Source organism: Mytilus galloprovincialis, chromosome 10 (assembly GCF_965363235.1).
Source record: "Mytilus galloprovincialis chromosome 10, xbMytGall1.hap1.1, whole genome shotgun sequence".
Classification (NCBI taxonomy): Eukaryota; Metazoa; Mollusca; class Bivalvia; order Mytilida; family Mytilidae; genus Mytilus; species Mytilus galloprovincialis.
The window spans coordinates 74,558,597-74,673,431 of NC_134847.1; the positions used below are offsets into that span (position 1 = coordinate 74,558,597).

Genomic DNA, 114,835 nt, shown 5'->3' on the forward strand with positions numbered 1-114,835 from the left:
TTAAGATCTTGAGTAAGAAACTGAACTTTTAAGCGAAACATCAGATAACAGAACAATACAAAATCAGATTGTTTTGAAAAATTTCCCTCTGACTGAATTCAGTGAAGTTAATTTCTACACTTGCATCAAATCCTGCTTTTTTTTTGTTTCATCGGATTTTAGGACAATTAGGTATACGAAGACGGGTATGAAATTTGCCTGTTTGCGCCAATTAAAAAAAATCGTTCTTTCGTGTGCGCCGATTTGATTCTTCCATTTGCACCGATTGTTTACAGATAATTACAGGCGAATTAGTTAGAGTTTACGTTCTGAAATAGACTGAACAGATTCAAAAAGAAAAACAATTGAAGTGTTTGAATAGTATTGTTAGAACGAACATCAGTCAATATAATCTGAAATTAGATAACTGATAAACCTGCAAAAAAATCAGTCAATAAACAAAATTTGTAATGCAGATTAAATTACTTGATTTGATGTAAAAGTACAAGTAAAATAGTGTTGCAATAAAATATGCATTGTTAAGTTCAACTTGTCGTCAACATTTTAAAGCTAGATTAAAGTTAGAGAATTTTTTTTAACTCACAGGTCAGACAAAGATCCGAATCCCAGAGCTCCTGTCAAAACGCCACCAAAAAATATCATGGCCGCATGCGATGTTTTCAGCTCGTCATCACAAACGAAATTTTGCTAAGTAAACGAATTAGAAAGATACAGTGGTGACAAACAGAAATGAAAACAGTTTAAATCGTCGGTCCTATCGAAACAATGTTTATTTTGTTAAACTGAACTGGTTGATTTCCATGGATACGATTTATCGCTGAACAGGAATCATTACCGTTTCGGCAGGAAATTCAATGTTTCTTCAATAAAACCAAGACCCCATAGATTTTCAGCATTAATACTATAAAGTTGTATTAATGCTTACATTTTTCAAAAGACTCACAGAGGTTTCTTAATTTGTTTTGTGTCCTTGTTAATTTATTTTTCGGTAAATAGCTCTCTTAATTATTGTACTTTATTTCCTGGTTTCTTGTATTAAATTTTGAACTTGCTTATAGTGCATCAGATTATTTTAAAGGTTTTTTTGTTTTTGTATTTTTTAAAGATTTTACTTTCAATGATAGAATGAACACTATGCATTTGATTACAATTTTAGATACTATAAATCATTTTGTTAGAAGTTTGCATAAATAAGAATTGTTGCTAAATACCTCACTTGTAAAGGTTGATTCAAAAACAGTCTTGGCATAGACCCATTTCTCACAATTTACGAGTTTGCTGGTGTTACTATATATTTTACATCCATCGTAAAGGTATCCATCTTCAGACGACAGCGGAATCGACCGGTTGACGTCTTCTCTGTGAGCCTCGCTTTGTATTTTATATGTATCATTCGGCCAATTAGGTAATGCGCATCTAAAACACGTAATTCGTAACATTGACTTATGTCATATTCAAACAAACAAATATAAGCTCCTTCGCTGCAAAAAGGTTCATATTGGGACGCAAAGCCGATCTTGTACAGTATTACAAATGGTGTCGCATTCTACTATTTCATTGGATATTACCGTTTGAATGGTTTTACACCAGTAATTCTTGGGGTCCTTTATAGCTTACTGTTCGATGTGAGTCAAGGCTCTGTGTTGAAGCCCGTAACCTATAATGGTTTACATTTATAAATTGTGACTTGGATGATGAGTTGTCTCATTGGCACTCATACCACATCTTCTTATATCTATATATGCTCGTTTCAGTTTCCAGTTTTGTTTAAGAAATTTTCCAATAATTTTTTGCCTGATGGAGTCCCATAATAGTTTGAATCTGGGGCCATAGACCCTACCGAATTGTAATAAATTAACATACAAAAATATACCAATGTTTGAAAAGTTTGCATGTTTAATTTGAAAACAGATTATAAAAAGATACTTTGGTTTGTTCTTTCTTTAATTTAGAAATCAATTTTGTATTGGTGAAAGTAACAAAATATACTAGTATATAAATATAACTTTTTCACTTATTGTAGCATTTGTTTTTTTTTTAACCAATACGATTTTATCAAAAATTTCTAGAAACCGTGGTTTTATAATGCATGAAATACCTGTATAATGCAGAAATTAGGCTATTGGTTTACTGGTTTGAATTGTTTAACATTTTTTCATGACAGAATATTTCTTATCTTACTATAGGGGTTTGCTTTGTACATTATATAATGTCGATACATGACCTACCGTTTCTTACATTTACTGTTATTTTTGGTGTTTTGATACTTGAGTTCTATACAAGAGCTTCTCTGTTCGTTTGGGTTTTTATTACTTTTATCATCAAAATTATATTATTTTATTAACATTTGCTGTTATAAAGCTAAGGTAATAAATTGAAAATTAGGAATAAAGCTCCATCATATAGATGATTCCTAGTCCAGATTGGCCTGTTCTTTGTTTTCTTTTTGATTGTTTCTGGTTTTCAATATTTGTACTAGGTTTCGGACATTTTTGTTCCAGCATCTCGAAATGCACACGTGGTACAGTAAAATTTGCAGTGTTTAATGTTATCAATATCCTAATGCTAAAATCTACAATTCAAACTTTCCCTTTAAGAATACAACTCAGATACGGTTCCAGGATTTTGAAAAAGGGTGGGGTCATTGGGATGGCGTCTGCCAAGCAAACACTTCGAGTGATCCTTGTAAAAACCTATGCATTTATCAATTATGAAGCTTCATTAGGAGGTCGGGGGTCCTACACCCTTATTCCGACTGCAATTCGTTTTTAGTCGATACGGTTGTTATTATGAACAATCCATCCTAAATTGAGAAATACGTCTTACTAAATATATAATCATATTGCATACAAATCTTTGCAAAGTATGTTATATAATAGTCTAAATATAAATGACTTTACCATGTTTACTTTCGTTCAAGTCTTTTTAAAAACATTAAAAACAACTGACCTATGATCAGGCGTTGCTAGAATAAATGACGATAAAAGTGTATGAAATGACGTCATAAACGGCATCAAACATAATAGAAAATAAATCCTCTTTTGGTATGGTCCAAATTCACCAACTATTTCAAACGTCGAATCCACATCCATATTAGAAATTTATTAGACAAGAATTGCACGTTCGTCAAGTAAGATATACATATATTTGTTTATGATACGCTATGAATATAAACACAAGAGATAGATAACAGATGACCTTTTATGATAGTTACCTACATTTTACAGTGACAATTCAAATACCATGAAGTGATTCGGTGAAATACAATATAAGAAATAAACATATATATGGTTAAATATAGGTGTCTGTGCATATAAATTCTTACATTGGTACCTGTGGATTATCGGATTTATCAAATCTAGAAAGTAAAATCATTTTCCCCATAGAACTATGATTTTATGGAGATATAAACGTCCACTGTTGGTACTATAAGAACATACCCTGTGTACGCTGGTAACTTTTAGGTAAAGATTACTAAATTAAAGAAAATTAATGAGTCTTTTGTAGACGAAACGCGTGTCTGGCGTAATTACTAAATTTAAACCTTCGTCAAGTCAGATATACATATATTTGTTTATGATACGCTATAAATATAAACACAAGAGATAGATAACAGATGACCTTTTATGATAGTTACCTACATTTTTCAGTGACAGTTCAAATACCATGAAATGATTCGGTGAAATACAATATAAGAAATTAACATATATATGGTTAAATATAGGTGTCTGTGCATATAAATTCTTACATTGGTACCTGTGGATTATCGGATTTATCAAATTTAGATAGTAAAATCATTTTCCCCATAGAACTATGATTTTATGAAGATATAAACGTCCACTGTTGGTACTACGGAACATACCCTGTGTACGCTGGTAACTTTTGGGTAAAGATTACTAAATTAAAGAAAATTAATGAGTCTTTTGTAGACGAAACGCGTGTCTGGCGTAATTACTAAATTTAAACCTGGTATCTATGATGAGTTTATTTACAACCACTGATGCCACTGCTGGTGGGGTTTTAATACACCGAGGGTATCACAATCCCAGTAGTCAGCACTTGCGCTGACATGAATTATCATTGATATATAAACTTTTTTGGATTTGAGCGTCACTGATGAGCCTTTTGTAGACGAAACGCGCGTCTGACGTAAATAGAAAATTTAAACCTGGTATCTATGATGAGTTTATTTGCTTATGATGAAATTAAAGCTGCTTTAAAAGGTACCCAGGTTGAATTTACCCCCATCCTAAAGCATACGCAAGTTGTAGTTTTTGCAATCTTATGTACTAATAAAAGTTAATACAGCTAATTAAACCTACTCAAGAATGCATCGTGATCATGTCAGCATGCAGTCTTCACAAAAGTAAACAATAATGATTTCAACTCAATCTCAGCATTACTTGGAATCAAAATAAAGACAAGATTGAGTACTTTTCTTCATTCCAAAGTAACCCGGTTACTGTTTACTTTCTACAGCTCTTTATAACTTTCTGTTTAGTGTGAGCCAAGGCTCTGTGTTGAAGGCAGTAATAATAATGTAATCTATAACTGCTTACTTTTACTATATTGTATCTTGAATGGAAAGTTGTGTCATTGGCATTATTACATGAATTTGTAATGTACCTTTTTAATCTGTGCAATGATTACTTTCTCCAGACCATATTGGAAAAATGTACGAGCATTCCAGTTACACCCTCGCTCTGCAATTGTGTTTCGAGGAAATGATTATCTAGACTGTTACTGGTAAAAAAACCACCAAAAATTATGAAAGTTTTAATCATAAAAATTATAATAAAAAAAAATTAACAGTGCATCAGTGCTCTACAATCTAGAAGATTCAGTTTTTGTAGTAGAAATATTGTCGTCGGTAGCAAAGGCTTGGTTGGAATAGGATTTACTTGGGAAATATTTGTTTTCCTTCCTGAAAAAAAAAAAAACATTTCCTGTGAGAACACATAACCTAAAATCATACATAAGTTTCAAAGATAAAAATTGTCTTGATGCTCGTTATTTTTGTTAATAATCAAAATTTACTAAAAGATTGATAATTTGTTCTTGTACAAATACTAGTGCAAAGATTACAGATAAATTTACAACTAAATACGCCACAATGAAATATCAAGCTTTTGAAGTATCATTAGATTAGTGGTAGTCAAATATGAATTTAATTGATTTGCTCACAAATGTTTGTTTTAGTATTTTATAAAAGCATTTTTATAACAAAATGTATGTGAGGTAATAAACATGAAGCATTGAACACACTTTGGATCGGCCTTCAATGTAGAAGTTTCTTCGTCTTTTTCTGTATGCTAGCTTATTGTTTATATGGGTCTTGTTATTTCTTAAAAAAATATGGCTTTTAACGTGTTGTTTATTAATTGAGGCACATGTTGGTATGAATGCTAATACCATTGTTACATTTAGAAACACATAGCTCGATGCAGAATTAAAATTTTCATATTCATTGTAAAATACCTGCATAAAAACTAAAGCTAGTCAAGACTTACTTTCCAAATTCTTTTCCATCTTGTATTGTTTCTGGAAGCTTGTGATTGAGTGTTTCTGGCAGTAGTAATGATAAAAGACCTGCGAGGACTGAGAACCCACCGAATATAACCAATGGTAAGGCTCTACCTAGATGACCATCCACAACTTTGCTCTTTAATTAAATAAAATATGATTGTTATAAATTTATTTGAAAAAGATATTGGCGTGAGCCAAGGCTCTGTGTTGAAGACCGTTCTTTGACCTATAATTGTTTACTTTTTATACATTGTTGCTTGGGTCGAGAGTTGCCTCATTGGCACTTATACCAGGCCCGTAGCCAGGAATTTCCAATGGGGGTCGATACAATCACACTCAACTTTTTTAGTTACGATTCAAACAGAACGTCGACTTTAACAGTGCTTATTTGTTTTCAAAGGGGTTTGGTACGAACCCCACGAACCCCCTGTCTTTGGGTGTGCAACCACATCTTCTTATTTCTAAAAAGTAGAAATTTGTTGCTGTTCCAGATCTAAATTCACAGACACAAATGCCTCTAGAGTTACAATTCATGTTAATCTATTTGGAGACTGTCCTATTTGTCTTTTTCTTTTAAGCATTATTTGTCCGACATTCAAGCTGCTAACATACTAGTACTGTACTAGGATCCTTTTGACTATAAAGTACTATTTGTATAACATAAGCTGTACCAATTTTACTAAACTGTGTGTGAAATTCGACAATACATGTCTCTTCATTTATGCTCGAGGCCAAAATGATTGAAATTGCAAGAGCTGATGAAATCGTAAAATACTTTTCTGTTTAAAAACCTAAATAATGAAACTGAGTAAATATGCAACAGACCTTGTGAGAAATAAATAAACTGAATTAAAATGAGCTATTCAATGGAGTTTTATGGCTTACAACGTCAGCAATATATGGTGATACCATGCCTCCAATACGAGCACATGCTGAACTGGCACCCATACCAGCATTCCGGACAACTGTCGGGTAAATTTCTGCTGACCATACATAAATTACCGCAAACGCCGCAGCAATGCCAATTTTACCAATCATAGCTAACGTAACTGTTATTGGTTGTAAGCCTGCAGATGAAATTTATGTAGAGAAATATATTATTTGTTAGATTGAATTTAATCTGTACTAAGGTTTTAACGCAAGTTGATTAAATTTGTAACATGTTGACAATTTGTGAAGACAGTATAACTGTATCTATTGGATCCGATTGGTTGACGCAAAATTCTCTCTTCCCAGTATATTATTGAGAGTGAGATGTTATACAAAGATTCCGATTTTCTACATAAATGCATTCAATTTTCAAATTTCTAAAAGGAATTTAATTTGCATCATATAAATCGTATTTTTAATATACACAGTATACAGAGTGTAACAGTGTTTCAATTTTCTTGTCAAAAAAGATGATTTAATTATATCTTTAAAAATGCAATATCAGTAATATAAATAAGTCTTTATTAGCGTTTTTACTGTTGTTCATAACCACTATTTGTGAATCTGAATAAAAGGAGATATACACTATGCGTAAATTACAGCATTCTTCTTAATAGAAGGGCAAAAGATACCAGAGGAACAGCCAAACTCGTAAATAATCCAGAGCTCAAAGACAAGTATCACTCAAACGAAAAATGAAAAATAAAAGATGATCAAAACAATTCAAAGATTGTTTTTTATTATACGATATGTTCCCTAGATAATACGTACTTTCGTCAGCATACAGCATGGTAAAAATAGTACATATACATGCTAAACCACCTCCAACAAAACAACTGACATGTAATTTCTTTCTTCCAACTCTGTCAAGAAACACCAGGCATAACGTATAAGCTGGAAATTCTACCAGTCCCGAGAGAAAGAAGTTTAGATAAAAATCTCCACTCAGGTTTCCAGTATTCAAGGAGAGACCATAGTACCCCATACTGACTACCAACCTGAAAACGATGACAATAACATTTGAGATTGTTTTTTTTTAATAATACATTTAAATTGATCAACCAAAGCCAAATATACAATCTCATTATTTAGTACAGAAATAATAATATATAAAATAACGTCATGGGTTTTATGAATAATTTTATTGTAGATCCTGTTATCTGTTTCACTGCAATAGTATTCTTATTTGATTAATATCGATAGCTTTACCATAGAAATTGCTTATTGAACATCATTTACCCGAACTTTTATTATTTGCCTGTAGTATCACAATACCAAACAATTTATTCATAGATATAAATATAGCGGATTGTAAACGATTTTAAAAACAATTTATACAAATAAAATTTATTAATTAGTAGTTTAGCTGAGAAACTTCTTTTCTGAAACATTCATCATATTAGTAATAGAAAAAGGAAAGTCTCTACTATTTCAAACAAACACGGCATATTTTGTAGTCTCATAATGTACTGAAATTACAAAAAATCACAATCGGTATGAAACCCTGAAATCATTTAAACATTAGAGTTACCAATTAAAGAAAATGATTAATGTTCTGATTAGAAGAACCCGATCAGTAAACAGATGCCAAACCCGTCCTGTTGTTGACTTGTCTGCTTCAAGATTCACCAATGCCTTTTCTGGTAAAGTAACGTTATTTCCTTTAGCAATTTGTCTGATAATCTTCTCAGCCTCCTCATGTCTTCCCTGTGATAACAGCCATCTCGGTGATTCAGGAACTAACCTATTGGGCAACAAGATATAACGGAACGGAAGTTATAAAAAATGAAGTACTTTTGTTTATCAAACTTTTGAGCAATTTAAAATTTAGTATTAGGAGCAGATTTTTTGTTGACATAACGAAACAGTAAGCAAAACCAAGGGACGCTCATTACACATAATCATACAACGGAAAAGCATATGGCAAAATAATATTGCAAGATACAAATGGTGATTCTCTGTTTTTTTTAGTAGATCTTTTATATTTGTAACTTTGGATTTGTTTGAAGCACACTGATCTCATTTAAATCGCCTAGATGTAGGTAGTTTGACACTTACTCTGAGTTCTTAGTTATAAAACTTTACTCAGTACTTATGGTACTTTGAGCTCGAAACACTTGTTTGTTTTGTTGGTTTTTAGTCTGAGAACAAAACGTGCTCGAAAGTTTTATGACCGCAAGGCCGGATGTGCGTAGCTAATTTGTGAAAGAAATAGAAATTTGGAAAAACTTTTCAAGGAGCTTTTGGAAGACCCAGTAAATAAATAAACTTATTTTATTTGGATATCCAGCACAATGAGGAAAATCCAGCTTTTCACGTCGATTAAAAGGAAGGTTGAAAGAATATCACAAGACATAAAAATTATCATTCTTTTGAATTATGCTTTTTAAAAGGTGACGTGGAAGTATATATTGGGTTTCTGAGTGAATTGTCAATAACAAGTCTACTATCAAAACATTTAAGGTCTAATATTTACACAAAACAAAAAACAAAAGCGTATTGTTCAGGGACAACAACATTTTTGTTGTTGATGTAGCAGGCCTAGGGCAGGTGTTTAGCAAATGAACTGAATATTGTGATGCTAATTGTATATGCAATTAATGCCTATTGGAACCCATTGAATTCAATTTCATACAGTTAACTTGTATATTATATATTCATGTTCATTTGAGTTCATAAACACATGAAATCGCGTATCAATGTAAATCTTCAGAAAACACAAACATGAACGAAAACAATTAACATTGTATTAGCTAAGGATATGATTAAGTTTTTAAAAACGATAAGTATTTTTGGCTTTAGTTCCATTTGCTTTTATATTTACAAAGCATATGTAGGATAACGTATAATTTACTGCAGATTAACCGACGAAATGAATTGTCCTGTCAATTCGAGTTTTGAAACAATATGCCTCAGAATAACATCATTTATAACTCACCACCAATATAACAGAAAGAATACTGACGGTACTGACACAGCTATTTCTATATACTTCCATTCTCTAATGGCGTAGGCAATCCCAGCTAGAACAACAAGACCAATAGCAAAGAAATATTCTATTACAACACCAGCCCAAACACGTTTTGAAGGCCCAACTATCTCCATGCCTAAAAGGATATATTGTTATTGATAAAAGACTGATTTATCATTTCATCATGTATAAAACATTAACTCAAAAAGAGGTTTTATGTTGCCGCTGGGCATAAAACAGTCATCCATTAGCCCTTTTAACTTATAAACATTGTCAAATTAGGAATTATTAAATTATTAGGTTAGAAAAAACACGTTTTTAAGTTCGTTTACGCCTTATCACTCTGTATTTGAAGTATCACGACAAGTATCACTAGTGAAGCAGGAATTGCTGACCTTTCCGAAGACGTCGACTGTTGATTGCACTTGAAATTTAGATATTCGTCTCAAAGCCACAATGACGCCTTCAACACAGAGCACACACAACTCAAAATTAAAGAATGGAATGTTTCAATATGTCGATAGCAATTAAAATGCTATTAAAATAAGCAATGAAGGTTGACATAGACCCAGAATGATATTACACAAAATATTTTAGACCATTAAGGGCAAGGACATAGACAAATCGTGATCCTTATACAGTAATAACAAAGCTTATGTACATACATATCTTAGGTTTCAAGTTATGCTTAAACAAATTAATAAAAAACGCACAGATGTTTCATTCTCCGCAACAAAGACTAGCGATATATCATCAGACTTCATCAACGTCTGTCTAAAATTTACTCTTTAGAAATTGAATTAGTAATAGCCGTTATCAGTATTTTAAGTTTTTCATTTGATATATTATTCTTTACACTTGCCTAGAACAAAGGCAGTCATAAATAATCCGGCACAGGAAAAACCAACAATGAATCTCAATACACAAAACACCCAGAACGAGGGTGCCCAGGCTACAGCCATTGTAGATATTAAAAGTAGCCAACTCGACAGGTATAACGTCTTTTTTCTTCCTATCCTTAAAAGAAGAAGAAATAGTTTTAGAAATAGAGATACACTGTCAAAAGTTTTTATAATGATGTATTGGTTCTGTTACCATTTCTTCCTGCAAAGAGTATCTTTGTAAAAAGTTATTCTTAAAACTGCAGTTATATGAACTAATAAACCACTCTCGATTTAGTCCATAACCGGAAAAAATCGTCAATTTTGTGCGCCTTTGTAACGTCATTTACCAGATAAAGGGGGTCGCCTGTTTCCCTGCTCTATGTACTAGTAAACTTGGCATGTATAATAAGTTTGTTCCTGTAACTTTGTCAAACTTTCCGGACGAACACATCAACTGTAATTTATTGTCGAATGTACCAGGAACATATCAATTGACATCTAGATATACTGTTCCCATATTGTACAAAAAAAAAAAAAAAAACTACAGGAAAAAAATACAAACAGTATTTTTATGATGCAGATGATTTTAGAATGATTGGTTTCTGACCATATTTACGTAGTCATTCGATTCTTCTCTTCAATCGGAAAATTTATTTCATTTCCTAGAAGCAAAGTAGTAAGTCCTCATTGAAATCTACACATTCAAAAGGCACTGGAATTCTTTTGTCGCACATTTGAGCAAAATACAATGTAGTTCAAATGTTCTTGTCTTCAGTATAGCTGCCTGTTGTGTTTCTTATAATTGATCTTTGTTCCGAAATCTTTTGTTTTTTGGCAACTTTCAGATTGGTTTTGTAAATGTAAACAGCTTTTGAACATGCAAGCTAATTTTTGCAATACTTATTTGATATTGTTGTAATTCCTAACATCATGAGTACATTTCTAAGAAACTTGATGGAAAAAGTAGTATATAATACTTACATATCTGACAGTGTACCAAGACCAAATGCCCCTGCTAGTACACCACCAAAAAATATCATTGACGCATGCGATGTTCTTAACTCGTCCGTACATACCAAATTTTGCTGAAAGGTATAATGATCTATAATGGCATGTCACAGAAGTTAGATGTTCAAATCAAACATCTTCGGAACTGTATGTAAAATATTGATGACTATTATAATTATCTGTAAATTTATTATTTAAAATTCAGTGTTAGGAACATATTTTTTGTTGACAAAACAAAACAGTAACCAAACAAGGAAAATTCATAACACACAAACATACGACGAAAAAGCCGAGGGCAAAACAATATAGCAAGCTCATTTTTGGGGCCGCCTAAGCTTCCTGTGTGGTGTAAGCCAAGGCTCCGTGTTGATGGCAGTCGATGATTTACTTTTACAAATTGTTACTTGGATGGCACTCAAACCACACCTTCTTATCTCTATCCAAACATCCTTAGCTTTAATTGTTTTGAGTGGTGAGCGTTGCTGTTGTTACTGTACATGAATCCGTTTAAGCATTTCGGACGCTCTTTTGTCATGTGTTTTTATTTATTTCAATGTCTGTGACAAGTTGACGTTATTTTTTTAGAAATGTAAAAATCATGGATTCAACAATTAGTATGAGTGAAACTGTTCAGGAATAAGTCTATACAGGATCTTAGTGATAAACAATTTGAAAATTTAAAATCGAAATTTTAAGGATCGCAAACACATTATTTGGCCAAAACAGGGCAACACTAATGATTAAAATGGAAACTTTTTTAACCAATAAAGTTCATGTACATGTAACCTTAGGTTTCTTACCTCACTTGTGAATGTTGATTTGAATATAGATTTGTCGTAAACCCATTGGTTACAAGCTACAGAAATATTGTTCTTGATTAACTTGCACTGTGAATATTTCAACGTTTCATCCGTGGAATCAGGAATCATCAAGTTGATCATCTGACGATGAGCCTCGTTTTGGATTTCAAATGTATCATTTGACCATCCAGGCAATGCGCACCTAAAATAAGATTTTTAATGAATGTCTGGAAGTGTGTTATAACTGTTCATGTAGGCTGGGAGTTATTAAACCAATGCATGCAAATATACTATATACTTTGTTTGCGCTTTTTTATATTGATTAAGAATCAATATTTGATTTATTTATTGTTGATAGAAAACTTTGCCTGCTGACTAACTTTCGCGGTTTTTATTTTTTGCAGAAGCTTAGTGATTTTGAATATGACTAGCAATCAACACAGAATCATGGAGCACGTAAACAATAAGTGAGATGGTTCAGCGATGTTTATTTTGTGCTTTGGGTATATTGTCAAGGATTCTAACTATAGGCATCCGTACGGCCTTCAACAATGAGAAAAAACAATACTGTATAGTCTACTATAAAATAACCCCACAAGAAATATGAAATAATTCAATTAAGAAAAACTACAATGACATAATTTATGACAAAACAATTTACAACGAACAAATATAGCTGACATGAACAAACGACAACCACCACTGGACTACATGCTTGCATGGAACAGGCACATGAAATGTGTCGGGGTTAAACATTAAAACATCTGTGTGAACGCTCTCACTTCTTTCCCCCTTACATGGAACAGAGGTGTAACAGCACAACGGAAGTACAGCACATTATATTAAGAACAAACTATAAAAACCAGTTGAAAAAGACATTACTCATCAGATGTATAAACAGAAATGGACTGCTACTCAAGAAGAGTTTAAATGACATAGAGTAAAACAACAGTATTATTGCATTACTGAGGTGACAAATCTCTGAACAGTCATAATTTTATATATCAACCCAGCCATTATATCGCTGTACTTACCTATGTTCTGGTGCAGCAAGAATAAATACAGATAAAAGCATGTGAAAACAACTTATCAGTGGAATCATACATAATGCCAAGTATACTTTCTTTTGGTATGGTCCAAATTCTCCAATTATTGTAAATAATGAATCAAAATCCTTGATGTTTGACATATCAATTTGACTTGGAAAAAGACAAATATAACACTGATGACCTCTACTTATAGCATTACAATGTTACTGTGTATATGTATTCTGAATAGGTATGTTAAGATATCAATCACATTGTTGTCTTTGTACAAGTACATAGTTTAATATACGGAAAAACTGAATATAGTATCAAAAGTAATTACAAAAATACCTTAAGGGAAAGTTCATAATGCTAACAAAATCAGACGAAAATATCTATCAACCATTAAACATCTGCAATATTCTGGACAAAGATGCTTCAAAACTATGCCAACTGCATTTTTTAAGTGATAACAATAAACGGTCAAAAAGTGCATTTATATTGAAACATCACTGACTTGGCTGGTCTCATATCTTAAGATAGAGGCTTTTTATATTTCAAAACTGATAAAGATAAAAAAAAACGAGGATTTGTCGAATTTCTATAATACAGCTTGAAATCACGAAATACGATAGACATACAGAGAAGCGACAAACAAACAATGCAAGTTGTTTACGTTAAGTTACTCACGACATGTTGGGATAAGGTAATACATATAATGATATAATAGCAAGAGTCAGAGGAATTGCTTTCTATTTTATTCTAGTTTGCTTATTATTCAAGAAATTAGTTTTTAAACACCACCTAGGTCCTACTGAGAGAAAAAAAAAAATCCATTTACATTGTCCGGTTGCGTTTGCATTATTTCGGAGATATTACATAAATATTATATTTTATCTTACCTCCTATAGATTTATAGAGATATGATTGGTTAAAGGACTACACGTGGTGACTTTGTATATTTGATATAGGGTGTCCTAAAAAATATAGGGTTAGTTACCATATAGGGTTAGTTACCATATGGGATTAGTAAAGAGTTACTTCCCTTTCAAAACAAAATCGATGCCACAACCTTTATAAAAACAACACGGTGTTGAGGAAAAATCTGAAAGGATGCAACAGACGAAGAAATTGATGAAAAAAAAGTTTGGAATAAGTTCATAAAACATAAAGCTAACAAGTTTTTATTGTTGGCATATCGAAGTTACTTTCCTTTCAAAACAAAAAAAAAAGAAATCTGAAAGGATTCAACAGACGGAGAAATTAATACATGTAATGAACGATTGAAATAAATTCATAAAATAAATTTAAAGCTAAAGAGGTGCTATTGTTGGCATTTGTTTTCTTTATAGACAAATGCAAGTAGGATCTTGATACAAAGTATTGAAGACTTGATCACTCTGATAGGCCGCTAGTCCAAATATCCGTCAGTAAGTTAAATTCGTTACACGGTGTGCTAGTGACATAATACAATATATATGGGGTCAGTAAATTCCATATATTTCGTATTAGGTCACTAACACACACTATAACTTATAATATCTACTGATAGTGAGCAACATATATATATAAGCTGAAAACATCAAATATACTCTATACATGGACACATAGAGTCTTCAATCTCATATTCAAAAAATGTTGAGAAAACTTTTTTATGACATTTATTCTAGGAAAATATACGGAGCCCCGCTAGGGACATGCAAAGAAAAAAAATATATTGTGCGCACAAAATAATATATTGTGCGCACAACTCGATTATATTGTGTGCACAAAATAATATATTGTGCGCACAACTTAAATATATTGTGCGCACAAAATAATATACTGTGCGCACGAAATAATATATTGTGCGCACAATTTAAATATATATTGTCCGCACAATTTAAATATATTGTGCACACAACTTAAACATATTGTGCGCCAAAAATTAGGAAAACAGTTTTCACTTGACCATGAACTCATTTTATTGATCATTCAACAAGGTTAAATGTTCGTGGTTTAGCCGAAATATCAGATACCAAATGCAATAGTTCTTCTATATTTGGTTGTATGAAACGATTTTAATGTCTAAATGTCAACTTGACAGGTGTCATCGGACCTTGACCTCATTTTTAGGGTTAAGTGGTCCGGTAAAGTATTTTTTTGTGTTTTAGTGTATTTCTCGGATACTATAAGCATTTAGCTAGATATATTTGATGTACAGAATGTTTTTATGGTGTAATTGTCTATCTTGCAGTAATATTAATAGAATTTATGTAATATACATAAATTCGGTTATTCTAGTGGAAAGTTTTAATCTCGGCCGTTGCAGTGCTTTCCTTTATAAATTCATATGTAGTCGATAAGATGTATAGTGGTGACGTCAATTTGACGTTAGCGTTCTTTTTAACTTTGAGCTGCAAGTGAACAGACGTGTAATAGACCACTTTCGAGTTCATCCGTCACCGGAAAAAACTCGTCAATTATACGCGCCTTTATCACCGTCATTTGTGCGTTTAGGGGCGTCGTCACTTCCTTCCAATGTTGAGCGAGTGGTTGGAAAACTATAATTCTATATTGTACGAATTATTCGGCAAATTGAATTCTCAAAATTGACAATCAACACTGCTGTCATTAGGGAATTGTCAGTAAGTACCTACATAGCAACCATTATTTCTAGTTTATCCTGCACACAGACGATCACTAAGACGCTTGATGAACGTAAATAGTGCAGGGATACAGGCGAGCCCCTCTATCTGGTAAATGACGTCATAAAGGCGTGCATAATTGACGAGTTTTTGCCGGTGACGGATGAACTCGAAAGTGGTCTATTACAGAGAGAAGTATTTTGAAAATATCAAGTTGAATTGCTATAGTGGATATTAAAGTTGGTATTTTATATATGTATAATAGGCAAAGAGATATATGGATAATACAAAAAAAAATTGTTTTAATAAAAAAGAATTGTAAAATAGTTAGAAATTGTTGAATTTCGAAACGGCGTGGCCGCCACGTGATGCCGAATATGAAATAAAAGAAAAATTATTTAATCACAATACTACTTAAGTTAAAGAAATGATATTTTTGTTGTGACTTTATATTTGGTGAACAATTCACCCAGTGATTCTGCTGCGGAAGTAATTACTTCGTAGAACACGACATACTATCAATTGAACAAAAACGATACATACATCGTTTGAACGGCTACAGCTTTAAGATATATTGTCATTGATTAAAGACTTTTGGTTACACACACAAACAAAACGAATAAATTTAAATAAGTAAATAAATAAATTTAATAAAAATAAATGAATAAATAAATCTATTTGTGAGTTTCAGTATGTTGAGAAGAGGTACCAGGAAGCGTACAGCATCAGCGAGAGCTGGAGTAAGAAGGGAGTTTCGTCACGGGCGTCAGTACAATCATCTATGACGGTTACAAGGCCTGAGGCTATCTATACAAATTCTGGACATGACGGCGCTGCCATACCAACAACTTCAACAGTATCAACGACAAGAATGTTGATGTCAACATTTTCTAGCAATCAGGACAACTCCGTCCACATTCCGGACATGTTACCATGGCAACCGAGACGAGCAATAGACCTCCAGCCAACTGTTGATAACACACAGTTTGTGTCACAAACAGGTAATGTGACCAATAATGATTATGTACAAATTCCCAATAGAATTGAAAGTGTTCATGAGAATCTAGGCATAAATGTAACACAGTCAATTAAAGAAAAAATATTGAAAGGGGAATTCATAGATTTAGCTTGTCTATTAAATAAATCAGTCAACACGGGTTCTGACAAACAAAAGTTGACATGGGCTCAAGGGGAATTCATTTTACAACCCATTTCTCAACAATCAAAAATTACAAATATTGAAAAGTGGACAGATGCTTTCATCATTTTTATTTATATTTATTGTGCTGTGCACGTAAACCGAATTAAGGAATTGTTAAAATACATGCACACAATACGCCTTGGGGCTCAAAGAAACCAAGGTATGGGTTGGAAAAATTATGATGAGCAATATAGACTAAGAAAAGCTCATGAACCATCCAGTTTATGGAGTAATATAGACAATGAGCTTTGGTTGTTATATATGCAACCAGTGAATACTATCTCAAATGTGTCCTTAAATGTATCTAATAGTAATATTCAAGACAGTAGTGGTCAAGGTTTTATGATGTCATAGGGTCTATAAAAAATAAAAAGCCTTTTTATTCAATTAGAATAAATAATGATCTCAGAGAAGATGCAAAAATTTGGCTGATTTTTATGGAACATTTTAACGGAGATTGTTATCTATCAGAAAACACGTGGATAAAAAATGAAACGTTGCATTTGTACACTGACAGCTGTGGTAACTCTGATTTAGGTTGTGGTGCATATTTTGATGGTAAATGGGCACAATATAAATGGCCGGAAGCATGGTCAAATATGCCAATCATGAGGGACATTACTTTTTTAGAGTTAGTTCCAATTGTTTTAGCTATGTTTATATGGGCATCAAATTTCCAAAATCGAAAGATTTTATTTCGAATTGACAATATGGAATTAGTTAGCATTATCAATAAAAGAACTGCCAAATCGAAGCGTGTGATGGCATTTATTCGCCCCCTTGTTCTTTTTACAATGCAGCACAATATTCAGTTTAAAGCACAACATATTGATGGTTGTAAAAAGGAAATTGCAGACTCGATTTCTCGTTTTCAGTTGAAGAGATTCCGGGAACTAGCACCCGGGGCCGAGTCGGTTCCAGAAAACAACCCAGAAGAGTGCAGAGATTTGATATTGAGTCTGAAACAAACAGATTAATTAATTGTTCGCTTGCTCCTTAATACAATTCAAGCTTATCAACGAGCTTTAAATGCTTTGGCTAAATTTAGGGATAGTTTTGATTTAGATCATAGTTTTCCAATACCATTGAACCACATTACTCAGTTCATTGCATACATGTCTTGCTTGGACATGGCTCCATCTACGGTGAAATGTTATATCTCAGCTATCAGTTTTTAATAAGATTAATAATTACGAAGATATGTCTCCATTAATTGTTGTAAGGAAAATGATTGATGGAATGGCAAGGTCAAAGTTGAAAAGACCTGACAGTAGATTACCTATTACTTTAGATCTGTTAAAAAATATTATAAAGATTTTGCCCGCATTTTGTAGCTCCAGATATGAAGCTGTCTTATTTTCTAGTGCTTTTTCAATGGGATTTTTTGCATTTCTGCGAGTTGGTGAAATGAAAACTGCATGTGGCAGGGAAGGGTCTAATCATGCCATAAAAATTGAAAATGTGGAGGTTACTAATCATAATATAAAAATATACTTGGCGTCTTCAAAAACAGACCAGCTAAGTCGAGGGACTTCAATTTTTGTGGCCCGACAATCAGATGTTGGAATTTGTCCGGTAAAATTACTGCAAGAATATTTAAAGATTCGACCTCGAATTAGTGGTCAATTATATTGCCACTTTGATGGCTCTCCGATGACTCGATATCAGTTTTCAGGAATTCTAAAACAAGCCCTGGGGTATATTGGTTTTGATCAATCAAAGTATGGGACGCACTCATTTAGAATCGGTAGTGCTACTTCAGCAACTATGCTTGTTTTTTCTGATGAGCAAATTAAAGTAATGGGTCGTTGGAATTCTGATACTTTCAAAAGTTATATACGAATACCACAATTTTGAATAAATTTCGTTGAATTTGATGGTCAATTTAGAATATTTCATGTCAATACATACATGTATTAAATTGTAGGCCAAGAAGTGTCAGTATGGATAGTAGGCTCATCTTTGATAAGAAATGCATTTGTACACGCAAGAAGTAGAACAGGTGGTGTAAATTTAGGTCTCCATAGAATAGGAGTTAAAATTTGGTGGCAAGGGTATGGTGGCATGGGTTTAAAAGATTTGAATCAACAATAAAAAGACTGATGAAATATGAAAAGCGCCGAAATATCTTGTCCTTCATATTGCTGGAAATGATTTGGGGAAGACAAAACTAGGGTTTTTAAGGAATGAAATCAAGGCCACCTTGGAGAAGGTACAAAGTTATCTACCCAATAGTTCGATTGTCTGGTCTCAAATTTTACCGAGAACAAATTGGCGTCATTCAATAAGTCAGGATAGCATGATGGCATGCAGAATTAGGATAAATAGTGCCATTGCATCATTCGTGTTAAAGAATGGGGGGCATTATATAAAGTATCCAGATATTTTTCCTAATAGTACTTTTTTAAAGGAAGATGGTGTTCATTTGACTGATCTAGGAAATGACATATTTCTGAATAATTTGCAAGGTGCGCTTGAAATGTTTATTTGTTCTGGTTCTTATACATATCCAGATACATTTGGTACTATATAGTATGTGTACATCTTAAGAAATTTTAAAACAGTATTGGCCACAGTCCTATCGCAGCTTCATCCCCACTTTAGTGGCGGTTGATCAGGTACGGTTGAGTTTGACATATACCGTACCTAATCAATTTGGCAACTTCGCTGCGTGTGATAAACTACAGTTACAGTTGTCTATATTTTAGTGATATTAAAAGTACATTTTGTGGATCGCTGTATCCCAGGATCCAACAGCTAAGTTAGTTGATCGCTGTATCCCAGGATCATACATCTATCTATCTATATATATCTATCTAGTTATCTGTAGGTTGCCAGAGGTAACCAAAAAATGATCTATACATCTATGAATCTAGTTATCTATGAATCTATCTAGTTGAACAATATATATCGTTGAATCTATATGTGTACATATTTAAATTTGTGTTTAATAATAAAAAGCTGTGGTCAATACTGCCAATAAATCTTAGTTTTACAAGCCATCTCGAATAATCTGATCTTGATTTTATATTCATGGTTCGTGTTATTTGATTCTTGTTTCGGTCTGTTTTTCAGATACTATAAGGAATAAGTGAACTTTATTTGTTTTATGGAATGATTGTAATGTATATATATTTGTCTGACCTTGACTTTATTTTCAGGGTTTATTGGTCAATCTTAAATATCTCCGAATTGGTCTATTTTTTAGATACGATAATAAAGGTATAGTTTAACTGTATTTAATGTACAAAATAATTATAAGGCGCGCATGTTTTATAAGGTTTGTTTCTCAGATACATTTAGTTCTTCAATACAGCAAGAAAATATCGCATCCAAAGGCGCGCTTCAGCTGGCCCATAAACAAAAATACTAGTTCTGCGATAATGGACGACTAGTGTGGATCTAGCCGGCGTTAATATTCATGAGGCTAGCCGTCAATAATATTCATGAGATCAAAACCGCGTTCGATGAAATGTTTTGGGTAGTTATTAGATTGTGACAATAAAATAACTTTTGCTGTTAATATCCATTATGGTTATGCTATTTAAAGCAATATAAAGTAATTAGGAAATAGTAAGCCAATAGGTGTCTTCTGCAAGGTCCGCGTCATTTAAAATGAAAGTAAATGAAAAGTTTAATTGCATTGCCTCACACAACACAAAACAATTATGAACATTAAAATGTTGTTATTATTGAATCAATGTAAACTATAGTAATTAAAACAAGATGATTAAATATAGGGTAATTAAATGGAATTAATTGTCATATGGGCATTCCATAATCTGTTCGTTGTCTACAAATATAGTCCAATTCTAAAACTAAAATATACAATACTACGATAGTATCACACAATTAAAAAGATCAGAAAAACAAGAAACATAGTTTATTGAAGGAATATAATAAACAGAAAAATAGAAACTGTCAATTACTATTTCAATGACATAATTCTTCAAAATTACGGAGATCAATAAGAGCCTTCAAACTCAACATTACCAGTCCATTTAATTGCCTCTAAAATGGCCCATAGCACTTATGCCCTAGACCCGTACGAGTTAGTCAGAAAAGGATAAGGGGTTACCATGGTATATCACAAATTCGAAAATGAACTATTGCTGGCTGGCCAAACGAAGAGATTCTCCACGTGGGCAATGATACAAGGGGAAGAGGTATTTATTGCCTTTAAAATGGCCCATAGCACTTATACCCTAGACCCGTACGAGTTTGTCAGTAGAGGGTTCAAATGGGGGATATGGTATCCCGGATACAACGAATTCGAACTGAACTATTGCCGGCTGGCCAAACTAAGAGATTCTCCACATCGACCATTATACCAGAGGTAGAGGTTGGTATTGCCTCTAAAATGGCACATAGCACTTATGCCCTAGACCCGTACGAGTTAGTCAGAAAAGGATAAGGGGGGGGGGGTACCCTGGTATATCACAAATTCGAAAATGAACTATTGCCGGCTGGCCAAACGAAGAAATTCTCCACGTGGAAAATGATACCAGAGGAAGAGGTACTTATTGCCTTTAAAATGGCCCATAGCACTTATACCCTAGACCCGTACGAGTTTGTCAGAAGAGGGTTCATAGGGAGGATATGGTATCCCGAATACAACGAATTCGAACTGAACTATTGCCGGCTGGCCAAACTGAGAGATTCTCCACATCGACCATTATACAAGAGGTAGAGGTTGGTATTGCCTCTAAAATGGCACATAGCACTTATGCCCTAGACCCGTACGAGTTAGTCAGAAAAGGATAAGGGGGTACCCTGGTATATCACAAATTCGAAAATGAACTATTGCCGGCTGGCCAAACGAAGAGATTCTCCACGTGGGCAATGATACCAGAGGAAGAGGTACTTATTGCCTTTAAAATGGCCCATAGCACTTATACCCTAGACCCGTACGAGTTTGTCAGTAGAGGGTTCAAATGGGGGATATGGTATCCCGGATACAACGAATTCGAACTGAACTATTGCCGGCTGGCCAAACTAAGAGATTCTCCACATCGACCATTATACCAGAGGTAGAGGTTGGTATTGCCTCTAAAATGGCACATAGCACTTATGCCCTAGACCCGTACGAGTTAGTCAGAAAAGGATAAGGGGAGAGGGGGTACCCTGGTATATCACAAATTCGACAGTGAACTATTGCCGGATGGCCAAACGAAGAAATTCTCCACGTGGAAAATGATACCAGAGGAAGAGGTACTTATTGCCTTTAAAATGGCCCATAGCACTTATACCCTAGACCCGTACGAGTTTGTCAGAAGAGGGTTCATAGGGAGGATATGGTATCCCGATTACAACGAATTCGAACTGAACTATTGCCGGCTGGCCAAACTAAGAGATTCTCCACATCGACCATTATACAAGAGGTAGAGGTTGGTATTGCCTCTAAAATGGCCCATAGCACTTATGCCCTAGACCCGTACGAGTTAGTCAGAAAAGGATAAGGGGGTTCCCTGGTATATCACAAATTCGAAAATGAACTATTGCCGGCTGGCCAAACAAAGAGATTCTCCACGTGGGCAATGATACCAGAGGAAGAAGTACTTATTGCCTTTAAAATGGCCCATAGCACTTATACCCTAGACCCGTACGAGTTTGTCAGTAGAGGGTTCAAATGGGGGATATGGTATCCCGGATACAACGAATTCGAACTGAACTATTGCCGGCTGGCCAAACTAAGAGATTCTCCACATCGACCATTATACCAGAGGTAGAGGTTGGTATTGCCTCTAAAATGGCACATAGCACTTATGCCCTAGACCCGTACGAGTTAGTCAGAAAAGGATAAGGGGAGGGGGGTACCCTGGTATATCACAAATTCGAAAATGAACTATTGCCGGCTGGCCAAACGAAGAAATTCTCCACAAGGAAAATGATACCAGAGGAAGAGGTACTTATTGCCTTTAAAATGGGCCATAGCACTTATACCCTAGACCCGTACGAGTTTGTCAGAAGAGGGTTCATAGGGAGGATATGGTATCCCGAATACAACGAATTCGAACTGAACTATTGCCGGCTGGCCAAACTAAGAGATTCTCCACATCGACCATTATACAAGAGGTAGAGGTTGGTATTGCCTCTAAAATGGCACATAGCACTTATGCCCTAGACCCGTACGAGTTAGTCAGAAAAGGATAAGGGGGTACCCTGGTATATCACAAATTCGAAAATGAACTATTGCCGGCTGGCCAAACGAAGAGATTCTCCACGTGGGCAATGATACCAGAGGAAGAGGTACTTATTGCCTTTAAAATGGCCCATAGCACTTATACCCTAGACCCGTACGAGTTTGTCAGTAGAGGGTTCAAATGGGGGATATGGTATCCCGGATACAACGAATTCGAACTGAACTATTGCCGGCTGGCCAAACTAAGAGATTCTCCACATCGACCATTATACCAGAGGTAGAGGTTGGTATTGCCTCTAAAATGGCACATAGCACTTATGCCCTAGACCCGTACGAGTTAGTCAGAAAAGGATAAGGGGTACCCTGGTATATCACAAATTCGAAAATGAACTATTGCCGGCTGGCCAAACGAAGAAATTCTCCACAAGGAAAATGATACCAGAGGAAGAGGTACTTATTGCCTTTAAAATGGCCCATAGCACTTATACCCTAGACCCGTACGAGTTTGTCAGAAGAGGGTTCATAGGGAGGATATGGTATCCCCAATACAACGAATTCGAACTGAACTATTGCCGGCTGGCCAAACTAAGAGATTCTCCACATCGACCATTATACAAGAGGTAGAGGTAGGTATTGCCTCTAAAATGGCACATAGCACTTATGCCCTAGACCCGTACGAGTTAGTCAGAAAAGGATAAGGGGGTACCCTGGTATATCACAAATTCGAAAATGAACTATTGCCGGCTGGCCAAACGAAGATATTCTCCACGTGGGCAATGATACCAGAGGAAGAGGTACTTATTGCCTTTAAAATGGGCCATAGCACTTATACCCTAGACCCGTACGAGTTTGTCAGAAGAGGGTTCATAGGGAGGATATGGTATCCCGAATACAACGAATTCGAACTGAACTATTGCCGGCTGGCCAAACTAAGAGATTCTCCACATCGACCATTATACAAGAGGTAGAGGTTGGTATTGCCTCTAAAATGGCCCATAGCACTTATGCCCTAGACCCGTACGAGTTAGTCAGAAAAGGATAAGGGGGTACCCTGGTATATCACAAATTCGAAAATGAACTATTGCCGGCTGGCCAAACGAAGAGATTCTCCACGTGGGCAATGATACCAGAGGAAGAGGTACTTATTGCCTTTAAAATGGCCCATAGCACTTATACCCTAGACCCGTACGAGTTTGTCAGTAGAGGGTTCAAATGGGGGATATGGTATCCCGGATACAACGAATTCGAACTGAACTATTGCCGGCTGGCCAAACTAAGAGATTCTCCACATCGACCATTATACCAGAGGTAGAGGTTGGTATTGCCTCTAAAATGGCACATAGCACTTATGCCCTAGACCCGTACGAGTTAGTCAGAAAAGGATAAGGGGTACCCTGGTATATCACAAATTCGAAAATGAACTATTGCCGGCTGGCCAAACAAAGAAATTCTCCACAAGGAAAATGATACCAGAGGAAGAGGTACTTATTGCCTTTAAAATGGCCCATAGCACTTATACCCTAGACCCGTACGAGTTTGTCAGAAGAGGGTTCATAGGGAGGATATGGTATCCCCAATACAACGAATTCGAACTGAACTATTGCCGGCTGGCCAAACTAAGAGATTCTCCACATCGACCATTATACAAGAGGTAGAGGTTGGTATTGCCTCTAAAATGGCACATAGCACTTATGCCCTAGACCCGTACGAGTTAGTCAGAAAAGGATAAGGGGGTACCCTGGTATATCACAAATTCGAAAATGAACTATTGCCGGCTGGCCAAACGAAGATATTCTCCACGTGGGCAATGATACCAGAGGAAGAGGTACTTATTGCCTTTAAAATGGCTCATAGCACTTATACCTTAGATCCGTACAAGTTTGTCAGAAGAGGGTTCAAAGGGAGGATATGGTATCCCGAATACAACGAATTTGAACTGAACTATTGCCGGCTGGCCAAACTAAGAGATTCTCCACATCGACCATTATACCAGAGGTAGAGGTTGGTATTGCCTCTAAAATGGCCCATAGCACTTATGCCCTAGACCCGTACGAGTTAGTCAGAAAAGGATAAGGGGGTACCCTGGTATATCACAAATTCGAAAATGAACTATTGCCGGCTGGCCAAACGAAGAGATTCTCCACGTGGGCAATGATACCAGAGGAAGAGGTACTTATTGCCTTTAAAATGGCCCATAGCACTTATACCCTAGACCCGTACGAGTTTGTCAGTAGAGGGTTCAAAGGGGGGATATGGTATCCCGGATACAACGAATTCGAAATGAACTATTGCCGGCTGGCCAAACTAAGAGATTCTCCACATCGACCATTATACCAGAGGTAGAGGTTGGTATTGCCTCTAAAATGGCACATAGCACTTATGCCCTAGACCCGTATGAGTTAGTCAGAAAAGGATAAGGGGGGGGGGGTACCCTGGTATATCACAAATTCGAAAATGAACTATTGCCGGCTGGCCAAACTAAGAGATTCTCCACATCGACCATTATACAAGAGGTAGAGGTTGGTATTGCCTCTAAAATGGCCCATAGCACTTATGCCCTAGACCCGTACGAGTTAGTCAGAAAAGGATAAGGGGGTACCCTGGTATATCACAAATTCGAAAATGAACTATTGCCGGCTGGCCAAACGAAGAGATTCTCCACGTGGGCAATGATACCAGAGGAAGAGGTACTTATTGCCTTTAAAATGGCCCATAGCACTTATACCCTAGACCCGTACGAGTTTGTCAGTAGAGGGTTCAAATGGGGGATATGGTATCCCGGATACAACGAATTCGAACTGAACTATTGCCGGCTGGCCAAACTAAGAGATTCTCCACATCGACCATTATACCAGAGGTAGAGGTTGGTATTGCCTCTAAAATGGCACATAGCACTTATGCCCTAGACCCGTACGAGTTAGTCAGAAAAGGATAAGGGGTACCCTGGTATATCACAAATTCGAAAATGAACTATTGCCGGCTGGCCAAACGAAGAAATTCTCCACAAGGAAAATGATACCAGAGGAAGAGGTACTTATTGCCTTTAAAATGGCCCATAGCACTTATACCCTAGACCCGTACGAGTTTGTCAGAAGAGGGTTCATAGGGAGGATATGGTATCCCCAATACAACGAATTCGAACTGAACTATTGCCGGCTGGCCAAACTAAGAGATTCTCCACATCGACCATTATACAAGAGGTAGAGGTTGGTATTGCCTCTAAAATGGCACATAGCACTTATGCCCTAGACCCGTACGAGTTAGTCAGAAAAGGATAAGGGGGTACCCTGGTATATCACAAATTCGAAAATGAACTATTGCCGGCTGGCCAAACGAAGATATTCTCCACGTGGGCAATGATACCAGAGGAAGAGGTACTTATTGCCTTTAAAATGGCTCATAGCACTTATACCTTAGATCCGTACAAGTTTGTCAGAAGAGGGTTCAAAGGGAGGATATGGTATCCCGAATACAACGAATTCGAACTGAACTATTGCCGGCTGGCCAAAATAAGAGATTCTCTACATCGACCCTTATACCAGAGGTAGAGGTTGGTATTGCCTCTAAAATGGCCCAGAGCACTTATGCCCTAGACCCGTACGAGTTAGTCAGAAAAGGATAAGGGGGTACCCTGGTATATCACAAATTCGAAAATGAACTATTGCCGGCTGGCCAAACGAAGAGATTCTCCACGTGGGCAATGATACCAGAGGAAGAGGTACTTATTGCCTTTAAAATGGCCCATAGCACTTATACCCTAGACCCGTACGAGTTTGTCAGTAGAGGGTTCAAATGGGGGATATGGTATCCCGGATACAACGAATTCGAACTGAACTATTGCCGGCTGGCCAAACTAAGAGATTCTCCACATCGACCATTATACCAGAGGTAGAGGTTGGTATTGCCTCTAAAATGGCACATAGCACTTATGCCCTAGACCCGTACGAGTTAGTCAGAAAAGGATAAGGGGTACCCTGGTATATCACAAATTCGAAAATGAACTATTGCCGGCTGGCCAAACGAAGAAATTCTCCACAAGGAAAATGATACCAGAGGAAGAGGTACTTATTGCCTTTAAAATGGCCCATAGCACTTATACCCTAGACCCGTACGAGTTTGTCAGAAGAGGGTTCATAGGGAGGATATGGTATCCCCAATACAACGAATTCGAACTGAACTATTGCCGGCTGGCCAAACTAAGAGATTCTCCACATCGACCATTATACAAGAGGTAGAGGTTGGTATTGCCTCTAAAATGGCACATAGCACTTATGCCCTAGACCCGTACGAGTTAGTCAGAAAAGGATAAGGGGGTACCCTGGTATATCACAAATTCGAAAATGAACTATTGCCGGCTGGCCAAACGAAGATATTCTCCACGTGGGCAATGATACCAGAGGAAGAGGTACTTATTGCCTTTAAAATGGCTCATAGCACTTATACCTTAGATCCGTACAAGTTTGTCAGAAGAGGGTTCAAAGGGAGGATATGGTATCCCGAATACAACGAATTCGAACTGAACTATTGCCGGCTGGCCAAAATAAGAGATTCTCTACATCGACCCTTATACCAGAGGTAGAGGTTGGTATTGCCTCTAAAATGGCCCATAGCACTTATGCCCTAGACCCGTACGAGTTAGTCAGAAAAGGATAAGGGGGTACCCTGGTATATCACAAATTCGAAAATGAACTATTGCCGGCTGGCCAAACGAAGAGATTCTCCACGTGGGCAATGATACCAGAGGAAGACGTACTTATTGCCTTTAAAATGGCCCATAGCACTTATACCCTAGACCCGTACGAGTTTGTCAGTAGAGGGTTCAAAGGGGGGATATGGTATCCCGGATACAACGAATTCGAAATGAACTATTGCCGGCTGGCCAAACTAAGAGATTCTCCACATCGACCATTATACCAGAGGTAGAGGTTGGTATTGCCTCTAAAATGGCACATAGCACTTATGCCCTAGACCCGTATGAGTTAGTCAGAAAAGGATAAGGGGGTACCCTGGTATATCACAAATTCGAAAATGAACTATTGCCGGCTGGCCAAACGAAGAAATTCTCCACGTGGAAAATGATACCAGAGGAAGAGGTACTTATTGCCTTTAAAATGGCCCATAGCACTTATACCCTAGACCCGTACGAGTTTGTCAGAAGAGGGTTCATAGGGAGGATATGGTATCCCGAATACAACGAATTCGAACTGAACTATTGCCGGCTGGCCAAACTAAGAGATTCTCCACATCGACCATTATACAAGAGGTAGAGGTTGGTATTGCCTCTAAAATGGCACATAGCACTTATGCCCTAGACCCGTACGAGTTAGTCAGAAAAGGATAAGGGGGTACCCTGGTATATCACAAATTCGAAAATGAACTATTGCCGGCTGGCCAAACGAAGAGATTCTCCACGTGAGCAATGATACCAGAGGAAGAGGTACTTATTGCCTTTAAAATGGCCCATAGCACTCATACCCTAGACCCGTACGAGTTTGTCAGAAGAGGGTTCAAAGGGAGGATATGGTATCCCGAATACAACGAATTCGAACTGAACTATTGCCGGCTGGCCAAACTAAGAGATTCTCCACATCGACCATTATACCAGAGGTAGAGGTTGGTATTGCCTCTAAAATGGCCCATAGCACTTATGCCCTAGACCCGTACGAGTTAGTCAGAAAAGGATAAGGGGGTACCCTGGTATATCACAAATTCGAAAATGAACTATTGCCGGCTGGCCAAACGAAGAGATTCTCCACGTGGGCAATGATACCAGAGGAAGAGGTACTTATTGCCTTTAAAATGGCCCATAGCACTTATACCCTAGACCCGTACGAGTTTGTCAGTAGAGGGTTCAAAGGGGGGATATGGTATCCCGGATACAACGAATTCGAAATGAACTATTGCCGGCTGGCCAAACTAAGAGATTCTCCACATCGACCATTATACCAGAGGTAGAGGTTGGTATTGCCTCTAAAATGGCACATAGCACTTATGCCCTAGACCCGTATGAGTTAGTCAGAAAAGGATAAGGGGGGGGGGGGGTACCCTGGTATATCACAAATTCGAAAATGAACTATTGCCGGCTGGCCAAACTAAGAGATTCTCCACATCGACCATTATACAAGAGGTAGAGGTTGGTATTGCCTCTAAAATGGCCCATAGCACTTATGCCCTAGACCCGTACGAGTTAGTCAGAAAAGGATAAGGGGGTACCCTGGTATATCACAAATTCGAAAATGAACTATTGCCGGCTGGCCAAACGAAGAGATTCTCCACGTGGGCAATGATACCAGAGGAAGAGGTACTTATTGCCTTTAAAATGGCCCATAGCACTTATACCCTAGACCCGTACGAGTTTGTCAGTAGAGGGTTCAAATGGGGGATATGGTATCCCGGATACAACGAATTCGAACTGAACTATTGCCGGCTGGCCAAACTAAGAGATTCTCCACATCGACCATTATACCAGAGGTAGAGGTTGGTATTGCCTCTAAAATGGCACATAGCACTTATGCCCTAGACCCGTACGAGTTAGTCAGAAAAGGATAAGGGGTACCCTGGTATATCACAAATTCGAAAATGAACTATTGCCGGCTGGCCAAACGAAGAAATTCTCCACAAGGAAAATGATACCAGAGGAAGAGGTACTTATTGCCTTTAAAATGGCCCATAGCACTTATACCCTAGACCCGTACGAGTTTGTCAGAAGAGGGTTCATAGGGAGGATATGGTATCCCCAATACAACGAATTCGAACTGAACTATTGCCGGCTGGCCAAACTAAGAGATTCTCCACATCGACCATTATACAAGAGGTAGAGGTTGGTATTGCCTCTAAAATGGCACATAGCACTTATGCCCTAGACCCGTACGAGTTAGTCAGAAAAGGATAAGGGGGTACCCTGGTATATCACAAATTCGAAAATGAACTATTGCCGGCTGGCCAAACGAAGATATTCTCCACGTGGGCAATGATACCAGAGGAAGAGGTACTTATTGCCTTTAAAATGGCTCATAGCACTTATACCTTAGATCCGTACAAGTTTGTCAGAAGAGGGTTCAAAGGGAGGATATGGTATCCCGAATACAACGAATTCGAACTGAACTATTGCCGGCTGGCCAAAATAAGAGATTCTCTACATCGACCCTTATACCAGAGGTAGAGGTTGGTATTGCCTCTAAAATGGCCCATAGCACTTATGCCCTAGACCCGTACGAGTTAGTCAGAAAAGGATAAGGGGGTACCCTGGTATATCACAAATTCGAAAATGAACTATTGCCGGCTGGCCAAACGAAGAGATTCTCCACGTGGGCAATGATACCAGAGGAAGACGTACTTATTGCCTTTAAAATGGCCCATAGCACTTATACCCTAGACCCGTACGAGTTTGTCAGTAGAGGGTTCAAAGGGGGGATATGGTATCCCGGATACAACGAATTCGAAATGAACTATTGCCGGCTGGCCAAACTAAGAGATTCTCCACATCGACCATTATACCAGAGGTAGAGGTTGGTATTGCCTCTAAAATGGCACATAGCACTTATGCCCTAGACCCGTATGAGTTAGTCAGAAAAGGATAAGGGGGTACCCTGGTATATCACAAATTCGAAAATGAACTATTGCCGGCTGGCCAAACGAAGAAATTCTCCACGTGGAAAATGATACCAGAGGAAGAGGTACTTATTGCCTTTAAAATGGCCCATAGCACTTATACCCTAGACCCGTACGAGTTTGTCAGAAGAGGGTTCATAGGGAGGATATGGTATCCCGAATACAACGAATTCGAACTGAACTATTGCCGGCTGGCCAAACTAAGAGATTCTCCACATCGACCATTATACAAGAGGTAGAGGTTGGTATTGCCTCTAAAATGGCACATAGCACTTATGCCCTAGACCCGTACGAGTTAGTCAGAAAAGGATAAGGGGGTACCCTGGTATATCACAAATTCGAAAATGAACTATTGCCGGCTGGCCAAACGAAGAGATTCTCCACGTGAGCAATGATACCAGAGGAAGAGGTACTTATTGCCTTTAAAATGGCCCATAGCACTCATACCCTAGACCCGTACGAGTTTGTCAGAAGAGGGTTCAAAGGGAGGATATGGTATCCCGAATACAACGAATTCGAACTGAACTATTGCCGGCTGGCCAAACTAAGAGATTCTCCACATCGACCATTATACCAGAGGTAGAGGTTGGTATTGCCTCTAAAATGGCCCATAGCACTTATGCCCTAGACCCGTACGAGTTAGTCAGAAAAGGATAAGGGGGTACCCTGGTATATCACAAATTCGAAAATGAACTATTGCCGGCTGGCCAAACGAAGAGATTCTCCACGTGGGCAATGATACCAGAGGAAGAGGTACTTATTGCCTTTAAATTGGCCCATAGCACTTATACCCTAGACCCGTACGAGTTTGTCAGTAGAGGGTTCAAAGGGGGGATATGGTATCCCGGATACAACGAATTCGAAATGAACTATTGCCGGCTGGCCAAACTAAGAGATTCTCCACATCGACCATTATACCAGAGGTAGAAGTTGGTATTGCCTCTAAAATGGCACATAGCACTTATGCCCTAGACCCGTACGAGTTAGTCAGAAAAGGATAAGGGGGGGGGGGTACCCTGGTATATCACAAATTCGAAAATGAACTATTGCCGGCTGGCCAAACGAAAACAATCTCCACGTCGAAAATGATACCAGAGGAAGAGGTACTTATTGCCTTTAAAATGGCCCATAGCACTTATACCCTAGACCCGTACGAGTTTGTCAGAAGAGGGTTCATAGGGAGGATATGGTATCCCGAATACAACGAATTCGAACTGAACTATTGCCGGCTGGCCAAACTAAGAGATTCTCCACACCGACCATTATACCAGAAGCTTCGGTCACACCTTACCGGATAGCTCGAACGGACGCCTAACGGATAAAAAAAAAGTTATCCGTTGACAATTTTCTTATCCGTTGGGAGTCCGTTGGTGTACTAACGGACATGTAACGAATGCCTAACGGACACACAACGGACATTGAAACGGATACGTACCGGACAGAACGGACGTCGAACGTACATCCAACGGACGAGTACCGGATAAAACGGACACCTAACGGAAGCGTAACGGATAAAACGGATGAACAAAATTATCTTAAAATTAAAGGCAATAAACCATATAAAAATTAAAGGCAATAAACCTTTTAAAAACTAAAAGCAATAAATCTTTTAAAAACTAAAAGCAATAAACCATCTGAAAGTTATAGGCAATAAACCGTCAGAAAATTACAGGCAATAAACCACATACACGTGACCTTAAAATGATTAAAATGTTTACGTGTGACTGATTTTAGTTTATTCTTCAAAATGCCGCCACGGGGTAGAGGTGGAAGAGGAAGAGGAAAAAAGCACCAGAGGAAAATTCTAATAACGCTGCCTGATAATGATTCGGATGCTGCATCAAATACAGAATATGATGCCAATATTTTAAACACACAAGAAGACATCCCTCCACAGGGACGTCCCTGCCCTCCATTAGAACCGAGAATACAAAATAATGAAATACGTGAGGATCCACCCAGGGCAGAAACACCAATCAACGACGAGGAGAATCGCAGAACTCCAATAGAAGAGACTCCGTCTGATAATGAGGGCAATACTACAGAACAGAAATCAAAGAAACAAAAGAAAAGTTGCAGATTACGAGATGACCAAGAGGAAGCAGAAGTGCTTGAATGGGTTGAAGAGCATCCAATATTGTGGAACAAAAAGCACAAAGAATATAAGAATAAGTCGGTAAAAGATAGAATTTGGCAAGATAAGGCAGATGAAATCGATACTGATGGTATGTTTTATTTGTAGTAAATGAACTTTGAGTGAACTTGTTAGTTGTGTGATATGTCATCATTTTCATTATGTAGAATGTTTCTATGCTCTTTTAGACAGCAAACCGGGAATACAAAAAATGAAAAAAACGATTATCAGCATCCGGACTACGATGCGAAATGTACCCAGCAAAAAATGAGAAAATCATTTTGTTGCATTTCATAATGGACCGCTTTTTCGTGAATCAATTTAGGTTTGTGTTATTCAGTAAAATAAGACAAATACATAGATAAAAACACATTAAAATTTTATTAATGATTTTCATTTTTTTTTAGTCGAAAATTTGAAGAGATGGTACACCGATTTAAGAGACTGGAACACCAAACTTCACTCAAGTCGTTCAGGGGACGGGAGCAAAGATCTGACCGATAGAGAAAAATGGGTGATGGATAGGTTCAAATTCCTTAAGACCAACATTCGTCATCGCAGGGCCCCAGTTAAAAGTGTAAGTTTGCCTAAAAAGTAACTTTAAATAAAATGACAGACAAAAAAGGACAGTCAAAAATATTTTCATTTGATCTGCTGTCAGTCCATCTTTGACACTGTCAATAATATATTGTTTTGATAGATTATAGGATCCACCAAAGTCCAGTGCGTAAATATACAAATTGTGTGTAATCCCGGTCCGTCTGTCTGTCCGCATTTATTTGTCAGTGTTTCTGTTTTGGAATCTTTTCTCACAGCTACATTTTTTACTCTGAAGAGCTGAACTATACTTTATATTTGATTATAGTCTTGAAATTGTTACGAATTGATTATTGCAGGTACAGGAGGCACTTGCAATAGCACGTGGTGATCTTGACGAGGCTGAGCGTATAGCTGCCGAGGATAGACTAGCAATTATATCGGCAGACGAAAGCATAGAAGAAGGTCAAACAACAGATGCAGGTGTTCATATAACCAAGACCAAGAAGCAAAAAAAAACTATTGAGGATCCAATTATTGGAGAAGTCAGAAAACAGTTTGCTGAGGCACAAGAGGACTTGCGGTCGGTGAAAAGTGCTCTTTCTGTAGCAGAGCCTGTAAGTGAGAGAACAACATTCCTTGATTGGGTTCGCGAAGTATGTAAGAACGTGTCAGACGATCAGTTTTGTGAGTTCCAGACAAGTTTCATACAACTACAAAACAGATGGAAACAACAGAAAAAACAACAAACATCCCCGGTAATAACTAGTAATTCGTTCACCGCTTCCGGCCCTTCAGGAATTCGTAGCAGTTGTTTTCAACCCATGCCAAGTCTGTGGAGAATGCCACCACCGCACCTCCAAGAAGTGTCGCCATGGCAGAGTCAGTCGCCGGAGTATATGCAATCCTATATGCAACAAACTTTCTTAAACCCTACCACAAGTACATCAGATACACCAGATATGATTTCATCAGCGTTGCGCAGTCTTAATGACTCAGAAACGCCTTAACTGGAAACGTCTCATTAACTTCACACACGTCTCGTCGTTATTATTAGCCTTTGTTAAAATGTTGGTAACATGTTTTTTTGTATCATATTGAACTGGTTATGAGAAATAAGCCAAAATGTTTTAATTTGTATTATTTTATAAAACGTGTATCACTAAGATGATATGTTGCTATTTGACTGTGATCGTTTAAGATGTAAAATTATATTAGAATTGGACTATCATACTTAGTACTTTATGGAAATGTAAAGGTTCAGAACTGGATGTATGCAACCTACGATCAATAAACATTACGTGAATATACATGTATTGCTCCTATGATTGTATGGTTTTCTTTGATCGATTGTTTGGTAGTTGACTCTTTTTGAAACAGGCTCTATAACTCTTAACCTGAATTTCTATGACAATAAACATTCAAAAACATAATGGAGATGCATTTTTAATTTAATTAATTTTAATTAATTAATTTTCGAGACACTCTGTAAACATGAATATGTTTATATATCTTTTCTAGTGTTACATTATACTTCTAAGTTAAATGCTCAGACCATGTCGTGCTGCCAAGGAACAGAACCAGCTTCAGAATTAATCCAGTGTTTCAAGGTATTGCGTACCTTTTTCCCCTCTCTATTGTCTCTGTTCGGTCCCTGTACAACCTGACAGTCGCGCATCTGACGTCCATTCCGCCATTCTCCTGGGACAATTTCTTGATTTCTACCCTCGTGGTCAACTAGACGGTTCTGTAGTCTTGGGTATCTAGTCCTCATCAGATTATGAAGGACTAGACATGTTGTAACTATCAAACGAATGGTTGATGGATGATGTTGCATTGTACTCATAAGGACCTGGAACCTATTGGAGAGAATGCCGAACGCATTTTCGACCACTCTACGTGCCCTCGAGAGCCTGTAATTGAATATCCTTTCCTCCAACGCTAATGCTCTGTGTCCATACGGTTTCTGCATAAATGTTCTTAAGCCGAACGCGTCATCACCTGTAAATAAAAGGACTAGAAATTGCATATTAAATTTTTAAATATTGCAGTGCACCAGGCGATTGTTGTCATATCCAGAATCCAGAAAGCAAACGTATGTTCGTACTACTGACACTCTCAAAGGCGGAAAGTTCTTTGCTATATCCTTATGTGAAAACATTTATTTTGGGTAGATATTGCGAGATGCTGTGGCTGTTTATTGTTCTTTGCCTTTTGCGAAAACACGGTAAACCGAATTTAACTAACCGTCTGTCCGTCTGTTCGTCCGTCCGAAATTTGATACGAGGATATAACTTGAAAACAACATGCCGGGTTTCACGAAACATACAGATGAATTGTATTTGGTATACTGATAAAACATATTGGTTTTCGGGTCATCAGGTCAAAGGAAGGGTCATGCAAACTTAGTGAAATATATATATATATATATATATATATATATATATATATATATATATATATATATATATATATATATATATATATATATATATATATATATATATATCCAAATTTGGTTGTACGACGGGGTACATTAAGCACTGTTCTTGTTTACTCTCAATTTGTAGTGTTGTTGGTTTTTTTTATTTTGGGTTGTTGTCTCATTAATTCATTTTCCGCTACGTACCATTTTTAGAGTAATACACTTACCAATATAAAAGTACGGTATATCTTCAGTATCATGTGGTAATGGTTCAGCGTCTGGAAGGTCAAGGTCTCCGTCCTCGATTGCAGATTTCAGATCTGATGCATTCCATAGCTGTGCATCAGATGCAGCACCACGACCTCCTATGTCTGCCCAGATAAATTTGTAGTCCGAGTCTACCAGGGCAAGAAGTACTATTGAGTAGAACTTCTTGTAGTTGAAGTAGGTTGACCCAGAGCCAGGCGGACATTTACATGCCACATGTTTACCATCTAAGGCCCCCAATGCATGGGGGAAGTTCCACTTCTCCATAAATCCTTCTGCGATCCGCTTCCAGTCATCCATTGTGCTTGGGAAGGGCATGACTTCATCTACATACTCGTCAATGATTGCCTGGCAAACCTGAAATAATATACATGCAAACAACTAATAAAACCCAACTTGTAAAAAATATTTCCGCACTGTTGTCCCTAGCGACGACATGAGCGCGTCAGATGAACATGGTATCTAGTATATAATATTTGCTTCTGGGAAAGTGTGGTCAGTAGGACAGGTATCAAGGTCACACGTACCAAACAAATAGAACAATTTTTCCGATTTTTTTACGTTTTTACACACGAGGGTCACTTTAGTCAACTGGTTTACTTGATTTTATTTTGTATTGCGTCTTGTTTAGCCCGATATGTGTGTAAATATAGATCTCCTCTGATAAAAAAAACAAGGTAGAAGCAGTGTGATTGTTCAGTCTTATAGAGTTCAAGTTGATTTTCTGAATTTGTTTATATTACGTACCTCTGGTATGAAAACGGATATGGTGTTATGCGGAACTCTCCATCCGTACTGCATGCTACGATATTTTGCTCCAGAAGCAAGGTGTCTAAGTGTTATTGCTAATTTGAGCCCTGGTTCCAGCGGATTTCTATAAAAGGTATTCTGCTTGGCTATGCGAGGTCCAACCCGCTGCAATATCTCGTCGAACATCTCTGTGGGCATTCGAAGGAAGTGGACAAAGGACTGCCGATCCTCCCGCCTAAGTTCTGTCATGAGTTGGTCATATAGACCAAAACTGCGTCGTCTTTCAGGACTTAGCCATGGTCGTGTCCACCATCTTCTTTGTCTTCTCCTTCTTCTCCTTTCGACAGCTAGAAGGTTTATATTTGCTACATTTAAGTTGAGTCTGGCCTGAATAATAGCTGCTTGGTAGCGAAGACGTGCTCTTACTCCAAGATCCATCACGAATAATAAATATTCATGACATTCAAGAAAATCTGACATACAAATTATTGGCATTTCTGACGCGAAATTTCAATTGGCATTTGTCCGTTTTACATCCTGTAGGCATCCGTTTTATCCGTTATACTTCCGTTAATGTCCGTTTCACATCCGTTTTATCCGTTAGGCGTCCGTTAGGCGTCCGGTAGACGTCCGTTGGTGAATTGGTCTACCGGATCTCCAACGGATGCCTAACGGACACGTAACGGATACAAAACGGACGAGTACCGTACAAAACGGACGCCTAACGGACGCCTAACGGACGTTCAACGGACATTTTATCCGTTGGACGTCCGTTCAAAGTTTTGAACATGCTCAAAATTTTCCACCGGACAGAACGGACGTCAACGGATAAAACGGACACTTAACGGACGCCTAACGGATATGGACGGACGCCTAACGAATAAGAACGGACGTCTAACGGACATGAACGGATTCAAAAAAAGTTATCCGTTAGGCGTCCGTTCGAGCTATCCGGTAAGGTGTGACCGAGGCTAGAGGTAGAGGTTGGTATTGCCTCTAAAATGGCACATAGCACTTATGCCCTAGACCCGTACGAGTTAGTCAGAAAAGGATAAGGGGGTACCCTGGTATATCACAAATTCGAAAATGAACTATTGCCGGCTGGCCAAACGAAGAGATTCTCCACGTGAGCAATGATACCAGAAGAAGAGGTACTTATTGCCTTTAAAATGGCCCATAGCACTTATACCCTAGACCCGTACGAGTTTGTCAGAAGAGGGTTCAAAGGGAGAATATGGTATCCCGAATACAACGAATTCGAACTGAACTATTGCCGGCTGGCCAAACTAAGAGATTCTCCACATCGACCATTATACCAGAGGTAGAGGTTGGTATTGCCTCTAAAATGGCCCATAGCACTTATGCCCTAGACCCGTACGAGTTAGTCAGAAAAGGATAAGGGGTACCCTGGTATATCACAAATTCGAAAATGAACTATTGCCGGCTGGCCAAACGAAGAGATTCTCCACGTGGGCAATGATACCAGAGGAAGAGGTACTCATTGCCTTTAAAATGGCCCATAGCACTTATACCCTAGACCCGTACGAGTTTGTCAGTAGAGGGTTCAAAGGGGGGATATGGTATCCCGGATACAACGAATTCGAAATGAACTATTGCCGGCTGGCCAAACTAAGAGATTCTCCACATCGACCATTATACCAGAGGTAGAGGTTGGTATTGCCTCTAAAATGGCCCAGAGCACTTATGCCCTAGACCCGTACGAGTTAGTCAGAAAAGGATAAGGGGGTACCCTGGTATATCACAAATTCGAAAATGAACTATTGCCGGCTGGCCAAACGAAAAAATTCTCCACGTGGAAAATGATACCAGAGTAAGAGGTACTTATTGCCTTTAAAATGGCTCATAGCACTTATACCCTAGACCTGTACGAGTTTGTCAGAAGAGGGTTCATAGGGAGGATATGGTATCCCGAATACAACGAATTCGAACTGAACTATTGCCGGCTGGCCAAACTAAGAGATTCTCCACATCGACCATTATACAAGAGGTAGAGGTTGGTATTGCCTCAAAAATGGCACATAGCACTTATGCCCTAGACCCGTACGAGTTAGTCAGAAAAGGATAAGGGGGTACCCTGGTATATCACAAATTCGAAAATGAACTATTGCCGGCTGGCCAAACGAAGAGATTCTCCACGTGGGCAATGATACCAGAGGAAGAGGTACTTATTGCCTTTAAAATGGCCTATAGCACTTATACCCTAGACCCGTACGAGTTTGTCAGAAGAGGGTTCAAAGGGAGGATATGGTATCCCGAATACAACGAATTCGAACTGAACTATTGCCGGCTGGCCAAACTAAGAGATTCTCCACATCGACCATTATACCAGAGGTAGAAGTTGGTATTGCCTCTAAAATGGCCCATAGCACTTATGCCCTAGACCCGTACGAGTTAGTCAGAAAAGGATAAGGGGGTACCCTGGTATATCACAAATTCGAAAATGAACTATTGCCGGCTGGCCAAACGAAGAGATTCTCCACGTGGGCAATGATACCAGAGGAAGAGGTACTTATTGCCTTTAAAATGGCCTATAGCACTTATACCCTAGACCCGTACGAGTTTGTCAGAAGAGGGTTCAAAGGGAGGATATGGTATCCCGAATACAACGAATTCGAACTGAACTATTGCCGGCTGGCCAAACTAAGAGATTCTCCACATCGACCATTATACCAGAGGTAGAAGTTGGTATTGCCTCTAAAATGGCCCATAGCACTTATGCCCTAGACCCGTACGAGTTAGTCAGAAAAGGATAAGGGGGTACCCTGGTATATCACAAATTCGAAAATGAACTATTGCCGGCTGGCCAAACGAAGAGATCCTCCACGTGGGCAATGATACCAGAGGAAGAGGTACTTATTGCCTTTAAAATGGCCCATAGCACTTATACCCTAGACCCGTACGAGTTTGTCAGAAGAGGGTTCAAAGGGAGTATATGGTATCCCGAATACAACGAATTCGAACTGAACTATTGCCGGCTGGCCAAACTAAGAGATTCTCCACATCGACCATTATACCAGAGGTAGAGGTTGGTATTGCCTCTAAAATGGCCCATAGCACTTATGCCCTAGACCCGTACGAGTTAGTCAGAAAAGGATAAGGGGGTACCCTGGTATATCACAAATTCGAAAATGAACTATTGCCGGCTGGCCAAACGAAGAGATCCTCCACGTGGGCAATGATACCAGAGGAAGAGGTACTTATTGCCTTTAAAATGGCCCATAGCACTTATACCCTAGACCCGTACGAGTTTGTCTGTAGAGGGTTCAAAGGGGGGATATGGTATCCCGGATACAACGAATTCGAACTGAACTATTGCCGGCTGGCCAAACTAAGAGATTCTCCACATCGACCATTATACCAGAGGTAGAGGTTGGTATTGCCTCTAAAATGGCACATAGCACTTATGCCCTAGACCCGTACGAGTTAGTCAGAAAAGGATAAGGGGGGAGGGGTACCCTGGTATATCACAAATTCGAAAATGAACTATTGCCGGCTGGCCAAACGAAGAGATTCTCCACGTGGGCAATGATACCAGAGGAAGAGGTACTTATTGCCTTAAAAATGGCCCATAGCACTTATACCCTAGACCCGTACGAGTTTGTCAGTAGAGGGTTCAAAGGGGGGATTTGGTTGTCGAGAATACCGCAGGGATCAAGACGTCGCAATTTACCGTTATGTATCTAGGGTTGACGTCAGTGTGCGACGTCGCCTTAGCAGTTATGATATAATGAAGTAAACGTCAAACTGTATGGTTGTATTGTTTTCTGTATACGATATTAGAAGTTAGCCTCGACATTTATGGTGCCGTGACCAAAAGGGAAAATGGATACAAAGCTGAAAGCCATTCGTTCCGGACATAAAGGAGCAATTACAAGACTTTGGAAGAATTTTGAAGACATACGAGACACTTCCGAGATAGAAATTGAGGACGTCACAGCTATTTTAGATTCCGTGTTACAGAAAAGGGACAGATGAGTACATGTTCGATTTAGATTCAAAAATTCGTCAAATTAGAAAACTCATTAATCCTTCCCAGTCGAAAAGTCATAATTTACCCGTCAATACTACCGTTTTTCAAGCTAATAACGTTACTGCCTCTGATACACCCATGCATACCTTGATTTCACCTACAGCAAATAGTATACCCGCAAGCGACTCCTCTCAATTGAACCCGCACGCCAATTGTTTCACGTCGACATCTCATGTACAATCGAATGCAGCCTCGTTTTATACAAGTAACCCCGCTATATCAGAGATTATTCCGACTACGAACCCGTCTATGCATATTCCAAGTTTACATTCGTCTTCTAGCACAAATAATCAGTACCACAAATTACCAAAGTTGAACTTGCCTACTTTTAAAGGGAATATTTTAGATTGGCAATCCTTTTGGGATTCATATGAGACATCTATTCACACAAATCCAACACTCAGCGACGTACAGAAGTTTAACTACTTAAAATCACTGCTACAGGGAGAAGCGTTTCAGACCGTATCAGGTTTTTCTATGACAAACACTAATTACGGCAAAGCTATTTCGTTGTTACAAGAGAGGTATGGACAGATACATACTATAATACAAACATACATGCAAGCTCTACTTGAGATTTCGCCGCCAATTTATACTTTAGTAAGCCTCCGCAATTATTATGACAAAACTGAAACTTACGTACGAGGTCTAGAGTCACTCGGACAGACTACAGACACTTATGGTTCACTACTGATACCCGTTATTCTGAACAAGTTGCCCGCAGAAATACGCCAAAACCTAGCAAGACAACACGGACCGTCAAGTTGGAATTTGAATGATTTGAGGAAGAGTATACTGAACGAAATTCAAATCATGGAGGCAGGACAAAATACAGGTACTTATCTTGATTCTATAGACCACCAGTTTGCAAACTCATCTATAAGTACATTTCACACAGGAAATAATTCACCACAAGGAAACACAACACACAACGCGAAGAAAAGCCAGCCCCGGAATATTAAGGAGAGACCATGTGTTTTTTGTAAAGACATACATCCACCAACATACTGTACCAAGGTTAGTGATCCTAAATCCCGCATATCTATAGTCAAACGAGACAATTTGTGCTTTAATTGTTTAGGAAATCATCATGCTAATGAGTGTAAATCTAAAAGAACGTGTAGACACTGTGACAAGAGACATCATTCCAGCTTATGTAATGTAAGTAACCATGGTAACAGAGAAACTCAAAACAACCCAGAGATACAGAACAATCAAAGTCAGAATCAATCTACATCTGTAAGTCTCATCAATACTACTGAAAACAAGGAAGATACGAACATTTTACATTCATCGACACAGATGCGCACAACTGTGCTATTGAAGACGGCTGTAGCTCCTGTATGGTCAGGTAGTATATGTACGGATACGAATATTTTATTTGATGAAGGTGCACAAAGATCTTTTTTAACAGATGATCTAGCGAAAAAATTGAATTTGAAAACTGAAGGAGTTGAAGTTGTACACCTATCGGCATTTGGAAAGGACAACACTAGCATGAGAGAACTACGTAAATCCACCGTACACATTGAAACAGGAAATAGGCGTAAATTTCCAATTGAAGTTCTAATTGTACCTACAATAGCAGTCCCACTTCAGAATCACATGCACAACGTTAACCGAGATATGAACTATCTAAAAGGATTGAGACTCGCTCATCCAGTTACCAAAGAAGATTCTTTTGAAATTTCTTTACTTATTGGTGCCGACTATTATTGGGATTTTATTGAAGACGAGGTTATACGAGGAGATGGACCGACCGCGGTAAGATCAAAGCTTGGATATTTGCTATCAGGACCCTTACAGTCAGGTAAAGCACGTTCGTCTACGACAGCTGGCATCTTTAACTTACTAGTTTCGCACAAATCAGAAGAATTTAACTTGGAAGCGTTCTGGAAACTTGAATCGATAGGCATAGATTCATCCGAAAATCAAGAGAAAGAGACAAATTATTTGAAAGACTATCAGGAGTCATCAATTGAATTTCTAGGAGATAGGTATTCGGCGAAATTACCATGGAAACAAGATTACGAAGAATTACCGTCAAATTATGATGTCGCAAAAAGGAGAACGGAAAATGTTATCAGAAGAATAGGCAAAGATGCGACCATGTTAAAGAAATACGGAGATATTATAAAGGAACAGGAACTTCGCGGATTTATTGAGAGAGTTGATGAATTAGAACCGACAATTAACAAGGTACATTATATACCACACCATGCCGTTGTTAAGAAAGATTCCAGTACAACACCTATACGCATAGTGTATGACTGCAGTTGTAAGATGTATCAAAATCAACCTAGTCTGAATGATTGCTTAATGAAGACTCCTCCAGAGTTAAACGACTTATCCAAGATCTTGGTAAGATTTAGACTTCATCGTTATGCTATCACTACCGACATTGAGAAGGCTTTTTTACATGTAGGACTCAACAAAGACGACCGAGATGTAACACGATTTCTATGGTTAAGTAACCCTAAAGACGTAACCAGTCCGTTAATGACGTATAGATTTAAAGTGGTACTATTTGGAGCAACTTGCTCACCATTTATCTTGAGCGCTACTCTCTTAAAACATTTACAGCAAACCAACAGTAATACCGCAAGAATGCTTAAACGTGATTTATATGTGGATAACATTTTGACAAGCATTGACAGAGAGAGTGACGCTTTGAACTTCTTTGAGCAAGCAAGGGAAATGATGAGTAAGGCAGGATTTAATTTGAGGTCTTGGAATTCGAACAGCATAAAGGTACGACAACAAGCAGCATCTCAGACTGTTTTAGACACGGACACAGACACGAAAGTATTGGGAATGAGATGGAATAGTAAAACAGATTATCTTTTCTATCCACACAAATGCAAGGAAGAAAGTACGACAAAACTTGTAACTAAACGAGAAATATTGAGATATTCGTCAGGAATTTACGATCCGCTAGGATTACTGAGTCCAGTGACTATAACGGCTAAAATTTTGTTGCAAGAAATATGGAAACTTGGATTACAATGGGACAGTATAATAGAAGGAGACATATGTAACCAATGGATCGGTATACGCGAGAATATTGAGACCGCTACACAAACAGTATTTCCTCGATATTATTTCACTGAGACTACAGGATCAACACAACACAGTCTTCACATATTTGTTGACGCAAGTACAAAGGCATATGGTGCGGTAGGATATATATGTAATGGAGAAGAGACAGCACTTGTAATGGCAAAGTCACGAGTAGCCCCGTTAAAGGAACTGACACTCCCACAACTTGAGTTAATGGCAGCCGTAATCGGAGCACGCTTAGCTAAACACCTTCAATCAACGTTGGAGTGCGAAAACATCACGTTTTGGTCGGATAGCCAGATTGTTTTACACTGGCTTAAGTCAACAAAGACATTAAAACGTTTTATACAAAATCGTGTGAATGAAATAAACGAATTGACAACATCATGGGAATGGAAGTATTGCCCTACAAGCGATAACCCAGCTGATCTAGTAACACGAGGGATAACGGCTGAGCAATACACAAACAGCAAATTATAGATTAAAGGTCCGCATTGGTTAACAGACAGTTCAACATACCCAAAATCAACATCAATCGATACGTCTTTATCAGTTTTGTTAACAGAAAATGAAAGTACATGTATTAGCCAATCAAAGGACGATTCAGTTTGTTAATTTGGAATTAACTTTATTATTGATATTGAACGTTATTCGTCGTACCAGAAACTGTTACGTATCACGTCATATGTACTACGGTTTATAGAAAACTGTAGAATTGAAAAGAGTTTAAGGACACTAGAACATTTAAAACCAAGTGAATTATCCAAATCTGTTGAGTTATGGATTCGAAATTGTCAGGAAACGGCTTTTGCTACGGAATATAACGCATTGAAGTATAACAGTAAATCACGGAACAGTTTACCGAGAATCAGACAATTAAGATTATTTCTTGACGACAGGAACATCATCAGATGTGGAGGAAGAATCCAGAATGCGCCCTTATCGGAGTCCACTAAATTTCCGTATATCTTACCTAACGATCATACAATTTCTAAACTTATTGTATTAAATGCTCATGAAAGAATTTGTCATTCCGGAGTAAATGCCACAATCGTACATCTGAGACAAAGTTTTTGGATACCCGCTATCCGACAGTTTGTTCGAAAAACACTCAGGAAATGTGTTACTTGTAGGAAGGTTGTTGGACAACCATATGCAGCACCGGATCCGCCGCCATTGCCTAAAATTCGACTACAAGAAGCTGACCCTTTTACAGCTACAGGGATAGATTTCACAGGCGCATTACAAGTAAAAGATAACGAAAATGTCATAAAGAAAGTCTACATATGTTTATTCACTTGTGCCTCTACTAGAGCGATACACCTTGAAGTCGTTACAAATTTGTCAGAAGAAACATTTTTACAAGCTTTTCGGCGCTTTTCAAGCAGAAAATCTTTACCAAAAGTAGTTATGACAGACAATGGTTCTACTTTTGTATCCGCGTCAGAAGACATCAAACAACTTTGTAATTCAAAAAAGTTAAAAGAGACATTATCAGCACAAGGAATCGACTGGTTTTTCATCCCTAAACGTGCTCCATGGTTTGGTGGATGGTGGGAGCGTCTTATTGGAATGACGAAAACGAATCTGAAAAAAGTACTAGGAAAATCACTTGTAAATTTAGAGACTCTTCAGACAATCGTTACAGAGATAGAATCCGTCTTAAATGATCGACCCTTAACATATGTGTCTTCAGACCCGGAGGATCTTCAACCACTTACGCCAGCTCATCTTCTTTATGGACGTAGGATAAATACATTACCGTACATGGATACTCGTGAAATTGACATGTTTAATGAGACATTTATGAACAAAACAAAGTTTATCAAACGTGTTCAAAGACAATCATTACTCTTACAACAATTCTGGAACAGATGGAAAACAGAGTATTTGACGTCATTGCGTGAATTCCACAAGAAAACGGGAAACAATTCCACTATAATTAGAACAGGCGATATTGTTCAGATTCATGATGAAGACAGAAGAATAATGTGGAAAACCGGGATTGTGGAAAACCTAACCAAAGGAAATGATGGACTAGTTCGTTCCGCTATTATTCGAACCAAAACTGGAACTACATCACGTCCGATCGTCAAGTTGTATCCCCTTGAACTTTGTACAGACATCGAAACATCAAAGGACGAAGAAGCTCGACAGAAGAAAGAACCAAGTGCGACCACAAGCCGGATATTGCCAAACCGAGAAGCAGCCACAAGAGCCAGGGAAAATATTAAAAAATGGACTAAATAATGCGTAACCTATTAACTGTTCAGATTTATCATGGACTTTTACGAATATGCTTGATTTAATTGGCTAAGTGCAAAACCAATTATTTGACTATGTGAACAGGTGCGCGGAAAATATAGACACTGTTAATAATCGAAATAGACTCATTGTGAACCGAAAGATAACTAGTATGGAAGCTAGTGACTGTGTTAAAGTTAAGTTTAAGTTTTGAATTTGAGAGACAATAATTTTAATTCATTTTTTTTCTTGATTGTAATTTAATTTTGATATTTACTTTTCGCCGCCCGGAGATTGTCGAGAATACCGCGGGGGTCAAGACGTCGCAATTTACCGTTATGTATCTAGGGTTGACGTCAGTGTGCGACGTCGCCTTAGCAGTTATGATATAATGAAGTAAACGTCAAACTGTATGGTTGTATTGTTTTCTGTATACGATATTATAAGTTAGCCTCGACAATGGTATCCCGGATACAACGAATTCGAACTGAACTATTGCCGGCTGGCCAAACTAAGAGATTCTCCACATCGACCATTATACCAGAGGTAGAGGTTGGTATTGCCTCTAACATGGCACATAGCACTTATGCTCTAGACCCGTACGAGTTAGTCAGAAAAGGATAAGGGGGGAGGGGTACCCTGGTATATCACAAATTCGAAAATGAACTATTGCCGGCTGGCCAAACGAAGAGATTCTCCACGTGGGCAATGATACCAGAGGAAGAGGTACTTATTGCCTTTAAAATGGCTCATAGCACTTATACTCTAGACCCGTACGAGTTTGTCAGTAGAGGGTTCAAAGGGGGGATATGGTATCTCGGATACAACGAATTCGAACTGAACTATTGCCGGCTGGCCAAACTAAGAGATTCTCCACATCGACCATTATACTAGAGGTAGAGGTTGGCATTGCCTCTAAAATGGCACATAGCACTTATGCCCTAGACCCGTACGAGTTAGTCAGAAAAGGATAAGGGGGGGTACCCTGGTATATCACAAATTCGAAAATGAACTATTGCCGGCTGGCCAAACGAAGAGATTCTCCACGTGGGCAATGATACCAGAGGAAGAGGTACTTATTGCCTTTAAAATGGCCCATAGCACTTATACCCTAGACCCGTACGAGTTTGTCAGTAGAGGGTTCAAAGGGGGGATATGGTATCCCGGATACAACGAATTCGAACTGTACTATTGCCGGCTGGCCAAACTAAGAGATTCTCCACATCGACCATTATACTAGAGGTAGAGGTTGGTATTGCCTCTAAAATGGCACATAGCACTTATGCCCTAGACCCGTACGAGTTAGTCAGAAAAGGATAAGGGGGGGGGGTACCCTGGTATATCACAAATTCGAAAATGAACTATTGCCGGCTGGCCAAACGAAGAAATTCTCCACGTGGGCAATGATACCAGAGGAAGAGGTACTTATTGCCTTTCAAATGGCCCATAGCACTTATACCCTAAACCCGTACGAGTTTGTCAGTAGAGGGTTCAAAGGGGGGATATGGTATCTCGGATACAACAAATTCGAACTGAACTATTGCCGGCTGGCCAAACTAAGAGATTCTCCACATTGACCATTATACCAGAGGTAGAGGTTGGTATTGCCTTTAAAATGGCCCATAGCACTTATGCCCTAGACCCGTACGAGTTAGTCAGAAAAGGATAAGGGGGTACCCTGGTATATCACAAATTCGAAAATGAACTATTGCCGGCTGGCCAAACGAAGAGATTCTCCACGTGGGCAATGATACCAGAGGAAGAGGTACTTATTGCCTTTAAAATGGCCCATAGCACTTATATCCTAGACCCGTACGAGTTTGTCAGTAGAGGGTTCAAGGGGGGATATGGTATCTCGGATACAACGAATTCGAACTGAACTATTGCCGGCTGGCCAAACTAAGAGATTCTCCACATCGACCATTATACCAGAGGTAGAGGTTGGTATTGCCTCAAAAATGGCACATAGCACGTATGCCCTAGACCCGTACGAGTTAGTCAGGAAAGGATAAGGAGGGGGTACCCAAGTATATCACAAATTCAAAATGAATTATTGCCGGTTGGCCAAACAAAGAGATTCTCCACGTGGGCAATGATACCAGAGGAAGAGGTACTTATTGCCTTTAAAATGGCCCGTAGCACTTGTACCTTAGACCCGTACGAGTTTGTTAGTAGAAGGTTAAAAGGGGGATATTGTATTCCGGATACAACGAATTCGAACTGTACTATTGCCGGCTGGCCAAACTAAGAGATTCTCCACATCGACCATTATACTAGAGGTAGAGGTTGGTATTGCCTCTAAAATGGCACATAGCACTTATGCCCTAGACCCGTACGAGTTAGTCAGAAAAGGATAAGGGGGGGAGGGGTACCCTGGTATATCACAAATTCGAAAATGAACTATTGCCGGCTGGCCAAACGAAGAGATTCTCCACAACGGCAATGATACCAGAGGAAGAGGTACTTATTGCCTTTAAAATGGCTCATAGCACTTATACCCTAGACCCGTACGAGTTTGTCAGTAGAGGGTTCAAAGGGGGGATATGGTATCTCGGATACAACGAATTCGAACTGAACTATTGCCGGCTGGCCAAACTAAGAGATTCTCCACATCGACCATTATACTAGAGGTAGAGGTTGGCATTGCCTCTAAAATGGCACATAGCACTTATGCCCTAGACCCGTACGAGTTAGTCAGAAAAGGATAAGGGGGGGTACCCTGGTATATCACAAATTCGAAAATGAACTATTGCCGGCTGGCCAAACGAAGAGATTCTCCACGTGGGCAATGATACCAGAGGAAGAGGTACTTATTGCCTTTAAAATGGCCCATAGCACTTATACCCTAGACCCGTACGAGTTTGTCAGTAGAGGGTTCAAAGGGGGGATATGGTATCCCGGATACAACGAATTCGAACTGTACTATTGCCGGCTGGCCAAACTAAGAGATTCTCCACATCGACCATTATACTAGAGGTAGAGGTTGGCATTGCCTCTAAAATGGCACATAGCACTTATGCCCTAGACCCGTACGAGTTAGTCAGAAAAGGATAAGGAGGGGGGGGTACCCTGGTATATCACAAATTCGAAAATGAACTATTGCCGGCTGGCCAAACGAAGAAATTCTCCACGTGGGCAATGATACCAGAGGAAGAGGTACTTATTGACTTTCAAATGGCCCATAGCACTTATACCCTTAACCCGTACGAGTTTGTCAGTAGAGGGTTCAAAGGGGGGATATGGTATCTCGGATACAACGAATTCGAACTGAACTATTGCCGGCTGGCCAAACTAAGAGATTCTCCACATTGACCATTATACCAGAGGTAGAGGTTGGTATTGCCTTTAAAATGGCCCATAGCACTTATGCCCTAGACCCGTACGAGTTAGTCAGAAAGGGATAAGGGGGTACCCTGGTATATCACAAATTCGAAAATGAACTATTGCCGGCTGGCCAAACGAAGAGATTCTCCACGTGGGCAATGATACCAGAGGAAGAGGTACTTATTGCCTTTAAAATGGCCCATAGCACTTATACCCTAAACCCGTACGAGTTTGTCAGTAGAGGGTTCAAAGGGGGGATATGGTATCTCGGATACAACGAATTCGAACTGAACTATTGCCGGCTGGCCAAACTAAGAGATTCTCCACATCGACCATTATACCAGAGGTAGAGGTTGGTATTGCCTCAAAAATGGCACATAGCACGTATGCCCTAGACCCGTACGAGTTAGTCAGGAAAGGATAAGGAGGGGGTACCCAAGTATATCACAAATTCAAAATGAATTATTGCCGGCTGGCCAAACGAAGAGATTCTCCACGTGGGCAATGATACCAGAGGAAGATGTACTTATTGCCTTTAAAATGGCCCATAGCACTTGTACCTTAGACCCGTACGAGTTTGTTAGTAGAAGGTTAAAAGGGGGATATTGTATTCCGGATACAACGAATTCGAACTGTACTATTGCCGGCTGGCCAAACTAAGAGATTCTCCACATCGACCATTATACTAGAGGTAGAGGTTGGTATTGCCTCTAAAATGGCACATAGCACTTATGCCCTAGACCCGTACGAGTTAGTCAGAAAAGGATAAGGGGGGGGGGGGGTATCCTGGTATATCACAAATTCGAAAATGAACTATTGCCGGCTGGCCAAACGAAGAGATTCTCCACGTGGGCAATGATACCAGAGGAAGAGGTACTTATTGCCTTTAAAATGGCTCATAGCACTTATACCCTAGACCCGTACGAGTTTGTCAGTAGAGGGTTCAAAGGGGGGATATGGTATCTCGGATACAACGAATTCGAACTGAACTATTGCCGGCTGGCCAAACTAAGAGATTCTCCAAATCGACCATTATACTAGAGGTAGAGGTTGGCATTGCCTCTAAAATGGCACATAGCACTTATGCCCTAGACCCGTACGAGTTAGTCAGAAAAGGATAAGGGGGGTACCCTGGTATATCACAAATTCGAAAATGAACTATTGCCGGCTGGCCAAACGAAGAGATTCTCCACGTGGGCAATGATATTAGAGGAAGAGGTACTTATTGCCTTTAAAATGGCCCATAGCACTTATACCCTAGACCCGTACGAGTTTGTCAGTAGAGGGTTCAAAGGGGGGATATGGTATCCCGGATACAACGAATTCGAACTGTACTATTGCCGGCTGGCCAAACTAAGAGATTCTCCACATCGACCATTATACTAGAGGTAGAGGTTGGTATTGCCTCTAAAATGGCACATAGCACTTATGCCCTAGACCCGTACGAGTTAGTCAGAAAAGGATAAGGAGGGGGGGGTACCCTGGTATATCACAAATTCGAAAATGAACTATTGCCGGCTGGCCAAACGAAGAAATTCTCCACGTGGGCAATGATACCAGAGGAAGAGGTACTTATTGCCTTTCAAATGGCTCATAGCACTTATACCCTAAACCCGTACGAGTTTGTCAGTAGAGGGTTCAAAGGGGGGATATGGTATCTCGGATACAACGAATTCGAACTGAACTATTGCCGGCTGGCCAAACTAAGAGATTCTCCACATTGACCATTATACCAGAGGTAGAGGTTGGTATTGCCTTTAAAATGGCCCATAGCACTTATGCCCTAGACCCGTACGAGTTAGTCAGAAAAGGATAAGGGGGTACCCTGGTATATCACAAATTCGAAAATGAACTATTGCCGGCTGGCCAAACGAAGAGATTCTCCACGTGGGCAATGATACCAGAGGAAGAGGTACTTATTGCCTTTGAAATGGCCCATAGCACTTATACCCTAAACCCGTACGAGTTTGTCAGTAGAGGGTTCAAAGGGGGGATATGGTATCTCGGATACAACGAATTCGAACTGAACTATTGCCGGCTGGCCAAACTAAGAGATTCTCCACATCGACCATTATACCAGAGGTAGAGGTTGGTATTGCCTCAAAAATGGCCCATAGCACTTGTACCTTAGACCCGTACGAGTTTGTTAGTAGAAGGTTAAAAGGGGGATATTGTATTCCGGTTAACAACGAATTCGAACTGAACTATTGCCGGCTGGCCAAACTAAAAGATTCTCCACATCGACCATTATACCAGAGGTAGAGGTTGGTACTGCCTCTAAAATGGCCGATAGCACTTATGCCCTAGACCCGGCCGTACGAGTTAGTCAGGAAAGGATAAGGAGGGGGTACCCAAGTATATCACAAATTCGAAATGAATTATTGCCGGCTGGCCAAACGAAGAGATTGTCCCCGTAGGCAATGATACCAGAGGAAGAGGTACTTATTGACTTTAAAATGACCCATAGCACTTATACCCTAGACCCGTATGAGTAAGTAAGTAAAGGGTTAAAAGTGGGGATATGGGATACCGGTTTACAACAAATTCGAACTGAATTATTGCCGGCTGGCCAAGCTAAGAGATTCTCCACATCGACAATTATACCAGAGGTAGAAGTTGATATTGACTCTAAAATGACCCATAACACTTATGCCCTAGACCCATACGAGTCAGTCAGCAAAGGGAAAGGGGTTTATTGAACTGTTGCCGACTAGCAAAACTAAAAGATTCTCCACTAGGGCCACGATAACAGGGACAAAGGTAGTTATTACCTTTAAAATGGATAATAGCACTGATGCCTTAGACCCGTAAGATTTTTCAGAAGAGGGTTAAAATGGAAATTAACTATTGTTGGCCATACTAAGAGATTCTCCACGTTAGCCATTATTGGTTAACCTATCGCGGGAGCATAACGTCCGATTTATTGTACTTGTCCATTGTCGACGTCGTACTGTCAGTGACTTCGCCTTGGAATACGAATATGTATATTCAATGTACTGGCTGAACAGTTGTTGTAGTACATATTGCCTTAACTATCATCTTTATTTATGATACCGTGACCCGGATCTCGAAAAAATGAAATCAGTCAGATCGGAGAACAGAAGACAGAAGCGCTGTTACCAGACTATTCCGAAATAGAATTACCGGAGAAATATTATCTCGGAAATACGTTGTGTGTCGCTTTCTCGAAGTCGCTTGCTACAGTAATCCTTAGAGTTATCCGAAACGTGTTTATCCCAATTCAATCCACTTTTCCATAGATCCTGTATGAGCTTCTTTGTTCGTATTGTGACCGGGCTAAGTATTCTAAGTGGATCGTATTTTTTCGAAGAATTTTCAAAATCTCACTTTTTGTTACAATGTCTAGTATTGGAATATCACATTTAGTCCGGCGGCCACAAGTATATTTCAGACGAGTTGTGCACATCCTGATATAAGCATGAACATTGGCATAGACCTTCCTGAAAGAGGGACGAAAGATACCAAAGGGACAGTCAAACTCATAAATCTAAAACAAACTGACAACTCCATGGCTAAAAATGAAAAAGACAAACAGAAAAACAATAGTACACACGACACAACATAGAAAACTAAAGAATAAACAACACGAACCCCACCAAAAACTAGGGGTGATCTCAGGTGCTCCGGAAGGGTAAGCAGATCCTGCTCCACATGTGGCACCCGTCGTGTTGCTTATGTGATTACAAATCCGGTAAATAGTCTAATTCGGTAGGTCATATTCATGAAAGGGAAGGGGATTGTAGTTACGACGTAAGGAACATATCCGATATCATTTGTGAAACGGTTATTCCATAACGGTCAACCAACTCGTGATGGCGTCCGTAAAATTTACGAAGGGATGATTTCAACTTCACTATTTGGAACTCTTGGTTTAATAGCTTCCTTGTGAGCAGCAAACCTCTATCAAGAAAATCATGATAGGAAATGCAAGCACGGGAATATCGTATCAATTGGGAGATATATACCCCGTATGCAGGTGCTGCTGGAATGTTGCTACTTAGAAATGGAAAGTTCACAATTGGAAAGCTGAAATCATCTCTTTTGTCGTAAAGTTTTGTTTTCAACCGACCCTCATTGTCAATTTCTAGATGTAAATCAAGATATGAAGCCGACTTAATTGTATCTGTAGTATCCTTTATCTCTAGTTCGATTGGATAGATGCGTTCCACATAGTCACCAAATTTTGAATTGTTTAGTGAAAGAACATCATCTATATAGCGGAAAGTAGAGTTAAAGGATATTGCTAACTTCTTGTCTTTCTTCGTAAGAAGTTCCTGCATGAAGTCAGCCTCATAATAATAAAGAAACAAGTTACTCTTTTATTTCAGATAAGAAGGCATTTGAAAAAAATGTCTCACTGCCGGTTAAATAAAAAATGGCGGACATCATACTTTAATCGGCCCAATATAGAAGGCTAGTACTGTGGATTCATTTATTTTCGTGGGTACCAATTTTTGTGGATTCAGGGAAACTTACATATTCGTGGATATTTAATTTCGTGGTTTAACCGAAGTCTGCATACTAGTACAAGCCTTTGTAAAATTTGTCATTCGTTGAACCTCAAATTTCGTGGTTTGCCTGTACCAACGAAATCCACGAAAAATTGGTATCCCACGAATAATAATGAATCCACAGTATGTGAAAAGGATCTATCAGCATGTTGCTATAATAATATTTGGTACAAACCTTTGTTATGTAATACTTTTGGATATATTATATAGATAAAATGTCTCTAAAAACCCTACTTTCGGTAGAATCCAATATGGCGGACATTGACTAAAATAAGCTTATTTTTTAGGGAGGGGGATTGAAATGTGTTTTAACGTATTGTTACTATCATTAAATTGTACAGGAACATTTCTTTGATGCTTCCAAGGGATACAATGTATAAGATATATGTCTTAAAAATCCTTTCTTCCGGTAATATTCAAAATGGAGGACATAAATATGTCATTTTTTTATTTTGATATTTATCTTTTTTTCAAAATGTGAAGAAAGTGGGTTTTTTTTTGTGGTGGTCATCAACTTTAGGCTTTAATTTATCCTCTAAACCACTTATCATATTCTGTAGTTAATATTTAAATACAAAGTTAACACTTCCGGTAAAAAAAACCAATATGGCGTAAATGTCAAAGATGAGTCCTCACTCCATATGTTCGATGTAGAGCTTTGGATAGATTGATTTAATCAAAATAAAATCACTTAAGTACTAAACCTTTTAAAAATTACCACTATTTGGCAAAAAAACTTGTAAATTCCCAGTTACCACCACATGCACACGACGCAGGGCACGGGAGACTTGATTTTCCTCATAAAAACATCCGCGACAACCTTTCTTACATCCAAAATGTGCAAGCTTCTGACAACATGATGAGCCCTCAGAAATAGTTTTTTAAAAGTGATCCTCTTTGTCCCGTCGTCATCCATTAGCGCCTGGACTTGGTAGCATACGAGCCAATTTCAGACTCGTCCCCTAAACACGTGTCTTAGTATATTGTACATTTTGCATGCTGGAAAAGACTGGACTAAGTTGATAACCTCAATTAACCCACCCTTTTGCGTAAATAGATATTTCTTGCTTTGTTAACCATGCTAACCCCATATGATTATTTTTTGCTATCTTACAGTAAACACCGGTGATTTAGGCGGATCAATTATCATTCTTTAAGTTAAAGTCACATATTTAAATGCTATCAATGTCTCCCAAACAGTCTTTTTCCCCCTTTTCAAGAAAACAGTGAACCGTATCACAACCGGAAAATGGATCACAATATTTGTGTGTGATCCCTAATCGCGAGTGCATTTGGAAGGTCATTTATATATATTTATCCAAAGCTTTTCCTCCTCTTAAACACAATCCATAGTTCGTCTACCCCTATGTCACGGAATAGCGAAACAGTAATGACAGCATCATCAGTAACGACTGTTCGAATAATGACTTGTTTAATTTCGTGTTTCACTGCATCAGACACATGAACCATGATTCTAGTGTCAGCCTTTTAATACATATGTATTAATATGGTGTTTAACTTGAAACGCATCACGGCGGTAAAGATAGAATATCCTGAACATGTGTTGCTACAACTGTCATATGCATCCAAGACTTTATCATAATAGTTTCATGCTTTTTAAGATAAGGGCATAATACCCTATCAGCATACTCGTTATGAAACAACTTGAAACTGTAACAGTGGATGAATGCATATATAGACAATACCGGTAGTTTGAATGCTGCCACAAGAAAAAAGAAATACACTTAGGGGTAAGAGAATACAAAGACGAATCCAGAGTCGAAAGCAAGAAAACATGTTTTTGAAAATGGAAAGACTTATTGATGATATTTGAACGACTCGGTCTAATGTTTTTCATCATGTAAAACGTGCAATATACCATGGCGGGTGTGGATGAGTAACAAGCTTGAGATTTGGTTTCTATGCTTACTATTCCAGACGCTTATAATGGCGGGGAAAATATGAAACATTGGAACCCCTTTGGACAACTCTTTGTGAGGCCTCTTCACCTTATCAGGAGCTTGTACATTATTGATGTAAAAACCAATACCGCCGCTGTCTTAGTAAATGAGGAAAATCAGCTTTCCGATTGTGAATATTTGCAGCCATAAATGATCTGTACTTTTAAAGATGTTTTAGTACTACAGTGATTTTATCTTATTTTCATCAATCTATCCAAATAAAAGCTCTATTTCGAAGATATGGACTGAGGACTCATCTTTGAAATTTACTCCAAATTGGTTTTATATACCGGAAGTGTTAGCTTTGTATTTAATCATTATCTATAGAATACAATAGGTGGTTTAGAAGATAACTTAAAGCCAAAACCAAATGGTAACTGACCAGCACAAAAAAAAACCAGTTTCTTTACATTTTGAAATAAAGTTGAATATTAAAGTAAAATAATGATGTTTCATGTCAGCCAGTTTGACTATAACCGGAAGTAATGCTTTTAAAGACATATGTCTTATGTATTGTATCCATTAGCAGCATCAAAGAAAGGTTCCTGAACAATTTAATGATAGTAGCAATACCCTCCGTTAAAAATAAGCTTATTTTAGTACAATGTCCGCCATGTCGGATTTTACCGAAAGTAGGGTTTTAAAAGACATCTTATCTATATAAAATATCCAAAAGTAGTACATAACAAAGGTTTGTTCCAAATATTATTATATCAGCATGATAAAAACCGCTTTTCACACACTTACACTAGCCTCTGATATTTGGATGATTTAAGTATGATGTCGGCCATTTAAGATTTTTACCGGATGTGAGACATTTTTTTCAAATGCCTCCTTATCTTGAATAAAAGAGTAACAGCTGAGCTGAGTCTATGCCAAATTTTATTCCTGTAGCATGATTTGCACAATTTTTCACAAAGCGGCCGTATTAATTTCTGGTACATCAGATCATCGAATCAGCTATTCCATAACATACCAAGTACTTTTGTGTTTTGTCCGCATATAGTAGTACTTTTTCCGTTTTAGCTAGCTTACGTATATCCACACGGTTTGACGTCCAGGATCGTAGATAGAATCCAGTTTCCTCAATCATTGATCTCCCTTCCTTATAGTCAGCCCACCCTCGTTATGTAAACTTAACAGAATGTTGTCCACATACAAATCAGTCATTCAAACTTTGCGAATTATGCGATGTCGACAAATGCAGTCGTAAACAATTTTGATAGGCATAGTGCTTGATTCCTTCTGTACAGGATGATAAGGAATGTAGTGATACTTTTCTTAAGTTCATCTGTTTCATCTACCTTCTCTATGAATCCTCTTCGTTCCTGTTCTTGTATAATGTTCCCGCACTTCTTTAACATATCTGAGTTTTGAGTAAGTCTTTGAAGGACGTTTTCTGTCCTTCTGTTCGTGACTGCTTAATTTATAGGCAATTCATCACGTTTTCAAGGTAACATAGCGGAATATTTGTTTTCTCAGAACTCAATTGATCTGTCCTGATAGACTTAAATATATGCATTGTCGTCTTCGTCTACCTCCCTACTATTTATTCCTATTGAATCTAAATTCCAAAATCTCTCCAGATTGAATTCTTTAACTTTGTGTGATACTAGAACATTACACATACTAGTCTTCGACGTGTTTGTTTTCTTACCGTATGTAAGTACCAAAAGCATTTATCCGATATTGGATTTCACGGCGGTCGGATCGTTTACACGGACTATATAATCTTTAACAATGTCCCCGTAGTGATATGCGCCTACCAGCAACGATATCTCGAATGAATCGTGCTTTGTCACCGTGTGCGCTATCTTTAAACCACGCAAATAACCGTTCTGTGTATCAATATTACGTATGTGATTCTGTATAGGCATGCCGATCATCTGTACTATCAGTACTTTGATTGACGGTTTTCAGATAGATTGTTGACTTTTCTATGTGTCTCACGTTTTTCTCTGCACCTCCAAATGCCGATTAATATATTATTTATGTTCCCGCTATCTGTAAATTTAGTTAAGTTTTGCGTTTCAAAAGATGTTTGCCCTCCTTCGTCAAAAAGAATATCCGTATCGATAAAGAACTGATTTGAGCCTACTTGTGCCACGGCAGTTTTCAAAAGTACATTCGATTGCAATTCTGTCCTTTGAGAATACAAAATAGTAGTATTATGTTCCGTATCATCAATGTCATTCACGAGTTGAACGTTGGGCGAATTCGAAGATAGTGGGTTTAACGTGCATTACATTAGTTTGTGTGGTGTTTCTCATTACAATGTGCGTTTAGATTTACATTCGTTTAGTCTGTGTATACCAAGGTAGTTAAAGATAACAAATTTGTTCATACGGCATTATGTGTCGGCTGTTTTACTGCAATGAGTTGGTGGATGTATTTCGTGACATTAAACGCTAGGCCTAGTCTCAATATTCTTGTAAGATTTAGATTTCACCTATTTCGGATGTCGACTCTTTTGTCCTGTGTCCGGTATAACGATATCGTCTAATATGCTTTCAGGGAGGTCCGTTATACCAACGTTTTTGTTCTATGTTCTCGCGCGAGATATTTTCTGACTTCAACGGGTAATTTGTTGACAATAATGGGAAGAAGTAGTGGGCCGTATGTTTCATGTGTCTTACCCAAAGTTTCTAGACCTTGACGCTACCTCCAATTTGATCGTAAAAAACTTCGTAAGCTTGTTTACTGATTTATAGGCGAAGGAATTTCTAAATCTAGTGCTTCGTGTTCTACTTCATGAGCTTTCAAGCAGTTACACTTTTGTATATTTGTAAGTAACTAGTTACATGTAAGATGTACGGACGACTCACATGAGTCCCAGAAGGTTTGCCATTCTGAAATCGTGCGTAAGTTTTGGTACGTTACTCTGATTAAAAGTTGCAGGAAATGTACTTTATTGCGTGTTGATTGTGAGAATGGTTTGGGCAAACTGGTTTTCAAACGACAGTGCGTTGTGTAGGTTTGCTATGTTTTGCGTTGAAACAAACGGTATAGTTTTTGGATTTAAAGTGTGCGTTCTAGTACTTTAGTATTTGATTCAAAATGTGACGGGACTGCAGGATTTTGGACATTTGTATGAACTTACGTACGTGTCAAATCAAGGTTATCATATTAACCGAAAATTCATCTGAATGAAATAATCTAATTTACCACATCTTCCGGTTCCGTTAACTTTAGAATTTGTTCATTCAAGTCCTAAAACAATGTTTGTGTTTGCACAAGTTTTCCTAGTGTTGTAATGACTTCTACTTGATCGAATTTTGTATTCTCCTTTGTTTCATCTAATCTTCGGTATACCTTGAACTACACGTATTTTGCGACTGACTATCTGAACAACGGAACCGAAATTACGTTAGTGATTGCGAAAAGCAGATTAGCGCAAGTGAAAACCCTTACATAACCGCAACTAGAACTTATGACCGCAGTTATTGGAACTAGACTAGCTTTTCATGTAAAATCGACCTTCTTATGTAAAAACGTGGCTTTCTGGTCGAATAGCTGTATAGTATTGCACTGGGTTAAATCATCGAAACTGTTTAAACGATTTATTGTAAATCGAGCGCGAGGAATAACAAAATCTACAAAATCAACATTAATGGAGATATTGCCCAAAAGAATGCAACCCAACCAATCTCTTAACACGAGGAATTGACGTCGATCAATACATCGATAGTGTCCTTTAAAAAAAGACAGAATTAGTTAACGGTATTGACAATTACAGAAAAAAAAACGAAGACGAGGAATTTCTAAACAATGAAGTTCATACTGATCACTATGATATCAGTAACGTTATAGACAATTGGAAATATTGAAATTTTCAGGAAAGTGATTTGAGTAACTGCTTACGTTCAGCGGTTCATATTTAACTACCAATATACCGATATACCAAACATCTGAGATAAAAACACAAGGCAATATCCTAGCACTAGACAATTGTGACTCTTCATAGATGACGGTAGCTTTTTGAGATGCAATGGAAGGATTCATAGCGGAATCATTTTAGAGAATACCAAATTTCCGTATTTATTACCTGCGAATCATTTACTTACCAAACTGATAGTGACAGACGCACACGAGCGTTCACTTAATTCGGACTCAATGCTACGCTTACTTACGTATTACAATCGTATTGGGTACCGATACTTAGACAATATGTTAAGGAGTAATCGATAAAGTTTTCGCTGTTGTTAATCATTGTAATGTTACGTAAGTGTCACGTGTTGACATTAGAGTCAAAATAGATATACATACATTCTATTCGCTTTTGTTATTGTTAGCTATATAGTTGTCCGATGTAACCTCTTAACGATATTGGTGTCAAGTGAACCTCTTAACGATATTGGTGTCAAGTGACCAGGATGAATTTACAGCTGAAATCGATACTAGCAGGACATAGTAGTGCCGTCTCCGGAATATTCCAGAAATTCGACGAAAAATGGGGAGAGCGGCACAAAACTTGTTGATTCCAATAACCTTCGAAACAGAAATCGTTAACTCTGATGATTATTTATTTAATTTAAAAAAAAAAATACAGCCAATAGCAAAATTTATCTAAGTACAAACATCAACGCTAAACACAAATGCCACAAGTTCGCAACATCACGCAAACGTACATGAATGCATAATTTTACATACCTTCATACAAGAGCTTACGTTATTTTTTACGACAAAATTGAAACATATGTACGTGGTTTAGAATCCCTTGGTCAGACAGAGAATACATATGACCCATTATTGGTCCCTATCATATTGAAAAAGTTACCGGGGACGTACGCATAAATCTTACAAGACACCATGAATCAAATAGTTGGCAATTAAATGAACTACTACATATACTATCTCAAGAACTCAACATTATGGAGAGAGGCAATTCCTCTGATCATACGGAAACTTAAACCACTACAGCAGCATTTCACACCAAGGCAAAGGTACTTACAAAATAAATCAACACAAATAAACGTAAAATCATGTGTACTTTTGTAACGAATCACATGTTCCCGTTAATTGCACTAAGATAATTGATCAAACAGCAAATATTTCTGTTGTTAAACAGCATCGTTTATGTTTTAACTGTCTTTGACCCCCAATATAGCTGATTGCAAATCACACAAAAGTTGCAGGAAATGTAAAATAAAGCAGCATACTAGTTTATGCAAAGACGACGTTAAAAAGATGAAAAACAGAGTAACACTAATGAATATATTACTAGTAACACAATTCAGTAAACACAACACAACGCGAAGAAAACGGGTACAGTTCTTCACTCACAGATACAGACTAAAAACTGTCGTAGCGCAAGTAAGTTCGGGCATTCAATATACTTACACATACACATTATTTGACAAGGGCGCACAGATGCCCTCATCACAGAAAAATAAGCTACAGAGCTTGATTTAACAATTACCAGACAGAAGACCATAAACTTGTCAGGATTTTGTGACACAAGTGATGGCACAGACAACGGCAAATTACCTATCAACGTTTTGATTGTACCAGAAATAGCTGTACCAATGAAGACTTATGTACGTAATATAACAAATTTAAAGTATTTGTTTGGCTCTCACATGACCCAATGCTTGAAGATTCTCTATTGAATTATATCTAATTCGATTATTACTGGTCAATTGTCGATGATAGAATAGTATGAGGAACAGGACCTACTACCGTCAAGTCGGAAATCCGTAACCTTCTGTCCGGCACAATCAATTGAATACCTGCAAATCCAGATCACACACTTACGTCAATGATGAACATATTAGTAGGTCACAAAGTTGAAGAGTAGAACTTTTATAATGGAGAAATTTTTGGAAGTTGAAGCTGCTAGTATAAATAATAGTGACAACAAATCTGAAAACAGACAATTCCAAGATGTATATAAATCAAATGGTAGAGGTTACCATATGGAAACATAAAGATATGTTGATAAGTTACCTTGTAAGGAGGAACACCACACCTTACTAGACAACAGAAGTATTGAATAACGGAGAACAGAAAATGTCATTAAGCGTCTTAATCGTGAACTTTGAAAATATGGACACTGCCGATGAACCTACCTTACATGTATTTACCGATGCAAGCGCAGTAGCGTACGGCGCTTGTGCGTACTTAGTAAAAGGGAAGAGTCTAACTTTGTCATGGCTAAAAATAGAGTGGCACCTTTGAAAAAGTTAACTATACCACAACTTGAACTTATGGCAGCATTAGTCGGAGGACGGTTAACGTCACATATAATGTCAAGTTTACGGAACGTTAAAAAGTGTGTACTATGGAGCGACAGTCAAATTATTTTACACTGGATATCTTCAAGGAAGCAACTTAAAACCTTTATAGCAAACAGAGTTATCGAAATCAAAGAGCTCACATGTGAACATAGCTGGAAATATTGCCCTACAGAACACAACCCTGCTGATTTATTATCACGTGGTTTATCGTATGAACAATTGAAAAATAACAAACTATGGATGCATGGTCCGGACTGGTTAACAGACGAGAAACAATGGCCGAATGAATTTCAAATCGACTAGAAAGTGATGACCACAACTTGTAAGGACTATGAGAATCAAGAAACACAAGATGACATTATACGGACGAAGAACAACGTATTGAACATAATCAACGTTGATAGATACAATTCATTCAACAAAACCGTGCGTATCTTAGGTTACGTACAGAAATTCATAGATAACTGCCGTAATGCAGCTCCTAATACTAGAAGACTGACCACAACATATCTAACACCAAATGATATACATAATCCAACAACGAAGTTAATTGAAGCTGTGCAACACGAAAGATACAGTGATGTTTTTGAAAGCTTATGTTCAAAGTCAACGCATAGTTTGATACGTCAATAACGTTTGTATCTGGACAAAGACGGATTAATACGATGTGGTGGACGCATTAATAACGCACCACTTCCAGAGAATGCAAAATTCCCGTATTTAATACCAACAAAGCATAGATTAACAAAACTACTTATACATGATATTCACATTGAAAATTTACATTCCGGCATAGGAGCTACCGTAACTTATTTGAGGCAAAAATATTGGATACCTTCAGCACGACAAGAAGTTGGATGCGTAATTCGAAAATGCATAAGTTGTCGAAAAGTAACAGGAGTTGCATACAAAGCACCAGATCCTCCACCTCTACCAAAAGATAGATTATCGTCCGAAGAACCATTTACTATATCAGGCGTCGATTTCAGCGGCGCGCTTAACATCAAAGGAGACGATGGACTACTTCGAAAAGTGTATATATGTTTGTTTACATGTGCCAATACTCGAGCTATTCATCTTGAAATAGTTCCAGATATGACTGAAAAATCGTTCATGCTAGCTTTTCGTAGATTCATAAGCAGAAAATCGATACCAAGAGTTATGATATCGGACAATGCTACAACATTTGTTGCCGCCGCGGAGGAAATACGAAAGTTAACGGACTCTAGATCTTTACATGACAAATTGTGCCAATTTGGAACCACATGGAAATTCATACCAAAACGTGCCCCATGGTACGACGGATTTTGGGAAAGACTGGTTGGACTAACTAAAAATTGTCTAAAAAAGATTCTTGGACGCGCATGCATATGTATAGATTTACCTCTGTTACAGACATTAGTGGTGGAAATTGAAGCTAACCTTAACAATAGACCGCTTACCTATATATCGTCAGACATTGCCGATCCAGAGCCGCTTACCCCGTCGCATCTATTGTATGGAAGACAAATTAAATCTTTCCCGTATCCGTTATATACAGCTGAAACAGACTGTTATAGTGCCGATTTAACAACCAATCATGAAACTATGAATAATCAAGCGAAAAAGAGATTCCGTCTTATTGAACAATTTTTAGCAAGATGGAAACATGACTATTTGACCTCCTTACGTGAATTTCACCGAGTGTCTGCAAATAACAATCAAAGTGTAAAACTAGGAGATGTAGTCCAGATATATGATGATAATTCTCCACGTACGACATGGAAACTCGGTGTAATTGAAGAACTTACCTATGGAAACGATAACCTTGTGCGATCTGCGACATTCCGAACATATAACTCTAAACTAAACAGACCAATTGTCAAGTTATATCCTTTGGAGATTTGTGAATCCGACTCAATTACTACACAGACGCAAAAATATCAGCGAAGAGCCAAGACAGATGCCGTAGAGAAAATCAGAGAGTGTTTAAAGTGACATTTTTCAATTATATTCAAGTGAAGTGACAGTAAATCTGAGTTATTTAATTTATATGAGACATTAATTTTTAAAAAGAAATATTCATTTCATTTATTTGTAAAAGGTTCATTCAGTTCTAGAACAATTCATTTAATTTATTCAGTATATTTGAGACACTTTCTGCGGCCCCGGATAATGTTGAGAAACCCACGAACTTTAGCGTGACGTCCTGCGGACGTCGGTAAGGAACTTTCATTGTAACGTCATGCTTTTGTCGTTGTTACTTTATACATAAATGTGGCTCATGCAATACAAATATACACCTTAAAACTTTTGTTTCCTTCACGATAGGGCCATTTTAGGGCCAATACCAACCTCTACCTCTGGTATAATGGTCGATGTGGAGAATCTCTTAGTTTGGCCAGCCGGCAATAGTTCAGTTCGAATTCGTTGTATCCAGGATACCATATCCCCCCTTTGAACCCTCTACTGACAAACTCGTACGGGTCTAGGGTATAATTTTTATGGGCCATTTTAAAGGCAATAAGTACCTCTTCCTCTGGTATCATTGCCCACGTGATGAATCTCTTCGTTTGGCCAGCCGGCAATAGTTCATTTTCGAATTTGTGATATACCAGGGTACCCCCCTTATCCTTTCAAGACTCGTACGGGTCTAGGGCATAAGTGTTCTGGGCCATTTTATAGGCAATACCAACCTCTACCTCTGGTATGATGGTCGATGTGGAGAATCTCTTAGTTTGGCCAGCCGGCAATAGTTCAGTTCGAATTCGTGGTAAACCGGAATACCATATCCCCCCTTTTAACCTTCTACTGACAAACTCGTACAGGTCTAGGGTACAAGTGCTATGGGCCATTTTAAAGGCAATAAGTACATCTTCCTCTGGTATCATTGCCCACGTGGAGAATCTCTTCGTTTGGCCAGCCGGCAATAGTTCATTTTAGAATTTGTGATATACCAGGGTACCCCCCTTAACCTTTCCTGACTAACTCGTACGGGTCTAGGGCATAAGTGCTATGAGCCATTTTATAGGCAATACCAACCTCTACCTCTGGTATGATGGTTGATGTGGAGAATCTCTTAGTTTGACCAGCCGGCAATAGTTCAGTTCGAATTCGTTGTAAACCGGAATACCATATCCCCCTTTTAACCCTCTACTGACAAACTCGTACGGGTCTAGGGTACAAGTGCTATGGGCCATTTAAAAGGCAATAAGTACCTCTTCCTTTGGTATCATTGCCAACGTGGAGAATCTCTTTATTTGGCCAGCCGGCAATAGTTCATTTTCGAATTTGTGATATACCAGGGTACCCCCCTTAACCTTTCAAGACTAACTCGTACGGGTCTAGGGCATAAGTGTTCTGGGCCATTTTATAGGCAATACCAACCTCTACCTCTGGTATGATGGTCGATGTGGAGAATCTCTTAGTTTGGCCAGCCGGCAATAGTTCAGTTCGAATTCGTTGTAAACCGGAATACCATATCCCCCCTTTTAACCTTCTACTGACAAACTCGTACGGGTCTAGGGTACACGTGCTATGGGCCATTTTAAAGGCAATAAGTACATCTTCCTCTGGTATCATTGCCCACATGGAGAATCTCTTCGTTTGGCCAGCCGGCAATAGCTGGCATAAGTGCTATGAGCCATTTTATAGGCAATACCAACCTCTACCTCTGGTATGATGGTTGATGTGGAGAATCTCTTAGTTTGACCAGCCGGCAATACTTCAGTTCGAATTCGTTGTAAACCGGAATACCATATCTTCCCTTTTAACCTTCTACTGACAAACTCGTACGGGTCTAGGGTACAAGTGCTATGGGCCATTTTAAAGGCAATAAGTACCTCTTCCTCTGGTATCATTGCCCACGTGGAGAATCTCTTTATTTGGCCAGCCGGTAATAGTTCATTTTAGAATTTGTGATATACCAGGGTACCCCCCTTATCCTTTCCAGACTAACTCGTACGGATCTAGGGCAGAAGTGCTCTGGGCCATTTTATAGGCAATACCAACCTCTACCTCTGGTATAATGGTCGATGTGGAGAATCTCTTAGTTTGGCCAGCCGGCAATAGTTCAGTTCGAATTCGTTGTAAACCGGAATACCATATCCCCCCTTTTAACCCTCTACTGACAAACTCGTACGGGTCTAGGGTACAAGTGCTCAGAGCCATTTTAAAGGCAATAAGTACCTCTTCCTCTGGTATTATTGCCCACGTGGAGAATCTCTTCGTTTGGCCAGCCGGCAACAATTCATTTTAGAATTTGTGATATACCAGGGTACCACCTTATCCTTTCCAGACTAATTCGTACGGGTCTTGGGCATAAGTGCTCTGGGCCATTTTATAGGCAATACCAACCTCTACCTCTCTGGTATGATGGTCGATGTGGAGAATCTCTAAGTTTGGCCAGCCGGCAATAGTTCAGTTCGAATTCGTTGTAAACCGGAATACCATATCCCTCCTTTTAGCCTTCTACTGACAAACTCGTACGGGTCTAGGGTACAAGTGCTATGAGCCATTTTAAAGGCAATAAGTACCTCTTCCTCTGCTATCATTGCTCACGTGGAGAATCTCTTCGTTTGGCCAGCCGGCAATAGTTTATTTTAGAATTTGTGATATACCAGGGTACCCCCCTTATCCTTTCCTGACTAACTCGTACGGGTCTAGGGCATAAGTGCTATGAGCCATTTTATAGGCAATACCAACCTCTACCTCTGGTTTGATGGTTGATGTGGAGAATCTCTTAGTTTGACCAGCCGGCAATAGTTCAGTTCGAATTCGTTGTAAACCGGAATACCATATCCCCCCTTCTAACCCTCTACTGACAAACTCGTACGGGTCTAGGGTACAAGTGCTATGGGCCATTTTAAAGGCAATAAGTACCTCTTCCTCTGGTATCATTGCCCACGTGGAGAATCTCTTTATTTGGCCAGCCGGTAATAGTTTATTTTAGAATTTGTGATATACCAGGGTACCCCCCTTATCCTTTCCAGACTAACTCGTACGGGTCTAGGGCATAAGTGCTCTGGGCCATTTTATAGGCAATACCAACCTCTACCTCTGGTATGATGGTCGATGTGGAGAATCTCTTAGTTTGGCCAGCCGGGAATAGTTCAGTTCGAATTCGTTGTAAACCGGAATACCATATCCCCCCTTTTAACCCTCCACTGACAAACTCGTACGGGTCTAGGGTACAAGTGCTAAGAGCCATTTTTAAGGCAATAAGTACCTCTTCCTCTGGTATCATTGCCCACGTGGAGAATCTCTTCGTTTGGCCAGCCGGCAATAGTTCATTTTCGAATTTGTGATATACCAGGGTACTTTCCTTATCCTTTCAAGACTAACTCGTACGGGTCTAGGGCAGAAGTGCTCTGGGCCATTTTATAGGCAATACCAACCTCTACCTCTGGTATGATGGTCGATGTGGAGAATCTCTTAGTTTGGCCAGCCGGCAATAGTTCAGTTCGAATTCGTTGTAAACCGGAATACCATATCCCCCCTTTTAACCTTCTACTGACAAACTCGTACGGGTCTAGGGTACAAGTGCTAAGAGCCATTTTAAAGGCAATAAGTACCTCTTCCTCTGGTATTATTGCCCACGTGGAGAATCTCTTCGTTTGGCCAGCCGGCAATAGTTCATTTTCGAATTTGTGATATACCAGGGTACCCCCCCCCCTTATCCTTTCCTGACTAACTCGTACGGGTTTAGGGCATAAGTGCTATGAGCCATTTTAAAGGCAATAAGTACCTCTTCCTCTGGTATCATTGCCCACGTGGAGAATTTCTTTATTTGGCCAGCCGGTAATAGTTCATTTTAGAATTTGTGATATACCAGGGTACCCCCCTTATCCTTTCCAGACTAACTCGTACGGATCTAGGGCAGAAGTGCTCTGGGCCATTTTATAGGCAATACCAACCTCTACCTCTGGTATGATGGTCGATGTGGAGAATCTCTTAGTTTGGCCAGCCGGGAATAGTTCAGTTCGAATTCGTTGTAAACCGGAATACCATATCCCCCCTTTTAACCCTCCACTGACAAACTCGTACGGGTCTAGGGTACAAGTGCTAAGAGCCATTTTTAAGGCAATAAGTACCTCTTCCTCTGGTATCATTGCCCACGTGGAGAATCTCTTCGTTTGGCCAGCCGGCAATAGTTCATTTTCGAATTTGTGATATACCAGGGTACTTTCCTTATCCTTTCAAGACTAACTCGTACGGGTCTAGGGCAGAAGTGCTCTGGGCCATTTTATAGGCAATACCAACCTCTACCTCTGGTATGATGGTCGATGTGGAGAATCTCTTAGTTTGGCCAGCCGGCAATAGTTCAGTTCGAATTCGTTGTAAACCGGAATACCATATCCCCCCTTTTAACCTTCTACTGACAAACTCGTACGGGTCTAGGGTACAAGTGCTAAGAGCCATTTTAAAGGCAATAAGTACCTCTTCCTCTGGTATTATTGCCCACGTGGAGAATCTCTTCGTTTGGCCAGCCGGCAATAGTTCATTTTCGAATTTGTGATATACCAGGGTACCCCCCCCCCTTATCCTTTCCTGACTAACTCGTACGGGTTTAGGGCATAAGTGCTATGAGCCATTTTATAGGCAATACCAACCACTACCTCTGGTATGATGGTTGATGTAGAGAATCTCTTAGTTTGACCAGCCGGCAATAGTTCAGTTCGAATTCGTTGTAAACCGGAATACCATAACCCCTCTTTTAACCCTCTACTGACAAACTCGTACGGGTCTAGGGTACAAGTGCTATGGGCCATTTTAAAGGCAATAAATACCTCTTCCTCTGGTATCATTGCTCACGTGGAGAATCTCTTTATTTGGCCAGCCGGCAATAGCTTATTTTAGAATTTGTGATATACCAGGGTACCCCCCTTATACTTTCAAGACTAACTCGTACGGGTCTAGGGCAGAAGTGCTCTGGGCCATTTTATAGGCAATACCAACCTCTACCTCTGGTATGATGGTCGATGTGGAGAATCTCTTAGTTTGGCCAGCCGGCAATAGTTCAGTTCGAATTCGTTGTAAACCGGAATACCATATCCCCCCTTTTAACCCTCTACTGACAAACTCGTACGGGTCTAGGGTACAAGTGCTAAGAGCCATTTTAAAGGCAATAAGTACCTCTTCCTCTGGTATTATTGCCCACGTGGAGAATCTCTTCGTTTGGCCAGCCGGCAATAGTTCATTTTCGAATTGGTGATATACCAGGGTACCCCCCCCTTATCCTTTCCTGACTAACTCGTACGGGTTTAGGGCATTAGTGCTATGGGCCATTTTAAAGGCAATGATATAAATTGTTAATGTTAAGATTAATGACTGAGATTGGTCTCCGTAATTTTGAAGAATTATATGTCATTGAAATAGTACTTGACAGTTTTTATTTTTCTGTTGTTTTTATTTCTGCAATTAATTATGTTTCTATTTTTTCTGATCTGTTGAAATAGAAAATACTGTCTGTATTGTATGTTTTAGTTTCATGATTGGACTATATTTGTAGACAACGAACAACGAACAAATTATGGAATGCCCATATGACCATCAATTCTCTGTAATTCCTAAATTTCTATACTAGTATTCAATCATTTTTTTTATTTATTGTAGCTTACATTAATTTAATAATCACAAAATCTTAATAAGAACTGTTCTTTACTTTATTTGTTTGTTGTAATGTCCCATTAAATTTCTATATTTAATTATATTTATTTCAACTTGTTATTGCTTCAGTTTACATTATTTCTCTTATCACAGAATGTTAAAAGACCATTACTTTGTTTTATATTTATGGAAGCATTTGCATTGTTTTTATTACATTTACAATGTTATTTAAAGACGCAGACCTAGAAGTCCTTGAAGAAGACCAAAAGTAAATTTAGTAAACGCGGACCTCGAAGAAGACACCTATTGACATGCCTGTTTGAAGTAATATCACATATAAGTAGGAACGTTATTTAATCATAGTTATCGTTCATAGTTTCTAACAACACTTCTGCGAACGCAAGTCATCTCATGAATATTATTGCCGGCTCATGAATATTATTGAAGGCTGGCCTCATGAATATTAACGCCGGCTGCTATCGACGGCTAGATCCACACTAGTTAATGGACGTCATACTAAACTTCTTCAGTGTTTCTTGTTTCTCGTTTTTTATATAGATTAGGCCGTTTGTTTTCCGGTTTGAATGGTTTTAGACTAGTAATTTTGGGGGCCTTTTATAGCTTGCTGTTTGTTGTGAACCTAAGCTACGTGTTAAAGACCGAACCTTGACCTTTAATGGGTTACTTTTATAAATTGTGACTTGGATGGAGAGTAGTCTCATTGGCACTCATACCACATCTTCCTTTATCTATCCAAAATATATAAAAGAAACTAAAATTAAAATTCATAGAAGACCAACACAAAGGCCAGAGGCTCCTGAACTTGGACGGACACAAAAATGCGGCGGAGTTAAACATGTTTTGTGAGATCTCAACCCTCCTTTTGTACCGCTAGCCAATGCAGATAAAAAAAAAACCCAGCAACACCGACAGTAAAACTCAGTTTAAAAGAAGTCCGTGTCCGATGTCAGAATAAGTAACAAATGAAACTTAACAAAATGACAATGATACATAAATTAACAAAGGACTACTAGCAGTTACTGACATGCCAGCTCCACACCTCAATTTAACTGATTGAAAGATTATGACTGTCTTAATTATTTGAATATCAAGCACAGTCGCTCCAGTTAGGGGTTGCGTATCATACCATTATAAAATATACGAGAAGAATATAACCCGTATTTGTATTAGCTATATGGTGTATATATATTATGTTGTCTCATTGGTACTCGCATCGATCGCGATCAATCGGTCCACAAGTTTTTGATTAAATGATGCCCCAACGGACCATATTTGGAAAAATTGAATCATAATTGTTTCGTTTGTTTTCAAAATATACCATAATGATTGAAGAATACTTTTTCAATGACTATTCCTAAATTGCTTCGTAACATTTCAGTTTCATAATTATGAATACGAACAATATTCTGTAAAATTGTATAATGAAATCGATCAAAAATAGATACTATCAGTGACCTCTTGCCCTCTACTCTTCTTTTAATCAGAATCAATGAATCTATAACTTGGCCTGACACATTTGTACACAACTCTTAAGGATGTACTTAGGTGAGGTTAGGTAAAATTTAAGAAATTAAGAAATTAAGATTGATACTATAAGCTGGTAGAGGATCAATTAAGGATAAAGATAAGCTAAACATATTGTTAGGTCAAGGACCGCCTTTTCGAGATATTTGAGATTTAAAATATGGCGGGAAAAGGCTGACTCTGACTTTTACCTTATATTTGCATTGGTATTATTTGGGTCTCAAAACAAAAGAAAGAAAATCAAGAATCTTCTAAAATTTTGATAAATGACCTTTCATGAGCTATAAAATCTTATATCAAAAAATAAATGGGTGTTATTGGGCAAAATATTTTACATTGTATTGTATGGAAAAACACCAAGGAGTCCGAACATTTGACGCAAATTCCAAAACCTCACCTAAGTACATCCTTAAAAAAATTCTAAATCATAATTAGCTTACTGTTCTATGTCGGAAACTTGTTATTCTACGGAAGCGTATTAGCGCCACATATTTTTTTTTAATTTTTCTTCCCATGTTTGCGATATAACGCAAACCTTTGCAAACCTTTGCGTTATAACGCAAACCTTTGCGATATAACGCATAACGCAATCATTTACGTTATAACGCAAACCTTTTGCGTTACAACGCAAACCTTTGCGTTATAACGCAAACATTTGTTTTATCTTATTTCTTATTTAAGATTCAAAGGAAACAGTAGTTATTAATGGAGGAGGCTGTATATAATAAAATTTATCACCTTTGTAGTAATTGCAAAGTAAACTGCTTGAATAATTAGATCATATCAAAGACTAATAATGAGCAGAATAATATAAGAAGATGTGGTATGAGTGCCAATAAGAAAACTCTCCATCTAAGTCACTATTCGTAAAAGTAAACCATCTTAGGCCGAATTACGGTCTTTAACACGGAGCATTGGCTCACACTAAACAACAAACTATAAAGGTCCCCAAAAACGATATCCAAGTTACTACTAGTATATATATTACAAAGAAAATTGAGTAAATTGAGGTTATACCTAAGAAAAAAATCAACCCTGCTAATATAGCTATAACCGAATATAAATATACTTCCAAAGTAAGCTCTCGTTTGAGAACTGTGTAAAGTAGGTTACATTCAAAACAAGCTACCCTTTGGCAATAAATGTATAGAATGAAGATGTTTTATTAATAAAATTATGTTCTCTCTATTCAAATTGCTACCCAAGCATGTTAAAAATACTTCATTATATTGAAATGAAAATTCAATGACTTTCTATCAAAGAATCTTGATCATATTCTGAGATTTAAAAAAAATGTTTCCTTATTAATAATTCATTTTAAAGCAGAAAGATCATTTTGTCTATTTGACTTGGAGGTTTCACAATTGTATGACATTATTTTTGATCTTTCAATCTTAATATGACTATATACTAAACTATATCTATTTTCTTGTTAAATTATATACTTTTCTGATGCACAAATCAGTCTTAATTTATGTATAATTGCACATCAATTATTCCATTATTTCTATGCATATTTATTATAATGATTTGGCCTTGTATGTATGTTTCTTTTTTTATCTACTAGTAAATCACATCCGAAATGAATGACAGACGGACATATATACAAAACTTAATGAATAATTGAAATAAAGATATTTGCGTTGTAACGCAAAAGGTTTGCGTTAAAACGCAAAGGTTTGCGTTATAACGCAAACATAGGAAGAAAAATAAAAAAAAATGTGTGGCGCTAATACGCTTCCGTATTATTCAGTGGTAGTCGTTTATTGGTGTGGTTCATATATGTTTATCGTTTTGTTACAGTCATTTTGGGCCTTTTATAGTTTGCTGTTAGGTGTGAGCCAACGCGGGCAGAATCAATTTGCGCCAATTGCAGTTTTGAAAAGGTATTAATTGCACCACTCACTTTTATTTTGATGGTATTAATTGCGCCAATAAATGAAATGAAATTGCGCCACATTTACCTGTAAATATTGTTTACCTATATCATGAATGTCTGGTAAACTGTACATGTTTTACCTATATCATACTTGTACTATAATTAACCTTTCCACTTACGATTTAATTGAACATTCATCAAATTTTAGTAAACTCACCAAAAAAATTAATTGTTTAGTAATAGAATATTTTTTCACGAGTCAATATGTCAAGATGTACAGTTAAGTCGTGTTGTGCTAGTATATTCACAGATGAATCGTGTACAATTATTTTGAATGGATAATTAGATCATATTCATACAACTTTATACTATATATACATGGCTTTAAGAATGGACATAATATTCCCTTAGTATGTTGTCTGTTGCCGTCAAAATCAGAAGCGTGTTACAAGAAAATGTTTCCCTTACTTGGGGAAAGTTGCAAGAAGATTAATCTGACCTCGAATAATACCACCATTCATCTAGATTTTGAAGATAAAATGCACAAAACAGTAAGAGACCTCTTTCCAGACGTCGTTTTTAAGTCATGTTGATTTCATCTTGCTCATGAAAAGTATCATTGTCAACAACTAATGAGTGGATAAGTAAGCAGAAGGGAATATGTGTCTATTTTCAGCTACAAATACCAGCCTTTATTTCAATGATGAACAGAGACATTTTTATGTTTTTTTTAAATTATATATGTACGAGTGAAAGTTTTAATTCAGCATATGTTTTGTTATTAAAATGACTTTAACCCGCCAGTCGGTAAACTGCCGGTCCCAAGCCCGTATAAAGGAGGCGGGAAGTCAATCATTAGTTGTTATATATAAATAAAAATAAATAAAATTGGCGAAATTAGATGATTATTTTATTGGCGCAAATGATACCAATAGTTTTGAAAATAAGGTGGCGCAAAAGAAGTATTGGCGCAATTAAGTTGTGGCGCAAATGAGTTACTTTTTGGCGCAAAAAGATATCGCCCGCCAACGCTCCGTAATGAAGACCGTACTATAACCAATAATTGTTAACTTTTAATAAATTATGATTTTGATGGAGAGCTGTCTCATTGGCACTCATATCTTTTGATTTATATATGTACTCAGTTTTATCTCTATTTGATCACAACTTCATGGTGAATTTCTTAGACTGAACACACCGTCACATTTCAATAACGAACAGTACATTTTGGGTCAAAACCGTACTTAATCATGAACAAACATAGTCATCTTTAATGATAAAAAAAACTTGTGTACGTGTATTCAGTTTTCAATGGATTTGACTTACTCTACTTTTTTACAATATGTTTAGAGAAACCACATTATTCATTTAAGTTGATGACACTAAAACTTCATCATAAACTATAACCAAATCATCTACCATAAACAGAGACGGACGGATGAACGGACGTGAAGACTTTTAAATATAATGGCCATCTCTATCGTTGACGGAGCATAACAAAATCAAAGTCGTGAATTGAGGAACATGTCAGTCTTGTGTCAATCAAAACAAAATCTTGAGATTTTCAGAAATAAAGTATAGTGCATGAGCGCAAATAGTAGTTGTATATTTTTTACAAGAAAGTCTACATAGGTTCGCTAGTGTCCTCGCTCTATTGCCAAGTCTGTTTCAAACCGTTCCAATAAATTCTGATATAAAGTGGAGGCTTCCGACGCATCTGTTGGTAAACCAAGTTTCAGACGAAATAAACGTAATTTACTCAGTATTCATGTCAGGAGTCGATACAAATCCACTGATGATTTTTGCTAGAGTATTTCCATGTAATCTAGCCCCATTTCAAAAGAAACCCTTAAGCATTTCTCCATTCTGTCACTTTAAAAGGGAGACATTGAAGCGCTGTGCCATGTGTAAAGTCAAAGAATTTAACGCACACTATATTATGTTGTGCGCACAATATATTTAAGCTGTGCGTACAATATATTTAAGTTGTACGCACAATATATTTAAATTGTGCGCACAATATATTATTTTGTGCGCAAAATTATTTAAGTTGTGCGCACAATATAATTTTTTTTCTTTGCATGTCCCTACCGGGGCTCCGTAAAAATATATGATTTATTTGGCGTTATTTATCTGCGTCTGTAAAGTGTGTTTGAGTTCTTGAATTCGAGGGTTTATTCTCATTCAGGGAAAAAACAGTGAGATGTGTTATCGTTGTTGCATCTTTTCCAAGCACGTGACATCAAATAATAAGGCCTCGAATGAGTCATGTTTTATACGTTTAAGGTGAAATGTCTTGCTATCACGTGTAATGCGACACAGTGACAGTATAGGACAAAGTATGGGATACCATAAAAAGGCACGCGGTTTACAGTTTCTTGTGAGAGATTACAAAAAAAAAAAAAAAATTGTCAAAGAATATTGTGTTTCTTTTGTCAGTATATTTATATCATATAATGGTGCAAAGTTCCTTCTGGCACACGAACATAAATGCAAAGTAGTTTTCACACGAAATGTAATTATAATATTCTGTCAACAACTTATAAACGCATTGACAAACAGTTATTAGATATCTGATATTTGATTTCCATCTAAAAGTAAATATAAATTATGGAAAGATATTTTGACCGAGATATGATCGTACCTTTTAAAAATCAGTGTGGTCTTAAATTTTAAGTGTAAGGTTTACTGATGATTTAAAATAAGAAAATGTGGTATGATTGCCAATGAGACAACTCTCCATCAAAAACAAAATTATGTAGAAGTGTCAGCATATGGTCTTCAACAATGAGCAAAACCCATTGCGCATTGTTAAGAAATGAGTGGGAAAAAATAGAAATTCAATAGTTTTATCATGCATGCAGATTTCATCATGCATGCAGAAATTCAATAATTTTATCATGCAAAATGATCTCCGGTATCGAGTATATGGAAGATATAAACTATTCAGAATTGACACCATAAGGCTGTACAACTGTTCATTACAACAGTATCCCAATTCAAGCTACAATATCTAAGTATGAGCTCAGAACCAACAAATGTAGACTCTGAAACTTGTATACTAGTATATAGTAGTAGATAATCCTCTGGCATTTATGATGAGTAAGATTTAAAAACAAAATTAAAAATTCGTTTTCTAAGACCCACATTAGAATGAGATCAATAAAACCACCAGCGGCATCGATATTGTCAGGGCTCTCTTTAATAGTTAATTCAAAAAGACGACATACTGTTATACGATTGGCTTTTCATGTCATCACAACAGTTAAACCCTGAGATAAGATTCTTTAACAAGGAAAATACTACTTATTTCATGAATCTATGTTTCATAGAAGATGACATATATTTTATAAAAAAAAAAACGGTGGCGCAAATGAATGATAGCTAATGATGATGGCTTTATAACTAATACAAGAAGTATTCGGTATTTTAAGTAATAAAAAGCAATGAGCAAAGGATTAGGAGATTAAGAACAAAAAATAATCTAATACTGTTACATTTTTCGAATATTATCTAACGATCTAACGATACGACAAGTAGCAATATTTGAATAAAGATAGTTTTGTTGGTTATAGCCGGAAAAAGACCCAGAACAGGTTGCATAATTGTTATACAGAATACCACAAATATGGCCATGTCTGCTTCATGGATTGACCTACATATATAAATTAACATTGGTGACCGATTTAGACAGATGCTGGAGCTCGATTTTGTTTTGTTTTGACAATAAATCAGCTTATTAAGAAACCAGCGATCAAAGCAGACAGTTTGCACCTTTTTGAAGTATCCTACTTTACGAGGAGGTGTTTAACGACATTGACTACCAACGAGTGTTACGAAAAATCTCTGAGTTCAATGAACGATTTGATTCGAGGTTTGTGTTGCGAAATAACGTTTTCTGTGTATTGTATTGTATTATGTCCGTCTTTTAATTATTGTTTGGTTGGCTATGTCACGTTTTTTACTGTATTCAAAACTTTTAATATGTAAAAAAAAATGTTAGCTGGTCAGTTGTTCGTTAAAATAAATATATTGTCCAATGTTAATATTTAATAAGGATAATACATGTAATTGAAAAGCCAACAGCTCATACATGTAACAGACTAAAATACTGTAACTGTTTCCTTTTAAGAAGGTTGTCTATACTGTTAAGAAAAATAGTTAAACTTCATCAAATAATTCTTTATTAATGAAATCCATACACCTTTTGTAAATAAGAAAATAAATGCAATTTATTAATGCATTCAATTGCAGCAATTTGAATATATACCATTTCTTTATATATGACAACTCATGCTTATTTATAAGTATTACATAACCGACAATACTCATGTAAAGTCTCATTGAGTCACATAATCAAGTTATTATAAAGTGTAGGAAGACTCTTATTACTAGTATGTCATTCACAGTCAAAATTTTAGGGTTTCTTTCACTAGCAAGTTACCAACAAAAAAACGGATTATAATTCTTGATTTTGAATCGACAGTTTAGCATATTTGATATAATTCGTAAGTGTAACTATTATCTTCTGTGGGGTTATAAAATAGAATGGATATGCGGCGGTATGAATCTGTTGCATGCACAAAATAAGTAAATGCACAGAAAAAAGCACCAACAAAAATAAAAGAACAGTGCTTTTATTGTAAAAGTTGTTGCTCTTCTTCTCAAAGTCACAGTTAAGCCTTCAACACGGAACAACACTGTCACCTTACTTCAAGTTAAAACAACGTAATACTATACAATGAAAAAAGATGGCAAGGTAACAACGAAGTACAAAACTAATTACAAACATCATTAAACTCCTCCAAGCACCATAAATATATCCGACAAACGATTGGTCCATGCTCAAATTGTATCTTAAAAGGAGATTAAGCTTTCAATTTTCCTTCTCTGTCTGATTTTCATCCAGATATGAAAGTCTTTAGTTAACCAAATTAATATATATATATATTTATATTAAGATCCATTTTGTTACATCTTGTGATCAATTTTATTTGGCAATCGCCAATGTCAGTCAGCAGGGTTAAAGAACATCAGTTGTTCGACCTGTTAGTCAAATGCGTTTTGTTTAAATATACTTTTTCACTTTTTTGGTCTTTTGGAAAATGTTGTTTGTGCTGTTTTTAGATCCTTCTACAACGAAATTTGTTTTACATGCACACGTATACAAATTGCGGTTTTTATCCAACGCAATCATAGGTTTGAACGTAGTTTTCAATTTAGACTCGTATATGGGTCATTTTCAAAAAATGTCGAATTTTGAAATTGAAAAATTTATTAAAATTACTCATTCAAACAACCCTGTACATAAGCAAATCAAAACAAACAGTACTTTAAGAACAACATATTAAAAGATGCAATCTTAATGATGTCATACAAGAATATCTTGAAACATTTTTTGATCGGTGGTACAATATTTTGTCTATCCTGTTCCCATTTTCAAAAGAAATTTTGGGTTATGAAGAAAAGGTTTAGATAAAATGTTAAGCTTGTTTTACGTTACCAATTAGATGGTTTTCAAGAGAATAAACTTCTATATATATTCATTGTGTAAAATAATAGATTATTTGCCAATTTTCTAGGTTGTACTGAAAAATGGCTCTAAAAATTGGTTTTCAAAGGTTGTAAAAATTACCACCACTAATGCAAGTCTAAGATAGCAATTTATATTGTTCGGCCTTTTTTCACCCTTTCAAATAAACCCAACATCAAGTAAATCCCTCATAAGTTAATTTACTTTTCTCTTTATTTCGTTGGTAACAGGAACGTACGTTTCTGATATATCACTATATAAAAGTCTATCCTGTTACCTTTTTGTCTATCCTGTTACCGATATCAGTATTGCACCTGCAAATGCTTAATTGGGAAGATTAAGACGTTATAACCTTAAGATGAGTTCAAACAATGAAATATTTCATTCGTTTTCCACCTACATGTTAAGATAAAAAATTTAACGACATTTTTGTGTATAATTGTCTATCCTGTTACTGTAACCATAGCAACCATAGTAACAGGATAGACATAACAGGATAGACAAATTTCTTCGTTTTTGATTGCTGTTGTGAAATAACTACTCCCTTTGGTGAACATGGTGAAGTGATTATGGTTTTCTATTGTGAATTTGGTTTCCAACACGTTATTGCACTTTTTACAACCATACTGTTAGTGTAATTAATCAAAATGGTTGGTAACAGCATAGACATGAAAAAAAGTACGCTCTATTTTTTTCACTAAATGTCTTGAAATTTCTTTTCTCTACACTGTCGTTCAAGAAACGAGGCGTTTTAAATGTAAAGATTACTTTGCATTTTTGAAATCAACACTGACTGATTCAATATTCATAGGGAGAATAATTTAACGACTGATTTAAGTAGCGGTAACAGGATAGACATGAACCTCCTGTACGCTGATTGAATTTAGTTTGTAGATAATCTGTTACATACAATGATAAAGAAGCTACGATTTTTCGTTAGAATTATAATTAACGTTCTTAAAAAGTCCCTTTTGCAGATATCAAGGCGATCAGAAAATCGGAAAAAAATCATTTGAAATGTGTTTTTCTGACAATGTACGCACACAAATACCCCTAAAATCGGACTTAAATGCAGTTTAATCTTATCAAAATAGATGTAAGGTGTGTTTATTATTAATGTTTTGAATCACAAATCCGACAAGCTTTCATTTAAACAATTACAACTGAAATTTCCATTAGAAATAAAAATTTTAGCATGGGTGTACTGAAAATTCGACATTTTTTGAAAATGACCCATATATATTGTATGGTTTGTCACTTGTTTAGACTTGTTTGTATGATATACTTATTTCTAGTGACTGTATAATGAAATGCATCATGATCCCATATGATATATAAAAATTGTTGAGTTAGATTACTGACGAATGAAAAATACATTGTGTATAAAAATAATAATATAACATCTACACACGCTTAAAAAAACACGTGTCTCATGTCTATCTCTAGATTAGCCTTCCGTGACAAGGTAACACTACGACTATTGAAGTTATATTTATTATATAGCGGATGTGGTCGAGTGGTCTAGAGCGCTGGACATGAGGCTGAGCGATTGGTGCTGTAGTGTATCAAAGGTGTGAGTTCGAATCCCGCTGAGGGACGAACAAAAAATTGTCAGTAGAAAATCTAACTCTAACACTGTTTGGAGTAATTTTCAGACTTACAAGTACACACCCGTGATATCGCGGGTCCGTGACTGAATTAAATTATATAACTATGCCTAAGCCTTATTTTAGTAATTGGTATTGTCATCTGATAAAGTCATGTCGATTATAAGATACACAGTTTTCTCTGCTTTTAAATCTTTCTGTTTGAACCCGTCGACCTGGAACTTATCATGGCTATCCAGAAATGGAGTATTTTTTAATTAACAGCACTGTCCTATATTAGTTATTTTAGAAAGTCTTGCTGATTGCTGAATAAAACTACAATAGGGAATAATTTGACAATGATTGAATTTAGTAGTGTCAGCCCTTTGATTATGACCCGTGTACATAGCAAAATCCTAAATACACCGTTTGGTGGTGCGCCTGTCAAATGCGGAATGTACAGATAAGGTAATAGCTAACAGGTGGATATACTATTGGTATCGGTATCGGATTCGACCCGGAACTTGTTAATTATTGGCAATATTAATTATGTGGAAAACAAAAGGGTCTGGAGTGGTGTAATTTTTAATCTATACCATTGTCCTATATTAGTTATATATAGAGTTGAATTCTTTGATTTGTCGTTTTTACCCGATGACGGCTGACAAATTGGACCTCGTAATTTTAGTATTATACTAGAACACACCCGTATATCGCGGGTCCGTGACTGAATTAAAGTATATAACTATGCGCAAGCCTTATTTTAGTATTAGTTTTGTCATCTGATAAAGTCATGCTGATTATAAGATACACAGTTTTCTCTGCTTTCAAATCTTTCTGTTTGAACCCGTCGAACTGGAACTTATCAATTATTGATAATATTAATTATTTGGAAAACAAAAGGTCCTGGAATGGAGTATTTTTTAATCAACAGCATTGTCCTATATTAGTTATAAATATTGAATTCTTTGATTCGCTGTTTTACGTCATGCCCGCTAACAAATTGAAAACTGTACCTATACGCCTTATTTTAGTCCAGATTTGTAGTATTCGTATTGTTATCTTAGAAAATCTAACTGATTAAAATACTACAATAGGTAACAATTTGACAATTAAGTAGTGTCAACCCTGTGATTATGACCCGTGTAATACTATATAGCATATTAATCCTGAATACACCGTTTGGTGGTGCGCCTGTCAGATGCGGAACGTACAGATAAGGTAATCGGTAACAGGTGAATATACTATTGGTATCGGTATCGGACTCGACCCGGAACTTCTTAATTATTGGCAATATTAATTACGTGGAAAACAAAAGGGCCTGGAGTGGTGTAATTTTTAATCTACACCTTTGTACTATATTAGTTATATATAAAGTTGAATTCTTTGATTCGTCGTTTTTACGTGATGACGGCTGACAAATTGGACCTCGTAATTTTAGTATTATAGTATATATATATATATATATATATATATATATATATATATATATATATATATATATATATATATATATATATATATATATATATATATGTGGAGGAAGTTACGAATCAAATCTACTCCAACATCGTTAGGTTGATTTTCTATGTATATAGTTATTTATAATTGTTCAGTGGCAGATCCAGAAATTTACATAAGTGGGGACCCACCGACTGCTTAAGAGTGGGCTCGCTCCGGACATGCTTCAGTGATTCCATATAATAATCAACCACATTTTCCCCAGAAAAAGTTGCCCGGCCCCCTCCTGTCCCCCTAAATCAGCCTCTGTTGTATACATTACAATGTATCATTGATATTACACAGTCAAAGGAAATTCATATCATTAACCAAAAGCTTTTTACAAACATTACATGTTTAGCGTTAAATGTCAATGGGTACGCTAAAAAATGTGTATAGTTTTGTATAATTTATTCGTATTAATACATTGTTTAATGTACAACTTGAGGCATATATTTTTGACTTAAAATTCATCCAACTAAAAATAACTGTCATTTATAAAATAATAACATAATGCACCTTTACCTGTATTCAGGAGTCCCTAGGAGAAATACAGAAATAACCATATGAAATCCTGCACTAATTGACGTCAAACACAACAAAAAATATGTCTTTTTCTGATAGGGGCCGAATTCACCAAGCTTTTCGACTAATAGATCGTCAAAATGCATCTTTCTTCATCGACGATCTCCAAATTTATCGAAAGGTTTAATGACAGTTGAGGAGAAAACGTATATGTATGTGTTGACGGTAAATTTAAATCTGAAATTGATGGAGAATGGATGAGGTCGATACGGTAAACACACTCGAGTGAGATTTAAATTGCCTACGTATCAAAATAACATTTTCATTTAACAAAATAGTATTTACTAAAATTTGAAACCGTTTTCAATTTTGACTCAAAAGGCAATTGTTGATTTTTTTATAGAGTCATGAATAGTTATCTTTTCGAAGATCATATCAAAGTTATATTCAAAACAACTTTAAATCAATCTGTAACTATAAAAATGTGCTATAGAAGGACAAGGATAGCTTTGTTTTCTAAACAGGACATCACTCTTTTTAAATTTAATGATTTTCGATTGTCGTTTTACGTTATAATAATGATTTTTATCAATTATAACGGTTATCTCTACTAAACGGCAAAAACAAGGCAATAATATTACAAAAATAAGGGTTTAAAATCTAAAGCTAGCAGTTTACATATTATTTACATATATACATGTACAAAAATGTAGGTGAACTTTTTTTTTTATCTTAACCTACCAGATTATGTTTGACGCCAGAGTTACTTGTTTCTTTTGGTCGTACTCAGGCTTGAATGCTAATACATTTGTAGTATTTTTTATTTGAGGTTTATTCTATATTCTCGTTCCAGTGATCAAAATCTGATAATCGACTTTGCTGCATCTATAAGAATGCTCATATCCAAACATTAAAAATTATATTTTGAATTATTTTATTTTCTCAATTACATTTTAAGGATGTTCGTTACTCTTGTTTTTGATATTTTTGTCAGATATGCAGAATCCTCTACTTTTATCCATGTAAGGCAATTAAAATTTTACCAACTACACCTACTTTTCTTTCATAACTTTATTGCACATAATATTGCAAATCTTGTTTTTCATAGTTTTTGAAGGAAAGGGATGCTCATAACAATAATATATGAAAAATCTACAGAGAATCATTTCTCGTCAAATTTTCAATTGCTTATATCTCAAAAACAAGGATACGGACCTATATTTTTTCCCTGCTTTTTAAGTTCCGTAATTTTAAAATATACAATAAATTTACAACAGTCGTTTAACAAGCTTGGTTTTTTACACAATTTGTGTAAAATAGTAATGAAGTAAGAAATGAAAAATTAATCTGTAGATTGTGCATTAGCGACAATAAAATATACAAATCCAGTACAATGAAAGTAATAAACTCAAAAGGATGTACTTTATAATTCATCTTATAGCTTTATGCGGTGTAGGGTTGGCGTTGTCATGGTTATTAAGTAAATATCAAACAGTAAAACATATTATCATTTATTTTGTTGAGTGCTTTATAAATATATATAGAAAATCGTGTGAAGAAAGAAAGACTTTTGTGGATATGACCATATTATTGAAAATCATGATAAATGCAGGTATCAATTTTTATTTAACGACAGCTTAATGTTTATCTAGATGTACGAATATTTTTAAGTATTTCTTCTTGACATAATTCGTTTTAACAGCCTCGAGTTGGCAAACGTCGTATCTCACTTGATTCAGTGGTAGAATATATGTATGCGATGCAGACAGTCTGCCTTGGAGTTTGAACCCCATTGAAAATTAAGAATTAAGAATTCTGACACTTATGTAATAGATTTATTATATTCAAGTGTAAGACAACTTTATCGTGAACAAAAATGGCCGGATTAGGCACAAAATACTTTATTTCTTTGATGAAAAGGAAAGTTGTATTTTGTATGCTCGTTGGCATATATCGTCAGTTTAGTTCAAAAGATTTAAAAAAAAAAAAAAAAATAACACTGCTGGTATTATTTCACGTATATCAAACAAGTTATAAACCTTGTAATATATTCATCATATCTTCTTCAATCAAACTTAAACTTAATATTCACTAAATGTTGTATTTCACATCACTGTTTTGTTTGTTTACTCATAAAATATGAAAAGTCAATTGATAATGTTTTCAATCCTTTATTTATAGGTATATGTGCATGTATACTGGGCTACACTATATCCTTGTACTTAATCAAAAGACTATATTGACGGGATAACCAATGATATATATATATTCAAATTAAAAGTCTCGGTAAATTTGGAATGTTGACTAATGCAGCGTTGATGGCTCCCGTTTTGGATCAGACAGCGCTAAGACACGAAAAGTTAAAACAGTTGGATTACTATCCTCATTGATCTGGAATGTCCTAACATTGTCTTAACGAAGTAGTATACGTTTGTCTCAGATTCCTACAAATCAGGAATGGTCCGTAGAGGTCGGAAATGCACCCTGACCGTTAAGTGCGTCCGGTAACAGTCAGATAAAAATCGTGACTATGTCGTGTCAGAATCTGATGTATCGGATTAAAATCGCAATAATGTTCTATGTTTTCTGGACGTAGTCCTCATAAACGTGCATGAGTCGAGATTGCATCCAGATCTTGCCGAATGCGAACGGAAGGGCAACAGAAGCGATTATTTGCTTTTGGTCTTGTCAAAAGCATCAAGGGGTCATGGTGTGTTAGGAATTTATACACCATTTTCTTCATTGTACCCTTTACCTTAACTATTGCATTTTTATATCATAAACGATTTCTGAAGTTTTCTTACCTACATTCTGGACTACCCATCAGAAACACAGAAATAACCATATGCCATCCTACACTGATTGGTGGTAAACACAAAAGAAATAGATTTTCTTCTGATAATTTCCGAATTCTCCAATATTATTTACTAAGAGATCGTCAAAATGCATCTCGTTAAGATTTTATAACATGTCAATTGATGTTCCTTAAATATGGTGTTTGAATGTGTTTTATGCGATATATTTGTCAATTACCTCTGTTTTTATAATAAAGAATGTAGGACCGTGGAAATATTTGTTTGAAAACAATTAATCAACCTTGTTCGAGATGCATGCCATACACTTTTTTGAGGTTGCATTACGACATACATTATCGACTGTGGTGAGACAAATCTTGAAGTAACTACATGTCTTTTCAGGTAGAATTGTTAAAAATTGAAAGATCACATGTCAAGCTTGTACAATTGTCAACGTATACATGTATTGTTATATATTACACTGACGTCTTATAGATGTTTATTAACTTACTGCAATTTCTAATATATATTTATTCGGTGTTTACAATAAGAAACATTGTACTTTTAAAAATGAAAACCGTTACGATTTGTAGTCATGGTAACAAAAGTTATCGACAAAGAATGTAACTTTATGTGTGTTTTTCATGTTAAATAAGTATATACAATGTGTGTTGAAAACGATTAAGTTAGTGTGAATTTCATACAATTATCATTAGTTTCACAACGATTGAAATGAAATAGAAAACATAAGGTATCAAACTATGACAAAAATGTTCGAAGGTACATGTTGATAGCGTGCGGGACGTCGTAAAGAAGAGCTTACACAAATTGAGATAAATCATAACTGATAAATAATATGAATTAATAACAAATAAGAATGCAACATACATCCAAATAAATTAAACAAGAGAAAAAAAAAAAAAAGAAAGAAAAGCACTAATTCCCACTACTTAATAAATTAAAAAATTTCATGATTACGAATTACAGATCTGAGGAGTTAAATTTTGGTGCCTGACATTAGTTACTTTACCTGTAGCACCAACGACCTACTTATGTTAAACCATAGTCTATTGAAAGAATGGCAGGTCATTTTAGCGCATAAGAAATGATGTACATGTATTTGTTTACCATAATAATTCAGTTGTTCGGATACTAATCCCAAACCTTTTAGATGACATTCAAATACAAAGCTTTCTACTTTTGCTCCCATATATCTACACCATAATTCATGTGTGCCAATGTAACGTTTTCGAAAATATTTTTTCTTCATGATTATCTGCGGATCTTTTCTGACTATGCAAAATTCAAGATTTTAGGTGATAAAACTTATACATTTTTATTGATTTTTATGCAAAAAGAAGACAAAAAACCAAACTTTAATATATTTATAACAATTTAAATTATATAAAAAAGAAGATGTGATATGATTGCCAATGAAACAACTCTCCACAAGAGACGAAAATAACACAGAAATATGTAATAGGTCACCAAAATAAGGTCATTGTTTTTTTTCATGCACAGACTGCGTTACTTATGTTTGCGTAAATTCCCAAACCTGGTAATTTTTAGAAATGTAAATCCTCACAACAACTAGTCGTCGGAACATGGGAAATGATTTATAGCTTTAGGTTTCTTTTCTCAAAATAGTTATATTATCTTCTATTTTGATTATTATACATTCAGTTAACATCATTTAGAAAATAATCATGACAAAGATACCTTTACTTTCAACGTAAACAATCTTGGGAGTTTTTATATGTGTTCATATTTCCTGGGCATGTTTCAATAACTGAATTGAAAGTGATTTTCAAGCCTTTAAAATATCCACTTGGTGTTTGTTAATACTTTACAATTTTACTGAAACCCAACAGAAATGACAACACTAGTACTCTGTCAGGGATTTTGCAGTTGTTACGAAGAGAATAACGTGTTATACTGTCTGAAGCTCTCTGATTTTTAGCTGTTTTTAGTCTGTCGTACATGTATACCTAATGCAAATATGAAGGGATATAGATGAATGTACATGAGACAATATTGATATCTATGTATGGTAAAAACCGAAAATGGGACGTTTTTAATTTTGTCCTTCATCTTTAAATCACCATGAGGCATTCAACAAAGAGGAATATTTCCATAACTGGTATTGAGTTCAAGTTGATCCTTCGCATCGGTTTGAGCATAATTTGTTGTTAAATATCATTCCAAGCAACATCCCAACTTTAATGTCTGTTGTTGATACTTTAAATTTCCCCAAAACCGAATAGATGCGTCTCGAAAAAAAATAAGGTTGACCTACATTTCATATATGAGAGATTGATTAAAGTTTGCGTGAGAGTCCATATCTGAGATTCAACTCGTGAAGAAGGAATGTCTTGTCAGTAGTATAGTCTAAAGAGTCCTTAAAATAAGTCATCTTGACATACAATTCATCATGTTCATGGATAAGCAATTGAGGTGAAAGTCTGTAATTTAGTCCTTATTTGAGATGAGGAATAACAATATTTTGTCAGTAAATGCAACTTTTTAATAGTCAAGAGTTTCAAAATTAAGACTTGAAGATAATTAAATAATATTCCTGATGATAATAATTTCATCAACTGCACTTAGGGGAGCAACCATTTAACTTCAAAAGGGGGGGGGTATGGTTTTTTTCTTAGTCAGAACCTATTTATTTAGGTTTTTCCAAGCACTCAATCATATTTATTTTCTCAAATTAACACTCGCTATAAGGAATAGGTGAATTTGCATTTAGAATATTGGCGATCAGTATATATAAAAAAAAAAAAAAAAAAAAAAAAACACATACCCACCCCTACTCCCTCGGAAGTTAAATTTTAGTTCCCTAAATTATGTTTAAGTTCATCAACTGCACTATTAAGTTTTATAGCATTATCATAACTGGTGTTAGGACCAACAAGGAATATCTGGGACAATTAGAGTCATTTTATAAATCATGATTTTTAGTCCAGTCAATCTAGCATAAATTTGACCCTAACCTGAAAGTAATTACAATAGAAGATTTTTAAGTTTTAATCTTTAGCATTATACCCCAAATATAGACAGAAAAAAGTCCCATAAATTCTTATTTGGAAAGACTAAAAAAGTCACCATTTAAAATTCCTGTGGAGATTTGCATTAAAAAGGGAGATAACTCTTGCATTCTTCTATTCTTCTATTCATCAGAATGTATTGATTCTTGATTTTTTAGCGGTCTTTATGGTATACCATACAACTCTTAAGGTGTTTTCATATCTTTTATCAAGCTATAACCTAGATTTCGTAATTCATTAGTTGACCATTTATTGAATTTTTCATGTCAAGGTAAAGAATCTCAAATTTAAAAATAAATATTAAGCATGTAAAATTCTTTTTCCGGTTTAAAGATTCTTGGGACAATTTAGATGCTGAAAAAATATAATATACAGATATAAACAATACCAAATTTTCACATTATTTTTTTCAAAATGGTCACAAAGCTTCAAATTTGCAATTTCTTTAATGAAAAATGCACACAAAAAAATAAAACTACCCATAACACTTCGGTTTAGTACATTTCATGAGCAGAAGATTATACAATTTAGTCAATTAACAACTTTTAACCCCATTAAAGTATCATACTTTACATAAATTTCAAGAAAATGAACCAAAAACTGTGACCAAAAAGACGTTATTTCCCCTTCCAATGATAATTTCCATAGGAAATTAAAAATGCTGATTTTGAGTTTTCCTCAAGTTAGATGTTATGGGACTTTTTTCTGTAAATATTAAGGGCATAATGCTATAGATTAGAACTAAAACATTTTCTGTTAGTTTTGAGGTTAAATCTTAGTTTGACTGGACTATTTGATAGTTATTAAATAAAATGTATACAAATTAGCTTAGGCAATGGTTGACATTTGTTTGACCGACGTTTCATGACCCCGAATTATTGTTAAGGCTTTAGGAAAGTCCAGATTTCCCGAAAAAATAGTAAATGGAAACCATTAGAAACTTTCTAAATTTTAAAGAAAACTTTTTGATTTGCTAAATACCAGTTTATTTATTGTTTTAAAATACTATTCTTACCTATATTTTGGAGTTCCAAGGAGAAATACTGAAACAACCATATGAAATCCTGCACTAATGGACGGTAAACATAATAAAAAGTAAATTTTCTTCTGATAAGCACCGAATTCTCCCAGATGGTTTGTTAATATTTCGTCAAATTTCATCTTTAAATTTCCCATGTTAATTGTTTATAACAGTCAACTGTAAACACAAAAACAATTGTCCCCTCAAATGATGAAAGGTAAATAAAAAAAGTTGTGATTTTATGGGAAAATGACTGCTCAACTATGTGACCTTTTGGTATACTGTAAATTTTACTTTTATCTCGTATAATGTATGCAAATCATAAGCATTTTTACATATTTACACATTTATGGTAAACAATGTAAATATTTAAGTAGATCGAATATCTTATTATGATTTTATGATAGAATTTGATCAAATATACATTGTATCTTGAGAACGTTACTTAACAATCATGTGTTCCTTATTTCCAAGGGGTATTCTTCAGAGTTCTTTAAAGTAGATACACATACTTCGTATAGTTCATTTTATTCAGAAAGTTGATAAATGTAGTAAGGATTTTACTTTACAAATCCTTGGTTGTTGATTTTCATTTATTTATATTTGTGTTAAAAGATTTATTTAAAGTGGCTGCATTGACCGCATTCGCTTTTTTTTGTGGTATAGACATCAATAGACTCTTGAATATGGTTTTATATTAAAAAAAACGGTATCAAAAAAGATGAAAAAGCCAAAATAAAAACAAATAAATAATAAGCATAGCGTCACATTTTGACGTCATCGTTCATTTATTTATATTAATGACGTCTTGTCACTCAATAACACACTTTTCAGTGAGGCTATTCCGTAAAACGTCATGCTATTTCAGAAACACGATTGTCTGATTCATATGATGATCTTAACTTCGCGCCACACAAATTGCTAAAATTGCAACTTCACAAAAAACACACAATAGTTTTGAAAAAAAATTCTAGGCACTGACGTTGTTTATCATCAAAATTACGTGTTATAGTGTTCTTTTATTTGACTTTTTAAATTATTTCGTTTACTGTTTAGTCTATTTCTGGTAATATCCATTTGACATGGATCGTTACTTATACATCTTGTCATTGGGTTATTGTGTTATGGTACTTTATTTTTTTATTTACATTTTGGTGTTGATTTCAATTTAATGGAATTATATGCGACTGTCATACAAAAGAGAGGTTTAGTTAGCTATTAGACATGTTTGATCTACCATCTACTAAATGGAGTTTAGATATATTAAAATATGTTTATACTTGCGAAATGTGTATGTTTACAATTATCAAGATCTCCTAGTAAAACGTTGCACAATCTAAATATTTGTCTGAAAAGCTCTTTTTATTGTAGGGCACAACATTTCCAATGTACTCAATAATACAATCCGTGTCTAAGTTTCTAATGAATTATACTATATTTAGATAGACAAAAATCGAAAAATATTTAAATTGTGTAAAAGAAGATGACTGCTAATGAGACAACTCTTCCCAAGGCCAAATGTCGTAGAAATTAACAACTATGGATCACTATACGACCTTCAATAATTTACAAAGTATAGTTAGCTATAAAAGTCATCAAGCTGACAAATGTAAAACAATTTAAACGAGACAACTAACGGCCTAATTTATGTTAATTGAACGAAAAACAAATATGTAACAACAACAAACAACAACCACTGAATTACAGACTACTGACTTGAGACAGACACACATGTTTTTTCCCCAATGTCGTATCTTCTAGCTGGAGCACTTCCTGTAACATTTAATCAAGTGTCTACTTTCTGTTAATCATCTTTTTCATTAGCGATTTAATAATATGTTTTATAAAATTCTAACATCTTGATTTTAAAACTCACAATAAGCAGCTCTCTCTAATAGTCGTGCTATGTATATCACTGTTGAATTTCCATTCACCGGTCTCATTGTCAGAAATACATATCTTGTATTCTGTTTATTCTTTTTCGGAGCAAAACTATCATTCAGTTATTTCTCCGTAAATCATTATTGCGTCCTTTCTGCATGTTCTGTCCTCAGGATCTATAATACGAAAATATTGGAATGCTCTGTTTATTTTTCTAGCCATCCTTCCTACTGACTCGCGTGATGAGATGATCCTCCGATGGTTTGAATAGTAAAGTTCTCAAATTTCTGTTTTCTGTCACAACTGTAATTCTTGCAACCATTTAATATTTAACACTCTTTTAATATCTTTTGTCATCTTTTATCATCTTCGTTTATCCTCGTTGCCAATGAAACAACTGACGCAACCAAAGAATTGGAAAGTCAAACAGATCCTTTCTTTTCATTTTTTCGGTGTTTTCCACCACCTGGAGATTAAGATACGATCAATATAAACTTACCAATTTATTAATGCCGTCTTCATACTGAATCCATTAGTTATTAATGTGTTATGATTGGTATTTTAGTCTTTTTTATATTAGTTGTTATTGACTTTGAACTAGCTGTCAGTAATTGCAAGTTCTCTCAGATCTGTAATTTGTGAATTTTTGTGTCGCGGGGTTATACATGTACAATCCCTGCCGCGTTCGGTCTGTGTTTTTTGCAAGATGTTTTTCTGATTTGTATCGATCTGATGAGTTTCAACTGATTTGTATAGTTTTATTTGGAGTGTTACTGTTACACTACTGTACCGGCGAGGAGAGGATAGACCCATCAAACATGTTTAACCCCTCAACATCCTCAACGTTCCTGTCCAAAATCAGGAGCCTATAGTTCAATTATTGTTGTTTGTTTGTGTATGTCATATTTCTTTTTCTTTAATATTTTGTTGTAAACACTTTATCGAAATTGACCAAAGCGATTCAATCACACGATCAGAGGCACATTCAAAATTTATTACAGTTTGTCAAATGAGCAAACGGGTTTGTAAGTCAAGAAGCTTAAAAATGCTTAGATTGAATATCAACATTTCCCGAGAGAAACGCTGCTATTCAAGATGATGATGACTGAAACAATAATAAATTTTTGGAATTACAAACTAAATAAACTTATCATTTACACGTATTTGCCCTTAGAGCATTAACGAAGTGGATAATTATGAAAGTGTGCCCTTCTTTCCTTTGGTATATCATAAAGTATTTATACTGGACTCACAAAGAACGATATACAACACTATGTTATACTACATCTTTCTATAGTTCCATGATTATAGTAAAAGACGGCCTTCAGTAATATTATGATGAGATATATTCAAGCAGCTTCGTCAATCAGATGTCGGTTTTTAGTTCATCAGATAAAATCCAAAAGCTTCAATCACAATCTTTACAGTTTTTTTTTTAGAAAAACTTGGATTCGTAGATAAAAGTGCATAGTTGATTAAAAATCTTACTTTATGATCATGAAGAATCATTGATTCCATCAAGAGATTTACATAAAATGATATAATCAAAATACTGCGCTTTTCAATCAACAATATAAATGTTTCCGGATTGGAATTGCAAAATACAGAATTCCAGGATAATAGACCAATAGTTCCAAATGGTGATGTTGAATCATCACGTCGTTAGTATTACGGACGTCATCACGAGTTGGTTAAACTTAAAAGATTCACAATTCATAATATAATTTTACTCGTCACCAGTGTCGTTTGAGTCACAGAGACGGCAAATTCTGTCTTCTCTCGGTAATCCCTGCCACCTCCCGGACTCAATCGGCAAGTGGTGACTACCACATATATACTTGCATAATGTATAAATGAATTTGTAAGGTAAAACAGAAAAATATTTTTCAAATTGAAAATAATTTTTAAAAAACGATAGCAAAAAGTTTTAGGTGATTCTGCAATAATGCAATAATGCTTTATTTACCAATTAACTTCAAATAAAAATATATTTATCAAAACAAAGAAAATTAATCTTGTTTACATAAATAAATCAGACAGATCCGATGAGCATTCTATTTATTATTGGAAAACTTACTTTGCCGTTTTGGCTGTAGATCGCGTTTGAACATTTTGAGCAATCGAAAACAATAGCGGAAATAATTAATTGATCAATTTATATAACATATAAAATTTAAGCAAAAGATGTTTTTTTCAAAGGATTGTAAAATATGAAAGCAACCAAAAGAGAACTAAAATAAAATTAAAACACTGCGGAAATGATGAATTAATTAATTTAGACAACATAAAAAACTTAAAGTTAATAAAATATAATCAAAAGGATTGTAAAATATTAATCACTTTAAAAAAAATATATATAGAGACGCTTGTTTAAATCTAAAAAGGAATTAATGCCATATCGCCAAATATTAGAACAACGTTTTCTTAACATGCGAGAAATTGTATAAATAATATATGGTAACTTTGGTGTTGGTTGTTTGTGTGGTCTTTTATATTGTCCATAATAATTGGAAACTCCTATTATTCTTTACTTTGAATTTTTAGATTAATCCATGTTCTTCAAGTGGTATATCCCCTTACTTATTTACAGACTTTGTAGTAAGAATTCTATTTAAATGATTGTAATTATGAATTCAAACACAGTAATTTGTTTTAAGGATGTACACCTCTGAGGAGCCAAAAATTTCTAGAATTAAACTTTTTTTCTTAACCAGATTTTTGGGTTAATAAGACTGTAAAAAAATGATTGGTGAAGAAAAAAACATATGGTGGTGCACTTCTTTTTTTGCTACGGCCCTTTGAAAATGCCCAATTTTGATGATTTTTGCATTTTTCATCGATTTTTACCTATTGTTGGGCTATTATCGTAAAAAAAATCACAGTTCCACAATTAAACTTTTTTTCATACTTTCTATAAAGATGAAGTGGACAAATCTGAATAAAATTTACTTAAAAAAACTATAAGTAGGTGTTAATTTAAGAAAGTTTTACCATAAATTGACGCTTTTTTGTGTAAAATTTACCATGCTGTCAATTTTGTATTTTTGTGATTTTTCTCAATTTTAAGAACAAAATGCATATAATTTCAACTTTTTTGTTATAAATAATTGAAAAACTACATATCTAAGAAATTTGAAAAAACCAAAATGGTTTGAGATGTACATGATTCTTGTAAAATCATTTTTTTGTATCCCTAACCCATTTTCTCAAAAGTTTGGCTAAAAATACTGACTTGATTGGTCGTAAAATTTGAAAACTGGATTACTCAAAAACAATTCATTGTAAATACACAATTTTTTCACAGAGTTATGTTTGATTATAATATTTTTAAAATTCATTGATATTTTCCACTTGTATCACATGTTTTGGAAATAATTCAAGAAGATTTCAACGAGACTGAACGAGACTGAAAAGTCAGAAGAATACATCCTTAAGTAGCCTCAAAATAGATGAACGGTAAGTAATAAATTGAATTTGTTTGACATGAAAATAGGATATAACCATATCACTGCAATCTCTCATTTCAGTTCAACTTGGGCGAGAGATTGCAGATATAAAAAAAGAAGATATGATAGAGATAGAGATAGAGATAGAGATAGTTACAGGTAAATGCAACATTATCAATTTGCACAGGCAGCAATGTTGACCGTGGGAATATTTGCCTACTAGCGTTTCCGATGAAAATATATCCAGAAGGGACTCTGAGCACTTGACATTTTTTAATGTTCTTTCGCTATCGCTATAGGTCGTGTTAATTTATTTAGCAAAGAAGGCAAACCAGTCGTAAAATCGATATGCAAGCCTATGGGAATTATTTCTTATATACTGTAGGTGTCTGCATTTGCATTTTATCGGTAATTGAAATGGTAGTTAACGTTATTGATTCGAACTAGTCGAAATTGTTCATGTAAGAATCATAAAAAAAAATTAATAAAAAAAAAAAAAAAAGAGAGAGAGAGAGAGAGAGAGAGAGAGAGAGAGAGAGAGAGAGAGAGAGAGAGAGAGAGTTTTATTGAATTTCTTAGGATATGTTCCTTATGTCGTAACTATAATCCCGTCCCGTTTTACTGTATGCGACATACCGAATTAGATTTATTATCGGGTTTTTCTTTCTCTTAATCTATTTATGACTACTTTTGAACACCGATATACTTCTGTTCCTTTATCATACATGGAATAACTGTGCACCTTAGCGTGACTGGCGCAACTTACGAAATGACAATACGGATTTTAAAAATCCAGGCCAAAAATAAGTCGAAGGTTCTTCAATATAGTAACGGACCCGCGGGTATCGTTTAGTAAATTTTAAACTAAATACTAAAAGGCAGTGTTTGATTACTTATGATCATAGAAAACAAATAATATATTCAGCCAAACTTTTAGTGTCCTTTAAAATCGAGTAATAAATAGGCAAATGTGCTCTTCGATAACAATAGTCATTGTTTAATCTTTTATCGAATCATTTGACCAAAGAATAACAAAGGTTTTAATTCTTACCAAGGGTTATGTTATTTAACTCTTCGTTACAATTTAATCAATGAATAAACAACCATGGCCTGGTGTTGCACAGCGTGTCTTTAGGATTGATAATAATTTATTTACTGTTAAGGGAGCACAATACAGAGACATTTCATACCCCCTTGATCAGACAAATTCAAACTAATGACATTTCTTTCATCCAGCTTTATAATTGATAAATGCGGAACCAAAATATAGAAAATGTTTATTTTTCAAATGGTTATAATTTCATTATAACATAACTATTAGATAATTGATTATGATGAAATTTGTTGCTAGATTCTGATGTCCATATCTGCATGAAATTAGCTTTTTTCTTATTTATAGCATCTCAAATTTGTTGATAGATTAGACAGTTTGACCTCCAAAACCGTGACCCCGATTTTTCCTATTGTATTTTATTCTCTCCTAACCCTTCAAATAATTTTTCAACTTTATTTGATTAGAAATCACTGAATTTAATTTGATATCAAATTTGTCCTGTTGACGTTTTCGGATGTCTGAGACACAGTGTTGACGATAACTGGTCAAGGAACAACATTGAGTAAAATGAGGCATATAGGGGCAGCTGTCAAGGAGCTTATTCCCTTTAAAGCTACATTTTAATGACAAAAATGTATTTGTCACAAACTTGTGTCACGTTAACATTCTGACGTCATACCCGCGATTCAACGTTAGAGCCATGTTGATCTGACAATTCTGTCCCAGTACTTAAAACCTTCTAATCGTTTATTGGTGAATTTAACATACTTAAGTAAAATTCAAAAATTCAAAAATAATGAATGAGGTTGTTACATTTAAGACAAGCTTTTTGGTGCATCTTTGTTAAATATTTATTTGTTTTTATTGGTATTAAGATACTTATGGTACTTATATATTCTGTCATTATTGATATTCTCGTATTCTTGTCTTTCATTTTGCCAATGTGCTTATTCTATATGCCTTTTGGTGTTACTTCGAAAACTTCTTTGTTGCTCGTCTTTCATATTTTCTATTTGCTTTGTCTTTATGCCTTTTTAGGTTTCTTTTTGACATATATGACCTGGCTCTGTTCTTATACATTCCGTCATTGTGTTATTGTACTATGGTAAATTTGTGTATTCTTGTCTTTGATTTCAACTAATATGCTTGGTCTGCATGCAATTTTGTGCTTCTTTGTTACATGTTTGTCCGGGAATTTTTAGTGATTAGGATTATAGTAAATTTGACTACTGTATTATTGACATTTTTACCTATTTTGTCTGTTTGTTTTGTTCACACATCGTTTTCAATATAATGAAATTTGATGCGACTGTCATACAGCTGAGAGGTTTAGCTATACAACCTGGTTCAAACAACCAATTTGTACATAAGAAAATTCTTGTACCAAGTCGTGGATATGACAGTTGCTATCCATTCGTTCGATGTGTTTAATCTTTTGACTTTGCCATTTGATTAAGGAATTTCCGTTTTGAATTTTCCTCGGAGTTCAGTATTTTTGTGTTTTTCCTTTTCACAATTTAATAAATAAGGCTTTAAATTTACTATTTGAACCTAATTTACTTTACTATCATTGACCCATGTATCATTGGGATACTTCAGGGTTGGCCTTTAATCATATTTCAATAAGGTTTCTACCAATTAGAAAGGATTCCATTTCCGCAATTTTAAATATATAAAGAAAATGCTCATCCTATGCATCAAAAACCAGATTTGGCAGGAGAAGTTATATCAGTATTGACCTTACTGTAAGTAAGTTGATTGCATTTCTTTTTTTGAAATGAAATAGCACTCGAAACAATATATATAATTTTCCAAATAGATAAGTTATAGATAAAGATGTGGTTTGAGTGCCCATGAGACAACTCTCCATCCAAGTAACAATTTATAAAAGTAAACCATTATAGGTCAATGTACGGCCTCCACCCAGAGCCTTGACTCACACCGAACAAAAAGCTATAAAGGGCCCCAAAAATTCTAGTGTAAAACCATTCAAACGGGAAAACCAACGGTCTTATCTATATAAAAAATGCATGTGTACATACAATCATTAATTAGTCAGTCTAGAGGCTAGAGGATTCATATGGAGGATTTCTTGAATAATATTTGTAGACAATGACAATGGAAATATGTTATCTTACACAAAGTAGGATTTTCTTTTTTTAAGTTTAAAAATAGAATATTTAATTTGTGTTTTCTTTTATAAAGAATTCATATTTCTCATTCTCCTGAAGAAAACTGATGTAACCATCAGCAACATCAATAATTGTACAATTACATTTAGTTAATATTTGTACATGTATCTTTGATTTCCCCCCATAGCTCCAAAAAATCTTTGTTTTTTTCCTGGCCTCTCCAATATGGAAAAATATTTTCATATAATTTCTTGGAGGTATTTCATTATCTTTTTTCTTCTATTAACCCCGAATTCAACCTCTTTCTATGACTGTTATTAGAATAGCTGGTCAGTGACCAATTCAGCTATCAAATGATTCTTTTAATTTACCACATAATACTGCCCACATGTTCTTATTTGTACCAGTCAGACATATGCATTTCTTTATAAAATTAATTATCATCATAACTTATTTACAGTGCAATTGATGGAAACTGATTTTTCTTTAAGGTGTTACGGTAGTATTTGCATTTCAGAATTTAGGTTGCTCTTTTGTGTACCCTACCTAAGTCAATGTATCTAAACAGTGTGATTAGACAAAAAGTACAGTATCAACTAAATTTACTTTCCCAAACTGAGGGATGAATCAGGTGTAGAAAAATATGAAATAATTTTACAAACAGATGAAAATGAAATTTTGAGAATTTTTTTAAATTGTGTATTCACTGCATGATAAAAGACATAAAAGCACTAGTGGCCTTAGATTTTAAAAAATAGCAAAAAAGTAAACAGTCATGATACACATTCAAATTCATTTCTGAATAGTAAAATGAAAGTACTTTAGTTAACTGTGAATGTAGATTTTTTTGCAGTGTTAGAAAGTGGTAAAAATTCTAAAAAGGCTACCATTTTGGCTTATTGGCCAAGAAATACTACCGTGCCACCTTTTACGTATTGTTATGGAACGCCATACCTGCCTTATGGTACTTCTTTCTTTATCATGATGAGATTTTTCTTTATTATGATGAGGTTTTTTTTTATTATGATGAGGTTTTTCTTTATTATGATGAGCTTTTTCTCTATTATGATGAGGTTTTTCTTTACGATGAGTTTTTTCTCTCTATTATGATGAGCTGTTAGAAGGGAATCATGCGAAATTAAGATAATAATGGGAAACTAAGAGAATTAAGATAAAACAAAAAGAAAAAATGACAAAATCAGACATGTTGAAAGTTCTTCGGAAAGTTTGCTTGCTCCATGTGCGGGAAATGTTTGATAAAGAAAAAATAACACCAGATATTGTCTGCATGCTTTCAAAACATGAACTAGATTTATCTAGGAGACACCATCTAGCGCATATGATGACACTGCGAATGGATTGCATCAAGTATGGAAACATAAAACCTGTGAAAACTGATAGTTTGGATGGCCATCCAAAATATCATGTCGACAAAAATGTACTAGAATCGTTGTTGGATTGTGACTTCAAGATATCGGACATTGGAAATGTCTTACAACTCTCAGAAAGAACAATATATTGATGAATGGCTCATTTTGGACTACATTTTTCTGACATTTTTTTTTATGACATATTTATTTATAGTGGATTGGGAAACAAGTTTTGCAACTTATATTAATCCCTTTCCACTTTGCGGGTGCGAGTGCTGCCTTGTAGCGGCATTAGCCTACTTTTTTTTCGAAATCTACAAAGATGTCTTTAACGTGCAAGAGATATGGCTCTCTCTTAACACGGGTCAGCCAATTATCGTCCCCTTCCGACAGACTATCATCGTTTCCTCAAGACCATACTCGCAGATGGTGTCAAGGGAGAGCCGAAACTTGAGTTCCTGAAATTTTCATCCCAAACGGGAATCGAACCAGGAACCTTTGTGTTAGTAGTCCGATGCACTAACCACTACACCACAAAATTGACGATGACAACCTTGACAGTATAATTTCCGGCATTGTCATGGACTTTCCTTGTTGTGGCGAACGCATTTTGCGTGAAATACTAAAAGGAAAAGGAATTAAAGTACAAAGATTGAGGTTAAGAGATACCATTCTTAGAATATACTTCGCTGGTAACCAAGAGAGAAAGACCAGTCGACTGCACAGACGTGTTAACAACGTTATGGCACCGAATCACTTATGGCACATAGACAATAACCATGAATAAGTAAAATGGGGATTCATTATACTTGGTGGAGTTGATGGGTTCAGAAGGCTTATTAAATTTCTACATTGTCGTGACAACAACACTTCCGCCACCGTATTGAGTAGCTTCATCTTGGAGAAGGTTTTTTGTATAAAGGTTCTGTCAGCAGTGGCGGATCCAGAAGATTTCATAAGTTGGTCCCACTGATTGCCTAAGAGGGGCCTGCTCCGGTCATACTTCAGTGATTCCCTATATAATCAACTAAATTTTTCCCAGAAAAAAGGGGGGGGGGGCGGGCCCCTCTAAATCCGCCTCTGGTCAGATAAGGGACTAGAAAATGTATCTGTGGCGGATTTCATGTTGACAAAACATGGTGACGGCAGTATGATTACAGGCCCAAGCACGCACAATCAGAGAATAGTGAGATGGTGTAGGGACGTTAACGAGGGTGTTTTGTGCTATTTCTACAACTTATTTTATCCTTTGAAAGACCAGGAAATTCCCTATCAGCTAAATGAACTGCATCTAAAAGCCCTTCACTACATGGATGAAATTAACAGAAGACTTGATATTTGGACTCAAACCTGGGCAAGCCATAGAATGAGAACAGCAAAATCATCTCCTGTCAATATTTTGATCGCCGGTCAAATACAGAATCCAGTTGGTACACAACTCAGTGAACGAGATTTAGTTGATTATGGATAAAGGGAAACATTGATGCGGCTAATCTTATGGACGATGGAAGCCCAAATTTTGAGCAAATGAACATTGCAATTAATGACCAATTAATGAGAGCAGATTTCAGTATGACATGTACCAACTTTGGTATTGATGCATTTGTGATATGTGTCGAAATGCCAATACCCATTGGCGGATCCAGGGGGGTTCTGGGGGTTGGAACCCCCCTTTTTTTGGCCGATCAATGCATTTGAATGGGGACATATAATTGGACCCCCCTTTGTCCTGGGTTGGGAACCCCCTTTTTAAAATGGCTTCATCCGCCCCTGAGACCGATTGAACTTTCAATATTTGTTTGCGTACAATAACAATGTTATAAATGATCATTGTCTATTTCTTGGCCTGTTTTTTACCCCAGTTTTAGTCTTGTTTTTGTTATATCCATCATAGAACTCATCTGGTACACCTACATGTATATAAAAAGAAAATGTTGTATGATTGCCAATGAGACAACTCTCCATAAGATACCAAAATGATACATAAATTAACAACTATAGGTCACCTTACGGTCTTCAACAATAATAAAATTGAGAATGGAAATGGGGAATGTGCCAAAGAGACAACAACCCGACCATAGAAAAAAACAACAGCAGAAGGTCACCAACAGGTCTTCAATGTAGCGAGAAATTCCCGCACCCGGAGGCGTCCTTCAACTGGTCCCTAAACAAATATGTACTAGTTCAGTGATAATGAACGCCATACTAATTTCCAAATTGTACACAAGAAACTAAAATTAAAATAATACAAGACTAACAAAGGCCAGAGGCTCCTGACTTGGGACAGGCGCAAAAATGCGGCGGGGTTAAACATGTTTGTGAGATCTCAACCCTCCCCCTATACTTCTAGCCAATGTGAAAAGTAAACACATAACAATACGCACATTAAAATTCAGTTCAAGAGAAGTCCGAGTCTGATGTCAGAAGATGTAACCAAAGAAAATAAACAAAATGACAATAATACATAAATAACAACAGACTACTAGCAGTTAACTGACATGCCAGCTCCAGACTTTAATTAAACTGACTGAAAGATTATGATTTCATCATATGAACATCAGGCACAATCCTTCCCGTTAGGGGTTTAGTATCATACCATCATAACATATATAAGAAGAACATAACCCGTGTCATGCTAACAACTGGTTTTTGAATAAATGTGTTTAGTTCCGATGCAAAGACCCTATAAGTGAATCAATATTAACGCCAAAATATGCAATCTTTAATGACCTGACAACAGTATCGTAACTATATCCTTTCTTAATAAGTCTATTCAAAGGTTTTGTTAGTTTTTGATGTGAATAAGCAAATCCAATGCCGCATAGTCCGCTATAAAAGGCCCCGAAATGACAATGTAAAACAATTCAGACGAGAAAACTAACGGCCTATTTTTTGTACAAAAAATAAAAATAAAAAAAAAAACAAATATGTAACACATAAACAAACGACAACAACTGAATTACTTGCTTCTGATTTGGGACAGGCACATACATACAAAATGTGACGCTGTTAAACATGTTAACGGTATCCCAACCCTCCCCTAACCTGGGACAGTGGTAAAACATAAGAACGAACTATAACAATCAGTTGAAAAGGCTTAACTCATCAGATGGATAAACATACAAATACTACAAATACTAGCGGACATTGCCGGATAATTGTACAACTAAACAACAAAATGACAAAAATAATAATCAATAAAATCATGCATCTAAGACTAAAATATCAATCAGTACACATCAAACATCAAATGGATTTAGTGCAAAGACGTCAATAGAAAGTCGGAGAAAAACCTGACCTTGTGCTATGCTAAAATACAGGAGTCGACATATTGCAGATCCATGAATGTGTATATGTATATAAAAATAATATTTTAATTAGTTTGCTTTATATTTTACTGATAACAATATCAATATCAATATCAATAAAACAATATTCAATGATCTAATTACAGTGCTGAATTGGTAACATTTTAGAATGAGTTTATTTAAATCATTAAAAAGTTACCGGGATCGTTTTAAGATATATTCAAACTTTAAAACCTAATCTTAATATCAATATACATGTATGGTAGAATTAAGTAAAGGTTATTAGTATTTGTGGTAACGAAATCCCTAACTTATGCATAGTCGTGAGGAGCATAGTTGGTGGCTGAAGTGAGAAGCAGTGTCATCATATGCGCTGGAATAGAAACTCCTAGATATTCCAGTTCATGTTTTGAAAGAATGCTGACAATATTTGGTGTTATTTTTTCTCTTTATCAAACATTTCCCGCACATGGAGCAGGCAAACATTCCCAAGAACTTTCAACATTTCTGATTCTGCCATTTTTCTTTTAGTTTCATCTTAATTCTCTTTATTTCCCATGATTTCCTAATAACAGCTCATCATAATAGAGAAAAAGCTCATCATAATAGAGAAAAAACACTCATCATAAAGAAAAACCTCATCATAATAGAGAAAAAGCTCATCATAATAAAGAAAAAGCTCATCATGATAGAGAAAAAGCTCATCATAATAAAGAAAAACCTCATCATGATAAAGAATGAAGTACCATAAGGCAGTAACGGCGTTCCATATATTGTGCTACCTTAAATGTTTTGCATCTTTATTCAGAAAAAACACCTGGAAAAATCAAAATAATAATGAAACATATACATTCGTTGATACATCATCAAAACTTAAATAATTAATATCACAAAGTTAAGCATGTAAATCATTTATTTTAAAGCGAATTCAAACTGTCAATCTTCTTCTGATTTTCCGAAAATCAGATCTATTTTTAGGAGAAATAATATTATATCATTATTATCAGGAGTGGGTGTTCTTGCGTGACCTTGCTTCTGTTTACTATAAAGACAACCGTAGCGTAAGTAATATTTATAATAGTGTTTAGGAATTCTGATAATTTTCAAGGGTTTATGAAATATATGACATTTGACATATAATTGATCATTTATATTGTCAATTCTGTTGAACAAATGTTGAAATGGGACAGATTGACTGACTCTTAATTAATGATACGTACGTCACCTGATTTTTGTGAGAATTTGTTATGTAATTGTTATGACTTCCTTGTACTGATGTATCTAATATGAGGCAGGCATAACCTGTGAATGGGGACGAAGTCTGTATGTATTATTTTTTTAATTCAATCACGTTGATAAAAGAAACCGAAATACCGTACGTAACGTTCCCGATTTTGATATTGTTGTTAGGGAATATTAGCTGTGACGTTCTTTAAGTTATGACGTCATATTCGATGTAAACAAAAGAAACGCTTTCATCAGGTAACGTTTTTTCATATCAAACAATTATTAAAATTGAATTTGTATTGAGATCCAATCTTATATTTTACTAGACTGATAAATATAAATTTTTTCAAAGTCTCATGCAAACAAGACAGATATCTGCGCAAAAGCGGAGAAAACCGGAACAGGAAGTAGATCTGAAAAAAAAGTTAACGATTTTGAGTTCATTAGTAGAATGAAAAATTCGGGAAATTTTCCCGATTTTTTTTTTTTTTTATTGATTTTTCTACCGTAATTGGGGACTTCGTCCCCATATTAACCTTCCTTTCTGTTGATTTTTTTCTTTTTTGTTTGAATATTTTTTTTGCATAAGTCGTTCTATTAGCCATTGTTAAATGAAATATAAAGTAAAAAGCACCAGACTGAGTCCATTCGTCAGAAAAATATAGAGTTAGATTATGAATATCGAATGTCAAACTATTGCATATAAATGAAATTCTGTTAATATTCCATTATACAGTGATATATTTCCGGAAATGAATGCTACATTCTCGAGGTTGCAGTCTTATAATTGACTGCTCCATAGGCTTACATGCAAAACAGCTAATATCTTTGAAAATAAAAAGATAAAAAATGCTACATAGAAAATGTTTTTCATGTTCATATCATGTATGTACTAATGTGAAATTGTGATTTAATCGAAAAAAAAGTGGGTCTTGCCACGAAGAATAAAAAGTTACGTGAAGTGAAAACATTTTTTTCCTACTTTCTGTTTGCTGTTTTTACTAGGCCGCACCACTTCCAGTAAACATGATATCCTTCCACTTTCCTGGATTGATATCCTCCAAAAGATGCAAGATTTTTTTAAAATCCATATATATGTTTCAATTCAGCATAAACCTATAATCAAACAGAAAAAATTGAGTTCAGAAAAAAATTCAGAAAAAAATGCACTATTTTGTTTCCTTCCATGTTTTGACATGCACCGGAAACTGGAGTTGTAATACAAGACTGGTACCTATAACAAAAATAACATGTCTTACAAAAATAAATCATTTACTTAGTTTCATTAAGTAGCCATATTTGAACATACAAAGTGCTATTAAAAGAACTGTTTGGCTGTATTAATAAAAATAACCCCACTATTAAAGCAGTACCCCTTTCTGAAAACAGGCAAAATTTGGAAATCAGTCATGTCTATTAAATGATCTGTAAATCTCATTCTAGTCTATCTTTATGAATGTTTTCTTATTATTTGGATACTGTGAAACTAGAAGAGTATTCTTATCTATTATTTTTATTTTTTTCCTTCTGTTTGATTGAAGCATATTCAATAGTTTACCCCTCCCCCTTTTTTCAATGAAATCTACCCAAGTGGGCCTCTTGGTTAAGTCAAAATTGAAAAAGTACCCAAAACTTGTTCATATTGAAGAATTTCCTACAATACAACTATCTGAACACAAGAAAGACCATACCTTTCTCTTTTTTGACTATACTGGTCTTTATACATGCCTACTATATCATGGTTTTTAGACTGTACTTGACACACCAATGCATATAAAATTTGAAATAAAATTCAAGAAAAAAACAAAATAAATACTCAAGTTGGTGTTTTTGGTAAGAATATTGATTATTTGTCACACCTAATCACAAAAATCCTTGTCAAGAAGGTTAGTTTTAGAAAAATTCTACTTTTTATACAAATTTTTAACCCAAATATGAAAATTTCAATTATCCATGCAGTGCCGCAGACAGGAAAAGAAGTATAGACTGATGAAAAATGAACATTTTTTGGAAATCTTTTCACTAAAAGTTCATTTTATACACATTCTACCTAAATGTCAACAATTAAGCCATAAAAATAATAACCCCAAAGAAAAATATTACTTTTGTATGAAGCTGTCTCTTCAACTTTGGGCTAATTTTCAATAAAACTGTGCAACTAGAATTTTCATCACAAGAGAAGATTTCATTGAAAAAAAAATCTTTCTATGTTCTTTTTAATTGAAAATCATGTAAGGTATACCATCAGAATCTCAATTTGCCTGAAACTGTTGTGCTTTATATCTATAAATACTGTTCAATGGTGTCTAGTATAAAAAAAGCATAATTATTACATAATTTCAGTTTTTTATGCCCCATCTACGATAGTAGAGGGGCATTATGTTTTCTGGTCTGTGCCGCCGTTCGTCCGTCCGTCCGTCTGTTCCTCCGTTCGTCCGTCCGGTTTAAGTTTTTGGTCGAGGTAGTTTTTGATGAAGCTGAAGTCCAATCAATTTGAAACTTAATACACATGTTCCCCATGATATGATCTTTCTAATTTTAATGCCAAATTATAGTTTGACCCCAATTTCATGGTCCACTGAACATAGAAAAAGATAGTGCAAAGTTCAGGTTAAAGTTTTTGGTCAAGGTAGTTTTTGATGAAGTTAAAGTTACATCAACTTGAAACTTAGTACACATGTTCCCTATGATATGATCTTTCTAATTTTAATTCCAAATTAAAGTTTTGACCCCAATTTTACGGTCCACTGAACATAGAAAATGATAGTGGGAGTGGGGCATCCGTGTACTATGGACACTTTCTTGTTCAGTGTAACTTGATACCCCATGATTTTTTTCTCTTAAAAAGTCCTTAAATCATAATGTTTTATCATTCATGGCACACAAAAGTCCACATGAGCTACTTCCTTGCAGTGAACATATGAAAAAAATACCTTATAACAATAATAACATGTCTTAAACAAGAATGTGTCCATAGTACACGAATGCCCCACTCGCACTATCATTTTCTATGTTCAGTGGACCGTGAAATTGGGGTCAAAACTTTAATTTGGAATTAAAATTAGAAAGATCATATCATAGGGAACATGTGTACTAAGTTTCAAGTTGATGTAACTTTAACTTCATCAAAAACTACCTTGACCAAAAACTTTAACCTGAACTCTGCACTATCATTTTCTATGTTCAGTGGACCATGGAATTGGGGTCAAAACTATAATTTTGCATTAAAACTAGAAAGATGATATCATGGGGAACAAGTGTACTAAGTTTCAAGTTGATTGGACTTCAACTTCTTCAAAAACTACCTTGACCAAAAACTTTAACCTGAAGCGAACGGACGAACGGAGGCACAGACGGACGGACGGACGGACGAACGGAGGCACAGACCAGAAAACATAATGCCCCTCTACTATCGTAGGTGGGACAACAGTCAGGTAATTGTATGTCGTCATTAAATATTAGACTAGAAGCTTCCTCGCTCTAAAAGAGGGAAGAAATATGTTTACTTGTGTAAGTTTTGTAGCATGAACGATGATAAACTGCCTGCACGGAGTTCTTCAAATTAACAGCTATTGCATGAAACAGCTTGATGTTCACCTCATCCAATCTTTTATGCAATGCAGATACAAAAATTGACTTCCCTAAACTGGTAAATTGACTCAAAATTTCAATCAAGGTTTTTTTTTTTTTTTGCATATTATGCACTGAATAAATGTAACGACTTTTGTCTTTTCTTTGAACTTAATAGAGCAAGTTGCAAAGGACTTGACATATCATGGAATATTTACTGAAACTATCCGTCAATTATTTTGAACTTGTGCTATTATAGGCAAACGCCGTACCCCTTCCCTTTCCCCCCTCTCCTCATCCTCACATCAAAACATCAACCCATGTCAAATAAAAGACTTATCGACTTCTTACAAAAGGAAGATAAACCGGTACAAGGACGAAGAGTGCTCACAGCAGCGGTCGTTTCTGACAGTAAGTCAAAATACCTGCAAAACCACATAGGCCCGACAAACCAACACATCAAATGGTGGCATAAATCCGGGGACGACATTCAACACCGACTGCGCTGGCTGAAAAACAACATTGATGACAAAATACAGCAATACGGGAATATTCACTTCTATATTTGGCTTGGCACTTGCAATTTGACTAAAAGAGAACAAAAGGGACAAATCTCAATTGCCAACACAAACACACAGGAAGCGGTGCAAGAAATAGTAGAATTATATGCCAACTTCATACAGCTGGTCAAGAAACACCCAGGCTGCAAATTAACATTCCTTGAAGTGCCACATTACTCTATAGTCCGCTGGAATACGTCAAAAGGCCACAAAAACCCTGAGTTATTCACTGAACAAGACATAACCCTGAGACAACAAGTTGAAGAACTAAACCTGAAGATCCACTCACTTAACAGCGAACTAGGGGTGCACTCACCACTGCTGACCGTTCATCTTCGAACCCGTAAGCAAGTCAAGAGGGGTAAAAACAAGCCTACTAAAGACGTCATAAAGTACAGTCTGCTCTCCGACGGAATTCACCCTTCTCCGCTACTATCTAGAGTCTGGCTAAGAGAAATTGTGGACCAAGTAAAAGTGGACTGCTACCAATAGCAACTTTGCCAATTTCACCTGCTATTGTGCTACAGGAGGCATGGGATGACCAAGCCACACTGTGCACTAATAGTCTTAATTGTCAAAGTTAGCTTTGCGTTGGATACACCTGACAGCACACATATTACCTCACATAAAATCCACAATGGAATTGGACCAACCAAACAAACGTTCAACAAAAATCAGTAATACCAGTAATATTATCAACGACTACAATTTGAACATTGGCAAAGCGCTTACGAAAAAGTTAAAAGCTACACAAAGGGCAAGAACTCTCCAATATAGGTATACCAGTGGCGGAATAGTAATTACAGCAGATGCCGTAACTTTCAAACTATTCAAGATGGCAGCTATGGCTTATTATGAAGGTATAAAGAAGGAAGGTGTGGAAGTCTATATACAACCATACCAAGACAAGTCAGGGGCAACTGTCCAATATACTGCCAAGATAAAGAAACCTAAGAACCCCCAGTACACGGTCAACATCTATACAACACAAAGCAAACTCTTAGTAAATGGCAAAGGAAGTGATATATTAACGAGGGTGGATGCCCCAAAAATACAAGAAATTGTAGTCAATAAAGCTGACAGAATAAACCTGGACGTGGATCTGTTAAACAATCAACTTCAAGATCAACTTAAACAATTGACTGACTGCAGTAAAAGTGAGAATATCAGCAATAACATCATATGTCCAAAATGTACAAGACCTTGCAGAACAAAAGGAACATTTTGCAAGACAGGCAATCATTGGGTATATCACAGTTGTCAAAAGCTATCCGACATTGAAATAGAGCAAGTGGAAGGCTCGGACGATACAGACACCGATTATACATGCAAGTTATGCGATACACCACTAAAGCAAGTAAGGGGCAAGGACAGTATTGAGGAGTCGTTAGCCGAAACCTTACTAATGGAGGAAGTCGAAATTAGAAAACAGCAATTACAGGTTGACTGGCAGCAACAAGCACAACAATGCCCAAAGTGTGAAAAATCTATCGAAAGAATAGGCTCTGACGTTTGCTCAACTTGTAACAGACAATGTCACATGCAATGTATGGAATATATCAACGAGGAACCCCAATGCTATAGATGCACAGCCGCCTCGAGGCAAGACAATCAGATAGATGTGGAATTATCACCTACACAGACTGTTAATATGACCATGCAGCAACCAGCAATAAGCCAAAAAGAAGACACAACAACTGCACATAAGGACGCAAAATACAGTGAACTGCGTGCAAAGGAAATAAAATTGAAAAAAATGGAAGATCAGGTCAAACTACGAGAAAAGGCGGCCCAAGAAGCAAATAACAACAGAACAAAACTGGAATCAAGGTGCCAAGAATTAGAAGCAAGGAACCACGAACTGGAACATACAGTTAAGACGCTAGTCCGTAGAATAGAAAGTCTTGAAGTGCAACAAGTGGCAAATGGACAAGTCAATGAGAAGCAACACCACTCACCAGGCGAAACAAGTAATCAGAACAGCAGACATGACAATAACAGCAATGATATGGCTGAATACTTCAACCAAAGATTCAAGCGGCTGCACAGGAAGCTTACAGATGTTGTATTCGACAGTATTGACAAACACATAGACAACATGCAACTGGATGAGACTATTCATAGAAAAGAAGACAAGCCAAACATCTCTGTCAGCCACAAAACTGAAGAGGCCAAAACTATATCTGCCAACTACTCGCCAAGAACAACAACAAACGAGGACCCTACCAAACTCCACGGAATACCTCTATTAATATACAGCCATCCAAACAAGAAAGCTGCTACAGAAGTATGTCAACAGAAATCTGATAACACCCAAAAGATATGGAATGGAGCGAAAAAGGCACATGTACAACACCCTGGTCCAAGTGCACCATTACCACCAAGACAACACTACTATGTCAGAAGACTAGAGTCACAAATCCCTCCAACGCACCATCCTGTTAATCAACAACCGTTAAACAACATGGCAACAGGTGCAGCTTGTGGAAACAAACCTTTTTTAGTGCTGAGCAATCCCCAACGAAACAACATCAACCAATTTTAGACACTAAGGACAAATCCATCAGCATAGCCTCATACAACTGCAAAAATATCAAAACATGTGGACACTCCATCAGCGAAATTCTACAGGAAAATGACATCATCTTAATTCAGGAACATTGGTTTTTTCACTCACAAATACATATGATCTCTGACATCAACTGTAACGTAAACTTTGCAGCCAAGGGGGTGGATATGAACGAACCAATTCTTCCAGTATCCATGCCCAGAGGATACGGTGGCGTGGGAATCATCTGGAACAGAAACATAAATCATCTCATTAGACCTCTTCACGACGTGTATCTACCATCAAACGGGAGCAAAAACCATCAAATAGAATATCAAGAATGCATAGATGAACTGCACGAGATATGCCAAAAATACATCAGTACTCACCACATTGTTATAGGTGGAGACATTAACGAAGACCTTAACGCTGGAAAACCAACAAACCAGAGAAAGGAGTACCTGAAGAAATTTATAAACGAAATTGAATTGAAATTTGACAACATTGGAAATACATTCATCAACTCGAAGGGATGTGAATGCTCTGAAATTGACTATTTCCTACACAACATAACACCAGACATACTAGAGAAGGGAAAATCAATCCTCAAATGCCAAACCAACGCCTCAGACCATTATCCAATCAGTATGAGTATAAACTGGAAGCATGAGAAACTTGATATGAACCAAAAAGCCCGTCCGAATTTCAAAATAAAATGGGATAAGGTAGACAAGGATCTGTATAAAGCAATAACAGACAAAGAGGCGCTGAAGCTACAAGAATCAATGATTACAGATTCATTAGAGTCACAAGAAGTAGTTGAGCGGATGAATGATATACTCACAACAGCATCGCAAAATTCATCAGGAAATAAAACAATTTATCAATCAAGACCAAAGCTCAAAGTATGGAATAGTGACATAAAGAACGCCTTAAAGGAAAAACGGATTACGTACAACGAATGGCAAAAAGGTGGGAGACCAAACGACCCAGCAAATACTCTAACACTCAAGAAAAAGCAAGGAAAAAAGGAATTTAGGAAAGCAGTACGCATAGCAGTAGCAAGGCAACTGGAGGCAGAAAAAGAGAGCATCATGGAAGCAAGATCTAATAACATGGAGGTCTTCCACAAACTAGTCCAAAAGAACCACAGGAAAAGAATTGATCACATACAGGATATAAACGTAAATGGCGCCACATACTCGGGAGACAAAGTCATAGAGGGATTTAAGGAACACTTCTGTACCCTGTCTACACTTAAAGAAGAGGCCTTCAGTAACCTGGAGTACCACTTCCAAGTGGAAATGGAAATAAGCAATATCTGCAAACTGGTAGACCAAGAAACGATACGCCCTGTCATAGAAAATGATGTCCGTAAAGCTATTTCTACAATAAATAGAAAAAAATCCGCAGACTTCCATAATATAACCATTGAACATTTCATATATGCTGGAGATAATATCTTATCCGCCCTTACTCAACTCATTAACATCATATTTTCAGAAGGAGATATACCAACAATTCTGAAAATAGGACTGCTCTCTCCTGTATTTAAGAACAAAGGCAGCAAAAATGATGCATTAAACTACCGAGGAATAACTATTTTACCCGTAGAGAGCAAGATAATTGAGGCCATCATTAGAGATCGGATACAACCAAAAGTGCAGAAGGTGCAAAACCCAACTCAAAGAGGATTCACCAAAGGATCCTCCCCGATGAATGCAGCCCTACCTGTGGAGGAAATGTACCGAATTCTCCCGGAAAAAAGCAAAACGGTTACCTAGTCTTGCTGGACGCAAAAGCTGCCTTTGACACTGTGGTGCACTCACATCTATTCCGCAGGGTATATCATGCTGGGATTCAAGACAGGACATGGACAATCATTAGGAGTCTTCATCAAAACGCAGAAAGTAGCATAAAATGGTCTGGAAAAGCATCAGAGCGCTTCACAGTAGGCATGGGTATCAGGCAAGGAGTTATACATCAACCCTCTGTTAGACCACTTCCAAAATACAACCTACGGCATGACTATAGGGAATGTCAACACAAACAACACCGGATGTGCAGATGATATCGCAATATTGAGTACGCAATCAGCTGATGCTCAAATTATGGTCAACATGGCCCTTGATTTTGCCAACTCAGAAGGATACCAGCTGCAGCCAAAGAAAAGTGTAGTAATTAAAATAAGCGGAAACAGCAACAACACCAAAATGGAAGAAGACAACCTGATGATGGGAAACACACCTATGCCTAATGTTGAGCAGGCTACACACCTTGGGATCATCAGAACTACCACTCTGAAGAACAATATACAAAGCAACACCAACGAAAATATAACAAAGGCAAGAAGGAGTGCATACAGCCTACTTGGAGCTGGGTTTCATGGACACAATGGCTTGGACCCTGAATCGCTACTGCATTTCTACAAGACGTATATACTCCCTGTCCTACTATACGGAATGGAACTACTAACCCCATCCGGTAAGCCACTTGAACAACTTGAGATCTTCCAAAAAAGAATGCTTAAACAGATATTATCGCCGCCAACAAGATGCCCTGATCCAGCAGTCTACATACTCACAGGAATTCTTCCGGTTGAAGCCCAAATTCACATTAAGACGCTAACTTTCTTTAACAATATCTGCCATCAATCAGAAGAGAGTACCGAGAAAAAGCTTGCCAGGAGACAACTGACAGTCTGCAGTGAGGATAGTAATAGTTGGTTCATACACGTCAACAAGTTGCTACGTCTATACGATCTCAACGAAGCGAATACCTATTTGGCCAATCCAACAAAGAAAACTCAGTGGATCACATTGATAAAGAACGCTGTGATGAAATACTGGAGCATCAAAACTGTACAAAAGTCCGAACTATACTTGGGCCTAAAGTACCTGAGCAGTCAAAACCTCATCAAGGGAAAACTTCACCCAATCCTCCAACACAAGAGTCACTCCGCTCTAGACAATAGCAGAATCCCTACCAGATTACGCCTTATTACTGGAACTTATGTACTTCAAACAAAACGGATTCAATTCTACAGACAAGAAACAGACCCAACCTGCCTGCTTTGTGGATTGCATGAGGAAACGCTAGAACATTTTGTAATGCAGTGCGAGAAGTTACAGTCCGTTAGAACGGTGATACTTAAAGAGGTGAATGACATATGGCAAAATGAAATGAATAACACCATAAGGTTCCATGACTTGGACATTACAACACAAATGCAAATGCTCCTCGACAGTGCAAAACTCATCAACCTAAATAGACATAACTCAGCCAGCGTAGCCCGTATGGAAAACCATTCCAGAAACCTTTTCTTCAAGCTGCACATAAAGAGAAATGTACTGTTGGACGAAAAGACTTAGAGGCACACCGTAGAAGATAAGCTAGCATGGAGAGGGGGGGGGGGGGGTAGGGATACCATTGACTCTGGGTCTTAAAGCACCGGCTTGCCTACATATTCCTAGTGGACATACTTTTAGATTTTACCGTACATATACTTTTATCACGATATAGTAATTTCGTATGAACACTTTTAGATTTTTAAGAGCAAACATTTTTTAAAACATGGAGCTTTAAATACGTTTTTTAACCAGGCAAAGTCGCTCTCTATATATATATTCCGTATGTGAGGACATTCTAGATTTTAGATTATAAACGATTAATAAGATGCCGTTTTTATATATTAACACAAAACCCCGTGTGGATAGACTTGTTTTAACATTGATAAAAATCGCCATGAACTTTTAATTATAACATACATGACTTTTAAAATGTCGAGAGGTGTCGTTGCGGATTGCAAATATTATCTTTAGCGATATTCATATATGTAAATAATGTACATAATGGTGGAAGGATGATCCAAGAAATTCATGGATAAATTGTGGTGATGGGACCCACAGACACAGCACCAATGTAAATAATGAGCACCGCCACCCAAAGCACCTGTTCAACACACAGAAACTGTGTGGTTCTCCTTTGAAGGGGGTAAAGATACAGAGGTAAGGTAAGGTAAGGATTTTACAATAAGACTTTTCTGACAAAGTATATTTGATGTTTTATAACGAAAAAACATAGAATATAAACATATACAAACAAAGTATGTGGCATATATCAGTGCACTTTAATTGAAAATATGTGTATATAATAGTGAAAAAGGTGTAATTTTATATATCATTTGAGAGCAAATTATTGACTAATACACAAAATGTGACGGAAGGCAAGTGATTGAGTTCCGTGTTGAAATTGAAGATATTTACTCCATTCTTTTTCCATTGATTTCTTAAGGTTTTTTCATATTTTGGCTCCGAAATTTTTATCACTAATTAGTTTTATTAAATATTATATGCTTAAAATATTATGGGATAATTTTTATTACTACTATGAAGAGAAAACTAAAGTTTGACTCTGAATTTGCAATTAAAATTACCTCAATTTTAAATAGTCTAAAGTTCGCAAATTTTATA

General features: G+C 36.4%; 4 protein-coding genes across 7 annotated transcripts in view; 2 read left to right on the plus strand and 2 right to left on the minus strand.

The window, feature by feature from the left end:
* LOC143048375 (organic cation transporter protein-like) overlaps positions 1-3,139 on the minus strand; it is an 11,455-nt gene extending 8,316 nt beyond the window's left edge. The window contains exons 1-3 of the mRNA XM_076222040.1: positions 2,950-3,139; positions 1,212-1,416; positions 584-687 (exon numbers count right to left, since the gene is read on the minus strand). Coding sequence (XP_076078155.1) covers positions 584-687; positions 1,212-1,416; positions 2,950-3,092 — 452 coding nt within the window. The 5' untranslated portion in view covers positions 3,093-3,139. The remainder of the gene's footprint in view (positions 1-583; positions 688-1,211; positions 1,417-2,949) is intronic.
* Positions 3,140-4,763: 1,624 nt separating this feature from the next.
* Positions 4,764-89,472, minus strand: LOC143048373 (organic cation transporter protein-like). 4 transcript variants are annotated; one of them, XM_076222031.1, is made up of 10 exons: positions 89,262-89,472; positions 12,120-12,321; positions 11,293-11,396; positions 10,290-10,444; positions 9,395-9,563; positions 7,988-8,200; positions 7,228-7,454; positions 6,412-6,593; positions 5,507-5,662; positions 4,764-4,920 (listed from the first exon to the last, which is right to left on the minus strand). In XM_076222031.1, exons 1-9 carry the CDS (start codon positions 89,420-89,422, stop codon positions 5,507-5,509), a joined length of 1,569 nt encoding a protein of 522 aa, XP_076078146.1. In that variant the 5' UTR covers positions 89,423-89,472; the 3' UTR covers positions 4,764-4,920. The 4 variants fall into 4 exon arrangements, with proteins under 4 accessions (XP_076078146.1, XP_076078143.1, XP_076078145.1 ...); XM_076222028.1 differs by having other exon boundaries at positions 4,764-4,924; positions 5,511-5,662; positions 89,262-89,464; XM_076222030.1 differs by lacking the exon at positions 89,262-89,472 and adding an exon at positions 82,402-82,627 and having other exon boundaries at positions 4,764-4,924; positions 5,511-5,662.
* Positions 15,962-19,956, plus strand: LOC143048377 (uncharacterized). The gene is given in 3 exon segments (XM_076222042.1): positions 15,962-16,772; positions 18,900-19,073; positions 19,075-19,956. Coding segments are annotated over 3 exon segments (825 nt in total). The 5' UTR covers positions 15,962-16,552; the 3' UTR covers positions 19,506-19,956.
* Positions 32,035-34,775, plus strand: LOC143048376 (uncharacterized). The gene is made up of 3 exons (XM_076222041.1): positions 32,035-32,950; positions 33,267-33,436; positions 33,756-34,775. The coding sequence occupies exons 1-3, from the start codon at positions 32,473-32,475 to the stop codon at positions 34,404-34,406; spliced, it is 1,299 nt and encodes a 432-aa protein (XP_076078156.1). The 5' UTR covers positions 32,035-32,472; the 3' UTR covers positions 34,407-34,775.
* Positions 89,473-114,835: the final 25,363 nt, after the last annotated feature.

Excerpts from the sequence above, each read along its gene's own strand:
- LOC143048376 (XM_076222041.1), top strand. The coding sequence starts at position 32,473 with ATGCCGCCACGGGGTAGAGGTGGAAGAGGAAGAGGAAAAAAGCACCAG. Across the intron at positions 32,951-33,266 it reads AGATGAAATCGATACTGATG|TCGAAAATTTGAAGAGATGG; the intron begins GTATGTTTTATT and ends ATTTTTTTTTAG. Across the intron at positions 33,437-33,755 it reads GCAGGGCCCCAGTTAAAAGT|GTACAGGAGGCACTTGCAAT; the intron begins GTAAGTTTGCCT and ends TGATTATTGCAG.
- LOC143048373 (XM_076222028.1), bottom strand. The coding sequence starts at position 89,422 with ATGGGAAATTTAAAGATGAAATTTGACGAAATATTAACAAACCATCTG. Across the intron at positions 7,455-7,987 it reads TTAATCATTTTCTTTAATTG|GTTGGTAGTCAGTATGGGGT; the intron begins GTAACTCTAATG and ends CATCGTTTTCAG. Across the intron at positions 6,594-7,227 it reads CATGCTGTATGCTGACGAAA|GCTTACAACCAATAACAGTT; the intron begins GTACGTATTATC and ends TTTCATCTGCAG.